The sequence below is a fragment of the Mustela nivalis genome (genome assembly GCF_964662115.1).
Source record: "Mustela nivalis genome assembly, contig: HAP1_SCAFFOLD_285, whole genome shotgun sequence".
NCBI classification, from domain to species: domain Eukaryota; kingdom Metazoa; phylum Chordata; class Mammalia; order Carnivora; family Mustelidae; genus Mustela; species Mustela nivalis.
The window spans coordinates 861,877-1,006,055 of record NW_028136356.1 but is presented as its reverse complement, the minus strand read 5'-3'; positions in this window follow the sequence as shown (position 1 = coordinate 1,006,055).

Below are 144,179 nucleotides of genomic sequence, written 5' to 3'. Positions count from 1 at the left end.
CTCATGTTCTTGGAGTCCACAGAAGCCAACGGAGAGCATGTTGGAAGAGACCCAAGCCCAAGTGAAGCCATCTGAAAGACTTCGGTGCCCATTTCAGGAAGACAACTTGTATGTGCAAAAGGACGCATTGAAGAGGATTCGAATGTGGAAGAACCTTGAGCACTCCCTCATGGTGGATCAGCTACCCTCTGTGGAACTGCATGGAGATGTGGCAGCACAAGCCTGCCTTCACCCTCTCATGACCATCCCCCAAATGGTTACATGCGATAAGCAAACAGTGCCTCTTGAGGAAGATGGGCATGTTCCAATGGAGCCCCGAGAGGATGCACAATGTGTTAACAAGGGGTCAGTACAGCACGACAGACAGCGGATGCTGCAGGTTGGTGAGGAGATCCAGGAAGGCAAAGAACAGGAGAATGAACAAGGAAGCTCCAAGCGAAGGTCGGGCATTTTAGGATGGTGGGAGGTTCTCTATACCTGGCTGCCCTCCATAGGAACCTAGGTCCAAATTCAATAAAACATCCTTTGGCCCCAGTCAATTATTGTGCACTGTTTTTGTCTTTGTTATCTTATCGAACATGCACATGCACGTTTGGACAGAGAGGCAGAGAGATCCCAATCAGGGGGTGGAGCTGGAGAGGGAGAAGCTTACTTGCCCCTGAGCAGAGAACCTGAGAACAGAGTCAATGCCAAGGCCCTGGAATCATGAGTTGATCTGAAGGCCGCGTCTGAACTGATGGACACAACCCGGGACCCAACAATTGACTTCTGAATACCTCCTGGTTCTAGACAGAACCGCTGCTCTGTCATTGTTCAGAAATGCAGGGGATAAGGATTTTGGCTTGGCTGCTGTTGCTTGAGCTATCCGGCCTGCTTCGAGAGCTGGTATAGCTTTTCCTCTTGAAGTCAGTGACTGGGCTATGGACAAACTATTCTCCGATGCCTATTTGCCTAAGAGAATACCTCCATACCTAGATTTTCCGGGGGGAATGGCACTATGTCTTTAGGTGCTCCGCTTCTGTGGAAGGTGTTGGGAGTTCTCTGTGCCTCTGATTCTGGACCACTTTCTCTGCTCCCAGATGAGGGTCCTTTCCAGCCCCGAGTTCTCTAATCTAGGATCAGCCCTCTTTTCTTTCTCTCACTCTTAATTCACCTACAAGAGGCACCTCTTTCATTTCCTTAGAGATTCCCTAAGCTCACTATCATGTTCCATCAAAGAATACATTCAAATGGCCAACAGACACAAGAAAAAATGCTCCACATCACTCGGCATCAGGGAAATACAAATCAAAACCAGAATGAGATACCACCTCACACCGTTCAGAATGGCTAAAATGAACAAGTCAGTCAATGACAGATGCTGGCGAGGATGTGGAGAAAGGGCAACCCTCCTACACTGTATGTGGGAATGCAAGCTGGTGCAACCACTCTGGAAAACAGCGTGGACGTGCCTCAAAAAGCTGAAAATAGAACTACCCTATGACCCAGTGCTTGTAGTACTGGGTATATACCCTACAGATACAAACGTGGCATTCTGAAGGGGCACATGCACCCAAATGTTTATAGCAGCAATGTCCACAATAGTTAAACTATGGAAAGAAACTAAATGTCCTTCAACAGATGAATCAATAAATAAGATGTGGTATATATGTTCAATGGAATACTATGCAGCCATCAAAAAAAATGAAATCCTGCTATTTGTGATGACGTGGATGGAACTAGAGGGTATTATGCTTGGCGAAATAAATCAATCTGAGAAAGACAACTATCATATGATCTCCCTGATATGATGAAGTGGAGATGCAACATAGGCAGTTTCGGGCGTATGAAAAAAAAATAAAAAAAGATGGTATTAGGAGGGAGACAAACCATAAAAGACTGAATCTCACAAAACAGACTGAGGGTTGCTGGGGGGAGGTGTGTTGGGAGAGGATGGTGGGGGTATGGACATTGGAGAGGGCAGGTGCTATGGTGAGTGATGGTGAGTGCTGTGAATCACAGACCTGTACCCCTAGGGATAAAAACACATTATATAAAAAATTTTAAAAAATAATTTAAAAAACCCATTAAAGAAAAAACACAGATTGCAAGCCCAGAGCTAATCTCATATTCAATCAAAACTTTTGAAAGTTTTCCCCTTAAAGATCAGAAGAAAGACAAGTGTGTCCATTTTCACTACTCTCATTTGACACAGTAGTGGATGTCCTAGCCAGAGAAACAAGGAACACAAAGAAATAAGAGACTCCAAAAAAAAAAAAAAAAAAAAGGAAGAAGTAAAATTTTCTTTTTTTGGATAACATGAACTTACATGTTAAAAAATCCTAAAAAATTCACAAAAAATTTGAATAAACAAATTTAGTAAAATTACCAAATACAAGATCAATATATAAAAGAAAAGAATTTTGTTTTGTTTCTTTTTTTTTTTATGGACTGCTTCCCAGTTTGTCATGTCATCCTTGTTCAGTGATCACGCTAATCTTCTCTGCATCATTCCAATTTTAGTATATGTGCTGCCAAAGTAAGCACAAGACAGGAGCATTTTAACATTCTAATGATGAACTATCTGAAAAAATAAAGAAAACAATCTAATTCACAATAGCATCAAAAATAATAAAATACTTAGGAATAGATTTAACTAAGAAGATGAAAGATCTGTACTCCATAAACTATGACATTGATAAAGAAATTGAAGGTGACAGAAATGGAAAGATAGCTCATATTTATGAATGGTAAGAATTAACATTGTTAAAATGTCCATACTACCGTAAACCATCTGTAAATCCAATTCCTATCAAAAATCCAATGTTAGGGGCGCCTGGGTGGCTCAGTGGGTTAAGCCGCTGCCTTCGGCTCTGGTCATGATCCCAGGGTCCTGGGATCGAGCCCCGCATCAGGCTCTCTGCTCAGCAGGAAGCCTGCTTCCTCTTCTCTCTCTGCCTGCCTCTCTGCCTGCTTGTCATCTCTCTCTGTCAAATAAATAAATTAAAAATCTTAAAAAAAAATCCAATATTATTGTTTTACAGAAGTAAGTAAAGAATCCTAAAGTTTATATGAGACCATGAAAGACAACAAATAATCAAAGCAGTTCTGAGAAAGAATGAAGAAGGGAGATTACACTTCTTGATTTGAAACTATACTACAAAGCCCTCATGCTCAAAACAATAAAGTATACTGGCATAAAAACAGACCAATAAACAAGTAGAACAGAATTGAGAGTCCAGAAATAAATCCTTTCATACAGTCACCTAATATTTGACAGGGGCCAACATATGTAATGGGGAAAGATAGTCTGTTCAATAAATGATATTTAAAACTGAATAGTCACATAAACAGTATGAAGGGAACCTTATATCACTCATAAGTCTGAACTTGAAATAGATTAAAGACTTAAAGGTGATGCATGAAACTAAATTTCCTAAAGGAAAACATAGGAAAAATTCTCCTTGACATTAGTCTTGCCAATAGTTTTTTGGATACCAGACTAAAAACACAAGCAAAAAAAGCAAAAATAAATAAATGGTATTACATCAAACTAACGTTTCTGCATTGCCAAAAAAAGGGAGAGAGAATGAAAACACAATCCACAGAATGTAAGAAAATACTTACGAATCTTATATCTGAAAAGAGGTTAATAACCAACAGATACAAATAGAAAAAAATATATGATTAAAAAAATAGCAAAAGGATCTCAATAGACTTTTTTTTTCAAAAAAGTTATATAAATGACCAACAGGAGCATTAAAAAGTGCTCAACGTAAAAACCTCAGGGCAAAGTCCTTATGTTGTTGTTGTTGTTTACCTCTGAAAAACACAGCAAGATATTAGAATATATACTACCAAAAAATTGAAACTAACCAATTTTGGTAAATATTGGGGAAAACGGGGAACTTATGCACTGTAATAGGGATATAAATTTGTATGGAAAACAGTATGGAGATTATTCATATTATTAAAAGTAAAATTACCATATGATTCAGTAATCCCACTTCTAGGTATCTATCTAAAGAAAACGAAGTTCACTGTTCAAAGACATATCTGCACTCTTATGTTTATTATAAAATTATTAACTCTAAGCAAGAGATGGAAATAACTTCAGTATCCATTAATGGATGAATGAGTAAAATAAGTATGGTAAATATATACTACGGAATACTACTTAACCATGAAAAATTAAGAAATACTGCCATTTACAACAGCATGGATGGATCTTGAAGGTATTATTCTAAGTGAAATATTTCAAAGATTTTGTATATTTTTTTAATTTATGTATTATGATATCCCTTACATACAGAATCTGAGGAAAAGGAAAACTAATGGAAACTTAGAGTTGAGTTGACAAGGGGTGAACCTGGGGTGGAGTAAGGTGGTCCAAGGGTGCAAACTTGCAACTATAATATGAAAAAGTTCTGGGGATCTAATGTACAGCATGATGATCATAGTTAATAAGATATACATACTTTTTTTTATTGTGCTTCCCTTTATTAAACTTTGCATATATCACATTCTTACAAGTTGAAAGTTTATAGCAATCTTGTATAAAAGAGGTCTGCTGCCACCATTTTTCTAACAACATTTGTTCATTTTGTGTCTCTTTGTCACATGTTGGTAATTCTTGCAATATATCAAGTTTTTTCATTATTATTGTATTTGTTATGGTGATCTGTGATCAGTAATTATGACCCACTGAAAACTCAGAACTAGTGTACTTAAGGTATATACATTGTTTTTCTTTAAAAACATAATGCTTTTGAACAGTGCAGTATAGTTTTTATTTTTTATATGCACTGGGAAACATAATTTTTTATATGCACTGGGAAACCAAAAAATATAATAATTTGACTTAGTTTATTGAGATAATCACTTTATTGAGGCAGTCTGGAACAAAGCCCACAAGACCTCTGAAGTTTATCTCTACTATACTATATACATAAAAGTTGCTAAGAGAGTAGATCTTAAAATTCCTTATAATAAATGCATAAAAAACAGTGGCAACTATACGAGATAGTAGATGTATTAACATTTTTATGTAGATTATATTGCAATAAAGATGTATACCAATTTATCAAATTGTACAAAATTTACACAATGTTAAAGGTTTGCAATGTTATAAGAAATCATTTCTTAAATTTACAAATATGTCGATTTTTTTCAATAAACCTGGAAAAAACTTTTTGTAGAATTAATCTATTTTTCAAAAAATGAAGTAAGGCAGTAGAAACTGCAACTAACTCTGAAATAATAGAATATAAAATCCATTTTCATTATATACACTGTGACAAAAAGTATTACTTAGTTTACAATGGAGGAGTACTTATGAAACATGAAGGATGGTCTATAAATAAGGCTGAAAGAGCTCAGTTTTAAGGTTTAAATTTAAAATCTTCTTTTGAAATACTAAACTGACCACCCAGTGTTCCAAACATCAATGTCTTAACTGCATGAATTTATTTCATACAACTCTATAATCTAGTTTCATAAGAAAACAGCATGCAAATTTTGAATAAGACAGACTTGCTTAAGTTTCATGTTCAACAGTAAAGGATACCTCCCTAAAAACAAATAGAAGACAAATCAGCATATTTATTATGATAATTATTATTCATAAGGAGATTCATATTGAATTAGGGAATATATATCCTCAGAGGGGGTAAAGTAAAATGAAATTTATTTTGGTAAATGTGTCTATGAATAGTCAATACAATGCCTCAATATAAATGAATATTACCATTTTGAACAATTTAATTACTATTACTAGAATTATTATAAGTATAAAAATAGCTATCATTTTAGCATGGAATATGAGATTCTCATGCTCCATGCTTCATCACATACACACAACAACGCAGCATAAGTATTATCATCACCATTTCATGGGTGAAAAAACTGAGGCTAACACATTTGGATAACTGGTTTATGATTACATGGGTAGCAAAAATGCATCACACTAATTTAGGCTTTATGATTTCAGAATTGTACTCTTACCATTGCACATTCTATTACTCTGTAAATACTTGGCCTGTTTTCATTTGGTTCTTTAATTTTATTCATGTGGTGATGGCTTAAAGCTTCATTTAAAGGAAGCTTAAAAATTTCATTTAACCAAAAGCTCCCAAGAATTAAAAATGTCATTGATCTAATGTAGACATGGATATCATTAGTTAATGGGTAACTATATATTTTCCACTCTAGTGAGATAAAAGAGTATTTTTCTAAGTTTTAGTCTCTCAGTGTTAAAAAGGACTTTGTTAAAATAGAAATATTTAGACAAAGGTGATCAAAAGTCTGGATCAGGTCACCTTAAGGTAAATATTAGGAAACTGAGGAAACAAATGGAGATTTGAACACTGAGCTATGATATAATGAATGGTTTCAAGTATTTAGTAGAGTATAGAAAAGCCCTTTAAAGCCTGGTCTTAGCCTAGCATTGCAGCTTCTGGGATATCTATCTATCATCTATCTATCTAGATATAATGTGAAAACTTTTTTAACTTAAAGATTTTGAGAAATAGAACATAATCAGCACCATAGAAGATCTGTTTATGATAACAACCTAGCCCCTCCTCCCAGTTTGTTAATATTCTCTCTTATTTAATGTAACATTGTGCAAATAGACCACTACTGATCTGCCGTTATGAATGAAATAGCTATAATCATCTGTTTGCATATCCTGGTGAAAATATTCATTTAGTTCCATGTTGTATTTCTAGGAATGGACCAAATTTTTATTTTTATTTTTAAGTTTTCTAAATATTGTCCAACTTACCTCAAATGTTTTTATTATGGGCACTTTCATTCTTTCACATTCTTGCAAGGCAATTTTACTGTTGCCCAATATGGTAAGTGTGTAATAGTATGTCATTTTAGGTTTTAATTTATTATTAATTTAATTTAATTTAATTCCAGATTCATAATAAAGATAAACAGTTTTTATATATGAGTGGCCATTTGGATTACCCTTTCTGAAAAGTGCATGCTCAAATCTTTTGATATCTTAACATTGTGTCATACTGACTTCTTTAATAGTAGATTTTCTGAATGAACTTTAAGCTGTGTAGGTCTTCTCTATTTTATTTTGAACTTGTTTTCATTTCAAAATCTTTATATTTATTTTCATAATCTGCTTTTATTTTTCTTTGTCTATTATCTATCTATCTATCTATCTATCTATCATCTATCTATCTATCTATTTATTTGCAAGCAAGAGAGAGCGAGCAAGTGAGAGTGCAGGGAGGGATAGAAAAAGAAGGGAAAAGAATCTTAAGCAGACTCCAGGCTCAGCACAGAGCCCAACTCTGGGCTCTATTTCACAACCCTGACATCATGACCTGAGCCAAATGAAAGAGATAAAATAAAATTAAGGTGTTAAAAAAAAAGGGAAAAGAATTGGAGGTTTAATTAAGTGAGCCACCCAGGCACCCCTGTGGTACCTTAAATTAGCTGTCATATTTTTAAAGTTCTAGAGTATCCATTTGGTTCATTTATAAAACCTTTCTCAATATCATTTTTAGTGTCAGTTTTTGGTTCAATTTGCTTCCCCTCTCATTTCTTTGAGCAGAGTAATCAAGCCATTTTACAATCTTTATTGATCATTTTAACATCATACTTAATCCCATTTTGTCTATCAAATCTTTTAATGGTTTTTCTTTGTGTGCTTTGTTACATTTTGCTATGTTCAAGACATTATATTTGAAACTCTTATTGAGTAGGGATAATTAAGAGCTATAATAATGGTATGGTCCTCCTTGGTAGGATTTTCTCTTATATCTGAGACTCTACAAGACAATCATACTCCAAATTCAGTGATTGACTTTCTCAGTTTACACAGAAGGCAAGGTAGGCTATAGTCTTATTTCTGCTTCTCCTTGTGCTTTGGGGATCTCAAGTTAAATTTGGGTTGTACCAAAGTCCTCAAATTTGATTGCTGCTGGATTTTGAATTTTGTTTCTCTAGTATCAAGAGTCTATGAACAACACAGCTCAGTGTGTTTTAGCAGTTTCAAATGCTCTCATAGCTAAAATGGCTTCAGGGCATATATCTCTAGGCTCTCATTGTATTTCGTATTTTGGCCCAGTAATCCCTCACTTATTTTTATAATCATTCTGATATTTTTAACTTTAAAAGCTATTTTGTCTGGATTTTTAGTTGTCTTAAGTAGGAGTTTTTAGATCACCATTACTAGAAGCAACAACAAATATACATGAAAATATCTGCAGTAGTTTATCACAACTTTATGGCTTTGAACTTCCATAAGCTGAGGCATCCTTCTCTAATCACTTAGGCAAACTCCAATTTACCCTTTAAAACAACCCAAGAATTGCTTCATTTAAGAACATGTTCAGGGATGACTCTTCCCCACTGTTCTTACCAACATTCCCACACACTCTTTGCTACCCAAAGCTTGTTTATGAACTTTCGTTAGGTATATCAGCGTGACCAGAATTTTGCTCTATTGTATTTTTGTCCTTTAGAGCTTTAATTAAATATGAATTCCATAGAAAGTCTGTCCCTTTTCTTTCAAACCTGGGTTAGTTATTTCTTCTCATTCTTTGTCAGAAGTTACTTTATTAGAGAAACTTATAGCTCTATTGTGACTTTGGAGCCTTTACAGTTTTTCGACTGGAAAAATCACCCATCCCTGAGATTTTTACGCAGCTTCCTAGCTGATATTATTCAGAAATCTGTTCAAAACAGACTTTTTCAGGGAGGCCCTTTTGGACCACTCAGTTTAAAAACCTCTTCTCAATCACTGCTCTTTTAAAAATGTGCTTATTTAGTTCAAATATGCATCTCTATTAAAGAAAAATCAGTACGTTTTTTTTTTTAAAGTTGGCTTACCTATTATCTATCTCTCCCATTAAAATGATTCCTCTGGGCTGGGGTTTTGTTGTGCTCATCTTAGGCCAGGCACTCAATAAATTGTCTCTGAATGATTGAATTGTTTGACTCCCTTGCTAGATTCTCAACTTCATGAGGCCAAGGATTGTTCTATTCAGTCCTTCTTTATCCTCAATGTCTGTTAATTTGCAGTCACTTACATGACTAATGGGAAAAATCACAGAAAGAAAGAGTTAAAACTACATAAAAACCCCGTAGGTTCAATAACACAAAGCTTTCTAAAATTATTTAGCCCAGGAATTGAATACTGGCTGCACTTTTGATTTTTTTTAAATGGTATTGAATTTAATTTAAATGGAAATACTGGAATGGTAGAATAATAAAAAAATTATAAAAGCAACTTGCTCCTTAAAGTAAGAATTATATAGGGCATCTCTTCTAGAAGCAAAATTTTCAAATGACAAACATCTGAAAGCATAGAAGGAGAAGTAAGAGTGTGAATTGTACTTCAATGCTCTTTTCTTTATATTCAACAAACAGCTTCATTCACACACCTTTCCAATTTTTTCAACTCTTTTGACAAAGCCTTCAGAGGAGTTACTGCTGATGACAACCATCACAGCCTAACAGGAGAAATTTTATAAAGAAAAATAATAGCATGTTTTTCCCAAATTGTTAAGGATATGGTGAAGCTCTGTCGGATTCAAAGGAGGAATGTGCAATTCCATGCTATATATAATAATAACTTGTTTTAATAGTGGCTTTGCAATTTTTCAGATATATCCATTTACTGAAACCACTATCAAATAAACAAAAACAAACAAATGAACAGGGGTTCGAGACAGAAATTATCTAATCTAAAAATAGCACATGTTCACAGAATACACAACACATATCCCAAGTACTACTATAGGTTTCAAGTAATAGTCAAAACAATAGTAAACATGATTCAGACCCTACCAGTCAAATCATAAATGGGACCTTAACTGTAAATCCTTATCTTTAGATCAAAGCGGGTAATTGGGGGCTGAAGATACATTATAGAACTAATATGTTATAGAACTCCTCTGAAATGAGTCATTTATTCCATCACTTTTCTTGCACAGCTGCTGACCCATGTTTTGGTTCCTGGAAATAGCTGCTACCCTGTCATACTTCTTAAAAGCACATATATTGATAACTCTACTCATTCCTCCATTCCTCTGTGACTGTCACTGTGTTAAAATGTGGAGTCAGCTGACTCACTTGTGATGGTAATAAAGTAGATGAGTTTGCAAAGTATTTTGTTATTTCTAAAAATGCAAAAACCAAATTACATTGAAATCATAAGGGGTGTTTCAGGGAGAGCTGTAGGATGTGGTTTCTTGTGTAATCCACAGAGATTAGCTCCAACACATATTTAAACTCTCCTCTAGGAGCAACCTTAGTGGTAAAGCAAGAAGATAAACAGATGTATACACACCCTGGCACAAAATTATCACTTATGTTTGGCTTCCTAGTCTCCTCGTGTTACTTATTTATCTTAACTTCTCTCTGAAATCAGGGAACACAGAATCTCAATCAGTAGACATTTTTCTACTGAATTACCCAATAGTCCGATCATACCCCTAATACTTTTTAAAATTATTTCACTCATAATCCCAAATCTGCTTTGCTTCCTCATCTTAGTACACTGTAATTTGATTTCAAAATGAGGACAGTTGTCAGTAATGCCACATTCATTCATCTATTTTACAATTCCATGTGCTTATAACTATGAAGATATGTTAATAACATCCATTCCAATAAGCCACCCTAAATTTATTATCATGAAACAAGACCTCAAGAAAGAGAATTCAAAATCATCCATGTATTTGCAACTTATTGCAATAAAGCCTTTATCAATAGACTTCCCTGTGCACATGGTGGTCAAATTGCTGGTGAAAACCAGCCAGATCTATTACAAGCTTTCTCATGGCTTCTAGGTAACCCAAGTGAGCCTTTATTGATACTGGGAAGGGATAAAGCAGGGAAGGGATAAACAGTGCTATAAGATTTGGCTAGACAAAAGTAATGACTCTCATTACAAAGTGAGTATTTTTTTTTCAAGCTTTAGTTCAGTTTATTTTTCTTGTATAAAACTATGTAGTAGCCACAGCTGGAGCCTGGGTCCTCTGAACAGAGACTCTGGTGTGGGTCTTCACAAGATGGTCCGTGAACTCCTGATAGGGAGACTTGGTGAACACAGTCTCCTTCCAGAGATCAGGGGTGAGATAGCTGTAGGTCTTGGAGATGGCATCGAAAGTAGCCTTGGCAAAGTTCCCTAGGGTGGCAGTGCAGCCCCTGGCCGAGGTGTAGCAGTCGTCAATACCAGCCATCATCAGCAGTTTCTTGGGCACAGGGGCCGAGACAATGCCAGTGCCTCTGGGGGCGGGGATGAGACGCACCAGCACAGAGCCACAGCGGCCAGTCACCTTGCACGGGACAGTGTGGGGCTTGCCGATCTTGTTCCCCCAGTAGCCTCGCCGCACAGGGACAATGGAAAGCTTCGCCAGAATGATGGCTCCGCGGATGGCAGTGGCTACCTCCTTGGAACACTTGACATCCAAACCGACGTGTCCATTGTAATCTCCGATGGCGACAAATGCCTTGAACCTGGTCCGCTGGCCCGCGCGCGTCTGCTTCTGCACAGGCATGATCTTCAAAACCTCGTCCTTGAGGGAGGCTCCCAGGAAGAAGTCGATGATCTCAGAGTCCTTGATGGGCAGGGAGAAGAGATAGATCTCCTCCAGGGACTTGATCTTCATGTCTTTGACCAGGCGGCCCAGCTTGGTGACGGGGATCCACTCCTTGTCCGCGGCCTTGCCCCCGCGAGCTCCGCGGCCTCGGCCCCGGCCCCGACCACGGCCCCGGCCCGCCCCGGCCCCGGATGCCGCTGCCGAAGCCACCGCGGAAACCGCCACGGCCTCCCATTCCAGGGCCCCCGGGCCCTCCGGGCCCTCTCGCAGCACCGGCGTCATCCGCCATTTGGTGTTCTCTCGGAGAGGAAACAAAGTGAGTATTTTAAAGCAAAAGAGCCTGTTGGGAATATTGTTTTATAAAATAGTGGTTTTTTTTATTAACTTTTTAAAATTCAATTAGGTAACATATAGTGTACCAATAGTTTCAAATGTAGATTTCAGTTATTCATCCATAGCATATAATAGCTAATGCTCAGTACTTACTGTTATAGCTTCTTGAAAGCAGAATTTTAACCCACTGAGCCACCCAGGCGCCCTTGAAAGCAGAATTTTAGATCACATTTTCTGATTACTTCCATGTCGTACAACACTTTCCTGCTAGCAACCTTCAAAACATACTGTTTGTTAGAGGAATTTCTTTAATAATAAATAAATAGGAATTCATTTAAATTTATAAATATATAAAATAAGTAGGAATTTATTTAAATTTATTTAAATATTACACACTGTTTCATTGTTCATAAATAAGGTGATGATATTATAGCCATTAGTTGGTAGCACTGATATATCACTATCTTTTTACTTCTCAGTGCATTCTCTTTACACAAATAGATATATATTTTAAAAAATGTGAATCTGTGGCAAACTTGTAAAAAACCCTATACAGTAAAGTTTATCATTTTAAGTAATCTCAATTATCTTCCTCAATTGTGATAGTATATCCTTCTATCTAGGCCAGATATTGTATGAGGGATTTGAAGAGACATACTTTTCTAAATTTCACTTTTCTCATCTGCAAAATGCTTATCATGATCCTACAAAAAAATACACTTATAATTTTTTGATGAAAATTTATTTATTTATTTTAAGATTTTATTTCTTTATCAGAGAGAGTGGGCGAGAGAGCAAGCACAGGCAGACAGAATGGCAGGCAGAGGTAGAGGGAGAAGCAGGCTCCGGCCGAGCAAGGAGCCAGATGCGGGACTCGATCCCAGGATGCTGGGATCATGACCTGAGCCAAAGGCAGCTGCTTAACCAACTGAGCCACCCAGGCATCCCTTTTGATGAAAATTTAATCTGTATAAACAATATATTTGCTGTAATGCGTGGTTCATGGAAAACATCTTTTTTAATTATAAGCAGTATTAGAAATTAAGTAAATGTGTCTATAATATTTAAAGTTTTAACACATAATTCCACTGCTTTGCCTTATTTTCTCAAATCCCTTTACCACTTTCACTGACAGAGTCAAATGTACTTTTTCTACTAGTAGCCAGCTCTTTGTCTTTTGTCAGAAAGATGCCCTTGTGAATTATTTATAATAGAGATATTAGCAATAATAATAATAATAATAAATAGCAATGAAAATGTTAAAAAAAAAAGTTTTCTTAACTAATTAGGGTTCTTAGACATCAATTAGAGGAACCACCTCGGGCAAGCAAATTAATCTGCAAGACATTCCCAGAATTAACAAGTCAGTCAGATACAGGGTTGTCTGTAGACTGAAAAGAACTAGGTTTGGAAAATAGGTAAGGACAGTGAAAAAAGTGATCAAATTTTTGGGCAAAATAAACTCTTAGGTGTCCTTTCAATGGAGTCCTGTTCATTATGTAGCAGAAACTCTGGAGATTATCTCAATCCATTGGAGTCACCCCGTTTATTAGCTTGCTATTGACAAAGTTATTTACAAACTGTAGAGCAAGAGGTTATAATGGAGAAAACTGATGGTAATGCACAGGATTCTTGTTAACAATAATGCAAGTTAGTGATTTTTCATTAGAAAACATAAATTCTATAACCCAAATTATGGGCCCAGAGCACTTCTGCTGCACAACTCTGCTTATATCCCAAATAACCATGTGAACTAGTTTTAATATCTGCTTCTCTTATTAATTTTTGAATAAAAATTCTTGACACAAGTATTTTATAATTGTGTGATAATCATGAATTTAATTTTTGGAGAACAAAACACACTTTAGCATAACTAGGTTTGTTCACAGAACCAGCCTTGGTAACACACTTCTATATGTTAGAAATGATGTAATAAATGTAGAATATTGGGCACTTGTTTGGTATTCTTTGCCATGTTTTGCACTATCTAAAAAGAGATCAGTGAACTTGGACTGGAGTTAGTAGACATGGAAGAAAATAAAATATTACAGAGAAGAATACTCTGTGGTCCACAACCTAAACGGCCTGGGATTCCCATCATTTGGATCCCTGTAGCTTTACAGAAGTCAATTAAATTTGTGTATCTCTGATTAAAGTTGTTTCCCCAGTACTTTTTCAAACATCTCTTGTAAAGTATTGTTTCCCAGAAAAAAAAGGGATTTTGCACATGTATCTGCCTTTGTCTCTGGTCATGATCTCAGTCAGTATCCTGGGATCGAGCCCCATATCGGGCTTCCTGCTCATTAGGGAGTATACTTCTCAGTCTCTCTCTGCAGCTACATCCCCCTGCCCCACTCATGCTCTCTCTCTCTCAAATAAATAAATACAATCTTTAATTTTTTAATTAAAAATAAGATAAATAAATTAAAATAAAAAGTCTGGGCTTACTGCCCCATTTAGCTCCTTTTGTTTTTTTGAGTTGTATTTAAAGCAGCATGAGAGAACATGAGGCTCTCAAACTTAAAAAAAAAAGGAAAAAATTGAGTTTTGTTAGGATTTAAGATCTTGTCTGCTAGACAAAAATGTTGGCTTTGTTAACATGTGAAAATTATCAAAAGGGAATAAGATAGAATTCTAATAATTTTTGTAGAAATTAAAAATTTTCTCCAACCCAATTACATACAGACCCATTAAGTAAATTCATTCCAATGTCCCAAACCAACCTTTTCTAATAGTAATGCATCTGTGTAAACAGGGTCAACCCAAGGAATAAATAAATATTATTATTTTTTTCCTGTCTCTTCCACAGTCTCATCTGGGTATATTGGTAGCAAGCCAATTATCTATCTTATAAGACATGATATCATAAGGAAGGGTATTCTGTCCATTTGGAACAACTGAAAATCATTGTAATTTTATCTTGGTGCAGTAACTTGAGATGGCACAGTGTGGTTTATGAATATATTTTATTTTTTTTTTACTGGGAAGAAGAGATTATAGAGATATTGGTTATCCAAGAGAGACTGACAGGTGTTGATAGTTGCCAGGTCAATATCCATCTACTTTTTCCTTTAGTATCAGAAAGCACTGAGGGATTGACAACAAGGAAACTTAAAACAACATCAAATATTTTATTGTCTCTTTTCTAGTTACATTGTAACCATATGACAAAGTATCAGTCGTACAAGATATCATTCTCTTTTACCTCTATCTTTCTGCCAGAAATGTGGGCTTAATAGTGAGAACTCCAACAGCAATTTTTGCAACTGTGAATAAAAAGCCATGAAAACCTCTAAGATAGTTCACTTGACTTTCTTAAGACTCTGAACCAACACCAGAAAACACTCTCTGTAGTCTTCTTGTTAAATGAAAAATATGGTTAAACCACTTTTGACAGTCTACTACCTACAGCAAACTGTAAATCTTAATTGAAATATGTCCTCTCAGCTGTGCTTAAGCAACTGAGTCCTGAGCTTTTCAGGTTTTCAGTCTGAAAGAGTACACCTCGGGTGCTCTGAAAGGGAAGAGAAACGACACCCTGTTCTCCATATAAATTAAAGAAGAGAAATCTGTGCATTTAAGTGGGCCATATAAAATTTATCAAGCAGTTATCTCCTAACTCCTTCCTATCCAAATTACCTGATATGCTCTCCCTACTCCTTTATTCCACGTTACTGCCTTTTCACAACATGTCTTCTGTTATTTCCTTCTTGCAAGCTAGTTTTGATTTCTGCATCTAAAAAAATCAACAATCATTGTGTATTTCAATTCCCATTTTCCTCAAATGCATTGATTCTTCTTATCTATTACTCTTTTCTCATACTCAGTGTCTTTGTCTTTATGGGGTTTGTACTTTGCTTTTCCCCATCCTTTACTGCCATTATATAATCAATCTAATAACTTCTTAGAGAAAGTTAAAAATTCCCGCATAGCCACACGTGAACACAAAGTCACTGATTTTTAGCAAACCTATAAGATAGTCAGACATCCATTCAATTTCTTTTTTTTTAAGATTTTATTTATTTATTTGACAGAGAGAGATGACAAGCAGGCAGAGAGGCAGGCAGAGAGAGAGGAGGAAGCAGTCTCCCTGCTGAGCAGAGAGCCTGATTTGGGGCTCGGTCCCAGGACCCTGGGATCATGACCTGAGCCGAAGGCAGTGGCTTAACCCACTGAGCCACCCAGGCGTCCCTCCATTCAATTTCTTAACTGAGTCCCAAATGCATCCTGACTTCTAACCTAAACCTAAGCTCTACTTCTTACACGTTGTTATATGACCAAATTCTTTCAGTTCAGTATTTTGTAACATTTAAATATTAATCAGTTGATGCTTTGTTTGTGTATTTCTATGAAAATAATTTGAATACTGTAGATTTATTGTTATATTTATAGGTTTATAATCAAAGTTTCATCTGTTGAAGTTTTTGGAAATTTCAGATATAATGATTAACCTAAAATGATACTGCCTCAAATCCCTCTGATATCAAGGCCCAACACCTGATTATAGCCAAACCTGTGGTGGATAGTTCCATGGGAAATTGCAGTTACTTAACACTGATAGCATCTCATGTTCTCTCTCTCATTTTAGAATGTCTCCAACACAACCTGAAAGTGTAGGAGAGTTAATGTCCTCTGAGGACAGCTCTCAGTGAAGTGGAAATAAGAACCATAGGTAAAATTGTCAGTTTTCAGGTCTTCATGAGGACAACTTAAAGAAGTTTCTCAGGACCTTTCAGTAAAAGCAAGCCTTCATTTTCTATCCACAACAATTATATCAACAATGTACCTCTTTGACAAAGTTGCTTCTTCACTGTATCACTTTCCCATTCTTTTCTACCTTGGATAATCTCCCAGATAAACTAACAGTACTCAAATCCTTTGTCCTACTCTTTGCTCTCAGGATAAATGGAGCCAAAAGACTTAGATTAATATCAAGTTCTGAATGGGATCTTAGAGCTATTTCTGTCCAGATTTTCATAAACATAGGGACCTTTGAATTATCAGGCTATAAATAAGTTCTAAATGGAGGGGGCAAAAGCAAAAAGTAGAAATTTTTATGTTTGATTTTTAATCATGATTAATTGACTTTATTGATTATTATAAATACTAACATTATAAAAGTGTGGATCTTTGTAAAACAATGTCATATTGTAAGAAAGAAGTTGCATAATCCTTTTGAGAATATTAAACCAAGTGTTCAGGTGCCATCTAATTTCTTGTTTAATCCAGAACTTTGGTGTGCATCATCTTGAGGAATAGGATTTTGAAGTCCAGACAGACTAAGAGAAAACTGATCCAAATGTGTGTGTTTATATTTCTGCTTTTGTTGTAAAAATCAAAGTGTGATTGCTGGTTTAAAATGGTAAAACTAATAATGTTCATGGACTCGATTATAAATTTTCTAATTGTATGGGAAGAATCCAATAAACATAGAATTAATTGATTTGCAAATCCCCAAAGAGCTACAGGATCAGGTAGTGGTATGTTCTGATTCAACAGCATCATAATGCAGCATTTTATATGTGTGGCTAATGGATATTTTCATGAATGTTTGCTAGCTAGTCAGCCAATACAGAGAAATATTAGGTAGCGTAATTACTCACAGTTGTGTTTAATAAAATAAGAGAAAATTATCAAATGACACTAATAATAATAATCCTATAGCAGGCTAAATATTCAATGATAATTACAAGTATTAATCTAGCTTTCTTCCCTGATTATGACTCTGCTCTCCTTTATCATAATGGGAGTAGCAGATTGTCTGCAGTGAATTGTGAAAACGCAGCAGTGACTTTGGCAGTGAAGGCCTCCCATCAATTTTGATAGGTTAAAATGATTCTGGTTGGTCTTGAGCAAATGTGTCAATTTTTTTTTTCTGTGTGTGTCATAAAAGAAAGAAGCAATAGTAAATTCTTGCTGTTATTCCATGGAGCCAATAAAATCATACTGCCAACAAGAGGCTGTTGACACCATAGGTGTAGTTAACTGTCTTGAAATACTACGCCTGGAAATAAAATCCTAATATTTCACATAACCTCTTTTTTTAAAAGAAATAAAACAAAACAAAACAAAACAACTATACTGCTTACATTTAGGGCCCTGCTGTTGTGTAACTATTTTTGAACATGTCTTCTGTAAGTGTATATATATATATATATATATATATATATATACATATTTTTCTGTGCAATAAATTCATTTAGAGATAAATTTGGATTGCAAATTATTTTGGGGGAGGCGTGGTATTTGTGGCTAGTCTTACAAGTAAAAAGGACTAAAAGAAAGAAGAAAAACATTTTTTATTACAGCATATTTACATCTGTCCAAAGTACTTATCTACTATAATACTGACTAATGTATAATACTGTACACAAAGAAAGAAGCTAAATGAGTTATAATTCAGTCAGTGTATAGCTGGCCATTTTAAAACTTACCACTGAATCTTTCTGGTATGCAATGTGATATCTGGCAATCTGGTCCAGTTCATTACATCAGGTCATTTGTATGTTCTTATTACCATTTTGATAGCATAGCACATTTTATAACCCAGACATTTTACAATGGAACTATGATGCATGTATTTTCAAAAGTATAGACATACATGAAGCTATGAGGTCAAAAAAGATGAATGTCCGTAGTACCATATAGACTCAACAAATAAAAGTGTCCAAGGGTCTGAGTGTGACTTATGAATATTGTATAAGATTAGGCCAACATGTGGTTTTGATATAAATAATCTGTTCTTAAATTAGAATTACAATCGTTGAGTACAGTGTTGAAAATGGCAGATAGATTTTAGCTATCTTTGCTCACTAGGGAAAATGGAAAAATGTTTAGTTTGGTCAGATTTTCACTTAACTTCTGAAAAATCTTACGTTTGAGAGAACCCTTCTGAAATAAGAATCCTTAAAGACATAACCCCTTTGGCACAAGTTTTCAAGAAACTTGTTTGATGTTGTAGACAATTCTATGGCACACGTACTGTTCTAGATGTTTCATGCCAATAATATGTAAGCCATACCAAGGCTACATATACATATAGAGATGTTCCTCAGCTTACAAGGGGGCTATGTACAGAGAAACACATAAAAAATTGAAAATGCATTTAATACCCCAAAACTATCAAATATCATAGCTTACCTTAAGCTTATTTAAACATACTCAGAACACTTACATTTGCCTGCATTTGGGCAAAATCATCTTAAGCAAAGCCTATTTTATAACAAAGTATCAAATATCACATGCAATTTATTAAATATTACACTAAAAAAAGAAGAATATATATATTCTATATATATATTCTATATATAGAATGCTTGTAAGAATATCAGGTGTTCACCCCTGTAATCTTCTAGCTGACTGGAAGCTGTGGCTCACTGCCGCTGCCCAGCATCACAAGATGGCACCATATAGAACAAGAGTTTCAGGTGGTAGGTGTTGTAAGTTTTACCCAAACTGACATTGGTTTTTGTCATCATATATGTCAAGTAGTTTTCTCAGGTTTATTTTTAGAATATCCTTGTATAATGAATATTTACACTGATATCTAGTATAAAAATCTTGCAATTTAACATTAGAAACATTAAGATATTGAAAATCAATCTATTTCTTTAATTCATTGAAGACATTTTTGGCTTGTTTCCAGTACTTTCTTACTGGTTAAAAAATGAATTTGAAGTAGTCTGGATTTCATTATTATATGGCACTTTCCCTTTGATGAATACAAAGACGATATTCTATATTAGCTATCTGAGAAGAATTTATTTTTTAAATTTTATTTATTTGTAAGAGAGAGAGTGAGAGAGAGCACAAGCAGGGGGAGCAGCAGGATGAGGGAGAAGCAAACTCCCGGCTAAGCAGGGAATCTGTTGCAGAACTGAGTCCCAGGACCCTAAGATCATGACCCGAGCTAAAGGCTCAGGCGTTTAACTGACTGAGCCACCCAGGTGTCCCAATCTGAGAAGAGTTCTGTATGCTATTCCTATTAATATGCAGTTTAAAGTCTAGGTAATTAACTTAATATTTTAGTGGCTATTGCATAGATAGCACTATGTTCCAGGCAGAGAGTAAGAAAGAAATATTAAATCAACCATATTCTATGCATTCTAAATGAAAATAATTAATCGATCATAAAAATCCTTCTATTTATGGAATATCAACTTATAAGCTTTCCTCCATATGAACAATGCCAAATACCAGAATAAAGGGTCATCTAATACAAATAAAGGATAGAATTAAAGAATTCTGGTAAGCCATTTAATTTTGAAAAATGGTGTTCTATTGTTGCTGAGTTGTGGTTTTCAGTTACATAATATCTGATAAGTGTAGAAGTAACATGAGTGTTACGTGAGATGAGAAATGGTATATAATTAAGATATTTTTAAAAGTACAGATAAATACAAATTTGTAAACATAGCATTATGGAGGAGTAAAAATAAATGATAGCTACACACTCTAAAGTGAATAAAACTTGGAAAGCTAATAGAGAAGTAAAACAAGGACAGTGCAAAAAGTATGGTACATTTTTATGAAGTTCAAACAAATTCTGTGAAATCATAGATGGACTTAAAGATACTATTATGTATCAAATATTGTAAAAATTAAGCAAGGAAATAGCAAACATAAAACAACCAAAGCATACAAACTTGGGTAGATACAAGAGGTGTGATCATGTTCTACTTCATAAAGAGATGACTTAATAGATAAATACAAGTAACTAGACTTTTTAGAAGTTAATAAAACGTTGCCTGTTATTTCTTAGTAATATAAAATATATGGTTTTCTAACAAAAACGTTTATCTTAAAATATTTAAAAATAAATTTTAGGCTACTCCTAAGGTTATATTTACTTTTCCACTGTAGGAAAAGCTGGTTGTTGTAGTTGTATTTGTTTGTTTGTTTTAGTCTCCTCCTAGTTTTTATTATTATAATGTGGAATGAGGAATGTTAGATTGAAAAGTGAATTATTTTATAGACAAAAATCATTACTTGATTCACCTCCTGGTACAGCAGATGGAACTCCTGAAAATATGCCCTTTGCCTTATGGAAGAGTAACAGTTATGCTTACTTCTGAAACATACTTGGTGGTGGCCCTAAATAGTGACACCATAGTAAACATTTTGAATATTTGCAATTAATTTTTATAGTCATAGGGCTCCAAAAGGCACTGCAGGTATCTTAGCAGGTATTTCAATAAGGCTAAAAGTTGCCTGACTGTTTAAAAATATTAGCAAGGCACAAAACATGGCAGAAGTATTGTCCTCAGATATTATTTTTTTCCATATGCTCCTGATTCCAGACATGACAAGTTATTTTTCAAATATTTATTATAAAAGTTTTTATTTATTTATTTGACAGAGATCACAATAAGGCAGAGTCAGGCAGAGAGAGAGAGGAGGAAGCAGGCTCCCTGCTGAGCTGAGAGCCCGATGTGGGCCTCGATCCAAGGATCCTGGAATCATGACCTGAGCCGAAGGCAGATGCTTTAACCTACTGAGCCACCCAGGCTCCCCCATGACAAGTTATTTTGATAGATGTATATACAGTGTATTTTCCAGTTATAAGAAAAATGGTTCTGCTATTTTTAACCTTTTTAAAAATTAAATAATTTTTTTCATTGAAATTTTATTTTTTAATGTTTTACTTTTCTTTTCTTTTTTTTTAAAGATTTTATTTATTTATTTGAGAGACAGAGATCACAAGTAGGCAGAGAGGCAGGCAGTGAGAGAGAGAGAGAGGGGGGGAAGCAGGCTCCCTGCGGAGCAGAGAGCCCGATGCGGGGCTCAATCCAAGGACCCTGAGATCATGACCCGAGCTGAAGGCAGCAGCCCAACCCACTGCGCCACCCAGGCGCCCCAATGTTTTACTTTTCAATATACTACTTAGAATATAAAACCTATTCCATTTTGTAAGATGTTTACCATTTAAAAAATGGTAATTTTCTCATTGTGTCTTCCCCTCACATTGCTTAATTTTGAATAAAAAATTTCACAATAAACATAACTGATGCTTTCCTTCTGATGGTCCCTCTGTTGGTCATATTGTATATGAGCCATGACAATTAGTTTTACAAAATTTATTGATGTTTGTTGATATGTTTTATCATAACTAATTTTCCCTCCCTTATCTAGATTCCCCAGCTTTCAGACAGGTGGACACTTCAATAAACCATACCCAAGGGATGTATCAAGTACTTCTTAGACATTCTCTCAGATCCTTGAGGTCTCATTTTGCCTAGGGATTTGCAATAGGTTCTGCCAGAGGCACCACTGTGACAACTGATGTCCATGGTCTATCTCCTGCTAAGCTCAAGAGGTCACTGGTTTCCAAGTTTATCTATAAAATTAATGCATTCCAGCAAGTTCTTTTTTTTAATATTAACAAACTTATTTTAAAGTTTATATGGAGAGGCAAAGACTCACAATAGTCAACATAGTGTTGAAGGAGAACAAAGACTGAGGACTGACTTCAAAGTTTACTAAAGCGATTGGGCACCTGGGTGGCTCAGTTGGTTAAGCCTCTGCCTTCCGGCTCAGGTCATGATCCCAGGGGCCAGGGATCGAGTCCGGCATTGGGTTCTCTGCTCAGCAGGGAGCCTGCTTCTCCTCATCTCTCTCTCTGGCTGTCTCTCTGCCCATTTGTGATCTCTCTCTCTGTCAAATAAATAAATAAAATCTTAAAAAAAAGTTTACCATAACGATAATTGTAAGCATGATATTGTAATACCACAGAGAGACTAGATTAAAGCAACAGAATATATATTATCAATTATATTTTATATTTAATAGAAAAGCAAAAGCAATACAAGAGAGCAAAATACAATCTTTTAAACAAATGGTTCTGTAGCAATGGTGAAGCTAAATCTAAAAATATAAAATAAAATAAATCCAGGCAGATATCCTACACTCTTCACAAAAATTAACTCAGATTGGATTATAAACCTAAACATGAAACATGTAGAAGGTAATATAGAAGAAAATTTAAATGACCTTGGTTTTCGCAATAACTTTAGCTACAAAAGCACAAGCACTGAATTTAAAAATGTCTACTCTGTGAAACACAATGCCAAGAGAATGAAAAGGCAAAGCACAGACTATGAGAAAAAATTTGCAAAATACACATCTGGCAAAGGACTGTTAATCAAAAATACACAAAGACCCCTAAAAACTCAACAATGGGGGAAAGACCGGATTAAAAATGAGCCAAAGGCCTTAGCAGATACCTCACCAAAGAAAATATTACAGATGGCAAATAAGCATATAAAAAGATGCTTCACATCATATGTCATCAGGAAAATGCAAATTAAAACAAAAAAGAGACACCAGTACATACCCAGAATCCAGAGCACTGACAACAGAACACGAAATGTTGGTGAGGATGTGGAGCAACAGGAATGTTCTTCCATGTGTATTGAGAATAAAGAATGGAAAACAACTTGGCAGTTTCTTACAAAACTAAACATATTCTTGCCAGATGATTCAGCAGTAGCAGCTCTTGGTATTTATCCAAAGAAGATGAAATCTATACCCACAAAGATGTCTATAGTAGTTTTATTCATAACTGACAAAAGCTTGGAAGCAACCAAGATATCCTTCCATAAGTGAAAGGTCAAAGAAAGTGTAGTACATGCAAACAATGGAATATTATTTAATGCTAGAGAAATGAATTACCAAGCTATGAAAAGATATGGATATAAATATTTAATAAATATTTGATTTTAGGCTTCTACAAGTCTATCAATGTTATTAGTATATTTTAACAGTGAATGCTCAGCATTCATGAATTTACCTAATAAAACATTTTGGGTTCAATATTTTAAATACTTCAACCTCTATGATTATATTCCTAATAATTTTGAATTGGGGTAAATAAACCTTAATTTTTTGTAACTTGTTTCTTATTGCAAGAGAGCTCAATGAAATTTTAGAAAATAAAAATTTACAAAAAAAAAGTTTAGTTTATTATTGCCAAATAATTTAAAACTTTATCTTATATTCAAATACATATATTTTTCTAAATTGATTTATATGCTACTAAAACCAAAAACTTTTAATTATACTAGATTTCATATCCTGCAATCAATGCCAGAAATCCATCTGGCAATGATTTGTCTTAAATAGAGTTAAGATGGGTGTTATTACAATGCAAGATGGAAACAAAGATAGTATAACAATTGGTGTTACATAACTTTTCCGTTTTGATCAAGTTACTAATCTACAAAAGGCTTTTATCAGTGACAGACTTGGGACTTTAACAAAACTTTTAAACTAGCATGTGCGACTCATTCCTAGAAAACAACACAATCAATAACACTTTATTTAGATTAAATCATGACTATTTCTCCATTTGAATAAAAAAGGTAGCAACCCCAATAAGTTTATTGAACATGAAAAGTTGAAATGCTATAATGCTCCTAAGGAATTAAATGATCCAGTCAAGAATTACAAAAAAAGGATATAAATTACCAAAGTGTTTGTATAATTGTAATGTACAACTGCCCATTATCGTTCCATAGTGTAGGCTTGTACAAGAACTCTATAAAAGAACTCCACTTCTAAACTGTGGAAAATATGTTCCCTTTCCCCCTATATACAACTATTAAGCCATTCATTTAGCTTTTAAAATATCCACTTAATACAGGCTTTTTACACATTTGAACAGGCAGCAGGGCTCTATTCTTATCGCTTACATCTGAAGGATAGACTTCTAGCGTAAGAGGTAAAGCCCATAAAGGAGCCCAATAATAACAACAAAATACAGTTTAGTGAGCCCTTACAATCTGCCAGCTACCTTTCTGAGAATACTTCAATTAATAAAACATATAAAATACCTGACCACAAAGAGCTCACATTCTTTTGAAATATAATAGTGAAATAAACCAATAATAGAGGGGCACCTGGGTGGCTCAGTCCATTGAGTGACTGCCTTTGGCTTGGGTCATGATCTCAGGGTCCTGGGATGTAACTCCCCAGCAGGCTTTCTAGGCAGTGGGGTGTTTTCTTCTTCCTCTGCGCACCCTCCCAATTCTCTCTCTCTCTGTCTCAAATAAGAAAATAAACCAGTAATAGAATAATGACTGATGGTTGATGGTGATAAGTGATACAAAGAAATACAAGAAAGGTAAAAGCCATTGGGGAATGCTGGGATGAAAGTTAATTTTATTTTGTTTTGGGTGGTTATATCTCATTTATGAGATGTTATTTGCACAAAGACCCAGGAAGTGAAGGAGAGTGTTATACAAATATTAAAGGAAAAGATTGCTCTAGGCAGAGCAAGTAAGTATATAGACTTTGTGTGAACAGCTTGTCTGTTACTTTTGAGGAAAAGCAAGGAGGCCAATGAGGAGTTCATAGTGGTGGAGAGAGGAAGAACGTATTGATGTATGACCTTCTAGTACATTGAAACGCCTTCAGTTTTTATTTAATATGAAAGGGGAAGATACCAAAAGTCTTTCAACAGCAGAATAAAATCATATGACTTGATTTTTAGGTTAAATTGCTGTACCAAAATAAATTTGCATGGAGAAAGGAGTGCAGTATGTGTGGAAGTGGGGTTATCAATCAAGTCAATAATTCAGGAACATATGATGGTGTTTTTAGCATGCTGGGTGGTAATAGAAGTGGTGAGGTATGGTTTTCATTGTGTATATATTTTGATGGTGAATATTCTGGTGAACAGGATGGGGTATGTGCAGGACAGACATCAACATTTATTTTACCTGCACAAACAGAAGGGTGGAGTCTTCATTCCCTGATATGGAGAGAACTCTGAGTTCAAATGTTCTTTCTCATTAAATGGCATAGTGATGATGAGGATTTAGTCAGACAGTGAAAGAGAGCAGTAAGCATAGTGTTAAGCGGTAAGACATTATAATACATTGGAACATCAAAAAACGTTGTGTTGGATCATCTGTTTATGTGAGTAAATAAATAAATAAAGCTTCCTGGGGTTCTGATAGAGGTAAAGAAGACTGTATATGATCCAAAGGGGCACGTGCACCAAATGTTTATAGCATTAATATCCACAATAGCCAAACTATGGAAAGAACCTAGATGTCCATCAACAAATGAAATATATATATATATATATATATATATATATATATATATATACACACACACACACAATGGAATACTATTCAGCCATCAAAAGAAATGAAATCTTGCCATTTGCATTGACATGGATGGAACTGGAGGGTATTATGCTTAGCAAAATAAGTCAACCAGAGAAAGTCACTATCATATGATCTCCCTGATATGAGGAAATGGAGGTGCAATGTGGGGGGTTTGGGGAACAGGAAAAGAGTAAATGAAACAAGATGGGATCGGGAGGGAGACAAACCATAAGAGACTCTTAATCTCACAAAACAAACTGAGAGTTGCCGGGGGGGGGGTGGGGAGGTTAGGGAGAGGGTGGTGGGGTTATGAACATTGGGGAGGGTATGTGCTGTGGTGAGTGCTGTGAAGTGTGTAAACCTGGCGATTCACAGACCTGTACCCCTGGGGCTAATAATACATTATATGTTAATTAAGAAGAAGAAAGAAGAAGAAGAAGAAGAAGAAGAAGAAGAAGAAGAAGAAGAAGAAGAAGAAGAAGACTACTATAAATCAAATGCTATGGTTTTCAGCATAGAGTGTGTAATCAGGCATATTTTATTAAAGTAACCAAGTAAAATGAGGTCGAAAATTGGAATAACAGAAAACATAAAAATCAGAGATTTTAAAAAGAGATATGGGACAGTGTAGAGAATATAGTCAATGATATTATAATAGTGTTATATGGTGACAGATGGTGGCTATATTTGTAGTGATCATAGAATAATGTATGGAGATCTTGAAAACCTGAAACCAATGTAACACTGACTATCAACTACACTCAAATAAAAAAATAGTAAAAGGAAACATTTTAATTTAAAAAGATAAAAAGAGGGACAAGAATTTGAAAAGTGAATTTCAAAAAGAGTAAAGATGAGGCTAAGACATACTCTGAACCTTGAGGAAAACACCATTTTGAAAATTCTTCCCATTTTGAGAAAACTCAAATGAATCAATACCATAAAAGAACCCATTTTAACCGAGAGATGTAATGAATGCTCAAGAAATAATTTTATGACAGGATAATTCTTCCCTATGAAACAGCATACAGAAACCCGGGGAAACACCTGGAAGCCAAATAAACTATACTGAAAATAAGAATTAGGAAAAAGATAAATGATGAAAGATAAGAAAATTAGACCTGCGACAGAGACCTAGTGAAGAGAATTTTTAGCTTGTGGTTTAATGTTTTTGAGGATAATCTAGAGTTCATAACTGCCTTGAGGCAGGCTGGTTGTAGGCAGTTTAGGCAGACCCCTAAGAGAGGCCTACTTTGGGCAGGTGGTGTTGGAGGAGGCCATTGGGCTGGACAAAGACAAATCCAACCATTTGACTAAAGTGTCTGTGAAGATGTTGAAGTCAGATGCAGCAGAGAAAGACCTGTCAAACCTAATCTCAGAAATGGAGATGATGAAGATGATTGGACAGCACAAGGACACCATCAACCTGCTGGGTCCTGCACACAGGATGGTCCTTCGTACACTATCATGGAATATGCCTCCAAAGACAACATACAGGAGTACCTGCAGGCCCAGAGGCCTCCTGACCTGGAGTACTGTTACAATATCAGCCACAATGCAGCAGAGCAACTCTCCTCCAAGCACCCGGTATACTTTGCCTACCAGGTAGCCTGAGGCATGGAGTACCTTGCCTCCAAGAAGTGCATACACCAAGACCTGGCCACCAGGGAAGTGCTGGTGACAAAGGACAACATGATGAAGATCTCAGACTTCAGCCTTGCCAGAGATATCACCACATCAGTTACTATAAAATGAGAACCAACAGTGGACTGCCTGTGAAGTGGATGGTCCCTAAGGCCATGTTTGACCAGATCTACATCCACCAGAGTGACTTCTGGTCTTTTGGGGGTGATCCTGTGCAAAATTTTCACTCTGGAAGCCTCCCATATCCTGGAGTGCCTGTGGAGGTGGTTTTCAAGCTGCTGAAGGAGTCATTTGATGGATAAGCCAATAAGTGCACCAGAGAGTTATACACAATAATGAGGGGTGGCTGGCATGTGGTACCTTCAAGCTGCTGGATCATACTGTGGCCTTGACCTCCAACCAGGAGTACCCGGACCTGTCCTTGGCCCTGGAACAATACTGTCTATGCTTTCCCAACACCCAAAGCTTCACCTGCTCCTCAGAGAAGAATTCCACCTTCTCTCATGTGCCGTTGCCCAGGGAGGCCTATCTGCCCTGACACCCAGCCCAGCTTGCCAATGGTGGACTCAAATGACTAGTATCCCTATTACTCCTGTCCAGATTCCGTCATAAGCTGTAACCCTTACCCCCCACCCTCCCTGCAAGACTCACTGCCTTCTCCTTTGTCCCTTTCCTACTGGCAGGAGCCAGCTGCCTACCTGAGGCCTTCACCCCTTGAAGTTCACCTCTCTTCCCCTTCCTCTTCCTCCTCCTTACAACCTGCTCATGAAAGAAAGGAACAGAGAGGCAGGTACTTGCTCGTGGCTACTTCCTTCCCTCCCATATGTTGGACCAAGACCCCTCCCTGTCATCTGGTACTGCCTAGACGTCGAGAGAGTTGGAGATGAGGCATGCCAGTGAAAGCTGTCGGAGCTTTCCTGGTTTGGTTTTGTCTGCTTAGCATAACATGTAAGACTGAGTTCTGGTGGCAGGGACCTAGTCCTTGGGGCTATAGCACTAGTGAGGGGAGGTCAACTGCTCTGGGCCTTGGCTAAGAGCAAGCCCTGCTCCAGAGATATGGTGCCAAGGGCTTATCAATTTTGATACTAATTTGCTTTGCTGACCAAATACCTGGTATCAAAAGATGGGAAGGCAAAGACTGGAAGCAGTGTTGTGACCATGGGGTCCAGCCCCAAACTATGAAGAAAACACAAAGTGTATAAATCTGAGTAAGTATATATTTACACACCTTTTTAAATAGGTTGTTATCAAAGATTTAATCAATGGGTAATATGCTCCTCGTGGCTGGGAAGCATCAGTTGCCATATATTAAAAACAAAGAAAAGAGGTGTCTGGGTGGCTTCCTCCAAGAAGTGTCCCTTCTTTTCAGGTCATGATCCCAGGGTCCTGGGATGAAGCCCCACATCAGGCTCTCTGCACAGTGGGAAACCTGCTTCTCCTTTTCCCTCTGCCCTGCTTATAGTTCCTCTTCCTGTCTCTCTGTCTGTCAAATAAATAAAATATTTAAAAAAAAAACAAGAAAGAAACAAAATGTTTTAAAAGGCCTTTTTTTTTTTTTAATTTTCTAGGGGTGCCTGGATGACTTAGTTGTTTAAGCAGATGTTTGCCTTTGGCTGAGGTCATGATTCCAGTGTACAGGGATCCAGCCCTGCATGGGACTACTTGCACCCCAAGGAGCTTGCTTCTTCCTCTCCCTTTGCACATGATTCCCCCTGTTTGTGTGCTTCTTCTCTCTCTCTCTCTCTCTCTCTTGCTGTCAATAAATAAAATAAAATCTTTTACTAAATAAATAAAAAAATAAATAAATTTCTAAACCTACTTTCAGTTTAGGTCCCTTAACAAAAATTGCTACTGCTTCATTAAAAAAAAAAAAAGGATAATTTAGAAAGATGCTTCCAGAGTTAAAAAGCTGTTTTGTTTCTTTGTCAGGATTCAATATAGAAGTGCTTTAAAAAGTAAAAGAAAAAATATGCTATATTAACTCTAATCACACTATAACTTTGGTGGTTATATCAAGATAATGAAAAGTGATTTTAAAGCAAATTTCATTATCAGACATAAAGATCAAGTCAAAATTACAGAAGAGTAAAAGGATGAATTCATCAGGGAGTATAATAATTCTTTTTTTTTTAAAGATTTTATTTATTTATTTGACAGAGAGAGATCACAAGTAGGCAGAGAGGCAGGCAGAGACAGAGAGAGGAGGAAGCAGGCTCCCTGCTGAGCAGAGAGCCCGATGCGGGACTCGATCCCAGGACCCTGAGATCATGACCTGAGCCTAAGGCAGCGGCCTAACCCACTGAGCCACCCAGGCGCCCTGGGAGTATAATAATTCTTGAATTTTAATACGTAACAACAGATTTGGGGATATATAGGGAAAAACTAAGAACAAAAATCATAACTTCTACCTTGGACGACAAATGGAAAATAATTTCAACACACTTATTTTAAGATTACATAGACAAATGGTCATCATATTGGTAAGATATGTAAGACTTGAACAAAATGATCAACTAACTAGATATGCTTGATATTACATTACAGTAACTGAACTAACTGAGGTCAGTCTTTGGTGAATCACAGAAACAGGTGGAGTTATCAAACAAAGGAATCTTTGTTTACAACATACAAGGAGTTCACAGGGAATAAGTTCCAAAGCCTTGACTGTTTGAACAGGAGAGAGATTTTTATTTAGTATTTAAGATGAATACTCAGAAGGGAGAGTTTTATTATCCCGTGTATGGTTGGTCATAAGGTTGTGGATGCATGCACATCCACATATGTATTTGTGCAATATGTATTGCATGTTCACCTGAATGAAGCTTGTATTCCACCGAGGGCAGAAACTTCAACGTTAGAATAAAGCAGAGGTAACTGTTGGACAAGGGAAAGGAACTCTGCAGGCTTCAAGAGCAGATAGAAACTAGATGGGGTCTTGGGCTCATTTTCTGGGACAAGGAATGAAAGGCCTTGATTGCTTTTGAAATAGCACTAGGAGTTTTACCACTGATTTATTGTCTCAATAGCTTAGGCTATTTCCTGCTCTGGTGGTGACTGTTAGTTTTCCCATTGCCTTGTTCCCTCAAAATCCTTAGGAGTGAGGTTTTTGCATTTCTTTGTAAGAACCTCCCAGGAATTTTTGGAAGAAGTGTGCTGGGGCAAGTACACAGGTGGGGTATAGATCATTGAAAATAGCTGGGGACAAAAAATGACTTTTCTTATGTCAGGAAAACTATATCTCTTCTTTAATTTTCTAGGAACCTCTAACTCTTTCTGCTGATGTTACCAGCAGGCATCTGAGATATTACTGATTGTTCTCTTGAACCTAAGGAAAAGGAAATGTAGAAAGCAAAAGAAAAAACTTTAAAATCTATCCTGCAACTCATCAATTCACTGCAGCCACCTCTCTGTCTTTCCCTTTCTCTTTTTCTCTCTTTCTCTTTCTCTCTCACTTTCTCTCTCACATACGCACAACACACGCAAATTGACTTAAAGCAATTTTTAATTTTCCCTATTCCATTTTAATATACTTGAGGCATGATCATTTTCTTAGTAAATACAAGGAAAAAAATCTAGGATTCCATAATTCTGTGTGATTAAAGTATTGAGGAATTTACTTCCAATAGCACTTATAAAAACATATTTTATTTAAGGAATATTATATAATCAGGTGCCTGCATTTTTCTTATTCTCTAACTAGTGTTATTTGGCAATTAATATTTTGTCAATCAATATTCCCCTATACCTGAATGTGTGGGCAGTGAGAGATGAGTTAGAGGCAAGGATGGTGAACACTCCCAACAACTGCAGACTACATATATCTTAAGCCATGATTTTCTTTGCAAAGGTCAACATTGATAATGTTCTAGTCATACCTCCGTGTACCAGGAAAGAAGTAGCATATTTCTTTTTTTTTTTTTTTTTTTAATTTTTTTTTTTTTATTAATTTATTTGACAGAGAGAAAGATCACAAGTAGGTGGAGAGTCAGGCAGAGAGAGAGGAGGAAGCAGGCTCCCGCTGAGCAAAGAGCCCGATGCGGGGCTCGATCCCAGGACACTGAGATCATGACCTGAGCCGAAGGCAGCGGCTTAATCCACTGAGCCACCCAGGCGCCCCAGAAGTAGCATATTTCTTGAAAGACACAGCTATCAAAGCTCCATTGAGAATCCGTAAAGATGGAGAAGGGATTTGCAAATTAAATATCTGATAATGGACATCTACTCTGATTATTTAAAAATGAATAAAAATAAAAAACCTTACTAATAACCAAACAGAGTATCCAATTTTACATGTGAAGGAAATAATGGAAGAGACATGTCACCAAAAGTATATGGATGGCTTATAAGCACATGGCCAATTTCTCAACATTTAAACATTAAAGAAATAAAAATTAAAATCATAATGAGACATGCTTACATATCTATTAGAATGGCTAAAATTATAAAGGCTAATTGTACTTGGTCTGAGCTAGATTGAGAAGCAACAAAAAATCTAAACTGTTGTTGGCATATATCATGATACAACCACTTTGGAAAATAGTTTCAAAATTTTTTTAAATGAAAAATATGTTGCAGTTACACAAATAGCCATTTTATTCTAGGCATTTCACCAAGAGAAACAATCCCTATGTTCATACAAGGACTTGTATGTGAATTTCATAGCAGCTTTATTTTTAAGAATTGAAAACAGTGGAAATGTTCATCAATGTCCATCAATAGAGCAAAGACAATTGGAGATTCTCAAAGTAATGATGCCGAGAAAAGAAAATCCAGGCCATGAATAGTATATACTGTGTGATTTTATGACTACAAAAAATCTAGAAAATACAAATTTATATATAGTCACAGTCATCAAATATATGGTGTGATTTTAGTGCCTTCTTCTGTGCTCCCATAGCTTCCTACACTTGGATCTCCGAGCATTTCTTACACCATGTGAAAATATGAACTCTTTCTCTTTATTCTGTCTTACTAGAATAAGAATCCTTGAAATTTTATGGACATTTGAACTCTCAGTTATTAGCAAAAATTCTATCACACAGTAAGTTTCCAAATATAAAAGCCAGAGTTTTACAATGACTTCGAAGCTTTTACATGATCTAGCCACTCATTTAACCTCTGTGACCTCTTTCCCTGCTACTCTTCAGTCACTCACAGTGGCCTCCTTGCTATTCCTCAGATATGCCAGGCATGATCCAACCTTATGGCCTTCAAGATAGCCAATTCCTTTGTCTGGAGTGACCTTATTGCTGATAGTTCTGCGCAAATTCATCACCTTCCCATACATTTGTTCAATTGTCAGCTTCATTGTAACTACCCTGATCTTTCTATTAAAAGATTTAACTCCCCATCCCCTGCCTAGCAACCTTGATTTTTCTCACCCTGATCGAATTTTTCTTTTTCCCCATTGTACTCTTCCTTTTTGAATGCACTATGCCATTTTTATTAAGGTTTATAGCTTTGAATTGTCTCACCCATTAAAATAAAAGTTCTACAAAGCCAAGTATTTCATTTACCAGTGTAGTCTGAAGTAATATCTGCCATATAATAGTTCAGTAGACAACTGGTAAATTTCAAAATAAATCAATGTTGAGAGTATACTGAATTTCATAAGTCATTTCAATATTTTTTTCCAAAAAATAAACTACATAAAACATACTTTAAATTTACTTTCAAAATATTTTATAGCATATAATGGACAATATACATAAGCCTAAAGAAACAATCCTATAATTAACCATTTCATACCTACTTAAAAACTGCATAATACCACACTCTTAGATCCTCTTTGAATGCTCTAAAATAACCCTTCAAAGGAAATACATTTTTAAAACTCACAGATATTTTGGCAAATAATTTAATAAAATAAAAGTTTCATTCATCTATGTAGATCAAAATAAATATTTTTAATAAGCATGAAATTATAACTCTGAAGTGTGCTAAAATGAAGCCACCTGCAAAGGGTGAGAGAACAAAAATAAACATCCTTTTTCTAAATAAGAGGAATTTATTACCTTTGAATCAAAGCATGTGGATTTGTTTTAACTGGCAATAAAGCAATATGGAGACACAAACCATAGAAAGTCATATTTTAGATTTCTAAAAGACTTCTAAGTGAAGAGTATACATTTTTTAATTGCTACATAATGCTACATAATGACAAGATGACAGGTTGTGACAAATAGCATTTTAAAAGCTCTACTCATAATGGAACGAAAGATGTCATTTCCCTATAATTTTATATATGTCTTTAATTTACTATATCTGGATCAACATATTACCAAACAGATGTTCATCAAAGACTAAATCATTTTTAATGGAACATAATAATTTGAACCTACATCTATTAATCATTTTTTTCGATCTAACATTTATAGTCTCGCTAAACATTTTATCAGTTGTTGACAAAATTCAAAATAAATAGGATAAAAAGTCGTGTTTGGAAAAGTAGATTTTTTTTCAAATTTGCATTTAAATGAAAATATTTGCTGATATTTTTAAAACTTTAAAAGTAATTTTATATATATATCTGACCTATCAGATGATATAAAATTTTTGGAGAAAATATGACATATTTTTTGATCTTGGTTGAAGGTATTAATAAAGAGCAACTGTTTGTATTATTTGTATTGTGATATCTTAGTTAATAAACATGGATAACTGGTATAAAATATGTTTTTTTAAAAATTTTATTTATTTACTTGACAGAGATCATAGGAAGGCAGAGAGGCAGCCAGAGAGAGAGGAATGGAAGCATGCTCCCAGCTGAGAAGAGAGCCCACTGTAGGACTCAATCCCAGGAACCTGGAATCATGACCTGAGCCGAAGGAAGAGATTTTAACCCACTGAGCCACCCAGGTGCCCTAAAATATGTTTTTTTTTTAATATAGAAGTATAGTTCTTGCCAAAATATGGAACTAGCTGGAACTGAATGCCTCCTTCAAAGTCAGCTCTGGAGAAATTATGCCAGTGTAATATGGAACTATTTCAGATATTAACCAAAAAGAAAGAAATGATGATAAATTCCTTAAAAGACTCAAAGTTGCCCTTGACTGGTATGTTTCAAGCTCTATTCCTGGTTTGAAGACAGGTTTTAACAGGCCTGTCACTGTAGAAATCCACTAGATGTTTAGAGGCTATCAGAACTTTACAAAAACCTTGAAGGGGTAAAGACTTGAAAATTCTTTAGAGAGATTAGCTCCCTAAGGCATTATTCCTCCACACATTTTCCTCCAATCAATTAAGACTGATGGATGAGGGGCACCTGAGTGGCTCTCTCATCACGTGGGTGGTGGGTTAAGCCTCTGCCTTCATCTCAAGTCATGGTCTCTGGGTCCTGGGATCCAGCCCCACATCGGGCACTGCTCAAAAGGAAGCCTGCTTCCCTCCCTGCTTGCCTGCCTCTCTGCTTACTTGTGATCTCTCTCTCTCTCTCTTTCTCTCTCTCTGTGTCCAATAAATAAATAAAATCTTTAAAAAAAAGCTGATGGATGATAAATTATGAAAACTGCTCCCTCCAAATGATGCTTCTTCATAAGGATTTAAGAATTTAAAATTGTAAGAATTTAAAATTGAAACTTGATCATAGGATTTATCTTATAGAATAAAATCAAGTGAAGGCAGTTATTATTAGTTCTGAAGTATTGGTGATTCTGAATTCTTGGCCTCATTAGTAAATTTATTTTTAAATTCTCCCATGGAGTGGTGATTGGCCTTCAGTCTTTCATTGATATACATCATTGGGTCAAATGAGATGTGTGTGCCCAGAACTATATATAATCTTTTTTGTATTTCACTGGAGATGGCATTTCTGAGTTTTGTTCAATTGAATTTGGACAGATGTTTTAATAGTCACTTCTAGAGTTGGCCCTGGAGAATATCTTCCTTTTTTTCTCTTCCCGATTCTCTGAAAAACCCTGACTAATTCACATTATCACAGTAATATCACATTTCAAGTTTTTCCAAACACTAAAGCTGCAAAATAGAAGGAAGCTACTCAGAATGGAATACTATTATGAATGATTGAGAAAGAAAACATTATTATAATTAAGCTACCAGGTTTCAATGTATTTTATTGTTGCTTAGAAAATCCTAGCATACCCAGACTTTACAGAGATTTGATGATCCTAAGAAGAGCTGAACTCATGGACCAAAATAACTATGCACATAAAAAGTACAATTACTTACCTAAAAAATATGATGTGGTTAACTTTATATGCCAATCCAAGTGTTATTGGAACAGGAATTAAAAAAATAGCTTAGGGGCGCCTAGGTGGCACAGTGGATTAAGCCACTGCCTTCAGCTCAGGTCATAATCTCAGGGTCCTGGGATCAAGTCCTGCATCAGGCTCTCTGCTCAGCAGGGAGTCTGCTTCCCTCTCTCTCTCTCTGCCTGCCCTCTGTCTACTTGTGATCTCTCTCTGTCAAATAAATAAATAAATAAAATCTTAAAAAAAAAAAAGAATGACTGTACTTTTAAAAAATAGCTTAAAAGGAGCGCCTGGGTGGCTCAGTGGGTTAAGCCGCTGCCTTCCGTTCAGGTCATGATCTCAGGGTCCTGGGATCAAGCCCCACATCGGGCTTTCTGCTCAGCAGGTAGCCTGCTTCTCTTCCTCTCTTTCTGCCCACCTCTCTGCCTACTTGTGATCTCTCACCGTCAAATAAATAAATAAAATATTTTTAAAAATAGCTTAAAAGTATATGATAAAATAATGATATACATATACAAGGAAAAGAAAGATACTATACTGTGAATATAAATTAAGTGAAAATTGTTGAAATAAAGAATACAATAAATGGAGACTAAGATGAATATAGCTGTAAAATGAATAAATGAGTTGGGAAAAACAAACAAATTAATGACTTCTGCCCAAATACAGCAGAAGAGAAAAAAAAAATAAAGAAAATATTTAAATAAGTACTGAGATAAATTTTGGAGAATTAAAGAAAGATAAAAGATACCAGACTTAAAATGATGCCAAACATGAGATATCAGAAACAAAACAAAACAAAAACTACACACACTAAAAACCACTCGTATACATTATGGTGAGTTTTAAGAATATCAAAAACAGAGAAGAGCATAAATGATGCCCAAGAGAAGAACAGATCACCTAAAATGTACAAGAATAATACTGACAGCACAATTCTCAATAGTAATAGCATATAAAGAGACAGCTGGGAGTTTTTATAGATGGAAAAGATATTTGAAACTAGGTATTATACATCAATCCAAATTATTGATTAAATTTGAGAGCACAGTAAAAATACAATGAAGCATGTTAGGTCTTAGAACATTTATCACACAGAGACACACATTTTGGAAAACTTCCTTGGAAGACAGCTCAATTGAGATCGAGAAAACAGAATTATGTACTCAAAGGCACATTTTGAAGGAAGGATTGAATATAGTCTGCACTGCAAATATTCTTTAATCGTATGTTCTGAATTTCCTAAATTTAAGAAGTATTTGTTCAAATATTTATCTTTAAATAAATCCTAGGAGACTTTTTCTTGGATTCTGGAAAATCAGTCCATTTGGATACAAATCTTTTTGTCACTGATGGAAATTTTGATAGCCCTTAACTGTGGAATGCCTAATGTATTGTTACAGCAATTGTGATTTGCCAATACATGGGTGATGTGTGTGTGTTGTGTGTGTTTATTTTTATTTTTGATGGTTTAACTCTTCTATGAGATTTTTAAGTAGACATGATTTTAATAAATTATGATTTGTTGAAATTTATCTGAGGTCATATATAATAAAATGAAATTTGTGTGAACTAAAGAAGTGCATCTCCATTTTTTTTGTTTTAAGAGTAGACTGGTCTTTAAAAATTGTCCAAAGAAGTACATTATATTCATTATTAAATTTGATAATATACAATAAAGTATTTATGGTCATACTGGACCATATCAAATTCTACTATTAATTCATATTCATAATTACCATAAGAGGAAAAAGGGATATTTTTCAAAATAATAAAAAATTAGCGTATTTTTCAGAATATGATATAGTGTTATTCACTGAACTGAGGGAACAAATGTCAAAGTCTAACACAGTTTACAGAATGTTTTAACATAAATTGAAATTTAAATCTGACCAAATTTCACAGTTTTAAGTAAAATGATAGCACTTTATATCCTTGAAAAGTGGTAAGTGACCCAAAACATGGCTTAGAAAAACAAATTTAACACTACACTAGTCTGAGATGGTTAAGTTATGGTACAACTTGCCATTGTGTATCATCAAATGGTATATTTTTTTCTTTTGGGCTTGTCATTATATTTTATTTTAGCCATTCTGGTAAGTGTGTAGTGATATCTCAGTGTCATTTTAATTGCATTTCCTTGATGTCTAATTATGTCAAAATATATTACTTTGATGTTTAATGCTCTGAGCTTTCTCAGTTCAAGACCATGAAGCCACTTAGGAAAAATACAGTTGCAGAGGCACTCATAGACCAACTCTTATTTCGAAATAAGAAGAAACATTACTACCCATTCCAACAAAAAATAGATTTGTTATGCAGCAGGGATTTTATAAATTACCTGACACAACTTATATAGTAAGATGAAATGGGACAGGCGGCTTCTTGCAGCTATATACAACATCATTTTAATTTCAATTTTCAGTATAATTTTTCCAAGGTATACACAGAATATATATTTAATGTAAATTGTGAACATTTTAAACTCTGTATATGGAAATTAGTCAATTTTAAGTTTATAACAATCAAAATTAACGGAAGTTTATGTTAAATTAGTTAGCTTTCTCTGCATTGCAAGACAGAATAATCAAGAATTGGTAAGAAAAAAGTAATCTCTGTAAAATTACCGGGGGTGCATTATAAAGTGTTCGGTAACCGATCAAACTCACAATTTGGATTGAATGGCAAGTGATTTTTAAAATCTGGAACTCATTGTCAATTTTTTTTTCTTCATTGTGTCTTAATAAATTACTGTGTTCATTTGCATGGAAGTGAAGAAAAATGCATGACATTTCATCTCAACACTAACACCTTTAACTGGCAACTCTGAATGTACTTTACAGCAGTGTAACAAAGTAAAGATCAATGATGTTTCATGAAATATCTGTTATAATTCTCAAGGAGATAGGGAGTTTGTGCAAAAATGCAAATCACTTTGCGACTAAACACATTGTTTATTTCAGCTAATTTTAAGAAAATATGCTGAGAATCTCTCAAAAAAGGAAGCAATGATTTAGGTTTGCCTTCAAAATCCTTATCTAATCCTGAACCAACAGCACATAGTTCAAAGAGCAACTAATTTGAGTAGCTCCAATTTACACATTTCCTAACAATGCTTAATTTAGTGGAATTTCTGTCCAATTATGGTAATTTGATGTAATGAAAGACAAAAGTTCAAAAAGATCATCCTTAATTTATATAGATGCCAAACTCTGCATTTTCTGAATGACGCCCAGGAACGTATTTTCAAAAACAAACAAACAATGCCAGAACCACTATTAGGTCATCTCTGGGCAGAAAGTGACTCAGAGCTTACATTACTCTCTCCCTGAAAGTATACTGTAGGCACTGAAACTACTACCCTGAGTCTGTGCTATCAAATTCCTTGAGTTAGAAAGTTTTAAAACCCGTCTGTGTGGGAGTATTTCATTTACAGATAGAGATTTGGTTGTTTATACATTTTCATACTTGATTTTTAGGGTGTAATAACTATGTTTTAAAATTCATGGTGGTTTTGAATACTGTTGGATAATTGAGCTAAAATGGTATATCCATTCCTCCTAGGAAACAGAAATTATAGAAAGGTAGTGCTTTTCAAATCTGACATCTTTGAGTCATTGCAGTTTCATATAAATGCAATAGGAAAAGTGTCATTCATGTTTATGATATTTTCTACAAATAAATTAGAATGTACTGGAGGCCTGATATAAAGTGGGATGCCTAAACTTCAGTAAGATCTTGTTTTCAATTCAAAATAAATTTTATTTTTTATTTTTTTATAATGTCCCTCAATTTCAGATAAGCACCCCCATAAGGTCCACTCCGGTTTTTTTAAGATTTTATTTATTTTATTTGACAGATAGAGATCACAAGTAGGCAGAGAGGCAGGCAGAGAGAGAGGGAAGAGGAAGCAGGCTCCCTGCTAGGCAGAGAGCCCGATGCGGGGCTCGATCCCAGGACCCTGGGATCATGACCTGAGCCAAAGGCAGAGGCTTTAACCCACTGAGCCACCCAGGCGCCCCCAAAATAAATTTTAAATTGAATTATGCACCTCTAAGTTCAGAGACAATAAACATCAACCAACACAATTAATAAGTTCTATTTCTTGAAATTTCGGGAACATTGATAGTCTCATCTCCTGGAAGAACAACAGCTAAAATTTTTGGTCATGGATTCTTGCTAAAATATCACTTTCCCAAAGAAAATTAATGTTATGAATTTTTATTGATTGTTATTGATCATGAAGAATATAACAACCACGATAAAAAGAGTAGGAAAAACATGATATCTCATCTGTAAGGGCATGTGGAAAGTAGGAAATGCTAATAAAAATAACTACCATTATTTCCTAAGTTAACATAATATAACAGAACAAAAATATTTCAAAACAATGTTTTCTTTTTTTTTAAGATTTTATTTATTTATTTGACAGAGAGAGATCACAAGTAGGCAGAGAGGCAGGCAGAAAGAGAGGAGGAAGCAGGCACCCTGCTGAGCAGAGAGCCCAATGTGGGACTCGATCCCAGGACTCTGAGATTATGACCTGAGCCAAAGGCAGCGGCTTAACCCACTGAGCCACCCAGGCGCCCCCATAACAATATTTTCTAGGCTCATTCTGATAACTCTTTTCTACATTCAAATTTAAAGGTTGAGGCATGTGATATATATTACACAAAAAACATCCCAAGGAATTCGTTAAAAAAAAACTTTAATAAAGAACAAATCCAAAGGAATTTCTTTTCTAATTTAATTAACAAATTATGAATTGACTTACCTATTTCATCACAGTGTATCAGGCACCAATAATATTTTTTAATCGTCACACCTGATGCAATAGTTATCATCTTTCAGACATACTGATCACGAACAAGCAAATAAACAAGAGCACCGTAGCTTTAGATCTACCTGCATAAATATAGGCTACTTCAGACAATCTCTTCACCACAACATAGAAATGAATAGAAATCATACATGCTCTGTATGGACATACAGATGAGATAGAAGGGGATGGATGTTAATATATGCAGAATCTTTATTAATTACATTGTAAACCATAATATGGAAAAACAGAATACAATTTTAGAAATACCCAGGTCACCATCATTGTTTTATTTTTATAGGTGTAGATAAGGAGTTTAATAAACAATCCATGACTATTCAACTCTTTATATTTTGAAAATTTTAGTAAAAGTAACAAACCTACCACCTAGAAAATTATACTTATCTGCAACATACAGCTTTGCCAGCATGGTAGAGGAAAAGCAAAACAAAATAAGTAAGAAAAGTTTAACATTTCACAAGAGATTTGCTTTTATTTTTTATTTATTATTTTTTATTTTTCATTAATTATTTACTTCTATTTTCTACTTTATTTTAATGAAAATGTCATGACCATAACATAAGAGCAGAATTAAACCAACATGAGAAATTATTTTTTCATAAGTTAAAATAAACTAGCTTGGTGATTAATTCAAAATTATATTACAAATTTCAGTGTTCTTGAAGTAAGTATCACTGCATAAACAAATGAGTCAGGAGTCATAAACTAATGATGATTCTAAATGTTATTTAGAGAGACATTCTGTACTTAATATATTTCAAATATTCTACACAAGGCAAAGTGGATCCAAGTAATCTGTAGGCAAAATAAGATTTTAGAGAAGTATATATTTCCAACAGTATTTATAAAATATTACCTTTATGTAAGGCATCATCCTGGACTTTGTGGAAAACACACAAAGGAGTAAGAAGTGGCCCTTCAAGAAACATATACAATATCAAGGTTTAACATGAAGCAGCATGTCTTCTCTAAGTAAAAAAAAAAAAACATTGTACCAACTGACTTTACTGAAACTTTATATTTATTGCTCTCATTTTAGGTCATAGTGTCCTTCTGCATGCAGGCTGCTATAACGGACATGATATAGACTTAATAGCTTATAAAGAACAGGAATTTATTTCTCACAGTTCTAGAACGGAGAAGTTCAAGATTAAGGAATGGGCAGATCCAGGGAGAGCCCACTTCCTCATAGATGGCTATCTTCTCACTGTAAACGTACATGATGAATGAATCAAGAGAACTCTCTGGGGTCTCCTTTAAAAGGACTGTAATCCCACTTATGACCTAATCACCTCCCAAAGGCCCCTAAGTTTTAATACTATCACTTCCAGAGTTAGATTCCATAATATGATTTTGGGAGACATAAACATTCACACCATAGTATATATAAACAAAAAAAGACACAAAAACAACAAACAAAAAAATTATTTTAACTACCTATTATTTTCAACTACATAAACTTTTAATTTGTTTCTATATAATATTAAATAACTCATTTGAGTGATTCACTTATATCCAATGCATCTGAGTGCAATTAAATTTGCTTACCCAGCATATCCAGAAGCATATTTCTTCAGACTATCCCATTCCCCACCTTACAGGATTTACCACAATTAGAAGACATGGGATAGAGGATAGATAGATAGATGTATACATAAACACACTTGTACATACACATATGCATATTTTTTCCTGTTAATGATACTCATGCAAATAAAATTTAAGCTCAAGAAACCTGTCTTGTGTGTTACTTAATATCCAGTTTTTAGTCAACATCCAAAAACAAATAATCCAATAAAACCATGGATAGAAGACATGAACAAGTGTTTCCCCAAAGCACACATTCAAATGTTCAGTAGATACATGAAAAGATGTCCATCATCATGTATCATCAGGAAATTGCAAAGCAAAACTAGAAAGAGATACCACCTCACACCTGTCAGAATGGCTAAAATCAACACTACAAGAAACAAAAGGTGTTGGAGAGGATGTGAAAAAGTAACACTTGTGGGGGCTGCCTGGGTGGCTCAGTGGGTTAAGCCTCTGCCTTCAGCTCAGGCCATGATCTCAGGGTCCTGGGATCAAGTCCCACATCGGGCTCTCTGCCAGGCATGGAGCCTGCTCCCTCCTCTCTCTCTCTCTACTTGTGATCTCTCTCTGTCAAATGAATAAAATCTTAAAAAAAAAAGTAACAATTGTGAACTGTTGGTGGTGATGCAAACTGATACAGCCATATTTGAAAACAGTATGGAATTTCCATAAAATTTAAAAATAGAAGTCCTTTGTGATCCAACAATCCTGTTGGTGTGTATTTACCCAATGAATATAAGAAAACTTATTCAAAGGGATTCTAGCACCCCTATGTTTATAGCAGCATTATTTATAAAGCTAAGATATGGAAAGCGCCCAAGTATCCATCAATTGATGAATAAATAAAGAATAAGTGGTATGTATATACAATGGAATATTATTCTGCCATAAAAAAGACTGAAATCTTGCCATTTGCAATAACATGGTTGGAACTAGACAGTATAATGCTAAAAGTGAAATAAGTCAGTCAGAGAAAGACAAATACCTTTACTCATATATGGAATAAAAGAAACAAAACAAACAAGCAAAGGGGAAATAATAAGACATAGAAAGAGAAACAAAGCAAGAAACAGACATTTCATTACAGAGAACAAACTGATGGTTACTTGACGGGATCTGAAAGGAGTGATGGATTAAATAAGTGATGGGGGTTAATTAGAGCACTTGTCATGATGAGCACTGAGTGCTATATGTTATATTGTACACATGAAACTAATACAACCATATATGTTAACTAACTGGATTTCAAATGAAAATTTTTTAAAATCCCAGTTTTTAGCTCACATTCTGGCTTACAAAAGGGATTTAGTCAGGAATTTGTAGATTAGTTAATGAACAAAAAAGGGGTGAACAGGCAGTTGTTAGATAAAATTACTATCCTTACTGGCATTATCTTATACCTTTTATCTAGAAGTATTTTTAGCACTTTAGACTCTTCCTATTTTATTTTGAGTCATTAAACAAAAATTTCCTCAAAGGACCTTAGACTCCATCCAATTTCAGCAACAGTGTGAGAGAGGAAATGGTGTCAGGAGGAAAAAAAAAAAAAAGATGAATCTACTTTTGTTTACTAGTGAATGCATAGTTCTTCCACAGAAGAAGCTCTAAATGGAAAGGGCTCCAGCTTTATATGTGTTCAGTCATATGTTCAGAAGTAGGTAACACTATCAAAAAATATAAAGCATCTGAGATTATTTTCCCTTATTTGAAAGCTGGTGTATGAGTCTGCCGTAGTTTCTTGGGTGTTGATAGAAGACGCAGACTCATGGTTCAGAAATAATATAGTTTATTATTCACAGCAATAGAGGTAGCCAGAATATTAACAGTATTTGTGTGTGTGTGTGTATTTGTGTGTGTGTGTGTGTGTGTGTGTGTAGGGGTGGGAGTTATATATCAGTTCTGAGCCTCAGTTCCCACAAGAAGAATCAAAACAGAGGCAGATAATATTTGCAAACACAACAGGTTAAGTTAAAAAAAAGGATACTATTTCTGTCTTCCAAGTCTATTCAATACAACCATCTTCAAAGGATGGCCTAGAACAAATAATAAATGCAGAAATGTAAGCAACCAATTGAAAAGTGTCTCCCAAGAAACACACTTTGAGAGTCTTCATTTGACAAAAATACTATAGGATATTACATGGATCAGGTGCATTGAATACTGGAAGGTTAAAATTACAAGGGACCAAATATTTTTAAGCAGTTCTGGCATCCAGTAGAGTTCAAATAGGTTTTATAAGATTGAGGAAAGAAGCCATCAAAACCTGGGCCCAGGGGCCCCTGGGTAGCTCAGTGGGTTAAGCCTCTGCTTCGGCTCAGGCCATGATCTCAGGATCCTGGGATCAAGCTCTGCATCAGGCTCTCTGTTCAGCAGGGAGCCTGCTTCGCCCCCCCCCCTGCCTCTTTGCCTACTTGTGGTCTCTGCCTGTCAAATAAATAAATAAAATCTTAAAACAAAACAAAACAAAAATCCTGGGCCCAATTTTCCCAAAAGTATGATTCTGATTCTAGTCTCTATGATGTTATCCCTTGAAGACAATGCCTCTAATTGAGTTGAATTAGTTTACTAAAGAGCATACCCCCATTTGTTGTAGGAGATGAACAATATGCAAGAGGCAAAATGCCACATGGAAGCCACCTGGTCTTCAGTGGAATATAGAATCAGTTCCTTTGGGATGAATTTGTTCCACATTTGACTTCCCACTTAAGGGAAAATAAGAGTGCCTTCTAATAGATTTTAAATAGGAAATGACAACGGAAGCTTATACAAGATTATAAAATGGGAAATTTCATTTAGATAAGCAATCATTTCAAAGTCATCTTCTTAATATTACAGACTCTTCACATAATCATAATTTTATTTTGGTATTATATGGTAATTTCAAATATAGTAAATATAAAGAATTTACCTCTGTAATTATAGCGAGTCTGGTCGTAGTTTAATGGCAACAAATCTTCAATTTAGAAGTATGGTCTACCAATTATTAATACATTTGGAAATGGTGTGTCATCTTCACTCCACTTGTCTCACTAAAACAGTGAGCCAAAAAAAGTAGGTCCAAGCTGTTTACTATGGTCAAAATGGGTTGCTTTTGCACTTGGTAAAGAAGCAGTCATATTTTGGAAGAAGAAACTGAGGCTATTAATATTTTCAACTTATTTTCAGAAAAGGAAAGAAAGGATAATCTAAGCTAAAGCCAAAATCTTACACAAGGTGGCAGGAGAATGATCTTTTCCCAGATAAAGGGTTTTTCATCTTAGCCATGTTAGGAGGAAGAAGAGATGAGACATTGTGGAATTGACTAACGTTTGTACACTGTTCAAAAAGTTTTCAAAATAATGTGTATTATTTTTCTTCTTTTAGTTGAGACAAAAACAAACAAACAAACAAAAAACACTAATGAGCTTACTCTTAAAAGGAGGTAAACAAGAAACTAGCAAAGATTGAGTGTTAGGTATTGTCCCCCTCCTTTTCTTTTTAATTATGTTATGTTAGTTACCATACAATACATCATTAGTTTTTGAAGTAGTGTTCCATGATTCATTGTTTGTGTAAAACACCCAGTGCCCCATGCAATATGTGCACTCCTTAATACCCATCACCAGGCTCACCCATCCCCACATCCTTCTCATCTTTAAAACCCTCAGTTTGTTTCTTGGAGTCCATAGTTTTTCATGTTTCATTTCCCCTTCCAATCCCCCCACTTCATTTTTCCTTTCCTTCTCCTAATGTCCTCCATGCTATTCCTTAGGTTCCACAAATAAGTGAAACCATATGATGATTGACTTTCACTGCTTGACTTATTTCACTTAACATAATCTCCTACATTCCCATCCATGTTGATGCAAAAGTTGGGTATTCATCCTTTCTGATGGCTGAGTGATATTCCATTGTATCCATAGATCACATCTTCTTTATCCGTTTGTCTGTTGAAGGGGATCTTGGCTCTTTCAACAGAATGGCTATAGTGGACATTGCTGCTATGAACACTGGGGTGCATATGGCCCTTCTTTCCAGTAAAATAGAGCTAGCCTATGACCCAGCGATTGCACTACTGAGTATTGACCTCAAAGATACAGATGCAGTGAAAAGAATTAGGTATTGTTAAAGCACAAATGCAGGGGATAGAAGTTATGGTACAGAAGAGGGAAGGGCAACCATATGGCAGAGTAGAATAAAGTAGCTCAGGAAGAAATTAGTCATATCCAGATATTGTAAGGCATGTGGGGTTGGCAGGGAGAGCATGAGAAATCATGAGAGAAGAGAGAGAAAATGGACCAGGCAGGAGAGGTTTATAACATTTTAACATCTAAGGTAAGCATATGCAAAGCAGAATAGGGAAAGAAATAAAAGTTCTTATAAGAATCAATACATAAGGAATAACGTGGAGGACACTGGGAGATGGAGAGAAGTGTGCTGGGGGAAATCGGAGGGAGAGACAAACCATGAGAGACTGTGGACTCTGAGAAACAAACTGAGGGTTTTGAAGAGGAGGGTGGCAGGTGGTTGGGTGAGCCCAGTGGTGGGTATTAAGGAGGGAATTTATTACATGAAGCACTGGGTGTGGTGCATAAACAATGAATTTTGGATCCCTGAAAATAAACTAAAAGAAAAAAAAGACTGACTACAGACATGGAACTCAGTGTAACACAGATATGGAACTCACTGTAATACCAGCCACTTCCCACCGACACACACAGACTATGATAATAATAAATAATAATGCAATTAAGAAAATTGCCTGCCAAATAATTTTTCCTCTTTTTTATTTTTATGATTATTATTTTTATTTTATTTTTAAAGTTTTTATTTAAATTCCAGTTAGTTAAAATAAGGTTAATATTAGTTTCAGGTGTACAATATAGTGATCAACACTGCCATACAAGGGCTTAAATAAAAAAATGAAAAAATTTTTTTTAAAGATTTTATTTTTAAATAAAACCTCTACACCCAAGGTGGATTTCAAACGTACAACCCCACGATCAAGATTTATATATTTTACTGACTGTTCCAGCCAGGCACCCCAACAAATAAAAATTTTATAAAATTGTTGAGTTTGTGGGAGTCTCATTTGCTTAGTCAGTTAAGTGTCTGCCTTTGGTTCAGATCAGGATCTCAAGAGTCCTGGGATCGAGCCCCATATTGCTCATGCTCTCTCTCTCTCTCTCTCTGGCTTTTGCTCTTAAATAAATAAATAAAATATTTTTTAAAAAATTGTTGAATTTGTTTAACTAGTTTTAAACTAGTAGACAGAGATGAAGATAAAGTATGATGTCATGGCACGGAATAATACAACTTACACTTTTTAAAAAAAAATGTGCAATGCAAGTTACCTCACTTCTTTTATCACCACACTGGGACTTTCCCTACTGAGTTGTTGTAATGTAAGGACCTATTTTATATTTTTATATTTTAGCAAGAGGCTTTCATTGAGGTTAACCCTTAAACTGTCCTTGCTCCCCTTCCCCCAGGGGATTCACTTAAAAACAAGTCCTGGAAATCAGCTCCAGGTAACAAAGCCCATATACAAGGGTGGGTCAGGCCAGGTGGAGACATCAATGAGCAGAAGGGGTGGGGCGGTGTTTGCATATTGTCTCCCTAGATACTAATGAGTATGCCCCACTCCTTTGCTCTTTGGGAACCTTTTTGGCACTAATCCTAATCAAGGTGTAATAGGCTGGGTCAAATGTCTATACTAGGGTAAATTGAACCTCAATTGGTCACCTAGCCTCACTGTGGAGTTTCCTGTGTGTGTTAAAATCTCATTGGTCACCTGTGCGTGGCCAGGCCTGACTGCATGGCCTTTGCCCTTAAAAGCTAGACTGTGAAACAGCAAAGGGTTGCCTTCTCTCATAAGAGGTGTGGCCCCAAACGTTCGGTTAGATTCTTGATGCTTCGCATGAAATAAAGCTTTGCTTGACCTTTGCTTTACATCAGTCTCGCTCCTTTAATCATAGACCCATTATTGGGGCATAACAGTATTAATCTTAAAGTTATAAGTCCACAATGCATCCATCATCCATTCTACCCCTTAACATTCCCCTTTGGACAGACCCATGATCTAGAACAAGCCTTATTTTATAGTGCCTTGTAGGTGATTTTGGCTGCTGCCTAAATTGCCTACTTTCCTCTCACCATTACCACGGAAATTGGGTCCACTGAAACAAAGGGGTAGTGTAAGAAATTAACACTTCCATAAATCTCTTTAAATAATAAAGTATAAGATAGTGATACCTTTTTTTCTGCCACATAACCAATTCTTGCAAGAATAAGGTCATATAAAAGAATTTACAACACATGCTAGCATTATCCTACTGGACCCAGATCATTTGTATGTTTCTCTGTCTCTGAGAAATGTAGTTATTTACATGACTGAAACCTGAAAATTGTTTGATATGACCACTAATATCACCTTCTTTTTTTAAAGCCTGTTTAAGGCTTCTGTAATACATAGGTTTTTTAAAAACTTATTAAGCATCTTGTATATATCAAACACTTTAAAAATCTCTGCTTTAAAAAAAAAAAACTCTACCTCAATGGAACTTTGAGTCTGAAAAAGATACAGGCAATATACAAGGCAACAGATAGAATAATTACATATTTGATTATATACTCTGAGGATGTCACATTAAATTGATATGAAAACGATCAGAAGGATCTGGATTTCTTGTCAAAATTTTTTGCCTTACAAAGAAATTGATATTTAGGGAAAGTTGTTACTGAAAGAGGTCCTGTGTCAACCAAAAATGTTAAATCATGATCTCGCTAAATTTTCCAGTTGTGATCATTGCTTTGTTTAGCTGTCTTCTATTAAGACTGAATTTAGTAATTCAGTCTCAGATTTCAGTAAGTCTTTTTTTAAAAGATTTTATTTATTTATTAGAGAGAGAGAGGGAGGGGCAGAGGGAGAGGAAGAACCAGACTCCTTGCTGAGCAGGCAGCTGATGCAGGACTGGATCCTAGTACCCTGGCATCATGACCTAAGCTGAAGGAAGACACTTAACCAACTGAGCCACCCAGGCACTCTAGACTGTAAACTTCTTAAAGGTAAAAAAGTTTATTCTTCTAGTAGTTCCACAGACATTTCTAACATCCATAAGAAAGCATGTACTGATGTAAAATGCCAGCAAATCAAATTATTTAAAAAAGAAAGAAAGAAAGAAAAGATATATCTGGATAAAGAGAAAAACAGAAAATCTAATAATACATTGAATTATTACAGCAAAGAGTGGAGGAAGAGAAAATAAATATGAAATAGAGATTTCCACTAAAAGAAAAAAATTGAATAAGGCAGGAGATTTAGAAAATTATTATGACAGACTTGAGAAAAAAATAAAATAGGAATTTTTAGAAAATAGCAATGAATGAAAAGGTAAATTGTTCCTACCTTTATAATATTAGCTATTTGTTGTTGTTGTTGTTGCTAATTTACCTATTTAAGCTAATAAACAAAGAAAGGTTTCATTTAGGAATAAGGTTTCTATGTATATATATATATATGTATATATATATATATTCTATATATATATATAGAATATATATATATATATTCTATGTATATATATATATATTTCTATGTATATATATATATATATTTTTTTTCCATTTAGGGATAAGGTATATATATATATATATATATATATATATATATATATATAAATTTTAATTGTTAGAAAATGTGTCACAGAAAGTGTTTAAACTTTAAGATACAGATGCAACATGTAATGAACTGCATTGTTTGAACGTCTAATTTGTAAATGCTGTTAGAGGAAACTTGGTGGAAATGTTCCTATGTGCTTGTGTTTCTGGAACTAAGTATATTTATTAATAAGGAATAGTTTAAAATTATGAAATGACCAGGAGTGGACAATTTTCCTAATCCTATCAGCTCTTTGCAGCTCTTTTATTAGCCCCCTTCAGGAATATCAGCTTTTTTATCTAATTAAATTTTATATTAATGTGCTTTTGACTTTTGGCCTTTCTCTTCCTTCTGTTCTTTTTTTCCCCCTAAATTACATGTTTCTGTTTAACAGCTACTATCAATTCTTTGATATGAATTCTCAACATCAATTTACTAACTCCAGAGATGAAGGAGCATCAATATTTAGAAGCGAAGAATACAAAGCCTTGGGCATCTGGATGGCTCAGTCACTTAAGCATCTGCCTTCGACTCAGGTGGTGATCCCAGGGTCGTGGGATGGAACCCCAGGTTGAACTTTCTGCTCAGCTGGGAGCCTACTTCTCCCTCTCCTTTTGCCTGCAGCTCCCTTTGTTTGCGTTCTCCCTCTCTTTGTCAACTAAATAAAATATAATAAAATAATGTAAATAATACATTTATTTATTTATTAAAATGCAATTATTACACAATACATAATGTATTGCATAATTATAATAATGATTAAATAATTTATTAAATATTTATATTAAATATATCAATTTAATTAAATAAATATTTTTAGAATTTAAAATATTTCAAATTTAGATTATTAAATATTAAATCATTAATTTAATAAATAAATATCTAAACATAATTAAATAAAATAATTTATTTATTAAAATGAATAAAATAATGTTGTCATTATCTCAGCATGTATTTTTAAATAGTCTAAAAAAAAAAATCTAATAAAGTCTAAATACATTGAGTTCAGATATTTATACAAGTTAACCCAGACACTCAACCCACAGTTTCAAAACTTTTGTTTTTATCTACTACTCAAAATACGATTTTAATATATTTATTTGTAACTTTGACATAGCAAGGAAACTTGGAGGAAAAGGAGACATTTGCTTTTAATATTTGAAAATTATTTTGTTGATTTAAAAAAATAAAAACCTTAACACGTGAGCATTTCTTCTTAAATAACACTGTGAAGTTTCTGAGTCGCATTCTATTAAAAGTGCTGATAAAATGGCCTCAGTTACTCATTTAAATTATCAGCTGAATGGGTAACAAATGAAGTAGAGAGCTTTTTAATTATTTATGAATGTATTGCTTGTGGATGGAGTGCCACATAGAGTTACCTCTCTTTTTGGCTTTGTTTTGTGAGCAGCAGTGGAATCTATGAATGAGATTAAACATAAGGACATTCACAGAAATTCTTAATGAACTTCTGGGGAAGGGCAATAAGTGCAAGGAAAAACTGCAGCAAGACTAATTACAAATTTCAAGTGGTCATCGCTTAATTATAGAAGCTTTTAAGTTCAAGTAATATATCATTTTTATGAGCCTATCATATTGTATTAATTACCACAAACTGCACTCTTGAACACTTATCTTTTCACATATTTCTTATTCTTAGTACTTAAAATTACCCTTATGATTGATAAGTAAATGGATTTTACTGACAATGCATTTATTTACATAAATAAATAATGCTGTTTATATATATAAAAACAATTGAATGTGTTCAATGAATTTTTTTTCAAATTAACATCTTAATTCTACCACATTAGTTACAAATAGATATAGACTTTATAGATTCATCAAATATTTTATTCTCAAATTTATATGTCCTTTGTGAAGTAAATGAAACTGTATATATTAAATATAATCCTATCACATGTAACAGTTACTAGTGCATCCCAGGACATACATAGGTCAGGTCCTCCTCAAGGCATCACGGATAACTGGATTTCACTTTCTATCCTAGGAGTCTTCTGTATATTTCTGTGGCTTTTATACTACAATCAGGAGGAAGCTTCCTCCTTTTAGCTTTGCTAAAAGCTTCCAAATGACTATGCGAGTAGATTATTTGTAGACTAGTGATATAATATTATTGTTTAATATGTGAAGCATGATAAAATAAAATGCTATTGCCATATTTAATTTGTTCAGTAAAGCATTCATTTAGTTATCAAGCATTCATTTTCTTTTTTTAAAGATTTTATTTATTTATTTGACAGACAGAGATCACAAGTAGACAGAGAGGCAGGCAGAGAGAAAGGAAGGGAAGCAGGGTCCCTGCTGAGCAGAGAGCCTGATGTGGGGCTCTATCCCAGGACTCTGGGATCATGACCTGAGCAGAAGGCAGAGGCTTTAACACACTGAGCCACCCAAGAGCCCCAAGCATTCATTTTCTTTATACAGAAGAGATAGAACAATATTATATAGTAGAAAAGACAGTAAATAATCTAGAAACCTTGATCATTTTGTTTTGGCAATTTTAGAACATAAAATTAGCTAAAGCTCAAGTGCAAGTTATATTTGTATCATAGGAGGAAAAGTTAATTAAAAGTTTGTTTATTACCATAGTTTAACACTTCAACGAAATGATAACGAGTCCAAAATCAATGAATATATGAAGTATACAATAAAAACAATAATCTTGAGTGTATGTGACTCACTGTAGGTATTGATAGGCTAGAAATCAAAGGGAAAGTATCTATAGGGTTTGTTCAGTTCCATGCTCATCAGATTAATAGGCTTTCTCATATTGCTTCCTTCACCACATTAATTTGTCTAATGAAGTTTTCAAGAGTTAAAGACAGTGATAGGTTCATGGCTGGAGAGAAGGTACAGAATCTAAGATAGTTCAGCAGTGCTTATTATTTAAGAGAAAGACAGCATGGGAGGTGAGGGGTATATCATGCATCCTGTTTTCACTCCCTTTGTGGAGCACCTACCCTGGAGGTCATGTAATAATAACCAATGACCAAAAAACAATAAAAAAACCCAAACATCCATGTGGAAGTGCCATCCCTGCCTGGAGATGAGTAGACTGCTCAAACAGATCCTGGGCAGGCATCTCAGCCCAGGCCTGTGCTGGGGAAGCTGGTTCATGGCTTTGGGCGCAATCAGGAAGCCAGCAAACTGACGGGAGAGTGCAGCCAGGGTTAACAGGACTGATGATCTTTTTGCAGCCAGGCCGCGGGTGGACACCCGCTCAAGAAGCCAGGCTAGGAGGCTGCCCAGCGCCAGCGCTGGCAAAGCTTGCAGCCCCCGGGGCTTCCCCCCGCGCCCCAGCCAGGGCGGGGCCTCAGGAGGGAGGGGGGCGGAGCGGCGCGGAGAAGGGGCTTTGCTAATTGCCAAAGCGAAAAGGGAGCTCGCGGAGGACTCAGGAGGGAGGGGGGCGGGGGCGGGTGGAGGGCGGCGGGGAGAAGGCGCTTTGCTAATTGCCTAAGCTGGAAGTGAGCTCACAGAGGATGTGGCTGAGAGTCTGGGAGGAGGTGGAGGGGCTGGCGGAGGAGGGGCGGGCAGCGCCGCGGTGCTGAGCTGCGGCCCAGTCGGGACTGCAGGACCCACCGGACTCGCCGCCCGTACGCTCCCCTGTGAGGCTCCGCTGTCCCGCCCCTCTGCCTGCTGCCCCTCCCTGCCCCAAGGCTTCTCCGGACCACCCTCTGCACAGGGGTAAAGTGACACCGCGCCGCGCCCTCACCTGGAGCAGAAAGCGCGGACCCGACCTGGGGGCGGAGAGGGAGGTTGTGGAGGCCCAGCCTCCCGGAACCCCAGGGCACCGGGACCACCCCGGACCCTGCGCCAAACCCGGGTCCTCATGGGGTCGGGCTGGGGACAGCGCCTTGCGCGGTGCCCCCCGCCAGCAGGCACGCTAGCCCCCATCTTTCCGCAGCCCCATGCGCCCGTGCTGAGGACCCCCTTCCCTCCCCCCGCCGTGGCCCCGCTGCTTTTGTTCTGGACTTGGGATCCCAGGTGGAAACTAGTCCCTCAGACCTCCCTGGCAGCAAGGAGGGCAGGGAGGGATTCTTGGTTTTCTGCCCTGGCTCCTCCTCTCTCCCCATTCACAAGCCTTTTGGCTTCCCTTTCCTCTCCTCATTGTCAGTTTTCTGAAATGGTTTTCTTCTGCATGTTGACCCAAAGAGCTATTTCATGAATGAATATACACGAAACTGAGTTGGGGCCCACCTGTGAGAGCCCACCTGTAGAGGCCTTTCATTAGAATGGTCTCTGGTTCTAGCCTCAGTTCAGAATACTGCATGTACCTGAGGACCAAGTCCAGATGTTTCTTTCATCTCTGACTTGAATTTGAAATCCTCCTCAGACTTCAGCTTCCAGGATTTCTCCAGTCCTTGCTCTCCCACTGTCTTGGTGGGGATCCGCCATGAGTGTTGAACACAGGAATGAATGAATGATATATACCCCAGACTGCTGGGGCTTTGTCTTCTTTTGCTGAGGTTGGAAAGGCTTGGGAGAGACCCCCTGTATGCAGATAGAGAGCTGCATGCAATTGCTTAGATAAACGTGTTCCCCACTTAATTGCTTGGGCATTGAACATTTCGCCCTTAACCTGTGGCTTGAGCAGTTAGGAGGAGACAATCTGGAGGTGAATCAGAAGATGGCTGAATCCACATGGTGGTGGTCTGGGTTTGGGAGATTTTCCTGTAGATTCAAAGGAAAGATATAAATTCTTCCAGTGGGGAGTGGTAAACTTTTTATCGATGGGAGATGGAAAATAAATGGTCTGGTTAAACTTTCCCGCCCCCTCAAAACCCATTATTTGAAAACACAAAAAGCAAAGTGAAGGGAGAAATCCTCCCACTCCCATTCCCACTCACCTCCATAGCCATCTCCTCTTCCAAGAACCTAACAGACAAGGTGCCAAGAAGTGTTAGGTACCAGCAGTGGTCTCAGATCTCATTCAAGAATCATGGTGAAAGGCTTTCAAATAGATTGTGGGGGAACAGGGGTCCAATTAGGGGGGACAAGTTTAAGGTTTGCCTGGTCCCCTAAAAATTAATGGCACTAGAGAAGATGACCTTTGGGAACTATAGCTTAATGGATACAATGTGTTAAAAGCTTCAGTGAGTCATGGTGGGAAGAGGCTATGAGGGCAGCAAACACAGTCCTAGATGATGTTATTAATAGCATTATAGGCTCTAGATTTCCTGTGGTGGTGTTCTTGGCAAGACCAGCCTGGCCAAAGTGGATACTCTCAACCTGGAACAGAGGGTCTTGGAGATGCCAGCACGTGAGGTATGATGAGAGGGTAAAATGATAGGAGGTGTCCTTTGGAAGGACTGACTCCTTGACTTTAAAATGGAGAACTCAAATCTGTACGTGAAATCTTTCTGGCTACAAAGAGGGCCAAGGCCTCCTAAGGCCAAGGTCTCCTCGTCACTTTCAAAGATGTCGAAGAATATATTCAGACATTTCAAAGATGTCCTCATATCATTGGTTCCCACTCTGGAATTCTATCAATAAGGTGAGAGTTCCTCTAGTTGAAAAAGAGATCTAAAAAGACTTCCCTTTCTCATGTAATTTCTGTAACCTCCAGGACACACCCCTTCCAGCTCTGTAATGAAGCCACAGCTGGTGCCAATTTGTGGAACTCCTTAAAGGCTATTCTCCCTTATATACCCCCGGACCAAGTTCCCATGCTCCCTCACCTGATTTCCTGCACTCACCTCCCACCTGGTGTGTTCACACCTGCAAGTGCCTTTTACCAACCCCTTTGCCAAAAGGCAGCCAGAGTGACCTTTCAAAGACCTATCAGTTCCTGGCATTTGTCTCCATAGAAATCTGCACTGATCTTCTAACAAATTCTCAGTCCTCCAAAGGCACCCATAATCCTCCCATCAGTCTATTCATACCCCTCCAACTGACTGATGCCTGTTCTGCCCCATCTCTCTGCCCTTCAACCACACTGCCTCCTTCTTCCTGTGGAGACCTCTCATGGCACCTGCCTCCAAGCACAGGTGATTCCCATTGATGGGAAGACCCTCTTCTCTCCCCCATCTCCCCACTCCAGTTACTCCCACTTATTCGTGAGCTCACAAGCCCCATGGTACACACTCTCCATGCAGCCTGCTCTCTCTTTTCTAGCACTGGCCTCCGTTTCTAACTGTGGTTGTGTCATGGATGTCCTTCCCCAGCCAGCCTCCAAGCTCTCCTTCCCTTTAGCTCCAACACCTGACACAGTGCCTGGCACGTAGTAAGCCCTGGCTAGCTTCTAAGAGCCTCACTGAGGGACTGAAAGCATTTTAAAAATGTCACTACGTAGGCTCCAAACTGTAGGCAGAAAAAGCTTTGCCTGGATTGACATTTTAGAGACGTATTGGTCAAGTTGGATGTGTTCACTGACTTTGCCTTGTAAAATTAAAAAAAAAAAAAGGACCTCTGTATCGCTTCGCATCTACCGAAGGCGCATGTATACTCCTAGACCACGTTATGAGCTTAATGGAAGGAGACAAGATGTTTTCGCTAAGAAAATGTATAAGACTGTTGAGGTCAAGTGGGAGGAAACAGTCCGTTTGTTGGAGCATTGCTATCTTACTCTATCACAGCCACTCATAAAAATCTGACACGGGGTGAGTCAAAATTGTCTGTCGGAGATGAGTTAGATCTGGCTCATGTTTCTACAGACATGAAAGCCAGAAACGAAGAAGGAGGCTTTGAAAGCGTGGGTTGAGGAGGCCGTGTGGTTCACTGCGATGAGCTAAGTGCCCAGGGCCACCAGCAGACATGCTGGCCTGTGTCCCTCCTTTGTTCTGGGGTCCCTCTTGCACCATGTGGTGAGGCTGGTGGCTGGGAGCAGCTCAGGACAGGACCTGGTGGCATCTTACCTCTTCCACCCTCCTGTGGGCTCCAGTAGGTCCCAAGGGACAGCCTGCCTTCCTTGAAAAGCCCAGTAGCACTGGGAGCAGAAACTGGGGCCAAAGAGTGAGCACCCTGTTTGACAAGCTGGACCAGCCACCTCTTCTTCAGATGCAGGGGGAGCCCTGGCATGCTGACTCCTCCCTTCTCCCTTTCCCCTTTCCTCTCTTCCTCCCTCTTTCCTTCCCCTCTCTCCTTCCCTGGTGGTGCCCTTTCCCAATGCCCACTTCATCCCTTTTCCTTTCTACATGCCTGTCTTCTAGAGTTTCTTCTCTTTCCTCCCCATTACTTCCCTTCATCTGAATCTCCTCTTTGGTTCCTTTGTCCCTGCTCTCTGCTCCTCCTCCCCTTCCCTGGCTCCTGTTCAGCTCCATCGCTAATGCAGGCAGAGCTGGATTAACATGCTCACTTGCTAGCTCAGCCACCCTCCAGAGAAGTCACTCTTCGGTGGCCACCTTCCTGACCCCCTGGTCTCTTCTCCACTTGTTCAGATATTGCTCTGAAGTCTGAGGAGGACAGAGCGGGGCTGCCACAGAAGCAGGCCAGAGGAGAAACCAAACCATGTGTCCACACTGTCCCCCAGCACTGCTGCTCTGAGAGCTTTCTGAGTCCTCAACAGGGTTAGGATTTAGGGGCTTCTTCAGAACCGGGAGTGAAAACAACCATAGGTCAAAAGAAAAGCTACGGCCCCCACACAAAAATAATAATCACAAATGAAAACTATGTTAACTCTGAGTCCCAAAGTCGAAAAATTGCCTTGAATCTGTCACTAGAAAGCACCCAAGGTCTCACTCTCTGGGTTCTGGGTGCCCTGGGAATGGCAGGAGGCTCTGACAGGCGCGTGGGAGTGCGGAACTATGGGGGCTAGCCTGCCGGCTGGCGGGGGTAGGAGGGGGTACCTCCTGTGGCGCCGTCCTGGCCCGACCCCCTGCGGACAGGGTGTGGTGCGGCGTCCGGGGTGGTCCTGGTGCCCTGGGGTTGGCGGGAGGCTGGGCCCCGACCACCCCACACCCCGCTCCTGTCCTGCGTTTTCTGCTTCAGGTGAGGGCGCGTCGCGGTGTCACTTTACCTGTGAGCAGAGGGTCCTCCAGAGAAGCCATGGGGCGGGGAGGGGCAGCAGGCGACCTGAAGGCCTGAACGGGAACGGGACACCGCTGCGTCAGGGTCTAGGCTGCAGCGTGGGAGCACAGGGGCAGCGAGTATGGTGTGTCCTGCAGTCCCGAATGGGCTGCAGCACAGCACCCTGGCGCTGTGCGCCCCTCCTTCCCGCCTGGGCAATTAGCAAAACCCCTGCTCAAGGCCGCCCCCGACCCGCCCCCCCCTTCCCTCCTGAGTCCTCTGAGAGCTCACTTCCAGCTTCGGAAATTAGCAAAGACCCTTCTCTGCTCCGGCCCCGCCCCCTAACTTCTGAAACCTGAGCCATGGCTGGGGTGCGGGGCTAAGCCCTGGCATGCTACTGCATTGCCAGCGCCAGCGCTGGGCAGCCTCCTGCCGGGCTCCCTGAGCGGGTGTCCACGTGCAGCCTGGCTGTGAATAGATCATCAGTCTTAAACGCCGGCTGCACTCTTGGGTCAGTTTGCTGGCTTCCAGATTGCGCCCAAAGCCAGGAACCAGCTTCCCCAGCACAGGCCTGGGCTGAGATGCCTGCCTGGGATCTGTCTGAGCAGTCTCCTCCACTCCAGGCAGGGATGGCACTTCGACCTGGATGTTTGGGTTTTTTGTTTGTTTTTTTTGGTCATTGGTTATTACATGACCTCCAGGGTAGGTGCTCCACAAAGGGAGTGAAAACAGGAAGCCATATATAAGCATACAGCCATTCTAGAAAAATAGCTTGGGGTTCTCCTGGAAACGCTGCATTGGTCCTTGCACTATGGTTTAATAGAAAAGGGATTATGCACCAAGTTACTTAAATGAGCATAGGTTGAAATCGTTTACTGAGAGTAAATATTTTAAATAGTTATATTTTAACTAAATCTATCATCAATCATAAATCTATTACATGAAGGTTACAGGCAATTTAAAAGCAAGAGCACTCTCTTCAGGGTTTTAAACAATCCCTGTCTGTCTTGGCACATGAGAATGCAAAGATAGGAAATGGTTTGTAAAAGATCATATAATAGCTTTTACTAATTCTATTTATTTGACAGACAGAGATCACAAGTAGGCAGAGAGGCAGGCAGAGAGAAAGATGGGGAAGCAGGCTCCTGGTCAAGCAGAGAGTCTGATGAAGGGCTTGATCCCAGGACCCTGAGATCATGACCTGAGCCCAAGGCAGAGGCTTAACACACGGAGCCACCCAGGCGCCCCCAGATGAAATACATTTCTGACTTAGAAACTTCAGATAGAATTATTTTGTCCATGATGACAACTGAAAAAAATGTGTCATCCCTAAACCTAACCTTAAACCCTACCAACGCTGAAACCTAAGCTGACCTTAAAGCCCAAACTAGAACCCTGAATCCCAAACCTGGAATGGAACCCAAAGCCTGTACCTGAGCCCTGGATCCAAGCCCTGAACCAGGAACCCAAACCCTAAACCAGACCTCCAAGTCATGAAACCTGAACCCAAATCTCAGCATGAAGTCAAACCCCAAATTTGACCTTGAACTTTATCCCATAAGCCCTGAGTCTTAAAGCCTAAATCATAAACTTAAAGCCCTAAACTATAACTCTGTTCCCTTGTCCTTCACTCTAAACCCTCACCCTAACACTAAACCCAAAGCCTGATCTAGAACTCTGACTAAAACCTGAACCTGTACCCAAATTCAAATGCTTCAGCACACTTTGCTTAGGCACTTGCCATTGATGGATATTTGCAGTTTCTACCTTTTGATTCTTGTGAACATTGTTTGGGTTGGGGGCTAGGGTTAGGGTCTTGGATTAGGGTAGGGTCCAGGCTTGAGACCAAGTTGAGGTCAGAGTGTGGGTCTGCATCAGGGCCATGTTCAGTGACACTGTTTGGGTCAAGGACTGTTGTAATTCCACATTGTTTCCAATTCATTGTTCCTTAGCTATTTTGGGGGATGTTGGGGGGTATTGGGCTCCATGCAGCTTGAATTTCTGGAATGAAATGGCATCAGCTGGACCCCAGGAGGGAGCAGGACCTTCCACTGAAGGGTGAGCTCCCACAGTCCTGCACTGCCTTGCACCGCCTGCAGAGGGCGCCAGACCCCAGCTCCCGCCCTGAGCCCAGGCTGCACAGCCACAGCTGGGACCAGAGCCCCGCCTCTTCAGGACCCTCTGTGGAGACTTCTGGAGAATGTGGGGCGCCTCCCACCCTGACAGGACAAGCTGAGGAGGGTGTGGCTCTGCATCCACACTGACCGGACCCGTTGTGGAGGACGTGCCCACACTGGCAGCAGTCCAACCTCCTAAGGACCAGATGCTGGAGGAGCTGAGGAGAAGCCGCCTGAGTGGACTGTCAAGGGGTTCGTGGTCTCAGGACCCCACAGAGGAAGGGCGCCCTGTGTAGACACTGGGGCTTCCGTCGTTTTGTGTGAGGAGACGTGGCCTCCTGCTGTGCTGTGCGCGGGGCTGTGGGGTCCCCCCTTTCTGGGCTCGGGTGCTCGTTGGTCCTCGTCTGTGTTTGTGTGCTCGCGGATTCGGTTCCTTGGGCTCCTCAGATGGTCTGCAGTCAGGGAGCATCAGCCTTCTTCGGTGTTTGTGCTCTCCCCACCTCAGCCCTGCGGGGTCCTTCCCGTGTCCACAACCACTCCAGGCTTGCGCCGAGTCCAGAAATTCGGGAGCCAGAGTGAGGACTCTGTAGACGGTTTTGGGGAGAGTAGGTATTTTCCCAGTGTGGGTTCTACCCTGAGCACAGTGCCTCCCCATCTCCGTGTGTACCCCTCCCTGTCTGTCGTCATTGTTGCAGGGCTGTCAGATGACAGGTCTGTCACCTTCTTGGTTCAGGGGCCTCCCGGGTATCTTGCTGTCTTGGATGCAGGTGTAAATGAGATCGTTCTCCGCAGTCTCTTTTTGATGGTTCCTTCCGAGCACCTAGGAGTTCCACTAATTTGTGCATATTGATTTTGTTCCTTGCAAGATCTTGAATTTATTTGTTCGATTGGCCTTAAACTCAATCTGCCAGTTATTTGACCAGCAGCATGGATTTAATTGGGAAGAGCAGAGAATGGCAGTCTGGGCTGAGCAAGCTAAGGTCCCGTCACAGGCAAGTGCGAGAAACAAAGGAGAGGAACATTATTTCATGGAGGAGGAAGAAGTTGGGAAGGGTGCTTGAAGGAAAGTCCCTTGGAGAAAGGCAGGGTGATGGAGAATTCTCACCAGCTGAGCTGCAAATCTCCTACAAAAAGTCAGGAGATGAACCTCCAGCTTCCCGTGTGGGGCCTGGAATTGGTGAGTCTCTCCTGTGGGGAATTGCAATGTGGAGTCTGTAATGGGCACTGAGCACCAGGCGCTCCCTTCCAGCCTCCCCTTCTGGCATCCCCAGTCCACTTTACTGGGGCTTCCCTTCCTGCTTTTGCACAGTTCTAACCAGCTTGTGGTGGAACGTTGTGGAAAAACTGAAATTCCAAATCCACTGCTTCTACTGCACCTGTGATACAGGGGCCCATGATTTAATTCTCCCACGAGTCTCTTGCTAACATGTGTCCTCTCCATGTTGGGTGACCTGGATCTGGGAGGGCTTGGACTCCATCCCAAAGTCTGATGTTCTCTCTGCTTCCGTGTCGTCGTGCTAACATGGTTGTTTGGAAGATTCATTTCCTCTGTGGTGATTTCAAAGTGCAGTCAGCTTGTTATAGCAGCACAAATACGTGCTGTCTCCACACTCAGATTCCCCAGCCGTCATTTCTTTACCACGTTTGCCACTTCACACGGGATGCTTCAGTGTGTTTGATCCCACACCAGGACAATGTCCTGCAGAACCACCACATAACCTGAAATGAGGAGATCATTACAGAACCCATCCAAGGGTTAGTGTTAGGAACCAGGGACATGGCAGGACTGACCTGAAGACCCCATGGAGAGCTGTCAGGGTGGCTGAGTTGACAGTGGAGGTGAGGGTGAGTGTCTGGCTCTGGCTTTGTGTCCAGGAGTCAGCTCTGTGTGGGTGTGTCCTCAGCTAGGCATGCAGATTTCTGCTCCTCTGAATCCTTTCCGGAGTTCCAAATGGCACAGTTTCCTTCTGGGCAGCAGGCTGAGTCCTCTGGGATTGCCCATGTGTCCCCAAATTGTAGGGCACCTACTGCAAGGCCTTTGGGGTCACAATCCTGAGAACCGAACCAAACCAAAGGTTATGGTTAGGGCCCACCACATGGCAGGCCCGATCTGCCAGCACTCTGTCCATCTTTCTGGGGGAGGGGGCAGTCGAGGGATTTGTTCAGGTTGAGTGTCAAGCTCCAGGTTTGCATCCAGGGGCCTGCTGAATATGGGGGTGTCCAGAGGTAGGAATGCAGATTTCAGTTCCTCTGAATCCTTTCTGGAGTTCCAAATGGCATGGTTCCTTTCAGGGTGGCAGGGTTAGTCCTATGGTGTTCCTCACTGTCCCCAATCTCTGAGGCTTTGGAGCCAGGCCGTCAGGGACAGACAAACACAGGCTGGAGAGCTTTAATGTCAGAAATGTATTTTCTCACAGATCTGGAGGCCAGAAGTTCCTGATCAAGGTGCCAGCAAGGTTGGTCTCCAGTGAGCTTTTTCTTGTTGTTCTATAGATCACTACCTTTTCAACTGTGCCCTCAGATGACCTCTTCTCTGTGGGCCCCCAGAGGGGAGGTAGGGGGAGTGCTTTCATGTGTTTCACCCTTATGAGGACACCAGTCCTAGCAGATTAGGACTCCTGTGACCTCACCAAGCCTTCAGTACCTCCTTCTAGGTAGGCCCTATCTCCAGATGCAGTCACACTGGAGATTAGGAATACTTCATATGACTTTTGTGAGGACACAATTCAGTCCATAACAATTAGTACAGGAGAAAAGCCATGGAGAGAATTCTAGAGGAGTCACACGTTGATGTTATAAGGTAAGTGGGTATAAAAGAGCACCTCTGAAGTCCAATCGGTCATTAGAGCTAGAGGCTGACAGGAAAGTCCCGTACGTGCCACAGTTTTGAGTTTGATGCAAGCGCAACTCTGAAGGGAAGATATTTGGGAGGCCTTGGCCGACCACTACTTCCAGCCAGGGGTGATTCTGGAGGGAGTATCTCTCGGAGTGCTGCCTAGAATCAAGACTTTGGGGTTGGAAAAGTGCCACTTCCAAAGCTGGAGAAGGATGGTGCTGTAAGTTACTTGAAGAGTACTGTTCTGGGAGATAGGAGATCTGGGGTGTCTTCTTTGTTCTGCTGCTGACCAGATGTGAAAATGCAGATTAACTCCCTAACCATCTCAGTTCTACCACCATGTGCTGCTGTCATGTGTCCCAAGCCCCAGAGTTAGTTTGATCCATAAGCAGAAGCCAGTCTTTTAGTTCCCAATCTCTTAATCGGGCTGATCGTCACAATATATAGCGGACACGTGACAGCCACCAGGGAGAAGTAAGGGTTGTCTTCCCCTCAGGGAGAGTGGAAAAGCTCTAGGAGAGGGCATACCCGTAGACCAAAGGCAGCCAGTGCTGGAGAGTGGAGCCACGGGGAAGAGTGTGCTGATGACAGCCTTGTGGAGGGAGGGCAGAAAGAGCCACCACCATGACACTTGAGTTACAGATCGAGCTTGGGGATAGAGAAGGGATCAGGGCACGGTAGAGCAGCAGCTGGCAAAGTGATTCTGTTGAGCTTAACCTCACAGTGCCTTAGCGAATTAGAATGGGAAATGCCTTGCTATTGTCTGTGACTCTGTGATTGTGTGAGTATGAGTGACAGAGTGGGGACAAAGAGAGAGGGAGAGAGAATACATTAAATTTTAAAGAAGGACAATAAGGGACGCCTGGGTAGCTTACTCAGTTAAGCATCTACCTTTGGTTCAGGTCATGATCCCAGGGTCCTGGGATTGGATCCCATACCAGGCTCTAGTGGGGGGCCTGCTTTCCCTCTGCCTGCAGCTCCCCTTGCTTGTGATCTCTCTCTTCCTCTGTAACAAATAATAGTAAAAAATAAACAAGGGCGATACGTTATGTTTACTTTTGTTTCTGATGCCAGACATGGGTTCAGAGGATTGAAGAGGGAGATCCAAGGAGCTAGCCTCTCAAGAGGAGTGAATACCTAGTCACTGGTAAGACCCCTGGTCCTGCAATACAATATGGCTCCTGTGATCTGGGTCCTGTTAAATGCCCCTCGCCATCCTTCACCCGATAGTTTGATTCTTCATTGCGTTCAGTGTGGGGAACTGGGAGAAGCTATGACACTTGGCCCTTTGTGGAGGAATGTTAGTAGTATAAATAGCAATAGTTATCAGTTCTGGAGCACTTCCATGACTCTGCTGCAGGCACTCTGCTGTGACCTGGGTTTATAGCAGTGAGATAAACATAGAAATAGATGTGGGCTCTGTTCCCAAGAATCTGAAACCCACTATTCTCCTTGTCCCCTTCCCATTCTGTCTTCTTCAGCCCTTGTGCAATCCCACCAAGCAGGAAGCTTGCTTCTCCCCTTCCCTCTCCTGCTCCCCCTGCTTGTGCTCTCATTCCCTCTCTCTGACATGAAAATAAATCAAATGTTTTAAAAAATTATAAAAAAGGCAAAACAAATAACCATTTTTGGAGAGTGATTTTCTGAATGCAGTTATGGGCAGTGCTGGGTACTGAAGAAGACGCTCTGCTGACCAGAGGAGTGGGGAAATTACAGAACAAATTCCACAGGTCATTGAATATATCACATTCATCACCCCACCCATAGCACTCATTAATCTCTAGCCCAGCCAATATGTTGGTTATAAAAATGAGCTTTCTCCAAACTGACAGGAAGTTCTCGTTTTAGCAATGTAAATCATTCTGATCTTTATCACTAATGTGATCTAATCCTGTCTAGTAAAGAAACTTGAGAGTTCTATATCTCTGTAAGCATTTAAGAAAAACAATGGACTCTACTCTAATTACTTTTTAACTAACTTGACTTGCCAAAGGAAGGAGAAAGTAAATATCAGAAATCTTACCACTAAGCACAAGTTGCAAGTTATACCTGCCAAAATGTGGTTCAAAATATAAGTAACCAGTCTCCTTAGAAGCCTTTTACCTTCTTATATCTGTTATGTTGGGTAAATGAGTAGTTACTAGAATACAGCTGGCTCAGTGATCACAATTCTGCTTACCCTCAGAAATATAAATAGATTACATGTTTAGCCCGGTAACTGGACACTGATATAGAATTATTCACTGGCTGATTCCTAGATCAGAAACCACAAAAAATTTTTCTTTTTTATGGAAGTATGGCTGTTACAATAGTCTCACCTGTACCTCATAGTGATTGACTTAACTACTCTATACGTTACAACTCTAGATGTAACATTTTAATAAAACAACAATATCTTTGATGGTATCATGGAAATGTAAGTGCCTTGTGCACTTTTCTTAATGTGTATAATTACCTAAACATCATAGTAAGTAAATCAAGGCCATTGTCAAGCTTCCGTCAAGGAGAGTCCTTAACTAGAGGGATTTCCCATTGCTCTCAGGATGATAACCTCTGAGTTACAGGTTCCGTTAGTTGGCCACACACATTTGGAGCCTTGTGGACTTTCTGACAGCTGAGCAGCATATCTGTTTCAAGCATTGTGATCCCTGTTCTTACTGCAAGAGTGACAGTTGTCACTTTTCCTTTGACCCCTGTCTTTAGGAAAGTGTCTGACTCAGAAAGTCGAGTCAGTACCCCCCAAAAATATTTTCAGGAGAACCACCTCAAAGATGGTCACCTGAGATACTGTCAAGAAAAAAAAAACTGAAATTCTAAGCAACATCCATAAAAAGTATTTTCATGTTGATAAGGAAAGATTTTCCCCTAAATACCAGAGAGGCTCCATGAAAGTGAGATTTTTACCTATTTTGTTCACCGTGTCACCAGTCCCTAGAAGAGCGCCTAAGACATCACTCAAGATTAGGTTGCTTTGAATGAATCAAATGAATGAATGAACTGTAGCCTTTGATAGTGAGGTAGTTTATGGTCCTTAGGCAAGAGATGTGATTTGTGTTGGGATTTCAAGAATGGGAGGTGCTGAAGAGAAAATTGAGAAGCTAAATGTGAAAATATGCAATTTACTGACTGGAGTAGTTCTGAATATATTTCAAACATAATTAAACTATGGCTGTGGGTCTATATGCGTTTTCATAATTTTCCCTTGAAAATGTGAGGCATACAGATGTCATCTCCAATGAATTCTCCTTGTCCGTATACAGAATCACCAAAAAAAAAAAAAAAAAAGGCATTCTGACAGTCTTCAGACCATCCACTCCAGGATTGTGACTCTTTCTTCTCCATGTTCTTTCTGACATCATGGACTTTCAGGTTGACCTCTCTCATCTTGGGTCCCACTCTCATTAGCTGTAGAAGTCATGCGATGTTTGTGATGTGAGGGTGGCAATACTCTCTGACTTTTGGTTACAATATGTCTTTGAAAGCCAGTGTTTATTCTGCTTTTACAGCATTTCTCCATTTGAATTGGCCACCTTTTAAGTGGTCATTAGCCACATGTGGCTACTAGCCATGGGACTTGGACAGCAGAGGTGTGGAAAGTCCGCACATTCTTCCACTCAAAGGATATTGTGAGTTATGCTACATCTTTTTTTTTGAAGTGCCTTTTTTAGATATTTAAATTCAATTAGCCATTAGATAGTACATCATTGGTTTCAGAGAATTCAGTAACTCATCAGTTGTGGATAACCCTTGGTGCTCATCACATCACGTGTCCTCCTTAATGCCTATCACCCAGTTTCTCCATGTCTCCCACTCCCCTCCCCCCCAGCAACTCTCAGTTTGTTTCCTATAGTTAAAGGTGCCTCATGGCTTGTCTCCCTTTCTGATGACTCCCATTCAGATTTCCCTCCCTTCCCTCTGATCCTCTGTACTACATCTTAATCTCAACAGTCAAGCAGTGGTAGTAATTCAGTCATGGAGTCATGCATATTCTAAATCTGATGAGGTGGATTCCCATACTGCCTTTGTCTCTTCTAGAGCGCTTACATTTGTTATATTATTGGTGCTGTGTTCATGTTTCTCGTTCACTGAATGTCTGATAAAAGAATTAGTAAAATGTGTGACTGCAGAAAATACAATGGTCATGGATGATGAAGATTTTCTCCTTGACCAGACTCGAGTCAAGTTCCTCTGAGTCCTCTTTCTGTCTAGCCTTGACCTTAGGCTCCGCCCACTTAGCCCAGTTTTAGCAAGAAATCTGCTTGGTCATTTTTCAGCAATCTTCTATCCTACTCTTGATATCTGATCAAATTCCTTATCTCTCACCCCTGGTATCTTACCACTTTTTTTTTTTAAGATTTATTTATTTTGACAGAGAGAGAGCCTGAGCAGGGGGAATAGCAGAGGGAGAGAGAGAACCAGACTCCCCACTGAGCAGCAAGCCCAATGCCAGGCTTGATCCTGGGATCAGATCATGACCAAGCCAAAGCCAGAGATTTAACCAACTAAGCCACCCAGGTGCTTCAGTATCTATAACCCTTAATATCTGATCCAATCCCTTATTCCCAGGGCACCTGGTTGGTGCAGCTGGTTGAACGTTTGACTCTTGGTTTCTACTCTGGTCATGATCTCACGGTCCTGAGATTAAGCCTCACCTCAGGCTCTATGCTCAGTGAAGAGTCTGATTAAAATTCTCTTTCCCTCTCCCTCTACCCCTACCCCTGCTCCCTCTCTCTAAAATGTATTAATAAGTCTTTTAAAAAATTCCTTATCCCCTGATCTCAATAGTTTATGACCCTAGCCTTCCTTCAACAATATTACTGTCCAGATGGTTTAGCCAGAATCCCTTCATCCTTACCCTTGATGTTCCATCTTAATTTTACATTCAGTGATCCCCACCATGCTCTTTAGCTGTAAATCTCCATTTGTCTGAGCTGAGCCAGATTTCTCTCCCATACTATACAATAAAATCTCATCATAGTAGCATCCCTTGATTAAAATCTTCCTTACTCTCTTTAATGGGTGTCACAATATTTTTTTTTTCTTTAACAGTCAGGAGGGTGCTAATGGAGTACCATGACAAAAGGCCTAACTTCCTATAATGGACATTTCCTTGGTTTACCTGACAAATACTCTTTCTCTCTTCTAAGGAAAATTTCCGGTTCTCAGTATAACTGCCAACTGGCCCAGGGGTGGACAAGTGAGGCAGATGAGACCAAAATGAAAATTCTGTTGAGACACTGGACCTTGAGGATTCAAGCCAAGGACATAAAAGTGTTGGTACTCCATTATTCTGATGGTCCGTTAACTCTTGCTTTTTTGGTTCCTGTGTCTATCACTGCCCCTGCCTTTTTGAAGATAATGACCATTCATCTGAGTACACGGTTCACAGAATCCCTTTGCAGTGGCCCATGCGGGCCAAGGTAGTAGAGCATAATAGATCTCTGTAAGTTTTTAAAAAATGTCTTTGTCCCTGTTGCCCATGGCCATTAAAGACCAAAGGTCGGGGGTAGGGGGATATTGGAAAAGGTGAAGTTATAGTTACTCACTGATTTTTTGATTGGTAGAGAGAAAGCAACACCTACATACAGGGCCAGTGGGTGAGTGGAGGAAACATCTTTGGCTCTAGGAGGAATGGGGGAAGGAGGAATATTAATAATCTTTGTCTTTGGAGCTGCCCCTGAAGACTTCCCCACACAGGAAAATGACCTAGCGTGACTCTCCTAAACTTCGGCAAGCCCCTTAAATTTAACTGACTTCTAGATCTGATACTCCCTGCTGGATAACTCTGATCATTATTGGATTGTTACTTATTTTATTTTAAAATTATTTTTAAAGAAAATTTTAATCTAAATACAATTAATTAACATATAATACTAGTTTCAGACATACAGGTTAGTGATTCATCAGTCTTTTGTAACACCCAGTGCTCACTGTATCACATGCCTTCCTTAATGTCCATCACCCAGTTACCCCATCCACCCATCCCTCTCCCCTCCAAGAACCCTCAGTTTGTTTACTGTGATTAAGAGTCTCTTCTGAGGGGTACCTGGCTGGCTCAGTGGGTTAAAGCCTCTGCCTTCAACTCAGGTTATGATCTCAGGGTCCTGGGATCGAGCCCCACATCAGGCTCTCTGCTCCCTGGGGAGTCTGCATCCTCCTCTCTCGCTCTTCCTGCCTCTCTGCCTACTTGTGATCTCTGTTTGTCAAATAAGTAAATAAAAATCTTTTTTTTTAAAGTCTCTTCTGGTTTGTCTCCCTCTTTGACTTCATCTTGTTTTATTTTTTTCCTTTACTCCCCTATGATTCTGGTTTGTTTCTTGAACTCCACATATGAGTGAGATCATATGATAATTGTCTTTCTCTGACTGACTTATTTCGCTTGGCATAATACCCTCTACTTTCACCCCTGTCATTGCAAATAATTGCCATTTATTTTAACTCGACAGAGAAGGCCACTAGAAACAGCAGGTGATGGCCCCAGCTCCTGTTCCTCCATGCAGAACATCTGTCAACACCTGTGGACATCTTTTCCTCCCCCCATTCCTATGAATGTTGCTCAGTTGTTACATGGCATGGACAAATGCTATTGGCTGGTGTCATGGACACACTGGACAAGCTTGGCCTTCGGTAAAACAAAGACTGGCTTCAATTACTCAAACTGAAACAGGAATGCTTGGATGAGCAAGCCTGCCAGGAAGTCCCACTGGAGGTACTCAACCTGTGCCCCTTCCCTCCTTGGACCAAGAACCTGAACTTGAGAGATGAATGGCTTATCCAAGGTTATGGCAAGGTTACACAGAGCTGAAACTAGACACAGGTGTACATGCCTATTGATCAAGGCTGGCTGAGAAATCGAACTGCCTCAAATCTTGATTCTTTTTGCCACTTCTTATTCTCTGACCCTGTTTTTCATAGATTAGGATGTAGGAATAATAAAAATATCAGCTAATGGGGTATCCTGACTTTTTGATCTTTTAGTTCTTGTCAGACATTTACCATAATGCTTAGCACATGGATATGTGTGTGCACACACGTGCACATGCATGACACTCAAAAAATTGTTCCCTGATATTAACTTTATCAGTGCACTTTGCATCCACCACCAATTGGCTGTTTTGTCACAAACTGATTAAAGCAGAACTGTCAAGTGAGGAACTTCAAAGCCAAAGCATTAAGTGCTTTGAAAAACCAGCACCTGGGAGGATTTGTCTCAGCATCTGTGATTAGAAGGCAGCAAAAAGAGACTTTGGGGACACAGTTCACCCCTTCATGAAGCAGCCATTCAGAACTTTCTCCGAAGGGCTAATGGCTAATCTTCCAAAGACCAGCAAGAACAAGCTTATGGTCTGTTAAAATCAGATTTTTAAAAGATTTTTATTTATTTATTTGAGAGGGAGAGAGAGAGAGTGAGAGAGAGAGCATGAGAGGGGAGAAGGTCAGAGGGAGAAGCGGACTCCCCATGAAGCTGGGAGCCTGATGCAGTCCTTGATCCTGGGACTCCAGAATCAAAATCAGTTTGATTGACTCAATACAGTCAGGGAGGACAGTCCTCAGGAGTCACAGAATGCTGGTTGCTATGAGGGAGGAGTCTTTTACAAAGTCTGGGCTCTCACAGAAGGAGTCTGAAGCACGTGTACAGAGGTCAGTTCTGGATTAGAAGCTCTTTCTGAGGGGAAATGAGTAGAAGCAGGGATTAACCAGGACTTGGGCTCTGCTTTATTCAGTTCAAGTTGCTGCAACAAATGATGACAGACTGGGTGGCTGAAACAGCAAAACATGTACTATTCCTTGCAGTTCTAGAGACTGAGAAGTCCAAAAGCAAGATCCTGGGAGATCTGATATCTAGCAAGAGACTGCTTCATTATCTACAAATGCCCATATTTCTGTTGTAGACTTGCATGGATGACAGCTGGCAGAACAATCTCTCAGGTCGTTTCTCAGAAGTGCTTTTATCTCATTCACAAGTGTTCCAATCTCATGACCTCACCACCTCTCAAATCCCATACCTCCTGATGGCACTCCTTGAGGGTCAGGGCTTCAACATCTGAATTGGGACAAGACACAAACATTCAGTCCATTAGCAAGTGTTGTCATGAGGACAGCATAGCTTATCAACTGGGTATCCCCAGGAATCCATGGGACTAGCAAAGCAGAATCTGGGGGTGTCACTGGTAGGAAAGCAGGAGGTCCCCAAGAGACAGTCCTCATAGCATTTTACAGAGACAGCAGGACCCTTGAGAAACAATAGTTTCCGTGACCCATACACCAGCCTTTATCTATGCCTGTCCTCCCTGCTGGATTCACAGCAAGCCTACTTCTTTCTTTTCCAGTACAAATGGATTTCCACTCTCTGAATCCTGATGAATTTTTGCTCTTTTGCAGTTAGTAGGTTGTCCCTCAGGATTCTGCATGTCTGGATTTGCAATCGTGGAAACTGCCAAAGGTCTAGGGACCTGCATGGCAGAACCCGGCCTCTACCACTATTGCCCAAGGTAGGGACTCTGGTCCCTTGAGCGTCCTGTGCTGCTGTCAAAGGTCTGTGTGCATTGGCTTATTGTTTTTTTTTTTAATGTAATTGCTTATATGTGTGTTTCATCATGCTCAAGTGGCCTTTCTGTGAAAAAGTGGCCAAGCTACACCTAGAAGTCACTGAAGAAAGTTCTAAGAACTCCTGGTTAGTATGAGGCTAGAGAGAGAGAGAAAGAGAGAAAAGAAATCTGCCTCTCTGCATTTTGCAAGTCCCTGGGCAAAATCTGTTGGCTGTGCACTCCTCACACGAAGATTCCAGGCAGGGAGACCCTCCTGAGCCTCATCTCCCTGAGTTCCTCTTCCAGAAGCAATCCCTAGTTTGAGACCAGGGTTAGCGAAAATAGAGCAGCAAAGCAGGGTCCAGAAGGAAGGACTGCCACAGACCATGGAGCACCAGGGGGACAGGCTGGTACCTCCTCACGGTTGGGGTACAAATGGGCTCAGCGCAGCAGGTATAGGGGTGCCCTTGGCCCCTCTGGTGGGCTTTGCAGTGCCCCAATCTCAGGAAGAAAAAAGGCTGGCTCAGGTGACATATTTTTGACTGGGAAGGAGCTGACAGCAATGGAAATAAACAAGTAGGGAATGATGTTGTAAAGTTGGAGGGTTTGTCCTTTATATCTCAGCTTTCTCTCCTATCTTCCCTTGCTCTGTAGTGTGTTATCAAAGAAGTTTTTGGCATGATATTCCTGTTCACTGATTAACTCTTGAGCTGTGTCTTTTCTGCTGTTCAGCTCATCTGGTGAATTCTTTTACTGTAAAAAGTATCTTGCCCTTGCAAGGGCAATGGCAAGACCTGAGAAATCCCAGAGATTTCAGCTTGCCACCTAGAAGGAAACCAGGCTATTTGGAATGCTGGAAAGGATTCAGAGTAGGGGAAATCGTCTTGGACATCTGAGACCACCCCCACATTCAGCGGTCCACTGGACACAAACCCAGACCTTGATACTGATCCTGAACCATGCTCTCAACTCAGACCCCTGTGATCCTCGCCACAGTGCTTTCAGATCAGTGCAGCCATGCCCATAGGCACAAACTCTTAAGCCTAGATTCTGTCCTGAGAGGTGTGTCCCCGACGGCCTGGCTCCAAATCCTCAAAGATTGGGGACAGTGAGGAACACCATAGGACTCACCCTGCCACCCTGAAAGGAACCATGCCATTTGGAACTCCAGAAAGGATTCAGAGGAACTGAAATCTGCATTCCTACCTCTGGACACCCCCATATTCAGCAGGCCCCTGGATGCAAACCTGGAGCTTGACACTCACCCTGAACAAATCCCTCGACTGCTTCCTCCCCCAGAAAGATGGACAGAGTGCTGGCAGATCGGGCCTGCCATGTGGTGGGCCCTAACCATAACCTTTGGTTTGGTTCGGTTCTCAGGATTGTGACCCCAAAGGCCTTGCAGTAGGTGCCCTACAATTTGGGGACACATGGGCAATCCCAGAGGACTCAGCCTGCTGCCCAGAAGGAAACTGTGCCATTTGGAACTCCGGAAAGGATTCAGAGGAGCAGAAATCTGCATGCCTAGCTGAGGACACACCCACACAGAGCTGACTCCTGGACACAAAGCCAGAGCCAGACACTCACCCTCACCTCCACTGTCAACTCAGCCACCCTGACAGCTCTCCATGGGGTCTTCAGGTCAGTCCTGCCATGTCCCTGGTTCCTAACACTAACCCTTGGATGGGTTCTGTAATGATCTCCTCATTTCAGGTTATGTGGTGGTTCTGCAGGACATTGTCCTGGTGTGGGATCAAACACACTGAAGCATCCCGTGTGAAGTGGCAAACGTGGTAAAGAAATGACGGCTGGGGAATCTGAGTGTGGAGACAGCACGTATTTGTGCTGCTATAACAAGCTGACTGCACTTTGAAATCACCACAGAGGAAATGAATCTTCCAAACAACCATGTTAGCACGACGACACGGAAGCAGAGAGAACATCAGACTTTGGGATGGAGTCCAAGCCCTCCCAGATCCAGGTCACCCAACATGGAGAGGACACATGTTAGCAAGAGACTCGTGGGAGAATTAAATCATGGGCCCCTGTATCACAGGTGCAGTAGAAGCAGTGGATTTGGAATTTCAGTTTTTCCACAACGTTCCACCACAAGCTGGTTAGAACTGTGCAAAAGCAGGAAGGGAAGCCCCAGTAAAGTGGACTGGGGATGCCAGAAGGGGAGGCTGGAAGGGGGCGCCTGCTGCTCAGTGCCCATTACAGACTCCACATTGCAATTCCCCACAGGAGAGACTCACCAATTCCAGGCCCCACACGGGAAGCTGGAGGTTCATCTCCTGACTTTTTGTAGGAGCTTTGCAGCTCAGCTGGTGAGAATTCTCCATCACCCTGCCTTTCTCCAAGGGACTTTCCTTCAAGCACCCTTCCCAACTTCTTCCTCCTCCATGAAATAATGTTACTCTCCTTTGTTTCTCGCACTTGCCTGTGATGGGACCTTAGCTTGCTCAGCCCAGACTGCCATTCTCTGCTCTTCCCAATTAAATCCATGCTGCTGGTCAAATAACTGGCAGATTGAGTTTAAGGCCAATCGAACAAATAAATTCAAGATCTTGCAAGGAACAAAATCAATATGCACAAATTAGTGGCACTCCTAGGTGCTCGGAAGGAACCATCAAAAAGAGACTGCGGAGAACGATCTCATTTACACCTGCATCCAAGACAGCAAGATACCCGGGAGGCCCCTGAACCAAGAAGGTGACAGACCTGTCATCTGAAAGCCCTGCAACAATGACGACAGACAGGGAGGGGTACACACGGAGATGGGGAGGCACTGTGCTCAGGGTAGAACCCACACTGGGAAAATACCTACTCTCCCCAAAACCGTCTACAGAGTCCTCACTCTGGCTCCCGAATTTCTGGACTCGGCGCAAGCCTGGAGTGGTTGTGCACACGGGAAGGACCCCGCAGGGCTGAGGTGGGGAGAGCACAAACACCGAAGAAGGCTGATGCTCCCTGACTGCAGACCATCTGAGGAGCCCAAGGAACCGAATCCGCGAGCACACAAACACAGACGAGGACCGAGGAGCACCCGAGCCCAGAAAGGGGGGACCCCACAGCCCCGCGCACAGCACAGCAGGAGGCCACGTCTCCTCACACAAAACGACGGAAGCCCCAGTGTCTACACAGGGCGCCCTTCCTCTGTGGGGTCCTGAGACCACGAACCCCTTGACAGTGCACTCAGGCGGCTTCTCCTCAGCTCCTCCAGCATCTGGTCCTTAGGAGGTTGGACTGCTGCCAGTGTGGGCGCGTCCTCCACAACGGGTCCGGTCAGTGTGGATGCAGAGCCACACCCTCCTCAGCTTGTCCTGTCAGGGTGGGAGGCGCCCCACATTCTCCAGAAGTCTCCACAGTGGGTCCTGAAGAGGCGGGGCTCTGGTCCCAGCTGTGGCTGTGCAGCCTGGGCTCAGGGCGGGAGCTGGGGTCTGGCGCCCTCTGCAGGCGGTGCAAGGCAGTGCAGGACTGTGGGAGCTCACCCTTCAGTGGAAGGTCCTGCTCCCTCCTGGGGTCCAGCTGATGCCATTTCATTCCGGAAATTCAAGCTGCATGGAGCCCAATACCCCCCAACATCCCCCCAAATAGCTAAGGAACAATGAATTGGAAACAATGTGGAATTACAACAGTCCTTGACCCAAACAGTGTCACTGAACATGGCCCTGATGCAGACCCATACTCTGACCTCAACTTGGTCTCAAGCCTGGACCCTACCCTAATCCAAGACCCTAACCCTAGCCCCCAACCCAAACAATGTTCACAAGAATCAAAAGGTAGAAACTGCAAATATCCATCAATGGCAAGTGCATAAGCAAAGTGTGGTGAAGCATTTGAATTTGGGTACAGGTTCAGGTTTTAGTCAGAGTTCTAGATCAGGCTTTGGGTTTAGTGTTAGGGTGAGGGTTTAGAGTGAAGGACAAGGGAACAGAGTTATAGTTTAGGGCTTTAAGTTTATGATTTAGGCATTAAGACTCAGGGCTTATGGGATAAAGTTCAAGGTCAAATTTGGGGTTTGACTTCATGCTGAGATTTGGGTTCAGGTTTCATGACTTGGAGGTCTGGTTTAGGGTTTGGGTTCCTGGTTCAGGGCTTGGATCCAGGGCTCAGGTACAGGCTTTGGGTTCCATTCCAGGTTTGGGATTCAGGGTTCTAGTTTGGGCTTTAAGGTCAGCTTAGGTTTCAGCGTTGGTAGGGTTTAAGGTTAGGTTTAGGGATGACACATTTTCTTCAGTTGTCATCATGGACAAAATAATTCTATCTGAAGTTTCTAAGTCAGAAATGTATTTCATCTGGGGGCGCCTGGGTGGCTCCGTGTGTTAAGCCTCTGCCTTGGGCTCAGGTCATGATCTCAGGGTCCTGGGATCAAGCCCTTCATCAGACTCTCTGCTTGACGAGGAGCCTGCTTCCCCATCTTTCTCTCTGCCTGCCTCTCTGCCTACTTGTGATCTCTGTCTGTCAAATAAATAGAATTAGTAAAAGCTATTATATGATCTTTTACAAACCATTTCCTATCTTTGCATTCTCATGTGCCAAGACAGACAGGGATTGTTTAAAACCCTGAAGAGAGTGCTCTTGCTTTTAAATTGCCTGTAACCTTCGTGTAATAGATTTATGATTGATGATAGATTTAGTTAAAATATAACTATTTAAAATATTTACTCTCAGTAAACGATTTCAACCTATGCTCATTTAAGTAACTTGGTGCATAATCCCTTTTCTATTAAACCATAGTGCAAGGACCAATGCCGCGTTTCTGAGAGAACCCCAAGCTATTTTTCTAGAATGGCTGTATGCTTATATATGGCGTCCTGTTTTCACTCCCTTTGTGGAGCACCTACCCTGGAGGTCATGTAATAACCAATGACCAAAAAAAACAAACAAAAAACCCAAACATCCAGGTCGAAGTGCCATCCCTGCCTGGAGTGGAGGAGACTGCTCAGACAGATCCCAGGCAGGCATCTCAGCCCAGGCCTGTGCTGGGGAAGCTGGTTCCTGGCTTTGGGCGCAATCTGGAAGCCAGCAAACTGACCCAAGAGTGCAGCCGGCGTTTAAGACTGATGATCTATTCACAGCCAGGCTGCACGTGGACACCCGCTCAGGGAGCCCGGCTAGGAGGCTGCCCAGCGCTGGCGCTGGCAATGCAGTAGCATGCCAGGGCTTAGCCCCGCACCCCAGCCATGGCTCAGGTTTCAGAAGTTAGGGGGCGGGGCCGGAGCAGAGAAGGGTCTTTGCTAATTTCCGAAGCTGGAAGTGAGCTCTCAGAGGACTCAGGAGGGAAGGGGGGGGCGGGTCGGGGGCGGCCTTGAGCAGGGGTTTTGCTAATTGCCCAGGCGGGAAGGAGGGGCGCACAGCGCCAGGGTGCTGTGCTGCAGCCCATTCGGGACTGCAGGACACACCATACTCGCTGCCCCTGTGCTCCCACGCTGCAGCCTAGACCCTGACGCAGCGGTGTCCCGTTCCCGTTCAGGCCTTCAGGTCGCCTGCTGCCCCTCCCCGCCCCATGGCTTCTCTGGAGGACCCTCTGCTCACAGGTAAAGTGACACCGCGACGCGCCCTCACCTGAAGCAGAAAACGCAGGACAGGAGCGGGGTGTGGGGTGGTCGGGGCCCAGCCTCCCGCCAACCCCAGGGCACCAGGACCACCCCGGACGCCGCACCACACCCTGTCCGCAGGGGGTCGGGCCAGGACGGCGCCACAGGAGGTACCCCCTCCTACCCCCGCCAGCCGGCAGGCTAGCCCCCATAGTTCCGCACTCCCACGCGCCTGTCAGAGCCTCCTGCCATTCCCAGGGCACCCAGAACCCAGAGAGTGAGACCTTGGGTGCTTTCTAGTGACAGATTCAAGGCAATTTTTCGACTTTGGGACTCAGAGTTAACATAGTTTTCATTTGTGATTATTATTTTTGTGTGGGGGCCGTAGCTTTTCTTTTGACCTATGGTTGTTTTCACTCCCGGTTCTGAAGAAGCCCCTAAATCCTAACCCTGTTGAGGACTCAGAAAGCTCTCAGAGCAGCAGTGCTGGGGGACAGTGTGGACACATGGTTTGGTTTCTCCTCTGGCCTGCTTCTGTGGCAGCCCCGCTCTGTCCTCCTCAGACTTCAGAGCAATATCTGAACAAGTGGAGAAGAGACCAGGGGGTCAGGAAGGTGGCCACCGAAGAGTGACTTCTCTGGAGGGTGGCTGAGCTAGCAAGTGAGCATGTTAATCCAGCTCTGCCTGCATTAGCGATGGAGCTGAACAGGAGCCAGGGAAGGGGAGGAGGAGCAGAGAGCAGGGACAAAGGAACCAAAGAGGAGATTCAGATGAAGGGAAGTAATGGGGAGGAAAGAGAAGAAACTCTAGAAGACAGGCATGTAGAAAGGAAAAGGGATGAAGTGGGCATTGGGAAAGGGCACCACCAGGGAAGGAGAGAGGGGAAGGAAAGAGGGAGGAAGAGAGGAAAGGGGAAAGGGAGAAGGGAGGAGTCAGCATGCCAGGGCTCCCCCTGCATCTGAAGAAGAGGTGGCTGGTCCAGCTTGTCAAACAGGGTGCTCACTCTTTGGCCCCAGTTTCTGCTCCCAGTGCTACTGGGCTTTTCAAGGAAGGCAGGCTGTCCCTTGGGACCTACTGGAGCCCACAGGAGGGTGGAAGAGGTAAGATGCCACCAGGTCCTGTCCTGAGCTGCTCCCAGCCACCAGCCTCACCACATGGTGCAAGAGGGACCCCAGAACAAAGGAGGGACACAGGCCAGCATGTCTGCTGGTGGCCCTGGGCACTTAGCTCATCGCAGTGAACCACACGGCCTCCTCAACCCACGCTTTCAAAGCCTCCTTCTTCGTTTCTGGCTTTCATGTCTGTAGAAACATGAGCCAGATCTAACTCATCTCCGACAGACAATTTTGACTCACCCCGTGTCAGATTTTTATGAGTGGCTGTGATAGAGTAAGATAGCAATGCTCCAACAAACGGACTGTTTCCTCCCACTTGACCTCAACAGTCTTATACATTTTCTTAGCGAAAACATCTTGTCTCCTTCCATTAAGCTCATAACGTGGTCTAGGAGTATACATGCGCCTTCGGTAGATGCGAAGCGATACAGAGGTCCTTTTTTTTTTTTTAATTTTACAAGGCAAAGTCAGTGAACACATCCAACTTGACCAATACGTCTCTAAAATGTCAATCCAGGCAAAGCTTTTTCTGCCTACAGTTTGGAGCCTACGTAGTGACATTTTTAAAATGCTTTCAGTCCCTCAGTGAGGCTCTTAGAAGCTAGCCAGGGCTTACTACGTGCCAGGCACTGTGTCAGGTGTTGGAGCTAAAGGGAAGGAGAGCTTGGAGGCTGGCTGGGGAAGGACATCCATGACACAACCACAGTTAGAAACGGAGGCCAGTGCTAGAAAAGAGAGAGCAGGCTGCATGGAGAGTGTGTACCATGGGGCTTGTGAGCTCACGAATAAGTGGGAGTAACTGGAGTGGGGAGATGGGGGAGAGAAGAGGGTCTTCCCATCAATGGGAATCACCTGTGCTTGGAGGCAGGTGCCATGAGAGGTCTCCACAGGAAGAAGGAGGCAGTGTGGTTGAAGGGCAGAGAGATGGGGCAGAACAGGCATCAGTCAGTTGGAGGGGTATGAATAGACTGATGGGAGGATTATGGGTGCCTTTGGAGGACTGAGAATTTGTTAGAAGATCAGTGCAGATTTCTATGGAGACAAATGCCAGGAACTGATAGGTCTTTGAAAGGTCACTCTGGCTGCCTTTTGGCAAAGGGGTTGGTAAAAGGCACTTGCAGGTGTGAACACACCAGGTGGGAGGTGAGTGCAGGAAATCAGGTGAGGGAGCATGGGAACTTGGTCCGGGGGTATATAAGGGAGAATAGCCTTTAAGGAGTTCCACAAATTGGCACCAGCTGTGGCTTCATTACAGAGCTGGAAGGGGTGTGTCCTGGAGGTTACAGAAATTACATGAGAAAGGGAAGTCTTTTTAGATCTCTTTTTCAACTAGAGGAACTCTCACCTTATTGATAGAATTCCAGAGTGGGAACCAATGATATGAGGACATCTTTGAAATGTCTGAATATATTCTTCGACATCTTTGAAAGTGACGAGGAGACCTTGGCCTTAGGAGGCCTTGGCCCTCTTTGTAGCCAGAAAGATTTCACGTACAGATTTGAGTTCTCCATTTTAAAGTCAAGGAGTCAGTCCTTCCAAAGGACACCTCCTATCATTTTACCCTCTCATCATACCTCACGTGCTGGCATCTCCAAGACCCTCTGTTCCAGGTTGAGAGTATCCACTTTGGCCAGGCTGGTCTTGCCAAGAACACCACCACAGGAAATCTAGAGCCTATAATGCTATTAATAACATCATCTAGGACTGTGTTTGCTGCCCTCATAGCCTCTTCCCACCATGACTCACTGAAGCTTTTAACACATTGTATCCATTAAGCTATAGTTCCCAAAGGTCATCTTCTCTAGTGCCATTAATTTTTAGGGGACCAGGCAAACCTTAAACTTGTCCCCCCTAATTGGACCCCTGTTCCCCCACAATCTATTTGAAAGCCTTTCACCATGATTCTTGAATGAGATCTGAGACCACTGCTGGTACCTAACACTTCTTGGCACCTTGTCTGTTAGGTTCTTGGAAGAGGAGATGGCTATGGAGGTGAGTGGGAATGGGAGTGGGAGGATTTCTCCCTTCACTTTGCTTTTTGTGTTTTCAAATAATGGGTTTTGAGGGGGCGGGAAAGTTTAACCAGACCATTTATTTTCCATCTCCCATCGATAAAAAGTTTACCACTCCCCACTGGAAGAATTTATATCTTTCCTTTGAATCTACAGGAAAATCTCCCAAACCCAGACCACCACCATGTGGATTCAGCCATCTTCTGATTCACCTCCAGATTGTCTCCTCCTAACTGCTCAAGCCACAGGTTAAGGGCGAAATGTTCAATGCCCAAGCAATTAAGTGGGGAACACGTTTATCTAAGCAATTGCATGCAGCTCTCTATCTGCATACAGGGGGTCTCTCCCAAGCCTTTCCAACCTCAGCAAAAGAAGACAAAGCCCCAGCAGTCTGGGGTATATATCATTCATTCATTCCTGTGTTCAACACTCATGGCGGATCCCCACCAAGACAGTGGGAGAGCAAGGACTGGAGAAATCCTGGAAGCTGAAGTCTGAGGAGGATTTCAAATTCAAGTCAGAGATGAAAGAAACATCTGGACTTGGTCCTCAGGTACATGCAGTATTCTGAACTGAGGCTAGAACCAGAGACCATTCTAATGAAAGGCCTCTACAGGTGGGCTCTCACAGGTGGGCCCCAACTCAGTTTCGTGTATATTCATTCATGAAATAGCTCTTTGGGTCAACATGCAGAAGAAAACCATTTCAGAAAACTGACAATGAGGAGAGGAAAGGGAAGCCAAAAGGCTTGTGAATGGGGAGAGAGGAGGAGCCAGGGCAGAAAACCAAGAATCCCTCCCTGCCCTCCTTGCTGCCAGGGAGGTCTGAGGGACTAGTTTCCACCTGGGATCCCAAGTCCAGAACAAAAGCAGCGGGGCCACGGCGGGGGGAGGGAAGGGGGTCCTCAGCACGGGCGCATGGGGCTGCGGAAAGATGGGGGCTAGCGTGCCTGCTGGCGGGGGGCACCGCGCAAGGCGCTGTCCCCAGCCCGACCCCATGAGGACCCGGGTTTGGCGCAGGGTCCGGGGTGGTCCCGGTGCCCTGGGGTTCCGGGAGGCTGGGCCTCCACAACCTCCCTCTCCGCCCCCAGGTCGGGTCCGCGCTTTCTGCTCCAGGTGAGGGCGCGGCGCGGTGTCACTTTACCCCTGTGCAGAGGGTGGTCCGGAGAAGCCTTGGGGCAGGGAGGGGCAGCAGGCAGCAGGAGCGGGACAGCGGAGCCTCACCTGGGAGCGTACGGGCGGCGAGTCCGGTGGGTCCTGCAGTCCCGACTGGGCCGCAGCACAGCACCGCGGCGCTGCCCGCCCCTCCTCCGCCAGCCCCTCCACCTCCTCCCAGACTCTCAGCCACATCCTCTGTGAGCTCACTTCCAGCTTCGGCAATTAGCAAAGCGCCTTCTCCCCGCCGCCCTCCACCCGCCCCCGCCCCCCTCCCTCCTGAGTCCTCCGCGAGCTCCCTTTTCGCTTTGGCAATTAGCAAAGCCCCTTCTCTGCCCCGCCCCCGCCCCCTCCCTCCTGAGGCCCCGCCCTGGCTGGGGCGCGGGGGAAGCCCCGGGGGCTGCAAGCTTGACCAGCGCTGGCGCTGGGCAGCCTCCTAGCCTGGCTCCTTGAGCGGGTGTCCACCCGCGGCCTGGCTGCAAAAAGATCATCAGTCCTGTTAACCCTGGCTGCACTCTCCCGTCAGTTTGCTGGCTTCCTGATTGCGCCCAAAGCCATGAACCAGCTTCCCCAGCACAGGCCTGGGCTGAGATGCCTGCCCAGGATCTGTTTGAGCAGTCTACTCATCTCCAGGCAGGGATGGCACTTCCACATGGATGTTTGGGTTTTTTTATTGTTTTTTGGTCATTGGTTATTATTACATGACCTCCAGGGTAGGTGCTCCACAAAGGGAGTGAAAACAGGATGCATGATATACCCCTCACCTCCCATGCTGTCTTTCTCTTAAATAATAAGCACTGCTGAACTATCTTAGATTCTGTACCTTCTCTCCAGCCATGAACCTATCACTGTCTTTAACTCTTGAAAACTTCATTAGACAAATTAATGTGGTGAAGGAAGCAATATGAGAAAGCCTATTAATCTGATGAGCATGGAACTGAACAAACCCTATAGATACTTTCCCTTTGATTTCTAGCCTATCAATACCTACAGTGAGTCACATACACTCAAGATTATTGTTTTTATTGTATACTTCATATATTCATTGATTTTGGACTCGTTATCATTTCGTTGAAGTGTTAAACTATGGTAATAAACAAACTTTTAATTAACTTTTCCTCCTATGATACAAATATAACTTGCACTTGAGCTTTAGCTAATTTTATGTTCTAAAATTGCCAAAACAAAATGATCAAGGTTTCTAGATTATTTACTGTCTTTTCTACTATATAATATTGTTCTATCTCTTCTGTATAAAGAAAATGAATGCTTGGGGCTCTTGGGTGGCTCAGTGTGTTAAAGCCTCTGCCTTCTGCTCAGGTCATGATCCCAGAGTCCTGGGATAGAGCCCCACATCAGGCTCTCTGCTCAGCAGGGACCCTGCTTCCCTTCCTTTCTCTCTGCCTGCCTCTCTGTCTACTTGTGATCTCTGTCTGTCAAATAAATAAATAAAATCTTTAAAAAAAGAAAATGAATGCTTGATAACTAAATGAATGCTTTACTGAACAAATTAAATATGGCAATGGCATTTTATTTTATCATGCTTCACATATTAAACAATAATATTATATCACTAGTCTACAAATAATCTACTCGCATAGTCATTTGGAAGCTTTTAGCAAAGCTAAAAGGAGGAAGCTTCCTCCTGATTGTAGTATAAAAGCCACAGAAATATACAGAAGACTCCTAGGATAGAAAGTGAAATCCAGTTATCCGTGATGCCTTGAGGAGGACCTGACCTATGTATGTCCTGGGATGCACTAGTAACTGTTACATGTGATAGGATTATATTTAATATATACAGTTTCATTTACTTCACAAAGGACATATAAATTTGAGAATAAAATATTTGATGAATCTATAAAGTCTATATCTATTTGTAACTAATGTGGTAGAATTAAGATGTTAATTTGAAAAAAAATTCATTGAACACATTCAATTGTTTATATATATATAAACAGCATTATTTATTTATGTAAATAAATGCATTGTCAGTAAAATCCATTTACTTATCAATCATAAGGGTAATTTTAAGTACTAAGAATAAGAAATATGTGAAAAGATAAGTGTTCAAGAGTGCAGTTTGTGGTAATTAATACAATATGATAGGCTCATAAAAATGATATATTACTTGAACTTAAAAGCTTCTATAATTAAGCGATGACCACTTGAAATTTGTAATTAGTCTTGCTGCAGTTTTTCCTTGCACTTATTGCCCTTCCCCAGAAGTTCATTAAGAATTTCTGTGAATGTCCTTATGTTTAATCTCATTCATAGATTCCACTGCTGCTCACAAAACAAAGCCAAAAAGAGAGGTAACTCTATGTGGCACTCCATCCACAAGCAATACATTCATAAATAATTAAAAAGCTCTCTACTTCATTTGTTACCCATTCAGCTGATAATTTAAATGAGTAACTGAGGCCATTTTATCAGCACTTTTAATAGAATGCGACTCAGAAACTTCACAGTGTTATTTAAGAAGAAATGCTCACGTGTTAAGGTTTTTATTTTTTTAAATCAACAAAATAATTTTCAAATATTAAAAGCAAATGTCTCCTTTTCCTCCAAGTTTCCTTGCTATGTCAAAGTTACAAATAAATACATTAAAATCGTATTTTGAGTAGTAGATAAAAACAAAAGTTTTGAAACTGTGGGTTGAGTGTCTGGGTTAACTTGTATAAATATCTGAACTCAATGTATTTAGACTTTATTAGATTTTTTTTTTAGACTATTTAAAAATACATGCTGAGATAATGACAACATTATTTTATTCATTTTAATAAATAAATTATTTTATTTAATTATGTTTAGATATTTATTTATTAAATTAATGATTTAATATTTAATAATCTAAATTTGAAATATTTTAAATTCTAAAAATATTTATTTAATTAAATTGATATATTTAATATAAATATTTAATAAATTATTTAACCATTATTATAATTATGCAATACATTATGTATTGTGTAATAATTGCATTTTAATAAATAAATAAATGTATTATTTACATTATTTTATTATATTTTATTTCGTTGACAAAGAGAGGGAGAACGCAAACAAAGGGAGCTGCAGGCAAAAGGAGAGGGAGAAGTAGGCTCCCAGCTGAGCAGAAAGTTCAACCTGGGGTTCCATCCCACGACCCTGGGATCACCACCTGAGTCGAAGGCAGATGCTTAAGTGACTGAGCCATCCAGATGCCCAAGGCTTTGTATTCTTCGCTTCTAAATATTGATGCTCCTTCATCTCTGGAGTTAGTAAATTGATGTTGAGAATTCATATCAAAGAATTGATAGTAGCTGTTAAACAGAAACATGTAATTTAGGGGGAAAAAAAGAACAGAAGGAAGAGAAAGGCCAAAAGTCAAAAGCACATTAATATAAAATTTAATTAGATAAAAAAGCTGATATTCCTGAAGGGGGCTAATAAAAGAGCTGCAAAGAGCTGATAGGATTAGGAAAATTGTCCACTCCTGGTCATTTCATAATTTTAAACTATTCCTTATTAATAAATATACTTAGTTCCAGAAACACAAGCACATAGGAACATTTCCACCAAGTTTCCTCTAACAGCATTTACAAATTAGACGTTCAAACAATGCAGTTCATTACATGTTGCATCTGTATCTTAAAGTTTAAACACTTTCTGTGACACATTTTCTAACAATTAAAATTAATATATATATATATATATACCTTATCCCTAAATGGAAAAAAAAAAAATATATATATATATATATACATAGAAACCTTATTCCTAAATGAAACCTTTCTTTGTTTATTAGCTTAAATAGGTAAATTAGCAACAACAACAACAACAAACAGCTAATATTATAAAGGTAGGAACAATTTACCTTTTCATTTATTGCTATTTTCTAAAAATTCCTATTTTATTTTTTTCTCAAGTCTGTCATAATAATTTTCTAAATCTCCTGCCTTATTCAATTTTTTTCTTTTAGTGGAAATCTCTATTTCATATTTATTTTCTCTTCCTCCACTCTTTGCTCTAATAATTCAATGTATTATTAGATTTTCTGTTTTTCTCTTTATCCAGATATATCTTTTCTTTCTTTCTTTCTTTTTTAAATAATTTGATTTGCTGGCATTTTACATCAGTACATGCTTTCTTATGGATGTTAGAAATGTCTGTGGAACTACTAGAAGAATAAACTTTTTTACCTTTAAGAAGTTTACAGTCTAGAGTGCCTGGGTGGCTCAGTTGGTTAAGTGTCTTCCTTCAGCTTAGGTCATGATGCCAGGGTACTAGGATCCAGTCCTGCATCAGCTGCCTGCTCAGCAAGGAGTCTGGTTCTTCCTCTCCCTCTGCCCCTCCCTCTCTCTCTCTAATAAATAAATAAAATCTTTTAAAAAAAGACTTACTGAAATCTGAGACTGAATTACTAAATTCAGTCTTAATAGAAGACAGCTAAACAAAGCAATGATCACAACTGGAAAATTTAGCGAGATCATGATTTAACATTTTTGGTTGACACAGGACCTCTTTCAGTAACAACTTTCCCTAAATATCAATTTCTTTGTAAGGCAAAAAATTTTGACAAGAAATCCAGATCCTTCTGATCATTTTCATATCAATTTAATGTGACATCCTCAGAGTATATAATCAAATATGTAATTATTCTATCTGTTGCCTTGTATATTGCCTGTATCTTTTTCAGACTCAAAGTTCCATTGAGGTAGAGTTTTTTTTTTAAAGCAGAGATTTTTAAAGTGTTTGATATATACAAGATGCTTAATAAGTTTTTAAAAAACCTATGTATTACAGAAGCCTTAAACAGGCTTTAAAAAAAGAAGGTGATATTAGTGGTCATATCAAACAATTTTCAGGTTTCAGTCATGTAAATAACTACATTTCTCAGAGACAGAGAAACATACAAATGATCTGGGTCCAGTAGGATAATGCTAGCATGTGTTGTAAATTCTTTTATATGACCTTATTCTTGCAAGAATTGGTTATGTGGCAGAAAAAAAGGTATCACTATCTTATACTTTATTATTTAAAGAGATTTATGGAAGTCTTAATTTCTTACACTACCCCTTTGTTTCAGTGGACCCAATTTCCGTGGTAATGGTGAGAGGAAAGTAGGCGATTTAGGAAGCAGCAAAAATCTCCTACAAGGCACTATAAAATAAGGCTTGTTCTAGATCATGGGTCTGTCCAAAGGGGAATGTTAAGGGGTAGAATGGATGATGGATGCATTGTGGACTTATAACTTTAAGATTAATACTGTTATGCCCCAATAATGGGTCTATGATTAAAGGAGCGAGACTGATGTAAAGCAAAGGTCAAGCAAAGCTTTATTTCATGCGAAGCATCAAGAATCTAACCGAACGTTTGGGGCCACACCTCTTATGAGAGAAGGCAACCCTTTGCTGTTTCACAGTCTAGCTTTTAAGGGCAAAGGCCATGCAGTCAGGCCTGGCCACGCACAGGTGACCAATGAGATTTTAACACACACAGGAAACTCCACAGTGAGGCTAGGTGACCAATTGAGGTTCAATTTACCCTAGTATAGACATTTGACCCAGCCTATTACACCTTGATTAGGATTAGTGCCAAAAAGGTTCCCAAAGAGCAGAGGAGTGGGGCATACTCATTAGTATCTAGGGAGACAATATGCAAACACCGCCCCACCCCTTCTGCTCATTGATGTCTCCACCTGGCCTGACCCACCCTTGTATATGGGCTTTGTTACCTGGAGCTGATTTCCAGGACTTGTTTTTAAGTGAATCCCCTGGGGGAAGGGGAGCAAGGACAGTTTAAGGGTTAACCTCAATGAAAGCCTCTTGCTAAAATATAAAAATATAAAATAGGTCCTTACATTACAACAACTCAGTAGGGAAAGTCCCAGTGTGGTGATAAAAGAAGTGAGGTAACTTGCATTGCACATTTTTTTTTTAAAAGTGTAAGTTGTATTATTCCGTGCCATGACATCATACTTTATCTTCATCTCTGTCTACTAGTTTAAAACTAGTTAAACAAATTCAACAATTTTTTAAAAAATATTTTATTTATTTATTTAAGAGCAAAAGCCAGAGAGAGAGAGAGAGAGAGCATGAGCAATATGGGGCTCGATCCCAGGACTCTTGAGATCCTGATCTGAACCAAAGGCAGACACTTAACTGACTAAGCAAATGAGACTCCCACAAACTCAACAATTTTATAAAATTTTTATTTGTTGGGGTGCCTGGCTGGAACAGTCAGTAAAATATATAAATCTTGATCGTGGGGTTGTACGTTTGAAATCCACCTTGGGTGTAGAGGTTTTATTTAAAAATAAAATCTTTAAAAAAAATTTTTTCATTTTTTTATTTAAGCCCTTGTATGGCAGTGTTGATCACTATATTGTACACCTGAAACTAATATTAACCTTATTTTAACTAACTGGAATTTAAATAAAAACTTTAAAAATAAAATAAAAATAATAATCATAAAAATAAAAAAGAGGAAAAATTATTTGGCAGGCAATTTTCTTAATTGCATTATTATTTATTATTATCATAGTCTGTGTGTGTCGGTGGGAAGTGGCTGGTATTACAGTGAGTTCCATATCTGTGTTACACTGAGTTCCATGTCTGTAGTCAGTCTTTTTTTTCTTTTAGTTTATTTTCAGGGATCCAAAATTCATTGTTTATGCACCACACCCAGTGCTTCATGTAATAAATTCCCTCCTTAATACCCACCACTGGGCTCACCCAACCACCTGCCACCCTCCTCTTCAAAACCCTCAGTTTGTTTCTCAGAGTCCACAGTCTCTCATGGTTTGTCTCTCCCTCCGATTTCCCCCAGCACACTTCTCTCCATCTCCCAGTGTCCTCCACGTTATTCCTTATGTATTGAGTCTTATAAAAACTTTTATTTCTTTCCCTATTCTGCTTTGCATATGCTTACCTTAGATGTTAAAATGTTATAAACCTCTCCTGCCTGGTCCATTTTCTCTCTCTTCTCTCATGATTTCTCATGCTCTCCCTGCCAACCCCACATGCCTTACAATATCTGGATATGACTAATTTCTTCCTGAGCTACTTTATTCTACTCTGCCATATGGTTGCCCTTCCCTCTTCTGTACCATAACTTCTATCCCCTGCATTTGTGCTTTAACAATACCTAATTCTTTTCACTGCATCTGTATCTTTGAGGTCAATACTCAGTAGTGCAATCGCTGGGTCATAGGCTAGCTCTATTTTACTGGAAAGAAGGGCCATATGCACCCCAGTGTTCATAGCAGCAATGTCCACTATAGCCATTCTGTTGAAAGAGCCAAGATCCCCTTCAACAGACAAACGGATAAAGAAGATGTGATCTATGGATACAATGGAATATCACTCAGCCATCAGAAAGGATGAATACCCAACTTTTGCATCAACATGGATGGGAATGTAGGAGATTATGTTAAGTGAAATAAGTCAAGCAGTGAAAGTCAATCATCATATGGTTTCACTTATTTGTGGAACCTAAGGAATAGCATGGAGGACATTAGGAGAAGGAAAGGAAAAATGAAGTGGGGGGATTGGAAGGGGAAATGAAACATGAAAAACTATGGACTCCAAGAAACAAACTGAGGGTTTTAAAGATGAGAAGGATGTGGGGATGGGTGAGCCTGGTGATGGGTATTAAGGAGGGCACATATTGCATGGGGCACTGGGTGTTTTACACAAACAATGAATCATGGAACACTACTTCAAAAACTAATGATGTATTGTATGGTAACTAACATAACATAATTAAAAAGAAAAGGAGGGGGACAATACCTAACACTCAATCTTGCCTAGTTTCTTGTTTACCTCCTTTTAAGAGTAAGCTCATTAGTGTTTTTTGTTTGTTTGGTTTTTTTTTGTCTCAACTAAAAGAATAAAAATAATACACATTATTTTGAAAACTTTTTGAACAGTGTACAAACGTTAGTCAAGTCCACAATGTCTCATCTCTTCTTCCTCCTAACATGGCTAAGATGAAAACCCTTTATCTGGGAAAAGATCATTCTCCTGCCACCTTGTGTAAGATTTTGGCTTTAGCTTAGATTATCCTTTCTTTCCTTTTCTGAAAATAAGTTGAAAATATTAATAGCCTCAGTTTCTTCTTCCAAAATATGACTGCTTCTTTACCAAGTGCAAAAGCAACCCATTTTGACCATAGTAAACAGCTTGGACCTACTTTTTTTGGCTCACTGTTTTAGTGAGACAAGTGGAGTGAAGATGACACACCATTTCCAAATGTATTAATAATTGGTAGACCATACTTCTAAATTGAAGATTTGTTGCCATTAAACTATGACCAGACTCGCTATAATTACAGAGGTAAATTCTTTATATTTACTATATTTGAAATTACCATATAATACCAAAATAAAATTATGATTATGTGAAGAGTCTGTAATATTAAGAAGATGACTTTGAAATGATTGCTTATCTAAATGAAATTTCCCATTTTATAATCTTGTATAAGCTTCCGTTGTCATTTCCTATTTAAAATCTATTAGAAGGCACTCTTATTTTCCCTTAAGTGGGAAGTCAAATGTGGAACAAATTCATCCCAAAGGAACTGATTCTATATTCCACTGAAGACCAGGTGGCTTCCATGTGGCATTTTGCCTCTTGCATATTGTTCATCTCCTACAACAAATGGGGGTATGCTCTTTAGTAAACTAATTCAACTCAATTAGAGGCATTGTCTTCAAGGGATAACATCATAGAGACTAGAATCAGAATCATACTTTTGGGAAAATTGGGCCCAGGATTTTTGTTTTGTTTTGTTTTAAGATTTTATTTATTTATTTGACAGGCAGAGACCACAAGTAGGCAAAGAGGCAGGGGGGGGGGCGAAGCAGGCTCCCTGCTGAACAGAGAGCCTGATGCAGAGCTTGATCCCAGGATCCTGAGATCATGGCCTGAGCCGAAGCAGAGGCTTAACCCACTGAGCTACCCAGGGGCCCCTGGGCCCAGGTTTTGATGGCTTCTTTCCTCAATCTTATAAAACCTATTTGAACTCTACTGGATGCCAGAACTGCTTAAAAATATTTGGTCCCTTGTAATTTTAACCTTCCAGTATTCAATGCACCTGATCCATGTAATATCCTATAGTATTTTTGTCAAATGAAGACTCTCAAAGTGTGTTTCTTGGGAGACACTTTTCAATTGGTTGCTTACATTTCTGCATTTATTATTTGTTCTAGGCCATCCTTTGAAGATGGTTGTATTGAATAGACTTGGAAGACAGAAATAGTATCCTTTTTTTTAACTTAACCTGTTGTGTTTGCAAATATTATCTGCCTCTGTTTTGATTCTTCTTGTGGGAACTGAGGCTCAGAACTGATATATAACTCCCACCCCTACACACACACACACACACACACACACAAATACACACACACACACAAATACTGTTAATATTCTGGCTACCTCTATTGCTGTGAATAATAAACTATATTATTTCTGAACCATGAGTCTGCGTCTTCTATCAACACCCAAGAAACTACGGCAGACTCATACACCAGCTTTCAAATAAGGGAAAATAATCTCAGATGCTTTATATTTTTTGATAGTGTTACCTACTTCTGAACATATGACTGAACACATATAAAGCTGGAGCCCTTTCCATTTAGAGCTTCTTCTGTGGAAGAACTATGCATTCACTAGTAAACAAAAGTAGATTCATCTTTTTTTTTTTTTCCTCCTGACACCATTTCCTCTCTCACACTGTTGCTCAAATTGGATGGAGTCTAAGGTCCTTTGAGGAAATTTTTGTTTAATGACTCATAATAAAATAGGAAGAGTCTAAAGTGCTAAAAATACTTCTAGATAAAAGGTATAAGATAATGCCAGTAAGGATAGTAATTTTATCTAACAACTGCCTGTTCACCCCTTTTTTGTTCATTAACTAATCTCCAAATTCCTGACTAAATCCCTTTTGTAAGCCAGAATGTGAGCTAAAAACTGGGATTTTAAAAAATTTTCATTTGAAATCCAGTTAGTTAACATATATGGTTGTATTAGTTTCATGTGTACAATATAACATATAGCACTCAGTGCTCATCATGACAAGTGCTCTAATTAACCCCCATCACTTATTTAATCCATCACTCCTTTCAGATCCCGTCAAGTAACCATCAGTTTGTTCTCTGTAATGAAATGTCTGTTTCTTGCTTTGTTTCTCTTTCTATGTCTTATTATTTCCCCTTTGCTTGTTTGTTTTGTTTCTTTTATTCCATATATGAGTAAAGGTATTTGTCTTTCTCTGACTGACTTATTTCACTTTTAGCATTATACTGTCTAGTTCCAACCATGTTATTGCAAATGGCAAGATTTCAGTCTTTTTTATGGCAGAATAATATTCCATTGTATATACATACCACTTATTCTTTATTTATTCATCAATTGATGGATACTTGGGCGCTTTCCATATCTTAGCTTTATAAATAATGCTGCTATAAACATAGGGGTGCTAGAATCCCTTTGAATAAGTTTTCTTATATTCATTGGGTAAATACACACCAACAGGATTGTTGGATCACAAAGGACTTCTATTTTTAAATTTTATGGAAATTCCATACTGTTTTCAAATATGGCTGTATCAGTTTGCATCACCACCAACAGTTCACAATTGTTACTTTTTTTTTAAGATTTTATTCATTTGACAGAGAGAGATCACAAGTAGAGAGAGAGAGAGGAGGGAGCAGGCTCCATGCCTGGCAGAGAGCCCGATGTGGGACTTGATCCCAGGACCCTGAGATCATGGCCTGAGCTGAAGGCAGAGGCTTAACCCACTGAGCCACCCAGGCAGCCCCCACAAGTGTTACTTTTTCACATCCTCTCCAACACCTTTTGTTTCTTGTAGTGTTGATTTTAGCCATTCTGACAGGTGTGAGGTGGTATCTCTTTCTAGTTTTGCTTTGCAATTTCCTGATGATACATGATGATGGACATCTTTTCATGTATCTACTGAACATTTGAATGTGTGCTTTGGGGAAACACTTGTTCATGTCTTCTATCCATGGTTTTATTGGATTATTTGTTTTTGGATGTTGACTAAAAACTGGATATTAAGTAACACACAAGACAGGTTTCTTGAGCTTAAATTTTATTTGCATGAGTATCATTAACAGGAAAAAATATGCATATGTTTATGTACAAGTGTGTTTATGTATACATCTATCTATCTATCCTCTATCCCATGTCTTCTAATTGTGGTAAATCCTGTAAGGTGGGGAATGGGATAGTCTGAAGAAATATGCTTCTGGATATGCTGGGTAAGCAAATTTAATTGCACTCAGATGCATTGGATATAAGTGAATCACTCAAATGAGTTATTTAATATTATATAGAAACAAATTAAAAGTTTATGTAGTTGAAAATAATAGGTAGTTAAAATAATTTTTTTGTTTGTTGTTTTTGTGTCTTTTTTTGTTTATATATACTATGGTGTGAATGTTTATGTCTCCCAAAATCATATTATGGAATCTAACTCTGGAAGTGATAGTATTAAAACTTAGGGGCCTTTGGGAGGTGATTAGGTCATAAGTGGGATTACAGTCCTTTTAAAGGAGACCCCAGAGAGTTCTCTTGATTCATTCATCATGTACGTTTACAGTGAGAAGATAGCCATCTATGAGGAAGTGGGCTCTCCCTGGATCTGCCCATTCCTTAATCTTGAACTTCTCCGTTCTAGAACTGTGAGAAATAAATTCCTGTTCTTTATAAGCTATTAAGTCTATATCATGTCCGTTATAGCAGCCTGCATGCAGAAGGACACTATGACCTAAAATGAGAGCAATAAATATAAAGTTTCAGTAAAGTCAGTTGGTACAATGTTTTTTTTTTTTTACTTAGAGAAGACATGCTGCTTCATGTTAAACCTTGATATTGTATATGTTTCTTGAAGGGCCACTTCTTACTCCTTTGTGTGTTTTCCACAAAGTCCAGGATGATGCCTTACATAAAGGTAATATTTTATAAATACTGTTGGAAATATATACTTCTCTAAAATCTTATTTTGCCTACAGATTACTTGGATCCACTTTGCCTTGTGTAGAATATTTGAAATATATTAAGTACAGAATGTCTCTCTAAATAACATTTAGAATCATCATTAGTTTATGACTCCTGACTCATTTGTTTATGCAGTGATACTTACTTCAAGAACACTGAAATTTGTAATATAATTTTGAATTAATCACCAAGCTAGTTTATTTTAACTTATGAAAAAATAATTTCTCATGTTGGTTTAATTCTGCTCTTATGTTATGGTCATGACATTTTCATTAAAATAAAGTAGAAAATAGAAGTAAATAATTAATGAAAAATAAAAAATAATAAATAAAAAATAAAAGCAAATCTCTTGTGAAATGTTAAACTTTTCTTACTTATTTTGTTTTGCTTTTCCTCTACCATGCTGGCAAAGCTGTATGTTGCAGATAAGTATAATTTTCTAGGTGGTAGGTTTGTTACTTTTACTAAAATTTTCAAAATATAAAGAGTTGAATAGTCATGGATTGTTTATTAAACTCCTTATCTACACCTATAAAAATAAAACAATGATGGTGACCTGGGTATTTCTAAAATTGTATTCTGTTTTTCCATATTATGGTTTACAATGTAATTAATAAAGATTCTGCATATATTAACATCCATCCCCTTCTATCTCATCTGTATGTCCATACAGAGCATGTATGATTTCTATTCATTTCTATGTTGTGGTGAAGAGATTGTCTGAAGTAGCCTATATTTATGCAGGTAGATCTAAAGCTACGGTGCTCTTGTTTATTTGCTTGTTCGTGATCAGTATGTCTGAAAGATGATAACTATTGCATCAGGTGTGACGATTAAAAAATATTATTGGTGCCTGATACACTGTGATGAAATAGGTAAGTCAATTCATAATTTGTTAATTAAATTAGAAAAGAAATTCCTTTGGATTTGTTCTTTATTAAAGTTTTTTTTTAACGAATTCCTTGGGATGTTTTTTGTGTAATATATATCACATGCCTCAACCTTTAAATTTGAATGTAGAAAAGAGTTATCAGAATGAGCCTAGAAAATATTGTTATGGGGGCGCCTGGGTGGCTCAGTGGGTTAAGCCGCTGCCTTTGGCTCAGGTCATAATCTCAGAGTCCTGGGATCGAGTCCCACATTGGGCTCTCTGCTCAGCAGGGTGCCTGCTTCCTCCTCTCTTTCTGCCTGCCTCTCTGCCTACTTGTGATCTCTCTCTGTCAAATAAATAAATAAAATCTTAAAAAAAAAGAAAACATTGTTTTGAAATATTTTTGTTCTGTTATATTATGTTAACTTAGGAAATAATGGTAGTTATTTTTATTAGCATTTCCTACTTTCCACATGCCCTTACAGATGAGATATCATGTTTTTCCTACTCTTTTTATCGTGGTTGTTATATTCTTCATGATCAATAACAATCAATAAAAATTCATAACATTAATTTTCTTTGGGAAAGTGATATTTTAGCAAGAATCCATGACCAAAAATTTTAGCTGTTGTTCTTCCAGGAGATGAGACTATCAATGTTCCCGAAATTTCAAGAAATAGAACTTATTAATTGTGTTGGTTGATGTTTATTGTCTCTGAACTTAGAGGTGCATAATTCAATTTAAAATTTATTTTGGGGGCGCCTGGGTGGCTCAGTGGGTTAAAGCCTCTGCCTTTGGCTCAGGTCATGATCCCAGGGTCCTGGGATCGAGCCCCGCATCGGGCTCTCTGCCTAGCAGGGAGCCTGCTTCCTCTTCCCTCTCTCTCTGCCTGCCTCTCTGCCTACTTGTGATCTCTATCTGTCAAATAAAATAAATAAAATCTTAAAAAAACCGGAGTGGACCTTATGGGGGTGCTTATCTGAAATTGAGGGACATTATAAAAAAATAAAAAATAAAATTTATTTTGAATTGAAAACAAGATCTTACTGAAGTTTAGGCATCCCACTTTATATCAGGCCTCCAGTACATTCTAATTTATTTGTAGAAAATATCATAAACATGAATGACACTTTTCCTATTGCATTTATATGAAACTGCAATGACTCAAAGATGTCAGATTTGAAAAGCACTACCTTTCTATAATTTCTGTTTCCTAGGAGGAATGGATATACCATTTTAGCTCAATTATCCAACAGTATTCAAAACCACCATGAATTTTAAAACATAGTTATTACACCCTAAAAATCAAGTATGAAAATGTATAAACAACCAAATCTCTATCTGTAAATGAAATACTCCCACACAGACGGGTTTTAAAACTTTCTAACTCAAGGAATTTGATAGCACAGACTCAGGGTAGTAGTTTCAGTGCCTACAGTATACTTTCAGGGAGAGAGTAATGTAAGCTCTGAGTCACTTTCTGCCCAGAGATGACCTAATAGTGGTTCTGGCATTGTTTGTTTGTTTTTGAAAATACGTTCCTGGGCGTCATTCAGAAAATGCAGAGTTTGGCATCTATATAAATTAAGGATGATCTTTTTGAACTTTTGTCTTTCATTACATCAAATTACCATAATTGGACAGAAATTCCACTAAATTAAGCATTGTTAGGAAATGTGTAAATTGGAGCTACTCAAATTAGTTGCTCTTTGAACTATGTGCTGTTGGTTCAGGATTAGATAAGGATTTTGAAGGCAAACCTAAATCATTGCTTCCTTTTTTGAGAGATTCTCAGCATATTTTCTTAAAATTAGCTGAAATAAACAATGTGTTTAGTCGCAAAGTGATTTGCATTTTTGCACAAACTCCCTATCTCCTTGAGAATTATAACAGATATTTCATGAAACATCATTGATCTTTACTTTGTTACACTGCTGTAAAGTACATTCAGAGTTGCCAGTTAAAGGTGTTAGTGTTGAGATGAAATGTCATGCATTTTTCTTCACTTCCATGCAAATGAACACAGTAATTTATTAAGACACAATGAAGAAAAAAAAATTGACAATGAGTTCCAGATTTTAAAAATCACTTGCCATTCAATCCAAATTGTGAGTTTGATCGGTTACCGAACACTTTATAATGCACCCCCGGTAATTTTACAGAGATTACTTTTTTCTTACCAATTCTTGATTATTCTGTCTTGCAATGCAGAGAAAGCTAACTAATTTAACATAAACTTCCGTTAATTTTGATTGTTATAAACTTAAAATTGACTAATTTCCATATACAGAGTTTAAAATGTTCACAATTTACATTAAATATATATTCTGTGTATACCTTGGAAAAATTATACTGAAAATTGAAATTAAAATGATGTTGTATATAGCTGCAAGAAGCCGCCTGTCCCATTTCATCTTACTATATAAGTTGTGTCAGGTAATTTATAAAATCCCTGCTGCATAACAAATCTATTTTTTGTTGGAATGGGTAGTAATGTTTCTTCTTATTTCGAAATAAGAGTTGGTCTATGAGTGCCTCTGCAACTGTATTTTTCCTAAGTGGCTTCATGGTCTTGAACTGAGAAAGCTCAGAGCATTAAACATCAAAGTAATATATTTTGACATAATTAGACATCAAGGAAATGCAATTAAAATGACACTGAGATATCACTACACACTTACCAGAATGGCTAAAATAAAATATAATGACAAGCCCAAAAGAAAAAAATATACCATTTGATGATACACAATGGCAAGTTGTACCATAACTTAACCATCTCAGACTAGTGTAGTGTTAAATTTGTTTTTCTAAGCCATGTTTTGGGTCACTTACCACTTTTCAAGGATATAAAGTGCTATCATTTTACTTAAAACTGTGAAATTTGGTCAGATTTAAATTTCAATTTATGTTAAAACATTCTGTAAACTGTGTTAGACTTTGACATTTGTTCCCTCAGTTCAGTGAATAACACTATATCATATTCTGAAAAATACGCTAATTTTTTATTATTTTGAAAAATATCCCTTTTTCCTCTTATGGTAATTATGAATATGAATTAATAGTAGAATTTGATATGGTCCAGTATGACCATAAATACTTTATTGTATATTATCAAATTTAATAATGAATATAATGTACTTCTTTGGACAATTTTTAAAGACCAGTCTACTCTTAAAACAAAAAAAATGGAGATGCACTTCTTTAGTTCACACAAATTTCATTTTATTATATATGACCTCAGATAAATTTCAACAAATCATAATTTATTAAAATCATGTCTACTTAAAAATCTCATAGAAGAGTTAAACCATCAAAAATAAAAATAAACACACACAACACACACACATCACCCATGTATTGGCAAATCACAATTGCTGTAACAATACATTAGGCATTCCACAGTTAAGGGCTATCAAAATTTCCATCAGTGACAAAAAGATTTGTATCCAAATGGACTGATTTTCCAGAATCCAAGAAAAAGTCTCCTAGGATTTATTTAAAGATAAATATTTGAACAAATACTTCTTAAATTTAGGAAATTCAGAACATACGATTAAAGAATATTTGCAGTGCAGACTATATTCAATCCTTCCTTCAAAATGTGCCTTTGAGTACATAATTCTGTTTTCTCGATCTCAATTGAGCTGTCTTCCAAGGAAGTTTTCCAAAATGTGTGTCTCTGTGTGATAAATGTTCTAAGACCTAACATGCTTCATTGTATTTTTACTGTGCTCTCAAATTTAATCAATAATTTGGATTGATGTATAATACCTAGTTTCAAATATCTTTTCCATCTATAAAAACTCCCAGCTGTCTCTTTATATGCTATTACTATTGAGAATTGTGCTGTCAGTATTATTCTTGTACATTTTAGGTGATCTGTTCTTCTCTTGGGCATCATTTATGCTCTTCTCTGTTTTTGATATTCTTAAAACTCACCATAATGTATACGAGTGGTTTTTAGTGTGTGTAGTTTTTGTTTTGTTTTGTTTCTGATATCTCATGTTTGGCATCATTTTAAGTCTGGTATCTTTTATCTTTCTTTAATTCTCCAAAATTTATCTCAGTACTTATTTAAATATTTTCTTTATTTTTTTTTTCTCTTCTGCTGTATTTGGGCAGAAGTCATTAATTTGTTTGTTTTTCCCAACTCATTTATTCATTTTACAGCTATATTCATCTTAGTCTCCATTTATTGTATTCTTTATTTCAACAATTTTCACTTAATTTATATTCACAGTATAGTATCTTTCTTTTCCTTGTATATGTATATCATTATTTTATCATATACTTTTAAGCTATTTTTAAAAATATTTTATTTATTTATTTGACGGTGAGAGATCACAAGTAGGCAGAGAGGTGGGCAGAAAGAGAGGAAGAGAAGCAGGCTACCTGCTGAGCAGAAAGCCCGATGTGGGGCTTGATCCCAGGACCCTGAGATCATGACCTGAACGGAAGGCAGCGGCTTAACCCACTGAGCCACCCAGGCGCTCCTTTTAAGCTATTTTTTAAAAGTACAGTCATTCTTTTTTTTTTTTAAGATTTTATTTATTTATTTATTTGACAGAGAGAGATCACAAGTAGACAGAGGGCAGGCAGAGAGAGAGAGAGGGAAGCAGACTCCCTGCTGAGCAGAGAGCCTGATGCAGGACTTGATCCCAGGACCCTGAGATTATGACCTGAGCTGAAGGCAGTGGCTTAATCCACTGTGCCACCTAGGCGCCCCTAAGCTATTTTTTTAATTCCTGTTCCAATAACACTTGGATTGGCATATAAAGTTAACCACATCATATTTTTTAGGTAAGTAATTGTACTTTTTATGTGCATAGTTATTTTGGTCCATGAGTTCAGCTCTTCTTAGGATCATCAAATCTCTGTAAAGTCTGGGTATGCTAGGATTTTCTAAGCAACAATAAAATACATTGAAACCTGGTAGCTTAATTATAATAATGTTTTCTTTCTCAATCATTCATAATAGTATTCCATTCTGAGTAGCTTCCTTCTATTTTGCAGCTTTAGTGTTTGGAAAAACTTGAAATGTGATATTACTGTGATAATGTGAATTAGTCAGGGTTTTTCAGAGAATCGGGAAGAGAAAAAAAGGAAGATATTCTCCAGGGCCAACTCTAGAAGTGACTATTAAAACATCTGTCCAAATTCAATTGAACAAAACTCAGAAATGCCATCTCCAGTGAAATACAAAAAAGATTATATATAGTTCTGGGCACACACATCTCATTTGACCCAATGATGTATATCAATGAAAGACTGAAGGCCAATCACCACTCCATGGGAGAATTTAAAAATAAATTTACTAATGAGGCCAAGAATTCAGAATCACCAATACTTCAGAACTAATAATAACTGCCTTCACTTGATTTTATTCTATAAGATAAATCCTATGATCAAGTTTCAATTTTAAATTCTTACAATTTTAAATTCTTAAATCCTTATGAAGAAGCATCATTTGGAGGGAGCAGTTTTCATAATTTATCATCCATCAGCTTTTTTTTAAAGATTTTATTTATTTATTGGACACAGAGAGAGAGAAAGAGAGAGAGAGAGAGATCACAAGTAAGCAGAGAGGCAGGCAAGCAGGGAGGGAAGCAGGCTTCCTTTTGAGCAGTGCCCGATGTGGGGCTGGATCCCAGGACCCAGAGACCATGACTTGAGATGAAGGCAGAGGCTTAACCCACCACCCACGTGATGAGAGAGCCACTCAGGTGCCCCTCATCCATCAGTCTTAATTGATTGGAGGAAAATGTGTGGAGGAATAATGCCTTAGGGAGCTAATCTCTCTAAAGAATTTTCAAGTCTTTACCCCTTCAAGGTTTTCGTAAAGTTCTGATAGCCTCTAAACATCTAGTGGATTTCTACAGTGACAGGCCTGTTAAAACCTGTCTTCAAACCAGGAATAGAGCTTGAAACATACCAGTCAAGGGCAACTTTGAGTCTTTTAAGGAATTTATCATCATTTCTTTCTTTTTGGTTAATATCTGAAATAGTTCCATATTACACTGGCATAATTTCTCCAGAGCTGACTTTGAAGGAGGCATTCAGTTCCAGCTAGTTCCATATTTTGGCAAGAACTATACTTCTATATTAAAAAAAAAACATATTTTAGGGCACCTGGGTGGCTCAGTGGGTTAAAATCTCTTCCTTCGGCTCAGGTCATGATTCCAGGTTCCTGGGATTGAGTCCTACAGTGGGCTCTCTTCTCAGCTGGGAGCATGCTTCCATTCCTCTCTCTCTGGCTGCCTCTCTGCCTTCCTATGATCTCTGTCAAGTAAATAAATAAAATTTTTAAAAAAACATATTTTATACCAGTTATCCATGTTTATTAACTAAGATATCACAATACAAATAATACAAACAGTTGCTCTTTATTAATACCTTCAACCAAGATCAAAAAATATGTCATATTTTCTCCAAAAATTTTATATCATCTGATAGGTCAGATATATATATAAAATTACTTTTAAAGTTTTAAAAATATCAGCAAATATTTTCATTTAAATGCAAATTTGAAAAAAAATCTACTTTTCCAAACACGACTTTTTATCCTATTTATTTTGAATTTTGTCAACAACTGATAAAATGTTTAGCGAGACTATAAATGTTAGATCGAAAAAAATGATTAATAGATGTAGGTTCAAATTATTATGTTCCATTAAAAATGATTTAGTCTTTGATGAACATCTGTTTGGTAATATGTTGATCCAGATATAGTAAATTAAAGACATATATAAAATTATAGGGAAATGACATCTTTCGTTCCATTATGAGTAGAGCTTTTAAAATGCTATTTGTCACAACCTGTCATCTTGTCATTATGTAGCATTATGTAGCAATTAAAAAATGTATACTCTTCACTTAGAAGTCTTTTAGAAATCTAAAATATGACTTTCTATGGTTTGTGTCTCCATATTGCTTTATTGCCAGTTAAAACAAATCCACATGCTTTGATTCAAAGGTAATAAATTCCTCTTATTTAGAAAAAGGATGTTTATTTTTGTTCTCTCACCCTTTGCAGGTGGCTTCATTTTAGCACACTTCAGAGTTATAATTTCATGCTTATTAAAAATATTTATTTTGATCTACATAGATGAATGAAACTTTTATTTTATTAAATTATTTGCCAAAATATCTGTGAGTTTTAAAAATGTATTTCCTTTGAAGGGTTATTTTAGAGCATTCAAAGAGGATCTAAGAGTGTGGTATTATGCAGTTTTTAAGTAGGTATGAAATGGTTAATTATAGGATTGTTTCTTTAGGCTTATGTATATTGTCCATTATATGCTATAAAATATTTTGAAAGTAAATTTAAAGTATGTTTTATGTAGTTTATTTTTTGGAAAAAAATATTGAAATGACTTATGAAATTCAGTATACTCTCAACATTGATTTATTTTGAAATTTACCAGTTGTCTACTGAACTATTATATGGCAGATATTACTTCAGACTACACTGGTAAATGAAATACTTGGCTTTGTAGAACTTTTATTTTAATGGGTGAGACAATTCAAAGCTATAAACCTTAATAAAAATGGCATAGTGCATTCAAAAAGGAAGAGTACAATGGGGAAAAAGAAAAATTCGATCAGGGTGAGAAAAATCAAGGTTGCTAGGCAGGGGATGGGGAGTTAAATCTTTTAATAGAAAGATCAGGGTAGTTACAATGAAGCTGACAATTGAACAAATGTATGGGAAGGTGATGAATTTGCGCAGAACTATCAGCAATAAGGTCACTCCAGACAAAGGAATTGGCTATCTTGAAGGCCATAAGGTTGGATCATGCCTGGCATATCTGAGGAATAGCAAGGAGGCCACTGTGAGTGACTGAAGAGTAGCAGGGAAAGAGGTCACAGAGGTTAAATGAGTGGCTAGATCATGTAAAAGCTTCGAAGTCATTGTAAAACTCTGGCTTTTATATTTGGAAACTTACTGTGTGATAGAATTTTTGCTAATAACTGAGAGTTCAAATGTCCATAAAATTTCAAGGATTCTTATTCTAGTAAGACAGAATAAAGAGAAAGAGTTCATATTTTCACATGGTGTAAGAAATGCTCGGAGATCCAAGTGTAGGAAGCTATGGGAGCACAGAAGAAGGCACTAAAATCACACCATATATTTGATGACTGTGACTATATATAAATTTGTATTTTCTAGATTTTTTGTAGTCATAAAATCACACAGTATATACTATTCATGGCCTGGATTTTCTTTTCTCGGCATCATTACTTTGAGAATCTCCAATTGTCTTTGCTCTATTGATGGACATTGATGAACATTTCCACTGTTTTCAATTCTTAAAAATAAAGCTGCTATGAAATTCACATACAAGTCCTTGTATGAACATAGGGATTGTTTCTCTTGGTGAAATGCCTAGAATAAAATGGCTATTTGTGTAACTGCAACATATTTTTCATTTAAAAAAATTTTGAAACTATTTTCCAAAGTGGTTGTATCATGATATATGCCAACAACAGTTTAGATTTTTTGTTTCTTCTCAATCTAGCTCAGACCAAGTACAATTAGCCTTTATAATTTTAGCCATTCTAATAGATATGTAAGCATGTCTCATTATGATTTTAATTTTTATTTCTTTAATGTTTAAATGTTGAGAAATTGGCCATGTGCTTATAAGCCATCCATATACTTTTGGTGACATGTCTCTTCCATTATTTCCTTCACATGTAAAATTGGATACTCTGTTTGGTTATTAGTAAGGTTTTTTATTTTTATTCATTTTTAAATAATCAGAGTAGATGTCCATTATCAGATATTTAATTTGCAAATCCCTTCTCCATCTTTACGGATTCTCAATGGAGCTTTGATAGCTGTGTCTTTCAAGAAATATGCTACTTCTGGGGCGCCTGGGTGGCTCAGTGGATTAAGCCGCTGCCTTCGGCTCAGGTCATGATCTCAGTGTCCTGGGATCGAGCCCCGCATCGGGCTCTTTGCTCAGCGGGAGCCTGCTTCCTCCTCTCTCTCTGCCTGACTCTCCACCTACTTGTGATCTTTCTCTCTGTCAAATAAATTAATAAAAAAAAAAAATTAAAAAAAAAAAAAAAAAAAAGAAATATGCTACTTCTTTCCTGGTACACGGAGGTATGACTAGAACATTATCAATGTTGACCTTTGCAAAGAAAATCATGGCTTAAGATATATGTAGTCTGCAGTTGTTGGGAGTGTTCACCATCCTTGCCTCTAACTCATCTCTCACTGCCCACACATTCAGGTATAGGGGAATATTGATTGACAAAATATTAATTGCCAAATAACACTAGTTAGAGAATAAGAAAAATGCAGGCACCTGATTATATAATATTCCTTAAATAAAATATGTTTTTATAAGTGCTATTGGAAGTAAATTCCTCAATACTTTAATCACACAGAATTATGGAATCCTAGATTTTTTTCCTTGTATTTACTAAGAAAATGATCATGCCTCAAGTATATTAAAATGGAATAGGGAAAATTAAAAATTGCTTTAAGTCAATTTGCGTGTGTTGTGCGTATGTGAGAGAGAAAGTGAGAGAGAAAGAGAAAGAGAGAAAAAGAGAAAGGGAAAGACAGAGAGGTGGCTGCAGTGAATTGATGAGTTGCAGGATAGATTTTAAAGTTTTTTCTTTTGCTTTCTACATTTCCTTTTCCTTAGGTTCAAGAGAACAATCAGTAATATCTCAGATGCCTGCTGGTAACATCAGCAGAAAGAGTTAGAGGTTCCTAGAAAATTAAAGAAGAGATATAGTTTTCCTGACATAAGAAAAGTCATTTTTTGTCCCCAGCTATTTTCAATGATCTATACCCCACCTGTGTACTTGCCCCAGCACACTTCTTCCAAAAATTCCTGGGAGGTTCTTACAAAGAAATGCAAAAACCTCACTCCTAAGGATTTTGAGGGAACAAGGCAATGGGAAAACTAACAGTCACCACCAGAGCAGGAAATAGCCTAAGCTATTGAGACAATAAATCAGTGGTAAAACTCCTAGTGCTATTTCAAAAGCAATCAAGGCCTTTCATTCCTTGTCCCAGAAAATGAGCCCAAGATCCCATCTAGTTTCTATCTGCTCTTGAAGCCTGCAGAGTTCCTTTCCCTTGTCCAACAGTTACCTCTGCTTTATTCTAACGTTGAAGTTTCTGCCCTCGGTGGAATACAAGCTTCATTCAGGTGAACATGCAATACATATTGCACAAATACATATGTGGATGTGCATGCATCCACAACCTTATGACCAACCATACACGGGATAATAAAACTCTCCCTTCTGAGTATTCATCTTAAATACTAAATAAAAATCTCTCTCCTGTTCAAACAGTCAAGGCTTTGGAACTTATTCCCTGTGAACTCCTTGTATGTTGTAAACAAAGATTCCTTTGTTTGATAACTCCACCTGTTTCTGTGATTCACCAAAGACTGACCTCAGTTAGTTCAGTTACTGTAATGTAATATCAAGCATATCTAGTTAGTTGATCATTTTGTTCAAGTCTTACATATCTTACCAATATGATGACCATTTGTCTATGTAATCTTAAAATAAGTGTGTTGAAATTATTTTCCATTTGTCGTCCAAGGTAGAAGTTATGATTTTTGTTCTTAGTTTTTCCCTATATATCCCCAAATCTGTTGTTACGTATTAAAATTCAAGAATTATTATACTCCCAGGGCGCCTGGGTGGCTCAGTGGGTTAGGCCGCTGCCTTAGGCTCAGGTCATGATCTCAGGGTCCTGGGATCGAGTCCCGCATCGGGCTCTCTGCTCAGCAGGGAGCCTGCTTCCTCCTCTCTCTGTCTCTGCCTGCCTCTCTGCCTACTTGTGATCTCTCTCTGTCAAATAAATAAATAAAATCTTTAAAAAAAAAAGAATTATTATACTCCCTGATGAATTCATCCTTTTACTCTTCTGTAATTTTGACTTGATCTTTATGTCTGATAATGAAATTTGCTTTAAAATCACTTTTCATTATCTTGATATAACCACCAAAGTTATAGTGTGATTAGAGTTAATATAGCATATTTTTTCTTTTACTTTTTAAAGCACTTCTATATTGAATCCTGACAAAGAAACAAAACAGCTTTTTAACTCTGGAAGCATCTTTCTAAATTATCCTTTTTTTTTTTTTTTAATGAAGCAGTAGCAATTTTTGTTAAGGGACCTAAACTGAAAGTAGGTTTAGAAATTTATTTATTTTTTTATTTATTTAGTAAAAGATTTTATTTTATTTATTGACAGCAAGAGAGAGAGAGAGAGAGAGAGAAGAAGCACACAAACAGGGGGAATCATGTGCAAAGGGAGAGGAAGAAGCAAGCTCCTTGGGGTGCAAGTAGTCCCATGCAGGGCTGGATCCCTGTACACTGGAATCATGACCTCAGCCAAAGGCAAACATCTGCTTAAACAACTAAGTCATCCAGGCACCCCTAGAAAATTAAAAAAAAAAAAGGCCTTTTAAAACATTTTGTTTCTTTCTTGTTTTTTTTTTAAATATTTTATTTATTTGACAGACAGAGAGACAGGAAGAGGAACTATAAGCAGGGCAGAGGGAAAAGGAGAAGCAGGTTTCCCACTGTGCAGAGAGCCTGATGTGGGGCTTCATCCCAGGACCCTGGGATCATGACCTGAAAAGAAGGGACACTTCTTGGAGGAAGCCACCCAGACACCTCTTTTCTTTGTTTTTAATATATGGCAACTGATGCTTCCCAGCCACGAGGAGCATATTACCCATTGATTAAATCTTTGATAACAACCTATTTAAAAAGGTGTGTAAATATATACTTACTCAGATTTATACACTTTGTGTTTTCTTCATAGTTTGGGGCTGGACCCCATGGTCACAACACTGCTTCCAGTCTTTGCCTTCCCATCTTTTGATACCAGGTATTTGGTCAGCAAAGCAAATTAGTATCAAAATTGATAAGCCCTTGGCACCATATCTCTGGAGCAGGGCTTGCTCTTAGCCAAGGCCCAGAGCAGTTGACCTCCCCTCACTAGTGCTATAGCCCCAAGGACTAGGTCCCTGCCACCAGAACTCAGTCTTACATGTTATGCTAAGCAGACAAAACCAAACCAGGAAAGCTCCGACAGCTTTCACTGGCATGCCTCATCTCCAACTCTCTCGACGTCTAGGCAGTACCAGATGACAGGGAGGGGTCTTGGTCCAACATATGGGAGGGAAGGAAGTAGCCACGAGCAAGTACCTGCCTCTCTGTTCCTTTCTTTCATGAGCAGGTTGTAAGGAGGAGGAAGAGGAAGGGGAAGAGAGGTGAACTTCAAGGGGTGAAGGCCTCAGGTAGGCAGCTGGCTCCTGCCAGTAGGAAAGGGACAAAGGAGAAGGCAGTGAGTCTTGCAGGGAGGGTGGGGGGTAAGGGTTACAGCTTATGACGGAATCTGGACAGGAGTAATAGGGATACTAGTCATTTGAGTCCACCATTGGCAAGCTGGGCTGGGTGTCAGGGCAGATAGGCCTCCCTGGGCAACGGCACATGAGAGAAGGTGGAATTCTTCTCTGAGGAGCAGGTGAAGCTTTGGGTGTTGGGAAAGCATAGACAGTATTGTTCCAGGGCCAAGGACAGGTCCGGGTACTCCTGGTTGGAGGTCAAGGCCACAGTATGATCCAGCAGCTTGAAGGTACCACATGCCAGCCACCCCTCATTATTGTGTATAACTCTCTGGTGCACTTATTGGCTTATCCATCAAATGACTCCTTCAGCAGCTTGAAAACCACCTCCACAGGCACTCCAGGATATGGGAGGCTTCCAGAGTGAAAATTTTGCACAGGATCACCCCCAAAAGACCAGAAGTCACTCTGGTGGATGTAGATCTGGTCAAACATGGCCTTAGGGACCATCCACTTCACAGGCAGTCCACTGTTGGTTCTCATTTTATAGTAACTGATGTGGTGATATCTCTGGCAAGGCTGAAGTCTGAGATCTTCATCATGTTGTCCTTTGTCACCAGCACTTCCCTGGTGGCCAGGTCTTGGTGTATGCACTTCTTGGAGGCAAGGTACTCCATGCCTCAGGCTACCTGGTAGGCAAAGTATACCGGGTGCTTGGAGGAGAGTTGCTCTGCTGCATTGTGGCTGATATTGTAACAGTACTCCAGGTCAGGAGGCCTCTGGGCCTGCAGGTACTCCTGTATGTTGTCTTTGGAGGCATATTCCATGATAGTGTACGAAGGACCATCCTGTGTGCAGGACCCAGCAGGTTGATGGTGTCCTTGTGCTGTCCAATCATCTTCATCATCTCCATTTCTGAGATTAGGTTTGACAGGTCTTTCTCTGCTGCATCTGACTTCAACATCTTCACAGACACTTTAGTCAAATGGTTGGATTTGTCTTTGTCCAGCCCAATGGCCTCCTCCAACACCACCTGCCCAAAGTAGGCCTCTCTTAGGGGTCTGCCTAAACTGCCTACAACCAGCCTGCCTCAAGGCAGTTATGAACTCTAGATTATCCTCAAAAACATTAAACCACAAGCTAAAAATTCTCTTCACTAGGTCTCTGTCGCAGGTCTAATTTTCTTATCTTTCATCATTTATCTTTTTCCTAATTCTTATTTTCAGTATAGTTTATTTGGCTTCCAGGTGTTTCCCCGGGTTTCTGTATGCTGTTTCATAGGGAAGAATTATCCTGTCATAAAATTATTTCTTGAGCATTCATTACATCTCTCGGTTAAAATGGGTTCTTTTATGGTATTGATTCATTTGAGTTTTCTCAAAATGGGAAGAATTTTCAAAATGGTGTTTTCCTCAAGGTTCAGAGTATGTCTTAGCCTCATCTTTACTCTTTTTGAAATTCACTTTTCAAATTCTTGTCCCTCTTTTTATCTTTTTAAATTAAAATGTTTCCTTTTACTATTTTTTTATTTGAGTGTAGTTGATAGTCAGTGTTACATTGGTTTCAGGTTTTCAAGATCTCCATACATTATTCTATGATCACTACAAATATAGCCACCATCTGTCACCATATAACACTATTATAATATCATTGACTATATTCTCTACACTGTCCCATATCTCTTTTTAAAATCTCTGATTTTTATGTTTTCTGTTATTCCAATTTTCGACCTCATTTTACTTGGTTACTTTAATAAAATATGCCTGATTACACACTCTATGCTGAAAACCATAGCATTTGATTTATAGTAGTCTTCTTCTTCTTCTTCTTCTTCTTCTTCTTCTTCTTCTTCTTCTTCTTCTTCTTTCTTCTTCTTAATTAACATATAATGTATTATTAGCCCCAGGGGTACAGGTCTGTGAATCGCCAGGTTTACACACTTCACAGCACTCACCACAGCACATACCCTCCCCAATGTTCATAACCCCACCACCCTCTCCCTAACCTCCCCACCCCCCCCCCGGCAACTCTCAGTTTGTTTTGTGAGATTAAGAGTCTCTTATGGTTTGTCTCCCTCCCGATCCCATCTTGTTTCATTTACTCTTTTCCTGTTCCCCAAACCCCCCACATTGCACCTCCATTTCCTCATATCAGGGAGATCATATGATAGTGACTTTCTCTGGTTGACTTATTTTGCTAAGCATAATACCCTCCAGTTCCATCCATGTCAACGCAAATGGCAAGATTTCATTTCTTTTGATGGCTGAATAGTATTCCATTGTGTGTGTGTGTATATATATATATATATATATATATATTTCATTTGTTGATGGACATCTAGGTTCTTTCCATAGTTTGGCTATTGTGGATATTAATGCTATAAACATTTGGTGCACGTGCCCCTTTGGATCATATACAGTCTTCTTTACCTCTATCAGAACCCCAGGAAGCTTTATTTATTTATTTACTCACATAAACAGATGATCCAACACAACGTTTTTTGATGTTCCAATGTATTATAATGTCTTACCGCTTAACACTATGCTTACTGCTCTCTTTCACTGTCTGACTAAATCCTCATCATCACTATGCCATTTAATGAGAAAGAACATTTGAACTCAGAGTTCTCTCCATATCAGGGAATGAAGACTCCACCCTTCTGTTTGTGCAGGTAAAATAAATGTTGATGTCTGTCCTGCACATACCCCATCCTGTTCACCAGAATATTCACCATCAAAATATATACACAATGAAAACCATACCTCACCACTTCTATTACCACCCAGCATGCTAAAAACACCATCATATGTTCCTGAATTATTGACTTGATTGATAACCCCACTTCCACACATACTGCACTCCTTTCTCCATGCAAATTTATTTTGGTACAGCAATTTAACCTAAAAATCAAGTCATATGATTTTATTCTGCTGTTGAAAGACTTTTGGTATCTTCCCCTTTCATATTAAATAAAAACTGAAGGCGTTTCAATGTACTAGAAGGTCATACATCAATACGTTCTTCCTCTCTCCACCACTATGAACTCCTCATTGGCCTCCTTGCTTTTCCTCAAAAGTAACAGACAAGCTGTTCACACAAAGTCTATATACTTACTTGCTCTGCCTAGAGCAATCTTTTCCTTTAATATTTGTATAACACTCTCCTTCACTTCCTGGGTCTTTGTGCAAATAACATCTCATAAATGAGATATAACCACCCAAAACAAAATAAAATTAACTTTCATCCCAGCATTCCCCAATGGCTTTTACCTTTCTTGTATTTCTTTGTATCACTTATCACCATCAACCATCAATCATTATTCTATTACTGGTTTATTTTCTTATTTGAGACAGAGAGAGAGAGAATTGGGAGGGTGCGCAGAGGAAGAAGAAAACACCCCACTGCCTAGAAAGCCTGCTGGGGAGTTACATCCCAGGACCCTGAGATCATGACCCAAGCCAAAGGCAGTCACTCAATGGACTGAGCCACCCAGGTGCCCCTCTATTATTGGTTTATTTCACTATTATATTTCAAAAGAATGTGAGCTCTTTGTGGTCAGGTATTTTATATGTTTTATTAATTGAAGTATTCTCAGAAAGGTAGCTGGCAGATTGTAAGGGCTCACTAAACTGTATTTTGTTGTTATTATTGGGCTCCTTTATGGGCTTTACCTCTTACGCTAGAAGTCTATCCTTCAGATGTAAGCGATAAGAATAGAGCCCTGCTGCCTGTTCAAATGTGTAAAAAGCCTGTATTAAGTGGATATTTTAAAAGCTAAATGAATGGCTTAATAGTTGTATATAGGGGAAAAGGGAACATATTTTCCACAGTTTAGAAGTGGAGTTCTTTTATAGAGTTCTTGTACAAGCCTACACTATGGAACGATAATGGGCAGTTGTACATTACAATTATACAAACACTTTGGTAATTTATATCCTTTTTTTGTAATTCTTGACTGGATCATTTAATTCCTTAGGAGCATTATAGCATTTCAACTTTTCATGTTCAATAAACTTATTGGGGTTGCTACCTTTTTTATTCAAATGGAGAAATAGTCATGATTTAATCTAAATAAAGTGTTATTGATTGTGTTGTTTTCTAGGAATGAGTCGCACATGCTAGTTTAAAAGTTTTGTTAAAGTCCCAAGTCTGTCACTGATAAAAGCCTTTTGTAGATTAGTAACTTGATCAAAACGGAAAAGTTATGTAACACCAATTGTTATACTATCTTTGTTTCCATCTTGCATTGTAATAACACCCATCTTAACTCTATTTAAGACAAATCATTGCCAGATGGATTTCTGGCATTGATTGCAGGATATGAAATCTAGTATAATTAAAAGTTTTTGGTTTTAGTAGCATATAAATCAATTTAGAAAAATATATGTATTTGAATATAAGATAAAGTTTTAAATTATTTGGCAATAATAAACTAAACTTTTTTTTTGTAAATTTTTATTTTCTAAAATTTCATTGAGCTCTCTTGCAATAAGAAACAAGTTACAAAAAATTAAGGTTTATTTACCCCAATTCAAAATTATTAGGAATATAATCATAGAGGTTGAAGTATTTAAAATATTGAACCCAAAATGTTTTATTAGGTAAATTCATGAATGCTGAGCATTCACTGTTAAAATATACTAATAACATTGATAGACTTGTAGAAGCCTAAAATCAAATATTTATTAAATATTTATATCCATATCTTTTCATAGCTTGGTAATTCATTTCTCTAGCATTAAATAATATTCCATTGTTTGCATGTACTACACTTTCTTTGACCTTTCACTTATGGAAGGATATCTTGGTTGCTTCCAAGCTTTTGTCAGTTATGAATAAAACTACTATAGACATCTTTGTGGGTATAGATTTCATCTTCTTTGGATAAATACCAAGAGCTGCTACTGCTGAATCATCTGGCAAGAATATGTTTAGTTTTGTAAGAAACTGCCAAGTTGTTTTCCATTCTTTATTCTCAATACACATGGAAGAACATTCCTGTTGCTCCACATCCTCACCAACATTTCGTGTTCTGTTGTCAGTGCTCTGGATTCTGGGTATGTACTGGTGTCTCTTTTTTGTTTTAATTTGCATTTTCCTGATGACATATGATGTGAAGCATCTTTTTATATGCTTATTTGCCATCTGTAATATTTTCTTTGGTGAGGTATCTGCTAAGGCCTTTGGCTCATTTTTAATCCGGTTTTTCCCCCATTGTTGAGTTTTTAGGGGTCTTTGTGTATTTTTGATTAACAGTCCTTTGCCAGATGTGTATTTTGCAAATTTTTTCTCATAGTCTGTGCTTTGCCTTTTCATTCTCTTGGCATTGTGTTTCACAGAGTAGACATTTTTAAATTCAGTGCTTGTGCTTTTGTAGCTAAAGTTATTGCGAAAACCAAGGTCATTTAAATTTTCTTCTATATTACCTTCTACATGTTTCATGTTTAGGTTTATAATCCAATCTGAGTTAATTTTTGTGAAGAGTGTAGGATATCTGCCTGGATTTATTTTATTTTATATTTTTAGATTTAGCTTCACCATTGCTACAGAACCATTTGTTTAAAAGATTGTATTTTGCTCTCTTGTATTGCTTTTGCTTTTCTATTAAATATAAAATATAATTGATAATATATATTCTGTTGCTTTAATCTAGTCTCTCTGTGGTATTACAATATCATGCTTACAATTATCGTTATGGTAAACTTTTTTTTAAGATTTTATTTATTTATTTGACAGAGAGAGAGATCACAAATGGGCAGAGAGACAGCCAGAGAGAGAGATGAGGAGAAGCAGGCTCCCTGCTGAGCAGAGAACCCAATGCCGGACTCGATCCCTGGCCCCTGGGATCATGACCTGAGCCGGAAGGCAGAGGCTTAACCAACTGAGCCACCCAGGTGCCCAATCGCTTTAGTAAACTTTGAAGTCAGTCCTCAGTCTTTGTTCTCCTTCAACACTATGTTGACTATTGTGAGTCTTTGCCTCTCCATATAAACTTTAAAATAAGTTTGTTAATATTAAAAAAAAGAACTTGCTGGAATGCATTAATTTTATAGATAAACTTGGAAACCAGTGACCTCTTGAGCTTAGCAGGAGATAGACCATGGACATCAGTTGTCACAGTGGTGCCTCTGGCAGAACCTATTGCAAATCCCTAGGCAAAATGAGACCTCAAGGATCTGAGAGAATGTCTAAGAAGTACTTGATACATCCCTTGGGTATGGTTTATTGAAGTGTCCACCTGTCTGAAAGCTGGGGAATCTAGATAAGGGAGGGAAAATTAGTTATGATAAAACATATCAACAAACATCAATAAATTTTGTAAAACTAATTGTCATGGCTCATATACAATATGACCAACAGAGGGACCATCAGAAGGAAAGCATCAGTTATGTTTATTGTGAAATTTTTTATTCAAAATTAAGCAATGTGAGGGGAAGACACAATGAGAAAATTACCATTTTTTAAATGGTAAACATCTTACAAAATGGAATAGGTTTTATATTCTAAGTAGTATATTGAAAAGTAAAACATTGGGGCGCCTGGGTGGCGCAGTGGGTTGGGCTGCTGCCTTCAGCTCGGGTCATGATCTCAGGGTCCTTGGATTGAGCCCCGCATCGGGCTCTCTGCTCCGCAGGGAGCCTGCTTCCCCCCCTCTCTCTCTCTCTCACTGCCTGCCTCTCTGCCTACTTGTGATCTCTGTCTCTCAAATAAATAAATAAAATCTTTAAAAAAAAAGAAAAGAAAAGTAAAACATTAAAAAATAAAATTTCAATGAAAAAAATTATTTAATTTTTAAAAAGGTTAAAAATAGCAGAACCATTTTTCTTATAACTGGAAAATACACTGTATATACATCTATCAAAATAACTTGTCATGGGGGAGCCTGGGTGGCTCAGTAGGTTAAAGCATCTGCCTTCGGCTCAGGTCATGATTCCAGGATCCTTGGATCGAGGCCCACATCGGGCTCTCAGCTCAGCAGGGAGCCTGCTTCCTCCTCTCTCTCTCTGCCTGACTCTGCCTTATTGTGATCTCTGTCAAATAAATAAATAAAAACTTTTATAATAAATATTTGAAAAATAACTTGTCATGTCTGGAATCAGGAGCATATGGAAAAAAATAATATCTGAGGACAATACTTCTGCCATGTTTTGTGCCTTGCTAATATTTTTAAACAGTCAGGCAACTTTTAGCCTTATTGAAATACCTGCTAAGATACCTGCAGTGCCTTTTGGAGCCCTATGACTATAAAAATTAATTGCAAATATTCAAAATGTTTACTATGGTGTCACTATTTAGGGCCACCACCAAGTATGTTTCAGAAGTAAGCATAACTGTTACTCTTCCATAAGGCAAAGGGCATATTTTCAGGAGTTCCATCTGCTGTACCAGGAGGTGAATCAAGTAATGATTTTTGTCTATAAAATAATTCACTTTTCAATCTAACATTCCTCATTCCACATTATAATAATAAAAACTAGGAGGAGACTAAAACAAACAAACAAATACAACTACAACAACCAGCTTTTCCTACAGTGGAAAAGTAAATATAACCTTAGGAGTAGCCTAAAATTTATTTTTAAATATTTTAAGATAAACGTTTTTGTTAGAAAACCATATATTTTATATTACTAAGAAATAACAGGCAACGTTTTATTAACTTCTAAAAAGTCTAGTTACTTGTATTTATCTATTAAGTCATCTCTTTATGAAGTAGAACATGATCACACCTCTTGTATCTACCCAAGTTTGTATGCTTTGGTTGTTTTATGTTTGCTATTTCCTTGCTTAATTTTTACAATATTTGATACATAATAGTATCTTTAAGTCCATCTATGATTTCACAGAATTTGTTTGAACTTCATAAAAATGTACCATACTTTTTGCACTGTCCTTGTTTTACTTCTCTATTAGCTTTCCAAGTTTTATTCACTTTAGAGTGTGTAGCTATCATTTATTTTTACTCCTCCATAATGCTATGTTTACAAATTTGTATTTATCTGTACTTTTAAAAATATCTTAATTATATACCATTTCTCATCTCACGTAACACTCATGTTACTTCTACACTTATCAGATATTATGTAACTGAAAACCACAACTCAGCAACAATAGAACACCATTTTTCAAAATTAAATGGCTTACCAGAATTCTTTAATTCTATCCTTTATTTGTATTAGATGACCCTTTATTCTGGTATTTGGCATTGTTCATATGGAGGAAAGCTTATAAGTTGATATTCCATAAATAGAAGGATTTTTATGATCGATTAATTATTTTCATTTAGAATGCATAGAATATGGTTGATTTAATATTTCTTTCTTACTCTCTGCCTGGAACATAGTGCTATCTATGCAATAGCCACTAAAATATTAAGTTAATTACCTAGACTTTAAACTGCATATTAATAGGAATAGCATACAGAACTCTTCTCAGATTGGGACACCTGGGTGGCTCAGTCAGTTAAACGCCTGAGCCTTTAGCTCGGGTCATGATCTTAGGGTCCTGGGACTCAGTTCTGCAACAGATTCCCTGCTTAGCCGGGAGTTTGCTTCTCCCTCATCCTGCTGCTCCCCCTGCTTGTGCTCTCTCTCACTCTCTCTCTTACAAATAAATAAAATTTAAAAAATAAATTCTTCTCAGATAGCTAATATAGAATATCGTCTTTGTATTCATCAAAGGGAAAGTGCCATATAATAATGAAATCCAGACTACTTCAAATTCATTTTTTAACCAGTAAGAAAGTACTGGAAACAAGCCAAAAATGTCTTCAATGAATTAAAGAAATAGATTGATTTTCAATATCTTAATGTTTCTAATGTTAAATTGCAAGATTTTTATACTAGATATCAGTGTAAATATTCATTATACAAGGATATTCTAAAAATAAACCTGAGAAAACTACTTGACATATATGATGACAAAAACCAATGTCAGTTTGGGTAAAACTTACAACACCTACCACCTGAAACTCTTGTTCTATATGGTGCCATCTTGTGATGCTGGGCAGCGGCAGTGAGCCACAGCTTCCAGTCAGCTAGAAGATTACAGGGGTGAACACCTGATATTCTTACAAGCATTCTATATATAGAATATATATATTCTTCTTTTTTTAGTGTAATATTTAATAAATTGCATGTGATATTTGATACTTTGTTATAAAATAGGCTTTGCTTAAGATGATTTTGCCCAAATGCAGGCAAATGTAAGTGTTCTGAGTATGTTTAAATAAGCTTAAGGTAAGCTATGATATTTGATAGTTTTGGGGTATTAAATGCATTTTCAATTTTTTATGTGTTTCTCTGTACATAGCCCCCTTGTAAGCTGAGGAACATCTCTATATGTATATGTAGCCTTGGTATGGCTTACATATTATTGGCATGAAACATCTAGAACAGTACGTGTGCCATAGAATTGTCTACAACATCAAACAAGTTTCTTGAAAACTTGTGCCAAAGGGGTTATGTCTTTAAGGATTCTTATTTCAGAAGGGTTCTCTCAAACGTAAGATTTTTCAGAAGTTAAGTGAAAATCTGACCAAACTAAACATTTTTCCATTTTCCCTAGTGAGCAAAGATAGCTAAAATCTATCTGCCATTTTCAACACTGTACTCAACGATTGTAATTCTAATTTAAGAACAGATTATTTATATCAAAACCACATGTTGGCCTAATCTTATACAATATTCATAAGTCACACTCAGACCCTTGGACACTTTTATTTGTTGAGTCTATATGGTACTACGGACATTCATCTTTTTTGACCTCATAGCTTCATGTATGTCTATACTTTTGAAAATACATGCATCATAGTTCCATTGTAAAATGTCTGGGTTATAAAATGTGCTATGCTATCAAAATGGTAATAAGAACATACAAATGACCTGATGTAATGAACTGGACCAGATTGCCAGATATCACATTGCATACCAGAAAGATTCAGTGGTAAGTTTTAAAATGGCCAGCTATACACTGACTGAATTATAACTCATTTAGCTTCTTTCTTTGTGTACAGTATTATACATTAGTCAGTATTATAGTAGATAAGTACTTTGGACAGATGTAAATATGCTGTAATAAAAAATGTTTTTCTTCTTTCTTTTAGTCCTTTTTACTTGTAAGACTAGCCACAAATACCACGCCTCCCCCAAAATAATTTGCAATCCAAATTTATCTCTAAATGAATTTATTGCACAGAAAAATATGTATATATATATATATATATATATACACTTACAGAAGACATGTTCAAAAATAGTTACACAACAGCAGGGCCCTAAATGTAAGCAGTATAGTTGTTTTGTTTTGTTTCTTTTAAAAAAAGAGGTTATGTGAAATATTAGGATTTTATTTCCAGGCGTAGTATTTCAAGACAGTTAACTACACCTATGGTGTCAACAGCCACTTGTTGGCAGTATGATTTTATTGGCTCCATGGAATAACAGCAAGAATTTACTATTGCTTCTTTCTTTTATGACACACACAGAAAAAAAAAATTGACACATTTGCTCAAGACCAACCAGAATCATTTTAACCTATCAAAATTGATGGGAGGCCTTCACTGCCAAAGTCACTGCTGCGTTTTCACAATTCACTGCAGACAATCTGCTACTCCCATTATGATAAAGGAGAGCAGAGTCATAATCAGGGAAGAAAGCTAGATTAATACTTGTAATTATCATTGAATATTTAGCCTGCTATAGGATTATTATTATTAGTGTCATTTGATAATTTTCTCTCATTTTATTAAACACAACTGTGAGTAATTACGCTACCTAATATTTCTCTGTATTGGCTGACTAGCTAGCAAACATTCATGAAAATATCCATTAGCCACACATATAAAATGCTGCATTATGATGCTGTTGAATCAGAACATACCACTACCTGATCCTGTAGCTCTTTGAGGATTTGCAAATCAATTAATTCTATGTTTATTGGATTCTTTCCATACAATTAGAAAATTTATAATCGAGTCCATGAACATTATTAGTTTTACCATTTTAAACCAGCAATCACACTTTGATTTTTACAACAAAAGCAGAAATATAAACACACACATTTGGATCAGTTTTCTGTTAGTCTGTCTGGACTTCAAAATCCTATTCCTCAAGATGATGCACACCAAAGTTCTGGATTAAACAAGAAATTAGATGGCACCTGAACACTTGGTTTAATATTCTCAAAAGGATTATGCAACTTCTTTCTTACAATATGACATTGTTTTACAAAGATCCACACTTTTATAATGTTAGTATTTATAATAATCAATAAAGTCAATTAATCATGATTAAAAATCAAACATAAAAATTTCTACTTTTTGCTTTTGCCCCCTCCATTTAGAACTTATTTATAGCCTGATAATTCAAAGGTCCCTATGTTTATGAAAATCTGGACAGAAATAGCTCTAAGATCCCATTCAGAACTTGATATTAATCTAAGTCTTTTGGCTCCATTTATCCTGAGAGCAAAGAGTAGGACAAAGGATTTGAGTACTGTTAGTTTATCTGGGAGATTATCCAAGGTAGAAAAGAATGGGAAAGTGATACAGTGAAGAAGCAACTTTGTCAAAGAGGTACATTGTTGATATAATTGTTGTGGATAGAAAATGAAGGCTTGCTTTTACTGAAAGGTCCTGAGAAACTTCTTTAAGTTGTCCTCATGAAGACCTGAAAACTGACAATTTTACCTATGGTTCTTATTTCCACTTCACTGAGAGCTGTCCTCAGAGGACATTAACTCTCCTACACTTTTGGGTTGTGTTGGAGACATTCTAAAATGAGAGAGAGAACATGAGATGCTATCAGTGTTAAGTAACTGCAATTTCCCATGGAACTATCCACCACAGGTTTGGCTATAATCAGGTGTTGGGCCTTGATATCAGAGGGATTTGAGGCAGTATCATTTTAGGTTAATCATTATATCTGAAATTTCCAAAAACTTCAACAGATGAAACTTTGATTATAAACCTATAAATATAACAATAAATCTACAGTATTCAAATTATTTTCATAGAAATACACAAACAAAGCATCAACTGATTAATATTTAAATGTTACAAAATACTGAACTGAAAGAATTTGGTCATATAACAACGTGTAAGAAGTAGAGCTTAGGTTTAGGTTAGAAGTCAGGATGCATTTGGGACTCAGTTAAGAAATTGAATGGAGGGACGCCTGGGTGGCTCAGTGGGTTAAGCCACTGCCTTCGGCTCAGGTCATGATCCCAGGGTCCTGGGACCGAGCCCCAAATCAGGCTCTCTGCTCAGCAGGGAGACTGCTTCCTCCTCTCTCTCTGCCTGCCTCTCTGCCTGCTTGTCATCTCTCTCTGTCAAATAAATAAATAAAATCTTAAAAAAAAAGAAATTGAATGGATGTCTGACTATCTTATAGGTTTGCTAAAAATCAGTGACTTTGTGTTCACGTGTGGCTATGCGGGAATTTTTAACTTTCTCTAAGAAGTTATTAGATTGATTATATAATGGCAGTAAAGGATGGGGAAAAGCAAAGTACAAACCCCATAAAGACAAAGACACTGAGTATGAGAAAAGAGTAATAGATAAGAAGAATCAATGCATTTGAGGAAAATGGGAATTGAAATACACAATGATTGTTGATTTTTTTAGATGCAGAAATCAAAACTAGCTTGCAAGAAGGAAATAACAGAAGACATGTTGTGAAAAGGCAGTAACGTGGAATAAAGGAGTAGGGAGAGCATATCAGGTAATTTGGATAGGAAGGAGTTAGGAGATAACTGCTTGATAAATTTTATATGGCCCACTTAAATGCACAGATTTCTCTTCTTTAATTTATATGGAGAACAGGGTGTCGTTTCTCTTCCCTTTCAGAGCACCCGAGGTGTACTCTTTCAGACTGAAAACCTGAAAAGCTCAGGACTCAGTTGCTTAAGCACAGCTGAGAGGACATATTTCAATTAAGATTTACAGTTTGCTGTAGGTAGTAGACTGTCAAAAGTGGTTTAACCATATTTTTCATTTAACAAGAAGACTACAGAGAGTGTTTTCTGGTGTTGGTTCAGAGTCTTAAGAAAGTCAAGTGAACTATCTTAGAGGTTTTCATGGCTTTTTATTCACAGTTGCAAAAATTGCTGTTGGAGTTCTCACTATTAAGCCCACATTTCTGGCAGAAAGATAGAGGTAAAAGAGAATGATATCTTGTACGACTGATACTTTGTCATATGGTTACAATGTAACTAGAAAAGAGACAATAAAATATTTGATGTTGTTTTAAGTTTCCTTGTTGTCAATCCTTCAGTGCTTTCTGATACTAAAGGAAAAAGTAGATGGATATTGACCTGGCAACTATCAACACCTGTCAGTCTCTCTTGGATAACCAATATCTCTATAATCTCTTCTTCCCAGTAAAAAAAAAATAAAATATATTCATAAACCACACTGTGCCATCTCAAGTTACTGCACCAAGATAAAATTACAATGATTTTCAGTTGTTCCAAATGGACAGAATACCCTTCCTTATGATATCATGTCTTATAAGATAGATAATTGGCTTGCTACCAATATACCCAGATGAGACTGTGGAAGAGACAGGAAAAAAATAATAATATTTATTTATTCCTTGGGTTGACCCTGTTTACACAGATGCATTACTATTAGAAAAGGTTGGTTTGGGACATTGGAATGAATTTACTTAATGGGTCTGTATGTAATTGGGTTGGAGAAAATTTTTAATTTCTACAAAAATTATTAGAATTCTATCTTATTCCCTTTTGATAATTTTCACATGTTAACAAAGCCAACGTTTTTGTCTAGCAGACAAGATCTTAAATCCTAACAAAACTCAATTTTTTCCTTTTTTTTTTAAGTTTGAGAGCCTCATGTTCTCTCATGCTGCTTTAAATACAACTCAAAAAAACAAAAGGAGCTAAATGGGGCAGTAAGCCCAGACTTTTTATTTTAATTTATTTATCTTATTTTTAATTAAAAAATTAAAGATTGTATTTATTTATTTGAGAGAGAGAGAGCATGAGTGGGGCAGGGGGATGTAGCTGCAGAGAGAGACTGAGAAGTATACTCCCTAATGAGCAGGAAGCCCGATATGGGGCTCGATCCCAGGATACTGACTGAGATCATGACCAGAGACAAAGGCAGATACATGTGCAAAATCCCTTTTTTTCTGGGAAACAATACTTTACAAGAGATGTTTGAAAAAGTACTGGGGAAACAACTTTAATCAGAGATACACAAATTTAATTGACTTCTGTAAAGCTACAGGGATCCAAATGATGGGAATCCCAGGCCGTTTAGGTTGTGGACCACAGAGTATTCTTCTCTGTAATATTTTATTTTCTTCCATGTCTACTAACTCCAGTCCAAGTTCACTGATCTCTTTTTAGATAGTGCAAAACATGGCAAAGAATACCAAACAAGTGCCCAATATTCTACATTTATTACATCATTTCTAACATATAGAAGTGTGTTACCAAGGCTGGTTCTGTGAACAAACCTAGTTATGCTAAAGTGTGTTTTGTTCTCCAAAAATTAAATTCATGATTATCACACAATTATAAAATACTTGTGTCAAGAATTTTTATTCAAAAATTAATAAGAGAAGCAGATATTAAAACTAGTTCACATGGTTATTTGGGATATAAGCAGAGTTGTGCAGCAGAAGTGCTCTGGGCCCATAATTTGGGTTATAGAATTTATGTTTTCTAATGAAAAATCACTAACTTGCATTATTGTTAACAAGAATCCTGTGCATTACCATCAGTTTTCTCCATTATAACCTCTTGCTCTACAGTTTGTAAATAACTTTGTCAATAGCAAGCTAATAAACGGGGTGACTCCAATGGATTGAGATAATCTCCAGAGTTTCTGCTACATAATGAACAGGACTCCATTGAAAGGACACCTAAGAGTTTATTTTGCCCAAAAATTTGATCACTTTTTTCACTGTCCTTACCTATTTTCCAAACCTAGTTCTTTTCAGTCTACAGACAACCCTGTATCTGACTGACTTGTTAATTCTGGGAATGTCTTGCAGATTAATTTGCTTGCCCGAGGTGGTTCCTCTAATTGATGTCTAAGAACCCTAATTAGTTAAGAAAACTTTTTTTTAACATTTTCATTGCTATTTATTATTATTATTATTATTATTATTGCTAATATCTCTATTATAAATAATTCACAAGGGCATCTTTCTGACAAAAGACAAAGAGCTGGCTACTAGTAGAAAAAGTACATTTGACTCTGTCAGTGAAAGTGGTAAAGGGATTTGAGAAAATAAGGCAAAGCAGTGGAATTATGTGTTAAAACTTTAAATATTATAGACACATTTACTTAATTTCTAATACTGCTTATAATTAAAAAAGATGTTTTCCATGAACCACGCATTACAGCAAATATATTGTTTATACAGATTAAATTTTCATCAAAAGGGATGCCTGGGTGGCTCAGTTGGTTAAGCAGCTGCCTTTGGCTCAGGTCATGATCCCAGCATCCTGGGATCGAGTCCCGCATCTGGCTCCTTGCTCGGCCGGAGCCTGCTTCTCCCTCTACCTCTGCCTGCCATTCTGTCTGCCTGTGCTTGCTCTCTCGCCCACTCTCTCTGATAAAGAAATAAAATCTTAAAATAAATAAATAAATTTTCATCAAAAAATTATAAGTGTATTTTTTTGTAGGATCATGATAAGCATTTTGCAGATGAGAAAAGTGAAATTTAGAAAAGTATGTCTCTTCAAATCCCTCATACAATATCTGGCCTAGATAGAAGGATATACTATCACAATTGAGGAAGATAATTGAGATTACTTAAAATGATAAACTTTACTGTATAGGGTTTTTTACAAGTTTGCCACAGATTCACATTTTTTAAAATATATATCTATTTGTGTAAAGAGAATGCACTGAGAAGTAAAAAGATAGTGATATATCAGTGCTACCAACTAATGGCTATAATATCATCACCTTATTTATGAACAATGAAACAGTGTGTAATATTTAAATAAATTTAAATAAATTCCTACTTATTTTATATATTTATAAATTTAAATGAATTCCTATTTATTTATTATTAAAGAAATTCCTCTAACAAACAGTATGTTTTGAAGGTTGCTAGCAGGAAAGTGTTGTACGACATGGAAGTAATCAGAAAATGTGATCTAAAATTCTGCTTTCAAGGGCGCCTGGGTGGCTCAGTGGGTTAAAATTCTGCTTTCAAGAAGCTATAACAGTAAGTACTGAGCATTAGCTATTATATGCTATGGATGAATAACTGAAATCTACATTTGAAACTATTGGTACACTATATGTTACCTAATTGAATTTTAAAAAGTTAATAAAAAAAACCACTATTTTATAAAACAATATTCCCAACAGGCTCTTTTGCTTTAAAATACTCACTTTGTTTCCTCTCCGAGAGAACACCAAATGGCGGATGACGCCGGTGCTGCGAGAGGGCCCGGAGGGCCCGGGGGCCCTGGAATGGGAGGCCGTGGCGGTTTCCGCGGTGGCTTCGGCAGCGGCATCCGGGGCCGGGGCGGGCCGGGGCCGTGGTCGGGGCCGGGGCCGAGGCCGCGGAGCTCGCGGGGGCAAGGCCGCGGACAAGGAGTGGATCCCCGTCACCAAGCTGGGCCGCCTGGTCAAAGACATGAAGATCAAGTCCCTGGAGGAGATCTATCTCTTCTCCCTGCCCATCAAGGACTCTGAGATCATCGACTTCTTCCTGGGAGCCTCCCTCAAGGACGAGGTTTTGAAGATCATGCCTGTGCAGAAGCAGACGCGCGCGGGCCAGCGGACCAGGTTCAAGGCATTTGTCGCCATCGGAGATTACAATGGACACGTCGGTTTGGATGTCAAGTGTTCCAAGGAGGTAGCCACTGCCATCCGCGGAGCCATCATTCTGGCGAAGCTTTCCATTGTCCCTGTGCGGCGAGGCTACTGGGGGAACAAGATCGGCAAGCCCCACACTGTCCCGTGCAAGGTGACTGGCCGCTGTGGCTCTGTGCTGGTGCGTCTCATCCCCGCCCCCAGAGGCACTGGCATTGTCTCGGCCCCTGTGCCCAAGAAACTGCTGATGATGGCTGGTATTGACGACTGCTACACCTCGGCCAGGGGCTGCACTGCCACCCTAGGGAACTTTGCCAAGGCTACTTTCGATGCCATCTCCAAGACCTACAGCTATCTCACCCCTGATCTCTGGAAGGAGACTGTGTTCACCAAGTCTCCCTATCAGGAGTTCACGGACCATCTTGTGAAGACCCACACCAGAGTCTCTGTTCAGAGGACCCAGGCTCCAGCTGTGGCTACTACATAGTTTTATACAAGAAAAATAAACTGAACTAAAGCTTGAAAAAAAAATACTCACTTTGTAATGAGAGTCATTACTTTTGTCTAGCCAAATCTTATAGCACTGTTTATCCCTTCCCTGCTTTATCCCTTCCCAGTATCAATAAAGGCTCACTTGGGTTACCTAGAAGCCATGAGAAAGCTTGTAATAGATCTGGCTGGTTTTCACCAGCAATTTGACCACCATGTGCACAGGGAAGTCTATTGATAAAGGCTTTATTGCAATAAGTTGCAAATACATGGATGATTTTGAATTCTCTTTCTTGAGGTCTTGTTTCATGATAATAAATTTAGGGTGGCTTATTGGAATGGATGTTATTAACATATCTTCATAGTTATAAGCACATGGAATTGTAAAATAGATGAATGAATGTGGCATTACTGACAACTGTCCTCATTTTGAAATCAAATTACAGTGTACTAAGATGAGGAAGCAAAGCAGATTTGGGATTATGAGTGAAATAATTTTAAAAAGTATTAGGGGTATGATCGGACTATTGGGTAATTCAGTAGAAAAATGTCTACTGATTGAGATTCTGTGTTCCCTGATTTCAGAGAGAAGTTAAGATAAATAAGTAACACGAGGAGACTAGGAAGCCAAACATAAGTGATAATTTTGTGCCAGGGTGTGTATACATCTGTTTATCTTCTTGCTTTACCACTAAGGTTGCTCCTAGAGGAGAGTTTAAATATGTGTTGGAGCTAATCTCTGTGGATTACACAAGAAACCACATCCTACAGCTCTCCCTGAAACACCCCTTATGATTTCAATGTAATTTGGTTTTTGCATTTTTAGAAATAACAAAATACTTTGCAAACTCATCTACTTTATTACCATCACAAGTGAGTCAGCTGACTCCACATTTTAACACAGTGACAGTCACAGAGGAATGGAGGAATGAGTAGAGTTATCAATATATGTGCTTTTAAGAAGTATGACAGGGTAGCAGCTATTTCCAGGAACCAAAACATGGGTCAGCAGCTGTGCAAGAAAAGTGATGGAATAAATGACTCATTTCAGAGGAGTTCTATAACATATTAGTTCTATAATGTATCTTCAGCCCCCAATTACCCGCTTTGATCTAAAGATAAGGATTTACAGTTAAGGTCCCATTTATGATTTGACTGGTAGGGTCTGAATCATGTTTACTATTGTTTTGACTATTACTTGAAACCTATAGTAGTACTTGGGATATGTGTTGTGTATTCTGTGAACATGTGCTATTTTTAGATTAGATAATTTCTGTCTCGAACCCCTGTTCATTTGTTTGTTTTTGTTTATTTGATAGTGGTTTCAGTAAATGGATATATCTGAAAAATTGCAAAGCCACTATTAAAACAAGTTATTATTATATATAGCATGGAATTGCACATTCCTCCTTTGAATCCGACAGAGCTTCACCATATCCTTAACAATTTGGGAAAAACATGCTATTATTTTTCTTTATAAAATTTCTCCTGTTAGGCTGTGATGGTTGTCATCAGCAGTAACTCCTCTGAAGGCTTTGTCAAAAGAGTTGAAAAAATTGGAAAGGTGTGTGAATGAAGCTGTTTGTTGAATATAAAGAAAAGAGCATTGAAGTACAATTCACACTCTTACTTCTCCTTCTATGCTTTCAGATGTTTGTCATTTGAAAATTTTGCTTCTAGAAGAGATGCCCTATATAATTCTTACTTTAAGGAGCAAGTTGCTTTTATAATTTTTTTATTATTCTACCATTCCAGTATTTCCATTTAAATTAAATTCAATACCATTTAAAAAAAATCAAAAGTGCAGCCAGTATTCAATTCCTGGGCTAAATAATTTTAGAAAGCTTTGTGTTATTGAACCTACGGGGTTTTTATGTAGTTTTAACTCTTTCTTTCTGTGATTTTTCCCATTAGTCATGTAAGTGACTGCAAATTAACAGACATTGAGGATAAAGAAGGACTGAATAGAACAATCCTTGGCCTCATGAAGTTGAGAATCTAGCAAGGGAGTCAAACAATTCAATCATTCAGAGACAATTTATTGAGTGCCTGGCCTAAGATGAGCACAACAAAACCCCAGCCCAGAGGAATCATTTTAATGGGAGAGATAGATAATAGGTAAGCCAACTTTAAAAAAAAAAACGTACTGATTTTTCTTTAATAGAGATGCATATTTGAACTAAATAAGCACATTTTTAAAAGAGCAGTGATTGAGAAGAGGTTTTTAAACTGAGTGGTCCAAAAGGGCCTCCCTGAAAAAGTCTGTTTTGAACAGATTTCTGAATAATATCAGCTAGGAAGCTGCGTAAAAATCTCAGGGATGGGTGATTTTTCCAGTCGAAAAACTGTAAAGGCTCCAAAGTCACAATAGAGCTATAAGTTTCTCTAATAAAGTAACTTCTGACAAAGAATGAGAAGAAATAACTAACCCAGGTTTGAAAGAAAAGGGTCAGACTTTCTATGGAATTCATATTTAATTAAAGCTCTAAAGGACAAAAATACAATAGAGCAAAATTCTGGTCACGCTGATATACCTAACGAAAGTTCATAAACAAGCTTTGGGTAGCAAAGAGTGTGTGGGAATGTTGGTAAGAACAGTGGGGAAGAGTCATCCCTGAACATGTTCTTAAATGAAGCAATTCTTGGGTTGTTTTAAAGGGTAAATTGGAGTTTGCCTAAGTGATTAGAGAAGGATGCCTCAGCTTATGGAAGTTCAAAGCCATAAAGATGTGATAAACTACTGCAGATATTTTCATGTATATTTGTTGTTGCTTCTAGTAATGGTGATCTAAAAACTCCTACTTAAGACAACTAAAAATCCAGACAAAATAGCTTTTAAAGTTAAAAATATCAGAATGATTATAAAAATAAGTGAGGGATTACTGGGCCAAAATACGAAATACAATGAGAGCCTAGAGATATATGCCCTGAAGCCATTTTAGCTATGAGAGCATTTGAAACTGCTAAAACACACTGAGCTGTGTTGTTCATAGACTCTTGATACTAGAGAAACAAAATTCAAAATCCAGCAGCAATCAAATTGGAGGACTTTGGTACAACCCAAATTTAACTTGAGATCCACAAAGCACAAGGAGAAGCAGAAATAAGACTATAGCCTACCTTGCCTTCTGTGTAAACTGAGAAAGTCAATCACTGAATTTGGAGTATGATTGTCTTGTAGAGTCTCAGATATAAGAGAAAATCCTACCAAGGAGGACCATACCATTATTATAGCTCTTAATTATCCCTACTCAATAAGAGTTTCAAATATAATGTCTTGAACATAGCAAAATGTAACAAAGCACACAAAGAAAAACCATTAACAAGATTTGATAGACAAAATGGGATTAAGTATGATGTTAAAATGATCAATAAAGATTGTAAAATGGCTTGATTACTCTGCTCAAAGAAATGAGAGGGGAAGCAAATTGAACCAAAAACTGACACTAAAAATGATATTGAGAAAGGTTTTATAAATGAACCAAATGGATACTCTAGAACTTTAAAAATATGACAGCTAATTTAAGGTACCACAGGGGTGCCTGGGTGGCTCACTTAATTAAACCTCCAATTCTTTTTCCTTTTTTTTTTAACACCTTAATTTTATTTTATCTCTTTCATTTGGCTCAGGTCATGATGTCAGGGTTGTGAAATAGAGCCCAGAGTTGGGCTCTGTGCTGAGCCTGGAGTCTGCTTAAGATTCTTTTCCCTTCTTTTTCTATCCCTCCCTGCACTCTCACTTGCTCGCTCTCTCTTGCTTGCAAATAAATAGATAGATAGATAGATGATAGATAGATAGATAGATAGATAGATAGATAATAGACAAAGAAAAATAAAAGCAGATTATGAAAATAAATATAAAGATTTTGAAATGAAAACAAGTTCAAAATAAAATAGAGAAGACCTACACAGCTTAAAGTTCATTCAGAAAATCTACTATTAAAGAAGTCAGTATGACACAATGTTAAGATATCAAAAGATTTGAGCATGCACTTTACAGAAAGGGTAATCCAAATGGCCACTCATATATAAAAACTGTTTATCTTTATTATGAATCTGGAATTAAATTAAATTAAATTAATAATAAATTAAAACCTAAAATGACATACTATTACACACTTACCATATTGGGCAACAGTAAAATTGCCTTGCAAGAATGTGAAAGAATGAAAGTGCCCATAATAAAAACATTTGAGGTAAGTTGGACAATATTTAGAAAACTTAAAAATAAAAATAAAAATTTGGTCCATTCCTAGAAATACAACATGGAACTAAATGAATATTTTCACCAGGATATGCAAACAGATGATTATAGCTATTTCATTCATAACAGCAGATCAGTAGTGGTCTATTTGCACAATGTTACATTAAATAAGAGAGAATATTAACAAACTGGGAGGAGGGGCTAGGTTGTTATCATAAACAGATCTTCTATGGTGCTGATTATGTTCTATTTCTCAAAATCTTTAAGTTAAAAAAGTTTTCACATTATATCTAGATAGATAGATGATAGATAGATATCCCAGAAGCTGCAATGCTAGGCTAAGACCAGGCTTTAAAGGGCTTTTCTATACTCTACTAAATACTTGAAACCATTCATTATATCATAGCTCAGTGTTCAAATCTCCATTTGTTTCCTCAGTTTCCTAATATTTACCTTAAGGTGACCTGATCCAGACTTTTGATCACCTTTGTCTAAATATTTCTATTTTAACAAAGTCCTTTTTAACACTGAGAGACTAAAACTTAGAAAAATACTCTTTTATCTCACTAGAGTGGAAAATATATAGTTACCCATTAACTAATGATATCCATGTCTACATTAGATCAATGACATTTTTAATTCTTGGGAGCTTTTGGTTAAATGAAATTTTTAAGCTTCCTTTAAATGAAGCTTTAAGCCATCACCACATGAATAAAATTAAAGAACCAAATGAAAACAGGCCAAGTATTTACAGAGTAATAGAATGTGCAATGGTAAGAGTACAATTCTGAAATCATAAAGCCTAAATTAGTGTGATGCATTTTTGCTACCCATGTAATCATAAACCAGTTATCCAAATGTGTTAGCCTCAGTTTTTTCACCCATGAAATGGTGATGATAATACTTATTATGCTGCGTTGTTGTGTGTATGTGATGAAGCATGGAGCATGAGAATCTCATATTCCATGCTAAAATGATAGCTATTTTTATACTTATAATAATTCTAGTAATAGTAATTAAATTGTTCAAAATGGTAATATTCATTTATATTGAGGCATTGTATTGACTATTCATAGACACATTTACCAAAATAAATTTCATTTTACTTTACCCCCTCTGAGGATATATATTCCCTAATTCAATATGAATCTCCTTATGAATAATAATTATCATAATAAATATGCTGATTTGTCTTCTATTTGTTTTTAGGGAGGTATCCTTTACTGTTGAACATGAAACTTAAGCAAGTCTGTCTTATTCAAAATTTGCATGCTGTTTTCTTATGAAACTAGATTATAGAGTTGTATGAAATAAATTCATGCAGTTAAGACATTGATGTTTGGAACACTGGGTGGTCAGTTTAGTATTTCAAAAGAAGATTTTAAATTTAAACCTTAAAACTGAGCTCTTTCAGCCTTATTTATAGACCATCCTTCATGTTTCATAAGTACTCCTCCATTGTAAACTAAGTAATACTTTTTGTCACAGTGTATATAATGAAAATGGATTTTATATTCTATTATTTCAGAGTTAGTTGCAGTTTCTACTGCCTTACTTCATTTTTTGAAAAATAGATTAATTCTACAAAAAGTTTTTTCCAGGTTTATTGAAAAAAATCGACATATTTGTAAATTTAAGAAATGATTTCTTATAACATTGCAAACCTTTAACATTGTGTAAATTTTGTACAATTTGATAAATTGGTATACATCTTTATTGCAATATAATCTACATAAAAATGTTAATACATCTACTATCTCGTATAGTTGCCACTGTTTTTTATGCATTTATCATAAGGAATTTTAAGATCTACTCTCTTAGCAACTTTTATGTATATAGTATAGTAGAGATAAACTTCAGAGGTCTTGTGGGTTTTGTTCCAGACTGCCTCAATAAAGTGATTATCTCAATAAACTAAGTCAAATTATTATATTTTTTGGTTTCCCAGTGCATATAAAAAATTATGTTTCCCAGTGCATATAAAAAATAAAAACTATACTGCACTGTTCAAAAGCATTATGTTTTTAAAGAAAAACAATGTATATACCTTAAGTACACTAGTTCTGAGTTTTCAGTGGGTCATAATTACTGATCACAGATCACCATAACAAATACAATAATAATGAAAAAACTTGATATATTGCAAGAATTACCAACATGTGACAAAGAGACACAAAATGAACAAATGTTGTTAGAAAAATGGTGGCAGCAGACCTCTTTTATACAAGATTGCTATAAACTTTCAACTTGTAAGAATGTGATATATGCAAAGTTTAATAAAGGGAAGCACAATAAAAAAAAGTATGTATATCTTATTAACTATGATCATCATGCTGTACATTAGATCCCCAGAACTTTTTCATATTATAGTTGCAAGTTTGCACCCTTGGACCACCTTACTCCACCCCAGGTTCACCCCTTGTCAACTCAACTCTAAGTTTCCATTAGTTTTCCTTTTCCTCAGATTCTGTATGTAAGGGATATCATAATACATAAATTAAAAAAATATACAAAATCTTTGAAATATTTCACTTAGAATAATACCTTCAAGATCCATCCATGCTGTTGTAAATGGCAGTATTTCTTAATTTTTCATGGTTAAGTAGTATTCCGTAGTATATATTTACCATACTTATTTTACTCATTCATCCATTAATGGATACTGAAGTTATTTCCATCTCTTGCTTAGAGTTAATAATTTTATAATAAACATAAGAGTGCAGATATGTCTTTGAACAGTGAACTTCGTTTTCTTTAGATAGATACCTAGAAGTGGGATTACTGAATCATATGGTAATTTTACTTTTAATAATATGAATAATCTCCATACTGTTTTCCATACAAATTTATATCCCTATTACAGTGCATAAGTTCCCCGTTTTCCCCAATATTTACCAAAATTGGTTAGTTTCAATTTTTTGGTAGTATATATTCTAATATCTTGCTGTGTTTTTCAGAGGTAAACAACAACAACAACAACATAAGGACTTTGCCCTGAGATTTTTACGTTGAGCACTTTTTAATGCTCCTGTTGGTCATTTATATAACTTTTTTGAAAAAAAAAGTCTATTGAGATCCTTTTGCTATTTTTTTAATCATATATTTTTTTCTATTTGTATCTGTTGGTTATTAACCTCTTTTCAGATATAAGATTCGTAAGTATTTTCTTACATTCTGTGGATTGTGTTTTCATTCTCTCTCCCTTTTTTTGGCAATGCAGAAACGTTAGTTTGATGTAATACCATTTATTTATTTTTGCTTTTTTTGCTTGTGTTTTTAGTCTGGTATCCAAAAAACTATTGGCAAGACTAATGTCAAGGAGAATTTTTCCTATGTTTTCCTTTAGGAAATTTAGTTTCATGCATCACCTTTAAGTCTTTAATCTATTTCAAGTTCAGACTTATGAGTGATATAAGGTTCCCTTCATACTGTTTATGTGACTATTCAGTTTTAAATATCATTTATTGAACAGACTATCTTTCCCCATTACATATGTTGGCCCCTGTCAAATATTAGGTGACTGTATGAAAGGATTTATTTCTGGACTCTCAATTCTGTTCTACTTGTTTATTGGTCTGTTTTTATGCCAGTATACTTTATTGTTTTGAGCATGAGGGCTTTGTAGTATAGTTTCAAATCAAGAAGTGTAATCTCCCTTCTTCATTCTTTCTCAGAACTGCTTTGATTATTTGTTGTCTTTCATGGTCTCATATAAACTTTAGGATTCTTTACTTACTTCTGTAAAACAATAATATTGGATTTTTTTTTAAGATTTTTAATTTATTTATTTGACAGAGAGAGATGACAAGCAGGCAGAGAGGCAGGCAGAGAGAGAAGAGGAAGCAGGCTTCCTGCTGAGCAGAGAGCCTGATGCGGGGCTCGATCCCAGGACCCTGGGATCATGACCAGAGCCGAAGGCAGCGGCTTAACCCACTGAGCCACCCAGGCGCCCCTAACATTGGATTTTTGATAGGAATTGGATTTACAGATGGTTTACGGTAGTATGGACATTTTAACAATGTTAATTCTTACCATTCATAAATATGAGCTATCTTTCCATTTCTGTCACCTTCAGTTTCTTTATCAATGTCATAGTTTATGGAGTACAGATCTTTCATCTTCTTAGTTAAATCTATTCCTAAGTATTTTATTATTTTTGATGCTATTGTGAATTAGATTGTTTTCTTTATTTTTTCAGATAGTTCATCATTAGAATGTTAAAATGCTCCTGTCTTGTGCTTACTTTGGCAGCACATATACTAAAATTGGAATGATGCAGAGAAGATTAGCGTGATCACTGAACAAGGATGACATGACAAACTGGGAAGCAGTCCATAAAAAAAAAAAGAAACAAAACAAAATTCTTTTCTTTTATATATTGATCTTGTATTTGGTAATTTTACTAAATTTGTTTATTCAAATTTTTTGTGAATTTTTTAGGATTTTTTAACATGTAAGTTCATGTTATCCAAAAAAAGAAAATTTTACTTCTTCCTTTTTTTTTTTTTTTTTTTGGAGTCTCTTATTTCTTTGTGTTCCTTGTTTCTCTGGCTAGGACATCCACTACTGTGTCAAATGAGAGTAGTGAAAATGGACACACTTGTCTTTCTTCTGATCTTTAAGGGGAAAACTTTCAAAAGTTTTGATTGAATATGAGATTAGCTCTGGGCTTGCAATCTGTGTTTTTTCTTTAATGGGTTTTTTAAATTATTTTTTAAAATTTTTTATATAATGTGTTTTTATCCCTAGGGGTACAGGTCTGTGATTCACAGCACTCACCATCACTCACCATAGCACCTGCCCTCTCCAATGTCCATACCCCCACCATCCTCTCCCAACACACCTCCCCCCAGCAACCCTCAGTCTGTTTTGTGAGATTCAGTCTTTTATGGTTTGTCTCCCTCCTAATACCATCTTTTTTTATTTTTTTTTCGTACGCCCGAAACTGCCTATGTTGCATCTCCACTTCATCATATCAGGGAGATCATATGATAGTTGTCTTTCTCAGATTGATTTATTTCGCCAAGCATAATACCCTCTAGTTCCATCCACGTCATCACAAATAGCAGGATTTCATTTTTTTTTGATGGCTGCATAGTATTCCATTGAACATATATACCACATCTTATTTATTGATTCATCTGTTGAAGGACATTTAGTTTCTTTCCATAGTTTAACTATTGTGGACATTGCTGCTATAAACATTTGGGTGCATGTGCCCCTTCAGAATGCCACGTTTGTATCTGTAGGGTATATACCCAGTACTACAAGCACTGGGTCATAGGGTAGTTCTATTTTCAGCTTTTTGAGGCACGTCCACGCTGTTTTCCAGAGTGGTTGCACCAGCTTGCATTCCCACATACAGTGTAGGAGGGTTGCCATTTCTCCACATCCTCGCCAGCATCTGTCATTGATGGACTTGTTCATTTTAGCCATTCTGAACGGTGTGAGGTGGTATCTCATTCTGGTTTTGATTTGTATTTCCCTGATGCCGAGTGATGTGGAGCATTTTTTCATGTGTCTGTTGGCCATTTGAATGTATTCTTTGATGGAACATGATAGTGAGCTTAGGGAATCACCAATTTAATGAAAGAGGTGCCTCTTGTAGGTGAATTAAGAGTGAGAGAAAGAAAAGAGGGCTTATCCTAGATTGGAGAACTCGGGGCTGAAAAGGACCCTCATCTGGGAGCAGAGAAAGTGGTCCAGAATCAGAGGCACAGAGGACTCCCAACACCTTCCACAAAAGCGGAGCACCTAAAGACATAGTGCCATTACCCCTGAAAATCTAGGCATGGAGGTATTCTCTTTAGGCAAATAGGCATCGGAGAATAGTTTGTCCATAGCCCAGTCACTGACTTCAAGAGGAAAAGCTATACCAGCTCTCGAAGCAGGCCGGATAGCTCAAGCAACAGCAGCCAAGCCAAAATCCTTATCCCCTGCATTTCTGAACAATGACAGAGCAGCGGTTCTGTCTAGAACCAGGAGGTATTCAGAAGTCAATTGTTGGGTCCCGGGTTGTGTCCATCAGTTCAGACGCGGCCTTCAGATCAACTCATGATTCCAGGGCCTTGGCATTGACTCTGTTCTCAGGTTCTCTGCTCAGGGGCAAGTAAGCTTCTCCCTCTCCAGCTCCACCCCCTGATTGGGATCTCTCTGCCTCTCTGTCCAAACGTGCATGTGCATGTTCGATAAGATAACAAAGACAAAAACAGTGCACAATAATTGACTGGGGCCAAAGGATGTTTTATTGAATTTGGACCTAGGTTCCTATGGAGGGCAGCCAGGTATAGAGAACCTCCCACCATCCTAAAATGCCCGACCTTCGCTTGGAGCTTCCTTGTTCATTCTCCTGTTCTTTGCCTTCCTGGATCTCCTCACCAACCTGCAGCATCCGCTGTCTGTCGTGCTGTACTGACCCCTTGTTAACACATTGTGCATCCTCTCGGGGCTCCATTGGAACATGCCCATCTTCCTCAAGAGGCACTGTTTGCTTATCGCATGTAACCATTTGGGGGATGGTCATGAGAGGGTGAAGGCAGGCTTGTGCTGCCACATCTCCATGCAGTTCCACAGAGGGTAGCTGATCCACCATGAGGGAGTGCTCAAGGTTCTTCCACATTCGAATCCTCTTCAATGCGTCCTTTTGCACATACAAGTTGTCTTCCTGAAATGGGCACCGAAGTCTTTCAGATGGCTTCACTTGGGCTTGGGTCTCTTCCAACATGCTCTCCGTTGGCTTCTGTGGACTCCAAGAACATGAGTCCGTCCTGGACCTAAGGTTCTAGGGTGTAGAGTCTGCCTTGGATGAATGGTGTTTTTGGAAGATTGGGAGGCCTTGTTGGCACCGTTTCTGGAGACCATCGAGGTACTCGTGTGCTTGCTGTGGAAGATTCCAGACATGTCTTTGGCACGGTTGCGGGGGTTCACTTTGAGCTTCCCTTGGGTGGACCTTTTCCTGTTGAGATGCTCCATGATTTGGTGGGAGGGTCTCACCCTTACGCAGGGCTCAGATTTCCTCCCCTGAGGCATTGCTTGCGGTCTGTTAGTTTCTTGGCTTGTCGTTGCTAAGATGGAATGAGGGATCCTTGCCTTTCTCCGAGGTCCAGAGGGCTGGTGCTGACACTCACGACCAAATACTATGAATTGGGCCATGGAGAAGGTGACACCGACTCGCTTCGCAAACTTCCTTGGTGAGAGACCCAGGCGGCTCCAGCAGTTTGGGACGGCCTGGGGTCCTCTTGGCCCACCCATGACTACTCCAGTCAAGTGTAGTGATCAGGCCTGGGTTGATGAGGAGTGGTTGCTATGACCTCAAAGCTTTGTGACATCACAGATGCTGGCTTCACTGAAGCAGCTGTCCCTCTCCCATGACCTTGGTGTCCTATGGCTTTAAGTAGGAAGCCCCAGGAAGGACAAAACAAGAGCCCTCTGAACCTGATCAAGAACTCAGGATGTCTTGTGGTTTAATGTCCAACTTCCCCTTTCTGGAGACATAGAGGAAGGAAAATGACATTCAGTATACCTTCCTTTAGGCCAACATATCCCCAGAGACGGCAAGGTGTCCTTTTACACTACAATTTCTAGATATCTCAAGAAAAGGTGAGGCCTCGCGGGTATAAGCAGCTCTCCGTGGGGTTTTTCGTCCTGTGGGTGAGAGCGTACTTTGTCAGCGTCTTTTGCTTATGGGTCAGTGATGACTAAGGTACGGAAAGTACCTTTCCGAGGTAAAAGGTGAGGGCATCGCTATATGGTGCCGTCTGTGTCCTCGTCTCCTAGTGTTCTGAAACACGCGGCTAAGGGATGAGGCCTCTGTCTACCTGGCTTTCCCTTAAATACCTTTGAAAGTCTTTGAGGAGAGTGACCTTCTGCATCAGAGCTAACTCTCAGAGAGGTCTACCGAACCCCTTGTTATTATTAGTTAACTGTACTTGTTGTGGTAACGGGTATAGACATGTGGACCAAGACTCTTTAGTCAGAAGGAAAGGGACGGCGTATATAGACGGCTTGCAAGGCCCATTCGAGCAGACCTTTGGAGTGAGCCGCAATGCCCTTGCAAGGACTAGTGGATCAGGATGTTTGGGTCAATTTCGGCACCTCAGTATTCCTCTGCCATCGAAGTGAATGAACCCCTGGACCTTGCCTTGACATGAATGTCCCATGCCCTGCTGTTGGGAAATGGAAAAGGCAAGCAGACAAAGGGAAATATCATATGGCTTCCCACAATATGTGCCTCGGGAGGAATACCTTGGCCCTAGGAAAGGAAGGGAATAATGAAGGGCAAGAAGTCAGAGAAGGAGACCCACCAGGAGTGACTCAGGACTCTGAGAATCCAGATGAGGGCTACCGAAAAGAAAACTGATTAATCGGTGGTCAGGAGTTGTGGCATATATTAGGAGGAGCACTAGGACGTCCATGCAACTAAAGCATCCGTGAATACTCTGTCAAAAATGGATGATGGATGATAGGCAGGCTTTCTCAACAGAACAGCAACAAGAACAACATCAATTCATAGGAAAACAATGTGGCCCTCTCAAAACCAAAGGAAGTCACAGGGAGAAAAGGAAAGAATTATATTGTTTATTATCTTTCCTTATTGAAATGACATGGGTGGGTTTCCTAAAATGTCCTTCTTTGAATTGGGTCTTTATCCTTGTAAATTAGAGTTTACCCACCTCTTCCATCTCTGGATTTGATGAGAGGACATGACAATGCCTTCACTAAATACATAGAAGAGTGGCCCAAGCAAATGACTTGACCTGGCCTTCTGTGTGTTGGCAGGGGTTGGATTACTGCTTCAAAGGCTTCCGTCTAAACTAGAGAGCTGAGATTTTGTAGGTTTCCTGACCTAATCTTGGAAGTTTCTATGTGTCTGGGAATTTATCCTTTTCTCTCAGTTCTTGGATTTGCTAGCATAAATGTGTGGCTATGCCTTTTCGGTTATTCTTTTTTCCTTGCTACCAGTTGTGATGTGGTTTCATACTTGCAGCTGTGTGCTTGTCTCCCTGTTTTATCCCAGTAATGGCTTCTGCGGTTTGTTCCTGTTGTCAAAACTCAAGTGTGAGATCTCCTGATTTTTTTCCTATTGGTTTGTTTGTATTTCCTTAATTTTGATAATCACATGTCTGATTTCAATTTTTCTGTTAACTTTGGAGTTCGGTTTTTCTTCATCTTGTTCCTTCAGTCGTCCTTTTAGGTGGCTTTCTTTTTCGGTGTTTTTAAATTTTGGAAATGCACACATTTAACCCTATATTGTTTCCCCATAAAATGTTTTGGCATCCTCCTCTAAGTTTCTTAGAATTCCTTCGTTCATGGCTCTTCTTTTCCTTTGGATTTTCTTTCTTGCATTCATTGCAGTTCGTGAATGTGTTGTGTTTTCCACTTTAGTGTCTGGCTGTATTTCCAATTTGAAAGTGATATCTTCCTGTTTTCATACCTTCGTGATGATAAGTGCACAGGATAGGTTTTGACTTCTCTTCCATGAATTATGACTGGATTTGGACTCGAGCTCATGACCTGCGATAGACAAAGTTAGGTCTGCTGCTGGGAAGAACATATCTTATTGTCCTCAGAGACGCAATCTTACTCATGGACCCCCAAAAGTTCAGGTGGTCTCGAATGCCCATGTGGACGTCTGTTATTCCTTAGCACCTTCCCATCCAGATAATCTGTCCTGTGCTTAACCTGGATATCATAGTTGCCAACAGTATTGGATAAACGTCGCCATCTCCATTCCTGTGTGTTCATAGGCTTCCAACGTTTAGATACACCTTTTTTCATGGTGGATATGTTGGCAATTCTTCCAGGTTTCTGATGTTTTGATGCTCCATCAAGACAAAACACCTTCCGCTTAGCTTTTTTCTCTCGAAGGCATAAAATGACTCTCGCTGACTTAGGCACAAACACTTTGGCTCTCTTCTCCTTGGGAATAGCATAACCTACATCTTCCCTGTTTCTTCACTTGCAAGCTATGAGTATCTTTATAGTCGAAGGAAATCTCCTATGGGCAACAGAAGGACGAGCCTGTTTAATATTTGCTGTTTTCTTATGGATGTTTCTATTTTTTTTTTTTTTTGATTTGGAATTTCAACCACTGTTACAAACTGTTTGTATTGACGGGAGTCTTTAGTCCTGAGTACTGAATGTATTATTGATAGGTAATAGTTCACTTTCTCATTTCGGTTGGCTTCTGACTTGGATTCTATTTGCCTTTCACCTATATGGTATTTTCTTGGGGTTGCTTCATTGGTACGATTCCTCGCTTCCTTCCCATATTTTGCATGTCTTATCTTTGTGTGTTTGCATGTGCATGTGTTAATGCTGTGTGGTGTGTGTGTGTTTCACATCACAATTATTATTAAAATACGAGAGAATGGAATTCGGTCTCTTGTGGGTAGCAATTCAATTTGACATGCCTTGAAATCTCACATTCCATTAGTTTCAGGAAATCTCCTTAAAGGAATGTCATCTCTTGTCCTCTTCAAGAATCCCGTGTTCTCACAAAACGGCCTTCCAACAAACAGCACCATTTGAATTCCTCATTAGAGTCATAATGTTTGTCCCAATACCCTTTCTTTTTCGTATGTTTCTTGACTGTCATGAGTTAGTGAAATCGTCTGTTTATTGTCTTTCTGAGAATGATAGATGTGACAAAGTCCAATGCTCTCCGCAAGACTGCCATAAGAGACATGTGGAAGAATTCCTTCTTGCTTATGTCACAGTACAAATTGTGGTGACATGAAGACACTGAGATGGTAGTAGTGTCTAATAACCTCATGCTTCTTCAACCATGAAGGCAACAAAAAGATGACCACAACAACTGCAGTGGGGTGGAAATTGACCTGAAGCCTACAAGGTAAACTCCAGAGCGAAATAGAACGGAAGGTGCAGAGATGATGGGAGAAGGTTGGAGACATGGCTCAGGGGAGATTTGGTTGGTTCGTGGATCAGAGGGCTGGAGTCCATGAAGAGGACCAAAGCACAGGAGAGCAGGGCACCCTGGGAACACACAAGGAACCTGTTTCCCAGTGCCGTTGACTGTGAGACGCAGAGGGTCTGAAGGGCACGAGTACTTGACAACACAAGTGTTGAGGGCTGAAGTTTTCCTATCAGCAGGCTTGGCAGACATCAACTTGAAAGAACACCATCTTTTTCCTGCATATGACACCAACAAGCGACCAGGAGCAGACAGCCTGGAGACAATGATCAGAGAGAGACAATACCAAGAGACGCAGTGGGAAGATGATGAGTCGTGGGAGTGATTCCGTGAAAGGCAGTGTTCGTGGAGATGACTCAATGTGGACCTAATAAATTTTGGCTCTCACAACAGCAGCATCAAGACAGAGCTTGGCCAAGACAGGTATGTGAGGACAGAGACTCCCTAGCCAGCCAACACAAAATACCAACAGTGGAACACTTGGAGGATTGCCTTCCTCAGTCCAAGATGCTTAGTCCAAGGAGAACAGACTCTCCCATACGGGACGAGAAGAAAGCTTTGACCACATGTTCTCTTCTGAACACAGCATTCTGCAGGCCTGCGTTCTGTTGAGTTGGTAGAGTTTCTCCTTTCACAGGCACACCAGAGCCCACCAAGGTAAACCTCAGCATATTCAGCCCGGACCCTAAAAACAACAAACGGCCGGAAAGGAGAGCTACTGCAAATGACTGGCCTCCAGGACAGGGTCAGCCACAACACAAACAGCAGTGGCATGCATGCCACATACACTCTCACAAACACACACACACACGCATGCACTCAACAAACCTTAAGGGCGAGCCCTGGGTCACTCACGGATCACTTCCTCCTAAATAAATTACCCTCAGGTTAGAAAACAGAATGAGTTTAACGAATACAGAGAGGTGACAGAGACTTAGATCCAATGCAAAGATGGAAGAATCAATTGATTCCCAGGTAAAGGAAGAAGGAGTGATTACGACTAGGCAGTCAGAGTGAAACCTCTACATAGAGCACGCCCGATGCGGGATAGAAAGCTGTGGCCTGGATACTCGCTGTACATCAGAAAACATAGGAGATATCAGAGAGTCTCGAAACACAGAGATAAAACTGATAAAGATAAAAACACCTAAAGAACTCCTGAAGAGAAGATTGGCAGGAGACTGGATGCAAAGTTCGGGAACATGGTAGAAGTGGAGGATCCAATTAGGAACCGAGAAGAACAAGCCTAGAAAATAAGGATGCAAATTCTAAGAGAGAAGGCAGAATGATGGAACATGATAGTGAGCTTAGGGAATCTCTAAGGAAATGAAAGAGGTGCCTCTTGTAGGTGAATTAAGAGTGAGAGAAAGAAAAGAGGGCTGATCCTAGATTAGAGAACTCGGGGCTGGAAAGGACCCTCATCTGGGAGCAGAGAAAGTGGTCCAGAATCAGAGGCACAGAGAACTCCCAACACCTTCCACAGAAGCGGAGCACCTAAAGACATAGTGCCATTCCCCCCGGAAAATCTAGGCATGGAGGTATTCTCTTTAGGCAAATAGGCATCGGAGAATAGTTTGTCCATAGCCCAGTCACTGACTTCAAGAGGAAAAGCTATACCAGCTCTCGAAGCAGGCCGGATAGCTCAAGCAACAGCAGCCAAGCCAAAATCCTTATCCCCTGCATTTCTGAACAATGACAGAGCAGCGGTTCTGTCTAGAACCAGGAGGTATTCAGAAGTCAATTGTTGGGTCCCGGGTTGTGTCCATCAGTTCAGACGCGGCCTTCAGATCAACTCATGATTCCAGGGCCTTGGCATTGACTCTGTTCTCAGGTTCTCTGCTCAGGGGCAAGTAAGCTTCTCCCTCTCCAGCTCCACCCCCTGATTGGGATCTCTCTGCCTCTCTGTCCAAACGTGCATGTGCATGTTCGATAAGATAACAAAGACAAAAACAGTGCACAATAATTGACTGGGGCCAAAGGATGTTTTATTGAATTTGGACCTAGGTTCCTATGGAGGGCAGCCAGGTATAGAGAACCTCCCACCATCCTAAAATGCCCGACCTTCGCTTGGAGCTTCCTTGTTCATTCTCCTGTTCTTTGCCTTCCTGGATCTCCTCACCAACCTGCAGCATCCGCTGTCTGTCGTGCTGTACTGACCCCTTGTTAACACATTGTGCATCCTCTCGGGGCTCCATTGGAACATGCCCATCTTCCTCAAGAGGCACTGTTTGCTTATCGCATGTAACCATTTGGGGGATGGTCATGAGAGGGTGAAGGCAGGCTTGTGCTGCCACATCTCCATGCAGTTCCACAGAGGGTAGCTGATCCACCATGAGGGAGTGCTCAAGGTTCTTCCACATTCGAATCCTCTTCAATGCGTCCTTTTGCACATACAAGTTGTCTTCCTGAAATGGGCACCGAAGTCTTTCAGATGGCTTCACTTGGGCTTGGGTCTCTTCCAACATGCTCTCCGTTGGCTTCTGTGGACTCCAAGAACATGAGTCCGTCCTGGACCTAAGGTTCTAGGGTGTAGAGTCTGCCTTGGATGAATGGTGTTTTTGGAAGATTGGGAGGCCTTGTTGGCACCGTTTCTGGAGACCATCGAGGTACTCGTGTGCTTGCTGTGGAAGATTCCAGACATGTCTTTGGCACGGTTGCGGGGGTTCACTTTGAGCTTCCCTTGGGTGGACCTTTTCCTGTTGAGATGCTCCATGATTTGGTGGGAGGGTCTCACCCTTACGCAGGGCTCGGATTTCCTCCCCTGAGGCTTTGCTTGTGGTCTGTTAGTTTCTTGGCCTGTCGTGGCTAAGATGGAATGAGGGATCCTTGCCTTTCTCCGAGGTCCAGAGGGCTGGTGCTGACACTCACGACCAAATACTACGAATTGGGCCATGGAGAAGTTGACACCGACTCGCTTCGCAAACTGCCTTGGTGAGAGACCCAGGCGGCTCCAGCGGTTTGGGATGGCTTGGGGTCCTCTTGGCCCACCCATGACTACTCCAGTCAAGTGTAGTGATCAGGCCTGGGTTGATGAGGAGTGGTTGCTATGACCTCAAGGCTTTGTGACATCACAGATGCTGGCTTCACTGAAGCAGCTGTCCCTCTCCCATGACCTTGGTGTCCTATGGCTTTAAGTAGGAAGCCCCGGGAAGGACAGAACAAGAGCCCTCTGAACCTGATCAAGAACTCAGGATGTCTTGTGGGTTAATGTCCAACTTCCCCTTTCTGGAGACATAGAGGAAGGAAAATGACATTCAGTATACCTTCCTTTAGGCCAACATATCCCCAGAGACGGCAAGGTGTCCTTTTACACTACAATTTCTAGATATCTCAAGAAAAGGTGAGGCCTCGCGGGTATAAGCAGCTCTCCGTGGGGTTTGTCGTCCTGTGGGTGAGAGCGTACTTTGTCAGCGTCTTTTGCCTATGGGTCAGTGATGACTAAGATACGGAAAGTCCCTTTCGGAGGTAAAAGGTGAGGGCATCGCTATATGGTGCTGTCTGTGGCCTCGTCTCCTAGTGTTCTGAAACACGCGGCTAAGGGATGAGGCCTCTGTCTACCTGGCTTTCCCTTAAATACCTTTGCAAAGTCTTTGAGGAGAGTGATATTCTGCATCTGAGCTAACTCTCAATGAAGAGGCCTGGACCGAACCCGTTGTTATTATTAGTTAACTGTACTTGTTGTGGTAACGGGTATAGACATGTGGACCAAGACTCTTTAGTCAGAAGGAAAGGGACGGCCTATACCGAAGGCTTGCAAGGCCCATTCGAGCAGAACTTTGGAGTGAGTCGCAATGCCCTTGCAAGGACTAGTGGATCAGAAAGTTTGGGTCCATTTCGGCACCACAGTATTCCTCTGCCGTCGAGTGAATGAACCCCTGGACCTTGCCTTGACATGAATGTCCCATGCCCTGCTGTTGGGAAATGGAAAAGGCAAGCAAACAAAGGGAAATGTCATATGGCTACCCACAATATGTGCCTCGGGAGGAATACCTTGGCCCACTTAAGGAAGGGAATAATAAAGGGCAAGAAGTCAGAGAAGGAGACCCACCAGGAGTGACTCAGGACTCTGAGAATCCAGCTGAGGGCTACCGAAAAGAGAACTGATTAATGGGTGGTCAGGAGTTGTGGCATATATTAGGAGGAGCACTAGGACGTCCATGCAACTAAAGCATCCGTGAATACTCTGTCAAAAATGGATGATGGATGATAGGCAGGCTTTCTCAACAGATAGCAACAACAACATCAATTCATAGGAAAACAATGTGGCCCTCTCAAAACCAAAGGAAGTCACAGGGAGAAAAGGAAAGAATTATATTGTTTATTATCTTTCCTTATTGAAATGACATTGGGTGGGTTTCCTAAAATGTCCTTCTTTGAATTGGGTCTTTATCCTTGTGAATTAGAGCTTACCCGCCTCTTCCATCTCTGGATTTGATGAGAGGACATGACAATGCCTTCACTAAATACCTAGAAGAGTGGCCCAGGAAAATGATCTTTTAGGCCAACCTTTCTCCAGAGATGGCAAAGTTTTCCTATTTCCTCTGAAATATCTAGAGATATCAGAAACAACAAGTCCTCTGGTATATCATCCCGTCTCTCTGAGTTTTGTCATCCTTTGCATGAGAGAGTGACATTATACATTATAGCTAATCCTTAAGGAGGAGCAATGGACAGCACTCCTTGTTACCATTATTTATCTCTACCTACTGTGTTAATGGGTATAACCCTGTTGACCAAGTCTCTTTAATCAAAGGAAAATTAATGGCTTATATCGATGGTCTGCAAGGCTCACTTGAACAGAACTGAGGATTGAGCTGCTATGTCCTTGCAAAGACTAGTGGATAAAGAAGGTGTGGTCCATATTGGCAACAGAGTATTCCTCAGCAATTAGGGAGGATGAACTCTTGATTCTTGCACTGGCATGAATGCCACAGGACTGGGTTTGTGAAATGAAATGGTCAAGGAGACATAGGGAAATATCATATGGCTTCTCTCATATGTGCCCTAGGACGAATACCACGGCCCTTAGTAGAAAGAAGGAAAAACTGAAGGGGATAAGTCAGAGAAGGAGACAAACCAGGAGTAACTCAGAACTCTGAGGAATCAAGCTGAGAGTCAAGGAAAAAAGAGACATGCAGGGAATGAGGGAATGGGCTAATGGGTGTTGAAGAGTTCTGGCATATCTTAGGCGGAGTACTAGGTCATATATGGAACTGAAGCATCAGTGAATACTCTGTCAAAAATGGATGATGGATGACAGGCTGGCTTCCTCAACAGTACAAAATAATACAAAAACAAGCTGGCCCTTTCAAATGCAGGTGAAGACAGACAGAGAAAAGGAA